Source organism: Tachyglossus aculeatus, chromosome 10, assembly GCF_015852505.1.
Source record: "Tachyglossus aculeatus isolate mTacAcu1 chromosome 10, mTacAcu1.pri, whole genome shotgun sequence".
Taxonomy (NCBI): domain Eukaryota; kingdom Metazoa; phylum Chordata; class Mammalia; order Monotremata; family Tachyglossidae; genus Tachyglossus; species Tachyglossus aculeatus.
Genome location: NC_052075.1, coordinates 58,195,671 through 58,337,384, shown reverse-complemented (window position 1 = coordinate 58,337,384; position 141,714 = coordinate 58,195,671). Strand labels below are relative to the sequence as shown.

The 141,714-nt window shown below is 53.1% G+C and overlaps 4 protein-coding genes across 5 annotated transcripts; 3 read left to right on the top strand and 1 right to left on the bottom strand.

Annotated features, from left to right (window-relative positions):
- The first annotated feature begins 22,272 nt into the window (after positions 1 to 22,272).
- On the top strand, positions 22,273 to 54,471 carry ITGA5 (integrin subunit alpha 5). Its single transcript, XM_038752056.1, is given in 32 exon segments — positions 22,273 to 22,282; positions 25,464 to 25,540; positions 25,542 to 25,798; positions 31,416 to 31,549; positions 33,522 to 33,637; positions 33,756 to 33,876; positions 34,046 to 34,107; positions 34,213 to 34,258; positions 34,429 to 34,554; positions 37,854 to 37,898; positions 38,003 to 38,046; positions 38,213 to 38,269; positions 38,451 to 38,503; positions 38,636 to 38,844; positions 42,672 to 42,863; positions 44,815 to 44,860; positions 44,971 to 45,072; positions 45,191 to 45,246; positions 45,355 to 45,509; positions 45,912 to 46,049; positions 46,609 to 46,676; positions 46,823 to 46,973; positions 47,380 to 47,472; positions 47,659 to 47,738; positions 48,060 to 48,140; positions 48,266 to 48,371; positions 48,464 to 48,616; positions 49,872 to 49,964; positions 50,099 to 50,212; positions 52,055 to 52,156; positions 53,356 to 53,478; positions 53,778 to 54,471. Coding segments are annotated over 32 exon segments (3,294 nt in total). The 3' UTR covers positions 53,862 to 54,471.
- A 5,347-nt stretch (positions 54,472 to 59,818) lies between these two features.
- Positions 59,819 to 87,404, top strand: ZNF385A (zinc finger protein 385A). Of its 2 annotated transcripts, none has more exons than XM_038752827.1 (8): positions 59,819 to 59,885; positions 66,958 to 67,103; positions 71,363 to 71,473; positions 76,393 to 76,558; positions 78,823 to 79,077; positions 85,300 to 85,469; positions 85,951 to 86,046; positions 86,396 to 87,404. In XM_038752827.1, the coding sequence occupies exons 1-8, from the start codon at positions 59,876 to 59,878 to the stop codon at positions 86,624 to 86,626; spliced, it is 1,185 nt and encodes a 394-aa protein (XP_038608755.1). In that variant the 5' UTR covers positions 59,819 to 59,875; the 3' UTR covers positions 86,627 to 87,404. The 2 variants fall into 2 exon arrangements, with proteins under 2 accessions (XP_038608755.1, XP_038608754.1); XM_038752826.1 differs by having other exon boundaries at positions 71,306 to 71,473.
- A 10,891-nt stretch (positions 87,405 to 98,295) lies between these two features.
- GPR84 (G protein-coupled receptor 84) lies at positions 98,296 to 104,370 on the top strand. Its single transcript, XM_038753006.1, has 2 exons — positions 98,296 to 98,356; positions 102,633 to 104,370. The coding sequence occupies exon 2, from the start codon at positions 102,657 to 102,659 to the stop codon at positions 103,773 to 103,775; it is 1,119 nt and encodes a 372-aa protein (XP_038608934.1). The 5' UTR covers positions 98,296 to 98,356; positions 102,633 to 102,656; the 3' UTR covers positions 103,776 to 104,370.
- A 17,411-nt stretch (positions 104,371 to 121,781) lies between these two features.
- On the bottom strand, positions 121,782 to 141,650 carry COPZ1 (COPI coat complex subunit zeta 1). The gene is made up of 9 exons (XM_038752411.1): positions 141,578 to 141,650; positions 126,204 to 126,272; positions 125,731 to 125,812; positions 125,220 to 125,311; positions 123,881 to 123,936; positions 123,543 to 123,620; positions 123,342 to 123,393; positions 122,430 to 122,468; positions 121,782 to 122,245 (listed from the first exon to the last, which is right to left on the bottom strand). Exons 1-9 carry the CDS (start codon positions 141,593 to 141,595, stop codon positions 122,198 to 122,200), a joined length of 534 nt encoding a protein of 177 aa, XP_038608339.1. The 5' UTR covers positions 141,596 to 141,650; the 3' UTR covers positions 121,782 to 122,197.
- Positions 141,651 to 141,714: the final 64 nt, after the last annotated feature.

The following is a 141,714-nucleotide window of genomic DNA, read 5'->3' as shown; positions in this document are numbered from 1 at the left end:
ACTGTGTGCAAAGCCCTGTACTAAGTGCTTGGGAAAGTACAATACGACAGTAAAGAGTGAAAATCCCTACCCACAATGAACTCACAGTCTAGGGGTGGGGGGGGACACGGATATCAGTACAAATAAACATACATCAATATAAATAAATAATAATAATAATGGCATTTATTAAGCGCTTACTATTCATTCATTCATTCAATTGTATTTATTGAGCTCTTACTGTGTGCAGAGCACTGTACTAAGTGCTTGGGTACTACAAGTTGGCAACATATAGAGACGGTCCCTACCCAACAGCAAGCTCACAGTCTAGAAGGGGGAGACAGACAACAAAACAAAGTGTATTAACAAAACAAAATAAATAGAATAGTAAATATGTACAAGTAAAATAAATAGAGTAATAAATCTGTACAAACATATGTACAGGTGCTGTGGGGAGGGGAAGGAGGTAGGGCCGGGGGGCGTGGAGAGGAAGGAGGGGGTTCAGTCTGGGAAGGCCTCCTGGAGGAGGTGAGCTCTCAAAGCACTATGTGCAAAGCACTGTTCTAAGCTCTGGGAAATTACAGATGTATATATATAAGTGCTATGGGGTTAGGAGGGGGGAAGAGCCAAGGGAGCAAGTCAGGGCACTGCTAAAGAGAATAGGAAATGAGGAAAAGTTGGGCTTAGTCAGGGAAGGCCACTTGGAGGAGATGGGCCTTCAATAAGGCTTTGAAGGGGGAGCAAGTGATGTTCTGTGGGATTTGAGGAGGGAGGGCATTCCAGGACAGAGGCAGAACGTGTGGGCCAGGGGTCGGCAACGAGACAGGTCAGGTGGAGGCACAGTAAGAAGATGGATGGATGGATGGATGGATGGTGATGATGGTATTTGGTAAGCACTTACTATGTGCCAAGCACTGTTTTAAGCACTGGGGTAGATTCAAGGCAATCAGTTTGTCCCAAGTGGGGCTCACAGTCTCATAGCCCCATTTGACAGATGTGGGAACTGAGATCCAGAGAAGTGAAGTGACTTGCCCAAGGTCACACAGTGGGCAAATGGCGGAGCGAGAATTAGAACCCACGACCTCTGACTACCAAGCCTGGGCTCTTTTCACTGAGCCACGCTGCTTCTCTGGATGGATGGATGGATGAATGAATGTATGAACCCTGAGAGAGCCACTGTGGGAGCCGAGGGGACACGCCTGAGCCCGGCCCACCCCGGCCACACGATGTCCCTCCCCCGCCCTTCCATGGCCCCGCCTAGTCCGCCCCTGGCCCCGCTCCCGGCCTTTTTTTTATGGCATTTGTTAAGCGCTTACTATGTGCAAAGCACTGTTCTAAGCGCTGGGGAGGATACCAGGTGATCAGGTTGTCCCACGTGGGGCTCACAGTCTTCATCCCCATTTGACAGATCAGGGAACTGAGGCCCAGAGAAGTTAAGTGACTTGCCCAAAGTCACCCAGCTGACAAGTGGCGGAGGGGACATTAGAACCCACGACCTCTGACTCCCAAGCCCGGGCTCTTTCCACCGAGCCACGCTGCTTTTCCCCTTAGACTGTGAGCCCGTTGTGGGCAGAGATTGTCTCTGTTTGTCACTGAATTGTACTTTCCAAGAGCTTGGTACAGTGCTCTGCACACAGTAAGCATTCAATAAATACGATTGAATGAATTGAACGAATGAATGAATGAACGTCCTGGCCCGATTCTCCCAGGGCCCCGCCCCCGCCCCCCCATCCTGGCCGCCGAGATTCCCAGCTCCAACGGAGTCCGGAAGTAGCCGTTTGGGAAGTGTGATTTATGACTCTGATTTCACCCGGCGCTGCAGAGGAAAGACACGTGGGCCCCCCGGACCCATCTCAGAGAAGCAGCGTGGCTCAGTGGAAGGAGCAGGGGCTTTGGAGTCAGAGGTCATGGGTTCAAATTCCGGCTCAGCCAATTGTCAGCTGTGTGACTTTGGGCAAATCACTTCACTTCTCAGTGCCTGTTACCTCATCTGTAAAATGAGGATTAAGACTGTGGTCCCCCCGTGGGACAACCCGATCACCTTGTAACCTCCCCTGAGCTTAGAACAGTGCTTTGCACGTAGTAAGTGCTTAATATATGCCATAATTATTATTATTATCTCATCCATCCCTCCCCCAGCTCCGGGCATTACCTAGGCTGCCCCAGCCCACCGCATTTCCTGAGATGTCCCCAGATGAGGCCTGGCCCCGCCTGAGTTCCAGAGCCTGGGGGTCTCCCACCAGCTTGGGCAGCCAAGATGTTCTTTCTTGCGTCTGACCTGTATCCCTCCTGCTTTAGTTGCAGCCCTAACCCTTCCCCCACCCCCTCGCACAGCACAGCGTGGCTCAGTGGAAAGAGCCCGGGCTTGGGAGTCAGAGGTCAATCCCTGCTCCGCTACTTGTCAGCTTTCTGAGTTTCGGCAAGTCACTTCACTTCTCTGGGCCTCAGTTCCCTCATCTGGAAAATGGGGGTTAAAACTGTGAGCCCCACGTGGGACAACCTGATTACCTTGTATCCCCCCCCCCCAGTACTTAGAACAGTGCTTGGCACATAGTAAGCGCCTAACAAATGCCATTATTTTAGACTGTGAGCCCGTCGTTGGGTAGGGACCGTCTGTCTACATGTTGCCGACTTGTACTTCCCAAAAGCTTAGTACATTTCTATTCTATTTATTTTATTTTGTTAATATGTTTTGTTCTCTGTCTCCCCCTTCTAGACTGTGAGCCCACTGTTGGGTAGGGACTGTATATGTTGCCAACTTGTACTTCCCAAGCACTTAATACAGTGCTCTGCACACAGTATGCGCTCAATAAATACGATTGATTGATTGATTGATTACAGTGCTCTGCCCACAGTAAGCGCTCAATAAATGCGATTGAATAAATATCCTGCCACTAACTCCTCTGGGAATCCAGGCCACCGGGAACCTCCCTTTTTTCTCTCCCCTGCGTCCCCAGCCCCTTTGCCGGCTGGGTTGGGCTGGCCCACGCCTGGAAAACTCGCTGGGATGGGCTCCTCTCCAGAAGCAGCCGCGAGGTTACTCCAGGGGCCAAGGGGTGGGTACGGGAATCCGACACAGGACGGCCCACTATTGGGTAGGGCCTGTCTCTATATGTTGCCAACTTGTACTTCCCAAGCGCTTAGTCCAGTGCTCTGCACTCAGTAAGCGCTCAATAAATACGATTGATGATGACGGCCAGCCCCACCCCCGCCGGAGGGTGGGCTGCAGGCCAGAAGGCCCTAGGGGATAACGGAGCCCTTTCTGCCCCGCCCCACCCCTGGATCCCTAATTCCCAATTCTCTCCGCCGCCTGGATTGAGTCATGGGAGAGCTGGAGCTCCTGGAGAGGCGGGATCCCGAGAGGATGGCTGGACATCAGGACCCCTGGGTCCGTTCCGCGGCGGCAGGGCAGTCTACCCGCGCTCCAGCCAGTCCCGGGTGGAGGGCGGGGGGCTGTGGGTGAGGGGCCGGGCGGGGCTTGGGGGTGGCTTGGAAGGAGAGAAGGAACTGATCCCGAAGTCTCAGCCTGGAGGGGAGGCAGGGGAGACCGACGCCCTGGGTGTGATTGAGGGAGGAGACAGGAATCCGAGTCCCCAGCTCTTCCTCTCCAGGCGCAACAGTAATGGAAGCGAGTGCCAGTGTCCCCACTCCCCAATTCCTGGGGTTTCAGCCCCGCACGGCTGCCCTTCCTTCCCCAGATTTCCTGGCTGTAGGGGCCTGGAAGGTGGAACCTTCTCCGTCAAACATACAAACACACAAACATAAATAAACACTCTCACACACACACACACACACAAACAGTTTCTCCCTCGAGGGCCCGAGTTTTCTTGGTTACCGCTGTTTGTTTACCCGCCCCTCGGGTCGGTAGCTCGGAGCTCAGCCCCACTCCTGGCTCCAGCTGGGCCGGGGTCCGCTTCGCTGGGACCCCTGCTCCCCCAGACACGGTGAGAAGCCGAAGGTCGTGGGGATGCCCCCTGCACGGTGGTCTCCTGCGTGGCCGGTTGTAAAACCCAGCCAGCTGGGGAGGGAGATGGGGTAATCCCCGGAGATGGTGGGGTCTCGAGAGGGGTGGGGAAGGGGGACCGGCTCTGGGTACGGAGACCCCCTCACAGGCAGAGGAAGGAAGGGAGAAAGTCGGGAGACCCCATTAGGATCCGATTTGTACTTCCCAAGCGCTTAGTACAGTGCTTTGCACACAGTAAGTGCTCAATAAGCGCTCCCAGAGTGAGGCCCCTTTTTCTCTCCATCGCTCCCCCCCCCCGCCCTACCTCCTTCCCCTCCCCACAACACTTGTATATATTTGCACATATTACACTTGTGTATATTTGTACATATTTATTACTCTATTTTACTTGTACAAATTTACTACTCTATTTTATTAATAATGTGCATACAACTATAATTCTATTCTGACGGTTTTGACACCTATCTACATGTTTTGTTTTGTTGTCTGTCTCCCCCTTCTATACTGTGAGCCCGTTGTGGGGTAGGGACCATCTCTATATGTTGCCGACTTGTACTTCCCAAGCGCTTAGTACAGGGTTCTGCACACAGTAAGCGCTCAATAAATACGATCGAACGATTACTGTATGAGCGCTCATACCCCTCCCAGTGAGGGGAGGCGTATAGAGACACTGTTTTTTTAGCCTGGCACAAACTGACACAGCCCCAGCCCCTCCTTTAGCTGGGGGGCCAGCATACCTGGGTTCTGCACCGCCGCCCCCGTTTTCCTTCTGGGGTCAGATGAGGGCACGCTTCGGAAGCAACTCGCCCGAGTCCGGCTCAGGCTGGCAGAGGGAGGGGAGCCCCGAGTGACCATTTTAGGGAAGCAGAGCCGTTGGGGAAGGTGGAGGAGGTGGGGAGGTGGATGAAGGGAGGGGAGAAGGGAGGGGATGGGGGTAAGGGCCTGGAGGACCCACAGGGAGGCTGAGTGGAGAAGGCCAAGCTGGGGCTGGGAGCTCCTTTTTGGGAAAAGACCTTGTCTCAGGGGAGGCAAAGGCAGTAGAGGAGAGCCAGAGCCAGTCCCGGGGAGAGCCCCTCCCCCCCAGCCCCTAGCCCCAGGGAGAGCCCCTCACCGCTCCCCAGGCCCAGGAAGAAAACTCCCCACCCTCCCCCAGCCCCAGGGAGAGCCCCTCCCCACTCCCCCCCAGCCCCCAGGAGACCCCTCTTCCCCCAGCCTCCAGCCCAGAGAAAGCCTCTCCCCCCAGGCCCAGGAAGAGCCCCCTTCCCCTAGCTACCCAGACCTAGGTAGAATCCCCTCCCCCAGCCCCCAGCCCCAGGTGAGACTTTCTCCCTCACCCCCCAGCCCAGGGAGCATCCCTCTTCCCTCCCCCCAGAGTGCCCGGTCCCCTAATCCCATGGCTTTCATGGTCTCCTTCCTCCACCCCAAAACTGCCCCCTCCAGTTTCCCCTCCTTCCTTCAAGTCCCACCACTGTATCCTGGACTCCCTCCCCAGCAGTCCTAGAGTCCCCCATCTTGATCCAATCCCTCCTCCATCCCCCTTCGACCTGCCTGTCAAGGATCCCAAAGCCTTTTAGAGATGACTCTCCCACCACCTCCCCCTTCCCTCTCCCCAGAGCTGGAATCTCTCCCATTTACAACTCACAGTAACAGAAAATACTACTGTGCTACCTCTGCTGTCCTCCATCATGCCTTCCCACCCTTTGTTCCCCTTTGCCCCACTGGACTCTCCTTTTCCCTTTCCTGAATCTAGACTGTCAGCTCATCGCAGGCAAGGAATGTGTTTTATTGTTAATAATAATAATGATAATAATGGCATTTATTAAGCACTTACTCTGTGCAAAGCACTGTTCTAAGTGCAGGGGAGGTTACAAGGTGATCAGATTGTCCCACAGGGGGCTCACAGTCTTAATCCCCATTTTACAGATGAGGTAACTGAGGCACAGAGAAGTTAAGTGACTTGCCCAAAGTCACACAGCTGACAATTGGCAGAGTGGGATTTGAACCCGTGACCTCTGACTCCAAAGCTCATGCTCTTTCCACTGAGCCACGCTGCTTTGCTGTTGTACTGTACTCCCCCCAGCGCTTAGTACAGTGCTCTGCACACAGTCAGCACTCAATAAATAGGATCGACTGACTGACTGAGTCCTCTTTCCTCCCATCTCCTGCCCCCAGCAATCCACCCCGCCCCAACCCTCTGGTTGGCCTAACAGAGTGGAAGCTGGAGGAAGAGGCTGAAGGGTGACTGTCCTAGGGCTGTCTCAGTCTGGAAAAGAGGGCAGACAGTCACTGACTCAAGGGTCAGGCTGGACCTGCAATGGGAGGGATGGAGGATAGTCAAGAGGAAGTGAGATTTGACCTCCTAAGGCCACTGGGACCAGACCCCTTGCTCCTCCCCAGACTTCATGAGAAGGAACTTGGCTTACTGGAGAAAGCTTGAGTCTGGGAATCAGAGGACCCTGGTTCTAATGTAGACTCTGCCACTTGTTTGCTGTGTGACCCACGGCAAGTCACTTAACTTTTCTCTGTTGTCTCAGTTTCCCTTCTGGGGTCAGGTGCCAAAAGTATACCACCCTGGTCCAAGCCAGATGCAGTTTCCTCATCTGTAAAATGGGGATGAGATACCTGTTCTCCCCTAACACACATACCCACTCCTTAGACTGTGAATCCCCAGTGGGACAAGGACTGTGTCCAACCTGATGATCTTGTATCCACCCCAGTGCTTAGCACATAGTAAGTGCTTAACAAATACCACCCCGGTCCCCACTGCCCATGTCACGGAGCCTGGGAATGGAGGAGAGAAGAGCCTGCTCTGGGGAGGGAGGTGCAAGGAGAGATGTGGGCCGGGATGGGGCAGCTCCAGTGACTGAGCAAGAGGTCAAGGGGTACAGAGGAAGCTCACAGGGAGTGCCCAGGGAGCAGACATTCCTGCACTTGTATGGTATTGGGAGAGACCAGTCCATCTGTGGGCCCTGAACTGGGGCTGGGGTCAGGGGAGCAGAGGGATCGGTGGGCCAAGAAGCACGAAGGGGAGGGAGCACACATAGAGCACCCAGGGAGAGCACAAGGAGCACAGAGGGAGCACACAAGGAGTGCCCAGGGAGCACCGAGGGAATGCACAGGGAACAGACATTCCTGCACTTGTATGGTATCGGGAGAGCTGAAGCCGTCTGTGAGTCCAGGAAAAGGGTGAGAGACTGTATGACTAATGGGCTGGGAAGCACATGGAGCGCATAGGAAGCACCCAAGGAGTGCACAGGGAACACACAGGGAATACACATTCCTGCACTTGTATGGAATTGACAGAGAGCAGAAGCTGCCTGTGGGCCCGGAAACTGGGCTGGGGGAACTCCAGAGGAGGGAAGGGGGGATTCTGTTTCTGCTCACAGGGTTGCTTTGAGTCCTTCAGCACCCCCATCCCTGTCCCCCAGTGCCCCTCGTCCCTACCCCTTTCCCCCAATACTTTGGCCCCTGCCCACCCCCACCCAGTGCCCCCAGGCTCTGCCCCTCTCCCCTTCGTGCCCATGATATCTGCTCCTCTCCCCCAGAGCCCCCAGACTCTCCTCATAAAATTCCTGCTTCCCCCCCTATTTAGCTGTGTTCTGCTCAGTGGGTGGGGAGGGGAGAGTAGAGGGAGGGGGCAGGGAGAGTTGGGGTGAGAAGAAAACATTACAAGCGGAGAGAGGCAGGGAAGGAGGAAGGAAACTGGGGAAGACGGAGCCGCCGGGATCAGGAAAGGGAGGGGACCCACGGCTTCCTGCCCCCACCGCTGGTCCACAGAACCTCCTTGCCAGACAGGGGCAGGGAGGCCAGCGAGGAGAAGGGAGTCTGCCAGGGACAGGGTGGCTGGGGAACACATAGGATCCCAGAGGGGCAGGGAGGCCAGGGAGGAGAAGGGAGACTGTTAGGGCCAGAGAGCCTGGGGAGAAAAATTAAAAATAAAGAAATAAATTACGGTACTTGTTAAGCACTTACAGCGTGCCAACCACTGTACTAAGTGCTGGGAGTGGATACAAGCAAATTGGGTTGGACACAGTCCCTGTCCCAAGTGGGGCTCACAGTCTCAATCCTCATTTTATAGATGAGGCAACTGAGGCCCAGAGAAGTGAAATGACTTGCCCAAGGTCACACAGCAGATACGTGGCAGAGGCGGAATTAGAACCCGTGACCTTCTGACTTCCAAGCCCATGCTCAGGCTGGCAGAGGCAGGGAAGCTGGGGAGGACAAGGGAGCTTTGAGGGGCAGGGAGGCAGGGGAGCAGAAGGGAGGCTGGCAGGGGCAGGGAGGCCAGAGGGAGAAGGGAGGCTGGCAGGGGTAGGGAGGCCGGGGAGGGTGGGGAGCCTGAAGAGAGCGGGGAACACAGGGGGTGCAGGGAGCCTGAGGAAGTAGGGAACCTGGGATGGGGCAGGGATGAGGGGACAGGGAAACTCGGGGGCGGGAGTGCCAGGAGTCCCAGGGCAGGCAGAGAGCCCAGGGGCCATAGAAAACCAACAGAGATCAAGGATCCTGGTGGGAGGCTCTGACTCCCTTATGGGAGCCTCCTCTCCTGAAGGAGGGAAGGCTTCCTGAGGTCATTGTATCTATCCCCCTGTCTTTTAGCCAGGATTTGGTCTCTTCTTCAAGTTCTGTCTTCATCAGAAGCAGCATGTCATAGTGGAGAGAGCGCAGGCTTGGGTTCTAATCCCAGCTCTGCCACTTGTCCGCTATGTGATCTTGGGCACACTTCATTTCTCTATACCTCAGTTACCTCATCTGTAAAATGGGTTGAGGCTGTGAGCCCCAAGTGGGAAAGGGATTGTGTCAACCCGATTTACCTGCATTCACCCCAGTGCTTAGTACAGTGCCTGGCACATAGTAAGGGCTTAACAAATGCCATAAAAACAATAATAATAATAATTTTTATGTGACCCTTGAGCCATCTTTCCAGTGGTCTAGATTCAATCCAGCAGGTTGCAATCTCCCCCCATTTCCTCTAATAAGAGAGCTTTCTGGGGATCTTCGGCAGGGCTTGGGGAGCAGGGGTTGGGGGTGGAGAGAGGGCTGGGGGAGCAATCCTTCTGCAGAGCCAAGGGCACAGTTATGTAGCAGAGGCTGGGGTGTTTGTGCCCGTTTGCCAAGCAACCCTGCACTGCTCTTCCTGGGGTTGGGGTGGGAGGCACGAAGTCAAATCCAACAGAAACAGAAGAAAGCCCCTTCCCCAACACCCCCCGCCTCCCAGAGAAGGGCTCATTTCACCTTCCCCCTTCCACCCTCTGCCTTCCTCCTCCTGCCCTCTCCTACCTAGGATTCTGCTCCCCTCAGTGCCAGGCTGAAGGGGACCTTGGGAATTGGGCTCAGACACACACACGCGCACACACACACTCACAAACACATCCAGACATAATAATAATAATAGCATTTATTAAGCACTTACTATGTGCAAAGCACTGTTCTAAGCGCTGGGGAGGTTACAAGGTAATCAGGTTGTCCCCCGGAGGGCTCACAGTCTTAATCCCCATTTTATAATAATAATAATAATAATGGTATTTATTAAGTGCTTGCTATGTGCAAAGCACTGTTCTAAGCACTGGGGAAGTTACAAGGTGATGAGGTTGTCCCACGGGGGGCTCACAGTTTTAATCCCCATTTTACAGATGAGGTAACTGAGGCCCAGAGAAGTTAAGTGACTTGCCCAGAGTCACACAGCTGACAATTGGCAGAGCCGGGGTTTGAACCCATGACCTCTGACTCCCAAGCCCGTGCTCTTTTCACTGAACCATGCTGCTTCTCATACACATACAATCACATACACATACAATCACACACACACACACACACACACACACACACTTTCACACACACATAAACCAACCACATTCATAAACACACAGACACACCCTCATCCACACTCACAAACCCACCCAAATAAACCCAAATACACACGTAGGCACGGTTACAAATACACGCACTCACAAACACACAGACCCAGGTTTAGACAGAAACACATTCTCCCCCAATGCACTCAGTCGCAGACACTCAAAAACACCTCTCTCACACACACATGCCCACATTCTCACAAAACACCCACGGAGATACACTCCTACACCCACATGGAGATTCACATACCCTCCCTCCTGAACCCACCCCCAGCCTCGGTTTCCCCTTCTGCCAACAGGACTGCGGGAGGCAGGGGGTGTCAGACCCAGGGGTCTGGGCAACACCCTCCAGCTGGTGAAAGGGCCCAAGCTTTTGTTAAATTTCACAAACACACACATACACACACATGCACCCCACAGCTAGAGCTGAGCACATGGAAAATGTCCAGAGATGACCTCAGCGGGTTTGAGCCTAGGGCTGGGGGTTGGGGGTCCAGGGGCTCTGGGCTCCCTCCCTCGTCAAATTTTCCACCTTGGGCCCCCTGGGGACAGCGGGGACTGGCCAGGGGCCAGTGAGAGGCCAGGACCATGACTCAGGGTCCCGTTGACGTGTGAGGGAACATGGACAAGCGCCGGGACAGGGGGGGTGGGGGGGACCAGAGAGGGAGGGGGTTGGAGCCATGGAGGGAGGAGAGGAGGGTGCAGGAGGAGGCTGCCAGGGAGGGAGGGGCATGGGCTGGCGTTGCTTGTCCACTCACTGCAACTTCCACTGCAGGGAAGATCCGGGCAGCACGAGGGATGGAGATTAGAGCTAGGGAAGATCTAGCTGACTAGAGGAGTGTGGGAGACGGTGGGGTGGGGGGGATGAGCCAGGAAAACAGCAGAGGACAAGGGGGATGGGGGCAGAGCCTCATCCTGTGAATTTCTTCTCACCCATAGAGACACCATATCCCACCATCCCTCGCCCCTTCATGCCCCTTGGGAAGTCTAACCCCCCAACCCTCCTGCTGCAGAGGAGCCTGGGTCCAGTGGTTGGGTTTCCATGAAAGTCCTAGATGTGGAGAAGTGGAGTGGAGGGGAGTGGGAGAGGTTGAAGTCTGAGGGAGGAGAGTCAGTACCCATACTCTAATAATAATAATAGTAATAATACTAATAATGATGATGGTATTTGTTAAGCACTTACTATGTACCAGGCACTGTAATAAGTGCTGGAGTGGATACCAGCAAATCAGGTTGGACATAGTCCCTCTCCCATGTGGCCTTCACAGTCTCAATCTCCATTTTACAGAGGTGAATTGCCTTGCCCAAAGTCACAGCAGAAAAGTGGCAGAGCTGGGATTAGAATTGCTTGTTTTGATTTGTTGTCTGTCTCCCCCTACTAGACTGTGAGCCCGTTGTTGGGTAGGGACCGTCTCTATATGTTGCCGACTTGTACTTCCCAAGTGCTTAGTACAGTGCTCTCCATACAGTAAGCGCTCAATAAATATGATTGAATGAATGAATAAATAGAGCCCATGACCTTCTGATTCCCAGGCCCATGCTCTATCCACTCACCCATGCTGCTTCTCTAACCCCCATCCCCATCCCCACCACCCATCCTTCCTGTCTCTCTCCACCCCTGACTCTCTCCCTACTTCAGATCTCCTCTCCCTCTCTCTATCTCTAAGTGTCTCTGATCCCTTTCCTTCTTTTTTTTTTAAGTGGTGTTTGTAAAGTGTTTCCTATGTGCCAGGCACTGCACTAAGTGTTGGCGTAGATATAAAATAATCCAGTGGGACACAGTCCCTGTCCCACATGGGGCTCACAGGCTAACTGGGAGGGAGAACAATCCCATTTTATAGATGAGGAAACTGAGACACTATGAGGGTGACAGCCAGCTATGGAGGGGTGTCTGGGGGCCAGGGCTACTAATAATAATGATGGTATTTGTTAAGTGCTTACTGTGTGCCAAGCACTGTTCTAAGCACTGAACAGTGGCTTAGAAGCTAAGAGCTAAGTAGCTAAGAGCTACTACTCTCCCACCATCCTAGGCTCCCCCAGAGCTCACAGTTAAGTAGGAGGGAGAACGTAGAGCATGGGCCTGGGAGTAAGAAGGTCATAGGTTCTAATCCTGGCTCCATCACTTGTTTGCTTGGGGGCCTTGGGTAAATCACTTCACTTCTTTGGGTCTCAGTTACCTCATCTGTAAAATGGAGATTAAGACTGTGAGCCCCATGCGGGGCAGACCCTCTGTCCAACCCGATTTGCTTGCATCTACCCAAGAGCTTAGTACAGTGACTGGCACAAAGTAAGTGCTTAACAAATACCACAATTATTAATTATTGTTATTACTATTTTACAAATGAGGAAATTGAGTCGCAATGAGGATGACAACCAGCTGGCCTGAAAACACTATTTCTTCTGTTCCTTCCCTTTGTAAGTCTCTCCATGGCTGCCTCTTCCTTAGAGTGGAAACTCTGTGAGGGCAGGAATCATGGATTTAAAGCACTCAGTCACCTTGCCTTGTCAGTCAGTCAGTCAGTGGGTCAATCGTATTTATTTAGCGCTTACTGTGTGCAGGGCACAGTATTAAGTGCTTGAGAGAGTACAATAAAACAATAAACAGACACATTCCCTGCCCATAACAAGCTCACAGTCTAGAAGGAGAGTCAGACATTAATATAAATAAATAAATTACAGATCTATGCATAAGTACTGTGGGACTGGGAAGGGGGAGATGAATAAAGATGAATAAAGAAGCAGAGAAGCAGCTTGGCTCAGTGGAAAGAACACGGGCTTTGGAGTCAGAGGTCATGGGTTCAAATCCCAGCTCCGCCAATTGTCAGCTCTGTGACTTTGGGCAAGTCACTTAACTTCTCTGAGCCTCAGTTACCTCGTCTGTAAAATGGGGGTGAAGACTGTGAGCCCCCCGTGGGACAACCTGATCACCTTGTAAACCTCCCCAGTGCTTAGAACAGTGCTTTGCAAATAGTAAGCGCTTAATAAATGCCATTATTATTATTTTTATTATTATTATTATTATTAAAGGGAGCCCATCAGGGTGATGCAGAAGGGAGTAGGAGAAGAGGACAGGAGGGCTTAGTCAGGGAAGGCCTCTTGGAGGAGATGCGCCTTCAATAAGGCTTTGTACATGGGGAGAGTAAACTGTCTGTCCTATCTTACCGCCCAGATTTCCTACCAAGGCCCAGCCCACACATTTCACTCCTCTAGTGCCAGCCGGCTCACTGTACCACAGTCTTGGTTGTCTCACAACTGATCTCTCGCCCATGTCCTCCCTCTGGCCTGGAATGCCCTCCCTCTTCCCACCTTCGAAGCCTTATTTGAAGGCACATCTCATTCATTCATTCATTCATTCATTCAATCGTATTTATTGAGTGCCTACTGTGTACACAGCACTGTACTAGGTGCATGGAAAGTGCAATTCAGCAATAGAGAGACCCCCTGCCCACACCAGACTTACAGCCTAGAAAGGGTACAGTCTCCTCCAAGAGGCCTTCCCCAACTAAGCCCTCATTTCCTCTTCTCCTACTCCCTTCTGGGTTGCCTTTGCACAAGGATTTGCACTCTTTATTCACCACACCCCGAGCCCCACTGGATTTATGTACATATCCATAATTGATTTATTTAAATTATTGACTGTCTCCCCCTCTAGAGTGTAAGCTTGTTGTGGGCAGGAAGCATCTACCAACTCTTTTATATTGTATTCTCCCAAGCGCTTAGTACAGTGCTCTGCATACAGTAAGCACTCAATAAGTATTAATGATTGATTGATTAATGTCTTGTGTCTCCATTGGATTTTCCTAAATGCTCAGTACAGGGTATCAGTGGAATTTACTGAGTGCTTACTGCGTGCAGAACACTGTAATAAATGTTTCAGATAGTATGAAGCAACGGAATTGGTAGACCTGTACTGTGCCTTCAATGAACTTATAGTCTAGAAAGGGAGACAGACATTAATATTAATAAATAAATCACAGATATGTATGTAAATGCTGTGGGGCTGAGGGTGGGGTGAATATAAGGTGTAAATCGGAGAAGGGAGTAGGAGAAGGGGAAATGAGAGCTAATTGAGGAAGGTCTCTTGGAGGAGATGAGCTTTTAATAGTGCCCACCAGTGTAGAAAGCTAGTGGGCACTCAGGACTTACTGCTACATCTATCGCTATCTACTAAGCGCTGATTTGAGTAAAATCAAAGGTCACACCCCTGCCCCCCACCCACTCTTTTTTTAATGGTATTTGTTAAGCCCTTACTATGTTCCAGGCACTGTACTAAGTGTTGGAGTAGATGAAAGATAATCAGGCTGGACACAGTCCATGGCTCTCACAGGGCTCAGTCTTAATCCCCATTTTCCATATGAGGTAACATATGAGGTAAGTGGCAGAGCCACTATTAGAACCCATACCCTAAGAAGCCGCTTGGTCTAGAGAAGCAGCGTGGCCCAGTGGAAAGAGCATGGGCTTTGGAGTCAGAGGTCATGGGTTCGTATCCCGACTCTGCCAATTGTCAGCTGTGTGACTTTGGGCCAGTCACTTCACTTCTCTGGGCCTCATTTCCCTCATCTGTAAAATGGGCATGAAGACTGTGAGCCCCAAGTGGGACAACCTGATCACCTTGTATTCCCCCCAGTGCTTAGAACAGTGCTTTGCACATAGTAAGCACTTAACAAATACCATCATCATTATTAGAACAAGCATGAGCCTAGGAGTCAGATCCCGGCTATTCCCGGCTCCTCCAGCAACATGGCTTAGTGGAAAGAGCACGGATTTGGGAATCAGAGGACGTGGGTTCTAATCCCAGCTCCGCCACCTGTCTGCTGTGTGACCTTGGGCAAATAACTTAACTTCCCTGTACCCCAGGTACCTCATCTGTAAAGTGGGGATTAAAACTGTGAAATCCACATGGGACAACCTGATTACCCTGTATCTACCCCAGCACTTAGAATAGTGCTTGGCACATAGCGCTTAACAAACACCATTAGTATTATTATTATTATTATTGTCTACTGTGTGACCTTGGGCAAATCACTTCACTTCTCTGTGCTTCAGTTACCTCATCTGTAAAATGTGGATTCAGACTGCAAGCTCCATGTGGGACACGGTCTGTGTCCCACCTGATTAAGTTGTATCTACCCCAGTGCTTAGTACAGTGCCTGGCACATAGGAAGTGTTTAACAATATCATTAAAAAAGGTCCTCTGACTCCCAAGCCCATGCCCATTCCACTAGGCCCCTCTGCTTCTCTAAGCCAAACTACTTCTCTTCCCTTCCTCAATGCCGTCGTCTCCCTCCCCCAACGACTCCCTCTTTCTCAGTCCCTCGGTCCCTTGGGGCTCTCACTTGTGAAGAGGTCCAAGTTGATGGGAGTGGTGGAGGCCTGGGTCCTGGGAGCCCAGAGTGGAGGAGGCAGGGAGGAGCCTGAGGCAGAGCCAGATCTGAGGCAGGGGCAGGGACTGGGGCACAATGGGGGCTGAGCAGGCCAGAGGCAGGGGGTGGCGCAGGGGCAGAGCCAGGGGCAGGGGCAGAGGCAGGGCAGAGGCGGGGCAGAGGTGGGGCAAGGAAAGAGACAAGGCAGGGGCAGGGAGAGAGTCAGGGCAGGGGCAGGGGCAGGGGCAAGGGCAGGACCCCTCTGCGCCGCGGTTCTTCAAAAAGACCGCGGCTGCTCACGCCTCCTCTTCTGCCCGGCCACCCGAGTCTTTGAAGTGAGGCTGGGGCCCGGAAAGTGCCTCATGGCGCGAGCGGAGGAGGGCTGGGTGGAAAGCTGGACCAGACTGGATCGGCCCCTCTCCCTCCTCCCAGGGAACTGGCTGGGTTGGGGCTGGGAATAGTCGAGGGGAGTGGGGGCATGCCTGGTCACAGGGCTGGGAACAGCCCCCATTCCCTCCAGGGATCCTCAGCACACTTTCTGTCCCCCAACTTCGAGGGTCGAGCAGAGGAGGTTGTCCTCCTGGCTCCCGGCCCGGCCCAGAACCCCCTCAATCCCTCCCCATACTTCGGCTGCTTTCTCAGGCCTGGGACTCCCCCCACCCCCAACCAAAAAAAAAAGAAGGCGGGAGAGAATGCATCTGTTCTCCTTGTCCACACTGTGAGGTTGTATTCCTGGGAACCACCAGCCCAGTCCGGCCAGAGGTGCTGACGGACAAGCAGGAATCCAACCGCTGGGCAGAGCGAGGCCTGGGAGAGAAATCAGAGCCCAACCGGACCAAAGCGTCCAGCCCTTGACCCCCTTCCTTCCCCCTGACCCCCCTCAGGGCCCTGTCCCTCTCCCTACTCCCAGCCACTGGCCCCTGTCTCTCTCTTTCCCTGGGGAAAGGTTTCTCCCCCCTCGCCCCGGAGTGCACGAGGACTGGGGTGTGTTTTAATGTCTGTCTCCCCCACTAGACTATAAGCTCATTGTGGACAGGGAATGTGTCTGCTTATTGTTCTATTATACCCTCCCACACACTTAGTACAGTGTTCTGTGCACAGTAAGCGCTCAATCAGCACGATTGAATGACTTGAATGAATGAAAGGCTGGGAGCCTGGATGTCGGACCGCCCCGACTCCACTCCCACGGCGCCCCAGGCCTCAGTTTCCCCTCTTAGGCCGGAGCCACCCAAGCCTGAGCAGGAGGCCGTGGGAGGTGTCATGAAGCGGCCTATCCTCAGCTCCCCAGAGCCCCGGGGTGGAGGTGGGACGGCACGCTTCCTTGTCCCTCCCTGATGGGCTCCAGATGTGCAGACATCTGGGAAGACTGTCCCAGGAAACCACTCCGCCCCGCCCCCCCAAATCCCTACCCGGGGCCCATCCTGACCCCCTCCCCTCCTCGTTGCCCAGAACCTGGCTCAGCTACTCCCAGCTCCAGCCCAGAGCCAGATGCACAGCAGACCCCCATAGCTGGGCCTTAGGGACACCAGGGCGGAGGGAGCATTGGGAGGGAGAGAGGTTGAGTCGGACTCTGGGCCAGAAGCCGGAGGTGATGGGAAAGGAAAGCACCACTGCCTGTGCCAACAATCAATCAACCAATTGTAGTTATTGAGCACTTTCTGTGTGCAGAGCACCATACTAAGTGCCTGGGAAAGTAAGTTTTAACAATACAACAGAGTTGGTAGATGTTCCCTGCCCACAGTGAGCTTAGTCTAGCAGCATGTGGGCCTGGGAGCTGGAAGACCTGGATTCTAATCACAGCTCAGCCACTTCCCTGTTTTGTGACCTTGGGCAAGTCATTTAACTTCTCTGTGCCTCAGTTATTTCATCTGTAAAATGGGGATTGAGACTGTAAGCTCCATGGGACTGTGTCCAACCCAATTTGCTTGAACCCACCCCACTGCTTAGTACATTCATTCATTCATTCAATCGTATTTATTGAGCGCTTACTGTGTGCAGAGCACTGTACTAAACGCTTGGGAAGTACAAGTTGGCAACATATAGAGACGGTCCCTACCCAACGGTGGGCTCACAGTCTAGAAGTGGGAGACAGACAACAAAACAAAACATATTAACAAGATAAAATAAATAGAATAAATATGTACAAATAAAATAAATAAATAAATAGAGTAATCAATCAATCAATCAATCGTATTTATTGAGCACTTAATGTGTGCAGAGCACTGTACTAAGCGCTTGGGAAGTAGAAGTTGGCAACATATAGAGACAGTCCCTACCCAACAGTAGGCTTACAGTCTAGAAGACAAACATGTATACATATATACAGGTGCTGTGGGGAGGGGAAGGAGGTAAGGAGGGGAGGATGGGGAGGGGGAGAGAAAGGAGGGGGCTCAGTCTGGGAAGGCCTCCTGGAGGAGGTGAGCTCTCAGTAGGGCTTTGAAGGGAAGCCCTACTTCCCTGCAGTGTCTGGCACAGAGTAAGTGCTTAAAAAATACCATAATAGTAATAATAATAACTTCTTAGTGCCTCATTTTCCTGATCTGTAAAATGGGGATGTATGAAATACCTGTTTTCCCTCCCTCTTAGACTGTGAGCCCCTTGTGGGCCGGGCTCTGTATCCCACCTGATTATCTTGAATCTACCCCGGGGCTCAGTGGGTGGCTAGGCATATAGTAAGCACTCAATAAAAACCACAGAGGGCCCTCCCCCCATGCCCCTATATGTCTCTATATGTTGCCAATTTGTACTTCCCAAGCGCTGAGTACAGTGCTCTGCACACAGGAAGCGCTCAATAAATACGATTGAATGAATGAATGAATGCCCCCAGACCTCACGGGGAGGGGCAGATCCGGTCTAGAAGCTCCCAAAACCCATTCCCAGGCATTGGGAATGTCAAAAGTGGCTTCGTCAAAGGAGCTGGTTTCACCCTTCCCTATGAAAACCCCTCTTCCTCAGTCACCCTTGGGACAACCGGGTCCGTGGGTAAGGGGTGCTCGGGAGGAGCCGGGCTGGGCAGGGCTGAGAGGAGCCTATTTTTAGGTTTTAGCCTGAGGCTGGGGGTGCTGCTGAGGTCAGCGGGAGGGGGGTGGGTGGGGAGGAGAGGGGAGAAATAACTCAGATGACAAATCTATCAGCTCCCCACTCCAGAGGCCAGAACCAGAGGTGGGGGAGGGGGAGAGGACACCTAGGCTGCCGGGGGACGCCCCCCATCCCTCTCCAGGCCCCCAGCCTCAGAGGGTGGGGGGCGGGGAGGTTGAACTCAGTCAATCAGTCGTATTTATTGAGTGGTTACTGTGTGCGGAGCACTTGTACTAAGCTCTCGGGAGTGTAATGATGATAGCATTTGTTAAGCGCTTACTCTGTGCCAAGCACTGTTCTAAGCTCTGAGTTAGATACAGGGTAATCAGGTTGTCCCACGGGGGGCTCACAGTCTTAATCCCCGTTTTACAGATGAGGTAGCTGAGGCACAGAGAAGTGAAGTGACTTGCCCAAGGTCACACAGCAGATGAGTGGCGGAGGAAGAAGCGTGGCTCAGTGGAAAGAGCCCGGGCTTTGGAGTGGGAGGTCATGGGTTCAAATCCTGGCTCCACCACTTGTCAGCTGTGTGACTTTGGGGAAGTCATTTCACTTCTCCGGGCCTCAGTGACCTCATCTGTAAAATGGGGATGAAGACTCTGAGCCCCTTGTGACCTCCCCAGTGCTTTGCACGTCGTAAGCGCTTTATAAATGCCATTATTATTATTATTTTCCTTTTAGACTGTGAGCCCGCTGTTGGGTAGGGACTATCTCTATATGTTGCCAACTTGTACTTCCCAAGCGCTTAGTACAGTGCTCTGCACACAGTAAGCGCTCAATAAATACGATTGATTGATTGATTGGCGGAGGCGGGATTAGAACCCACGACCTCTGACTCCCAAGCTCGGGCTCTTTCCACTAAACCACGCTGCTTCACATACATACCTTAGTACATACCTTCGAGTTATTTCCCCACCCCAGCTCCGCCCCCGGGTCCCCAACCTCAAACCCAGGCGTCCAGGGTCCCAGTCCCCTCCCCGCGCTGCCGGTACCCCTCCCCTCGAACTCGTCAATAGCTTCTTTATCATTCGCCTCCTTCAGCCTCCCGGCTTGATCTGAGGATGCCGGGGGCGGGGGAGCCCCCGCTCGCAGGGCCCGGACGTCCCGGGGGGATGGAAATGAGAGTGGGGGGTCGAGGGACTCCCCCTTTTAGACTGTGAGCCCACTGTTGGGTAGGGACTGTCTCTATATGTTGCCAATTTGTACTTCCCAAGCGCTTAGTACAGTGCTCTGCACACAGTAAGCGCTCAATAAATACGATTGATGATGATGATGATGATGAGGGACGATGCGAGAGGGGCTCGTGTCCCAACGGTGCAGGGAGTCTCTTCCTCGCCCCAGCTCCCTCGACGCCGGTTACACCGCTCACAGCTTGCCAGAACGACCGAGGGAGGCAGGAAAGTAATAATAATAAAAATAATGATGGTATTTGTTAAGCGCTTACTAGGTGCCAAGCACTGTTCTAAACCCTGGAGTAGATACAAGGTAATCGGGTTGTCCCACGTGGGGCTCACAGTCTTCATCCCCGTTTTTCAGATGAGGTAACTGAGGCCCAGAGAAGTGAAGTGGCTTGCCCAAGGTCACACAGCAGACGAGTGGCGGAGGCGGAATTAGAACCCACGACCTCTGACTCCCAAGCCCGTGCTCTTTCCAGTAAGTCACGCTCCTTCTCAAAAGAGAAAGAGGGAGAGGGAGACTGACATATGTGTGTGTGTGTGTCGGAGGGGGGAATCTGCCAAGGTCCCTCGGGGGAGAAACTGAGGCAGCAGGCTATATCCAGCGCTTAGAAAAGTGCTTTGCACATAGAAAGCGCTTAATAAATGCCATTATTATTATTATTATTATATGAAACGTAGCCGGCCCTTGCCCAGCCACCGCCCCATTGAAGGCCGCCCAGAAGCAGCAGGGGTAGAGGAGGAAATCTGGTATGTGTAGGGGGAGGGGGCAGAAGGGGGTTCGGGCCTCGGGACATATAAGGGCAGAGGGAGCAGAGGCCCGGTAAATTGCACAGTCGGTCCGAGGACAGCAGGAGGGGGGCAGGGGTCGATTTGGGGGGCAGGAGGGGCAAAGGTAGGACCCTATGTTCTCCCTCCTGCTCCTAGGAGCCCCAAACCCCCTGCTCAGTCGATCAATGAATCGTATTTATTGGATTTGCTCCCGTAATTTGCCCTATCTCAGCCCCACAACACTTATGTACATAATAATGATAATAATTGGGGTATCTATTAAGCGTTTATTGTGTGCCAGGCACTGTACTAAGCACTGGGGTGGATATGAGCAAATCGGGCTGGACACAGTCTCTGTCCCACATTGGGCTCACAGTCTCAATCCCTATTTTAGGGGTGAGGTAACTGTGGCACGGAGAAGTGAAGTGACTTGCCCAGGGTCACAGGGCAGAGGTGGAGTTAATATCCACGACTTTCTGACTCCCGGGCCCGTGCTCTATCCACTACGCTAATTTCTTTGTTTATGTACTTGTTAACATCCCACAGTACTTATGTCCATATCTGTAATTTATTTATTTGTATTAATGCCTGTCTCCCCCTCCAGAGTGTAAGCTCGTTTTGGGCAGGGAATGTGTCTGTATATTCTTCTAGTGTGCTCTCCCAAATGCTTAGTACAATGCTCTGCACACAGTAAGCGCTCAATAAATACAATTGAATGAATGATTGAATAATATCTATCTCCCCCTCTGGACTGTAAGCTCGTTGTGGGAAGGGGACCTGTCTACCAAACTCGGTTCTATTGCACTCTCCTAAGTGTTTAGTACAGTGCTCTGCACACACACACACACACACACACACACACACACACACACAGGGAGTGCTCAATAAATAAGGTTGATTGATTATTAAGTGCTTACTGTGTGCAGAGCACTGTACCGAGCATTGATTGATTGGTTACTGACTGCTTACTGAGTGCAGAGCACTGTACCAAGCGCTTAGAGAAGCAGCGTGGCTTAGTGGAAAAGAGCACGGGCTTGGGAGTCAGAGGTCGTGGGTTCTCATCCCGGTACTGCCACTTGTCTGCTGTGTGACCTTGGGCAAGCCACTTAACTTCTCTGTGTCTCAGTTCCCTCATCTGTGAAATGGGGGATCTATGAATGGCTCCACTTGAGACAACCTGATTACCTTGTTTCTACCCCAGCGCTTAAAATAGTGCTTGGCACATAGTAAGCACTTAACAAATACCATAATTATGATCCAGCGCTTAGAACAGTGCTTGCCACATAGTAAGTGCTTAACAAATACCATAATTATGATCCAGCGCTTAGAACAGTGCTTGCCACATAGTAAGCGCTTAACAAATACCATAATTATTATCCAGCGCTTAGAACAGTGCTTGCCACATAGTAAGCGCTTAACAAATACCATAATTATTATCCAGCGCTTAGAACAGTGCTTGCCACATAGTAAGCGCTTAGAACAGTGCTCAGCACATTTGAACTTAGCAAATACCATAACTATTATCCAGAGCTTAGAACAGTGCTTAGCACACAGTAAGCGTTTAGCAAATACCATAATTATTATCCAGAGCTTGGAACAGTGCGTAACACATAGTAAGCGCTTAACAAATACCTGATTATTATCCAGCGCCTAGAGCAGTCCTTGGTACGTAGTAAGCGCTTAACAAACACCAGTATCATTATTATTATTATCAGAACAATATAACAGAGATCCTCATTTGCCTCATTTGCACCTACCTTGCCCCCGAACTCCCTGAACCCCCACTCCCCCTGCCCTTAGCCCAACCCCAGGCTCCCCCGGACCCTGACCCTCCACCACCATGGCCTTCTCTTCAGTGCTTGAGCCTCTGTTTACCAGAGGGAGGCCTGGACACGCTTTTCTTGTGCCCCGCTGGCTCAGGGCAGAGAGCAGCTGTGTGAAACCCCTGGGAGGATTTGGACCGGAAATGTCCCTGCAGGGGTGGGGGACAGGGTGAGGGACTATCTCGCAGCGAGAGGGGCTAGTCCAGATAGGGTAAGGAGGGGAAGGGGTGCCAGGCCACCTCCTCCATCCCTGGAGGTCAGAATCCGGGGATGTTGGGGGGTACGGGAGGGGCAGTCGACCCCCTTCCCCAGCCCTGTCTCATCACCTATTTCTCTGTGTCTCTCTCGTTCTCTGCGTGCCTGTCTCTCTACATTTCTAGATATCTCTCCACCTCTCTAGGTGTCTCTTCGTGTCTCTCTGTCCGTATAATAATAATGATGATGGCATCTTAAGTGCTTACTATGTGCGAAGCACTGTTCTAAGCGCTGGGGGGAATACAAGGTGATCAGGTTGTCCCACGAGGGGCTCACAGTCTTCATCCCCATTTTACAGATGAGGCAACCGAGGCCCAGAGAAGTGAAGTGACTTGCCCAAAGTCACACAGCTGACAATTGGCGGAGTATCTCAGTGTCTCTCCACGTCCCTGTCCCTCGAGACTGTAAGCTCCTTGAAGGGAGGGATCGTGTCAAACGACTCTGTTATATTGTCCTTTCCCAAGTGTTTAGTACAATGATCTGCACACAGTAAGTGCCCAATAAACCCTGTGAATTGATCTGTCTCTCTACCCCTCTCTGCAATCTCTTTATCTCCAAGTCTCTCTGTTTCTCCCATCTCTGTCTGTGAGGATCTCTTCATCTTCTTTTCTCTCTGTCTCTCCACATCTTGTGTCTATCTCTTTCAATATGTCTTTCCACAACTGTGTTTCTCTCTTCATGTGTCTCTTTCGCTAGTGATTGGTCTGTTCGTGTCTATCTCTTTCTCTCTGTGTCTCTGTCTCTAAATCTCTACATCTCTATCTCTGTTTCACATCCCTTCCTGTGTGTCTCGATCTCTCCATCTCGGCTTTCCCGTCTCTTCACATCTCTATGTCTGTTTCTAAATCTCTGTGTATATACCCAGCACTCGGTACAGTGCCAAGTGCTTAGTACAGTGCCCAACGCTTAGCACAGTGCCTGGCACATAGTAAGCACTTAACAAATGCCATGATTAATAATAATAATAATAAAATGATGATGATGCCATTTGTTATTACTTATATCTTCCTCCTTATGTCTGTCTCTGTATCCCTGTCTCTCCTCACGTCTGATTCCAACTCTTCCTCTCCACCTCTCTGTGCCTTTCTCCCCGTGTTTCTCTGTCTCTCACAACTGTCTGTGTCTCTCTTTATCTTCATGTCTCTGTTTCTCCACACCTGTCTGTGTCTTTCTTTTCATGTCTCCGTGTCTCTTTCACTCATGTCTCCGCCTCTCTACATCTATCTCTGACACTCCACAGCTGTTTGCATCTTTCTATTTCTGTCTCTCCACATCTCTCTGTGTCTCAATCTCTCCATCTCTGTTTGTGTCTCGCCACATTTCTGTTTATTTTTTTCTTTATGCCTCTCTTCCTCTCTGTTTCTGTGCCTCTGTCTCTCCACCTCTCTCTGTGTCTCCATCACTCCATCTCTGCTTCTCTGTCTCTCCACATTTCTACTTTTTCTTTATGCCTCTCTTCCTCTCTGTCTCTTTGCTCTGTCTCTCCACAGAGCCTCCGTGTCTATCTCTGCCTTTCCACGCTGTATCAGTCTCCCTATCTCTGTGTCTCCACAGGGTTTAGTGGAAAGAGTACAGACTTTGGAGTCAGAGGTCGTGGGTTCTAATCCCGACTCCACCACTTAAGAGCTGTGTGACTTTGGGCAAGTCACTTAACTTCTCTGTGCCTCAGTTACCTCATCTGTAAAATGGGGATTAAGACTGTGAGCCCCACATGAGATAACCTGATGACCTTGTATCTACCCCAGTGTTTAGAACAGTGCTTGGCACATAGTAAGTGCTTAACAAATACCTTCATCATCATCTCGGTTACCTCATCTGTAAAATGGGGACTAAGACTGTGAGTCCCCCGTGGGACAATCTGATCACCTTGTATCCTCCCCAGCGTTTAGAACAGTGCTTTGCACAGAGTAAGTGCTTAACAAATGCCATCATCATCATTATTATCATTATTGTTATTATCATCTGCCTCTGGGTTTTTCCACATTTTCCCCTCTCTTTCTGCCGACGTTTTTCCACATCTCTGTGGCCGTGTTTATCTCTGCCTCTCCATAGCTGTCTGTGTCTCCCTACCTCCGCATCTCCACATCTGTCTTTGGGTTTCTCGACGTCTTTCTCCATCATTCTCTCAGTGCTGTCTTTGTGTGTCTCCGTTTCTCCACATTTCTCCGGGTGGAGGGGGAGGTCGTCACCCAGGGGTCCCCCACCCTCCCCGAGTTTGGAGTCCAGATTCTCTGGGCTCCAGATGGGCCGGTTCGGCTCTTTGGGGCAACCGGTCTCGGAGGAGCTCGTTGTGAGCAGAGATTGTCTCTCTTCATTGCCAATACTACTACTACTACTAATGGTATTTGTTAAGCGCTTACTATGTGCCAAGCACTGTTCTAAGCACTGGGGTAGATACACGGTCATCAGGTTGTCCCACGTGGGGCTCCCAGTCTTAATCCCTATTTTACAGATGAGGAAACTGAGGCACAGAGCGGTGCAGTGACTTGCCCAAAGCCACTCAACTGACACAATCCCGGGGCGGAGCCGGGATTAGAACACACGACTTCTGACTCCCAAGCCCGTGCCTAAGCCACGCTGCTGCATGGCACTTCCCTAAACGCTTAGTACGGTGCTCTGCCCGCAGTGAGCGCTCAACAAATGCGATCGGAGACTGTGAGCCCGTTGTAGGGTGGGGACCGACTCAATGTGTTGCCGATTTTTACATCCCAAGCGCTTAGCGCAGGGCTCTGCACTCAGTGAGCGCTCAATAAATACGATTGAATGAATGAATGAAACCGTTAGAGGGGCATCTAAATCCAGGCCGCCGGGGGTGGGGGGGGGCGCCAGTAGACGACCCCCACCGCCCCCAACCCCCTTCCCGCGCCCCGTCCCGGGCTCCGACCCCTCCCCAGGGCGGCCCCTCCCCCAGGAGGCCCCTCCCCCGTGTTCCCCCCTCCCCCTCCAGCGGGGATCCCTTACCTCATCGCCGTTCCTCTCCCCCCCTCCCCTTTTCCTGCTGTTTTACTTTGTACATCTGGACGGGGGGGAAGCGCGGGGGGAGGGGAGGGGGCTAGGGCTCTGTCCCGCCCGGTCCGGCCCAGTCCGACCCAGTGCCACCCAGTCCGCTCCCCTTCGGTGCGGGGGCGGGGCGGGACCCCCAGGAATCCCCCCACCCCCTTGCAGTCTCCCCCAGTCCCCTCTCGTCCGGGCGGGGGGGGCGGGAGAGGAGGGGAGGGGTCCGGCAGAAGTTGGCAAACTCCGCCCAGCGCTGACTCAGTCGCCTCCCGGAGGCTTCGGGGAGAGAGTCCGGCTTCTCCGGACCGTGCGGGACGGGACGAGCCTCGGTCTCCTGGGTCCCCCGTGCCCGGGTGCAAGCCATGCCCTTCCCCCCGCGACCCCCGAGACCCCCGCGGCTGCCCCCGCCGCCCCTGCTGCTGCTGCTGCTGCTGTCCCCGGCCGGGGGCTTCAATCTGGACGGCGAGGTCCCCGCCGTGCTGGCCGGGCCTCCGGGCTCCTTCTTCGGCTTCTCCGTGGAGTTTTACCGGCCCGGGGCCGCGGGGTGAGCGGGGCTGCGAGGCCGGAGGAGGGGAGGGGGCTGCAGGCTCGTGGGGGGCCGGGGGAGGAGGGGACCAGCCCGGGCTGGGCCGCCGAGGGGGGCTGGGGTTGGGGGATGCGGGGGGGGGGGAGGGGAGGCCCGGGTTGGGGGTCTCCGGGGGCTGGAGGCTGGGGGTCCTGCAGGGGCTGGGGCTTGGGGAGGGGGCAGGGGTCCCTGTTTGGGGGAGTTGGCGTCCGGGGGCCGGGGGGAGGGGGGATCTAGACTTCTAGACTGGGAGCCCACTGTTGGGTAGGGACCGTCTCTATGGGTTGCCAACTTTGACTTTCCAAGCGCTTAGTCCAGTGCTCCGCACACAGTAAGCGCTCAATAAATACGATTGATTGATTGATCGATCTGAGGGGGCCGGGGGTTCGTTTAAAAGAGAGTGGGGGGCGCCGGGACGCCGCGCCCCGCGCACGGAGGACAGAACTGGGAACGGCGCCGAGGACAGGGGGAGGGGCCGGGGGGCGACGAGGCAATGCTGGGGAGGCCCGGGGGTCGAATAGGGCCTGGGGGCGGCTCAGGCCCCTCTCTCCCCCTGCCCGCCTAAACGGAGGGGCGACTCGGGGGCCAGAGCCCCCGCCCACCCTCGACACCCGCCTCGGTGAGCTGGCCATAAAGTAGCCCCGGGGGGCTGGAGGGTCGGGGAGACCCTGCCTGGCGGGGGGTGGGGGCGTAGCGGGAGGAAGAGAGGAGACAATTTCCTGTAGTGGGAACTACTGGGCAGGGGGCGGGGTGGGGAGGGGGCTGGGGCTCTTGGATTCTAAGCCTAGAGCTGGAGACACGTAGAAACCGGGGTTCGGCGGGCCTAGAGCCCTGGGGTCCGGCTCTTCCTAGGGAACAGGCCCTTTTTTGGGGGGGGTCCCTCGGGGACCCCAAGTGCTCTGAGGCTGGACCTTGTGCGAGAAGGAGCAGGACACGAGCAGAGGAAGGCTGGAGTTCTGGGGTCCCGTCCCGAGTTGGGGGTGGGTAGGGGGAGGAGGATGGTCAGACAGTCCTTACCCACCCCCCGACCCAACTCCGGGTTCGCAAGGGACGAGATTAATGGGGCCGGAGCCCCCAGGTGGGGGGGCCTGGGGGGCGAGGGCTGAGAGGGGTGGGGTTTAGGGGCCAGCTGTTGGGCTCTGGACTGACTGAGGTTCCGCCTCCCCCCGTCCCCCGCCCCCCTCCCCATCTCTCGCCCCATTGCATCACTCCAATCGTGCTGCCTGCCAAGGCCGGCGGCTTCCCCAAACCAGGCCGCCCGCCGCGGGGGGAAGGGAGGGAAGGGAGGGAAGAAGGGAAGAGGCTCACTCCAGGGCAGTCCACCGGATCCCGCTCCCCTCCGCCAAGACCCAGGCATCCGGCCTCCCCGCCCCTCAGCCCTCAACCCCCGGCCAACCCCGGCCTCCCCTGGGTCGGCCCTTCGATGATGATGCTACTACTCCTTAAGCGCCGTGGGTCAGGCACTGTACTACGCGCTGGGGTAACACAGAAAGAAGGTAATCGGGTTGGACAGAGTCCCCGACCCACGGAGGGGTTTAAGGCCTTAATCCCCATTTTACAGGCGAGGGAACTGAGGCACGGAGAGGTGACCCGCCCGAAGTCCCAAAGCAGACAAGTGGCGGAGCTGAAATTAGAACCCAGATCCTTCCGACTCCCAAAGCCGGGGTCTACCCGCTAGGCCGCACCCCTTCCCCTTCCTGCCTCCGCGCTCGGGCCGCAGGACTCCTGGGTCCCGTTTGAAGGGAAGGGGCTGTCCGAGGGGAAGGGGGGAAGGGGGAAATCAAACCATGGGATTTGGGTAAGGACCTCCTCACCCCCACCCCCCCATCCCCGCCATCAGGGCCCGGACCCCTGGGTCCCGCCCCCGACATTGCTCGGGCCCTCTGGTCAAACAGTAACCGGATATCGATCGTCCAGTTAATGTCCAGCCACGCGGGGCAGGGGGCGGGCTCAGCCCCCTCAGGATGTGGTGGGAGCCAGGGAACAGGCGGGCCCGGGCTCACACGTATGTGACACACATGGTACATGGACACGCTGCTTAGAACTGTTCTCTATGTGTTGCCAACTTATACTTCCCAGAGCTCTGCACACAGTAAGCGCTCAATAAATACGATCGGATGAATAAATGAATGCTTGGCACATAGTAAGCGCTTAACAAAACCTGTCCACATGTTTTGTTTTGTTGTCTGTCTCCCCCTTCTAGACTGTGAGCCCGTTGTTGGGTAGGGACCGTCTCTATACGTTGCCAACTTGTACTTCCCAAGCGCTTAATACAGTGCTCTGCACACAGTAAGCGCTCAAAAAATACGATTGAATGAATGAATGAACAAATACCATTACTATTATTATTATGCTGCTTAGCCAGTGCCCCCGGATTCGGCCTGCTTAAGAATAATAATAATGTTGGTATTTGTTAAGTGCTTACTATGTGCCAAGCACTGTTCTAAGCGCCGGGGTAGATACAAGGTAATCAGGTTGTCCCACATGGGGCTCACAGTCTTCATCCCCATTTTACAGATGAGGGAACTGAGGCCCAAAGAAGTGAAGTGACTTACCCAAGGTCACCCAGCTGACAAGTGGCGGAGCGGGATTAGAACCCACGACCCCTGGCTCCCCAGCCCGGGCTCTTTCCACTGAGCCACGCTGCTTCTATGTCTGTGAGCAAGTTGGGAGGGAGGCTCGCGCCCATCCTCTAGACTCCTGTATCTGTTATATTGTTATGGTCTACTCCCCCAAGCACTTAGTACAGTGCTTGAGAAGCAGCGTGGCTTAATGGAAAGAGTCCGGGCTTTGGAGTCAGAGGTCATGGGTTCAAATCCCGACTCCGCCAATTGTCAGCTGGGTGACTTTGGGGAAGTCACTTCACTTCTCTGTGCCTTAGTTCCCTCATCTGTAAAATGGGGATTAAGACTGTGAGCCCCCTGTGGGACAACCTGATCACCTTGTTACCTCCCCAACGCTTAGAACAGTGCTTTGCACATAGTAAGCGCTTAACAAATGCCATCGTTATTACAGTGCTCTGCACACAGTAAGCGCTCAGTAAATATGATTGGCTGGCTGACTGTCCAGAGGGGAGGCCGTTGGCCTCTTGCCTGGCCCGGGGGGCACCCCGTGGGGAGAGGGCAGGGGGCCGAGTCCCTGGGCTCCCCCATAGGGTGTCCCACACAATATACACACCCGGCCCCCGGCCCCAAACAGGCGGCAGCGCCAACAGGGGAGCAGAGACCCGAGCTACAGGAAGCAGTGAACAGTAAAAACACTTCCTGCCCAGCCTCCACGCCCACCCTCCTCCCGAAGGAAGGGCGAGGAGGGGGCAGAGGGGGTCCGGAGGGAGACACTGAGGCAAGAGACACAGAAGCAGTGGGGAGGGAGAGACACGGGAGCAGAGACAATTGGAAGGATTGGGGGGAGAGTTGGGGGTGGAGATGGAGAGGGAGGGGGCTACGGGGAAGGGATGATGGGGGAGGGTTGGGGGCAACAGAGGTCTTTCAGCCCTAAATTGGGTGCTCCCCCCAACCCAGGTTGAGGGTCCGGTGATCTCACGCCCCCGCCTCAGGTCGCCCCTTTATTCATTCAATCGTATTTATTGAACGCTTACTGTGTGCAGAGCACTGGACTAAGCGCTTGGGAAGTACAAGTTGGCAACATATAGAGACAGTCCCTACCCAACAGTGGGCTCACAGTCTAGAAATTGACTCTAGTAATAGAGTCCATACCTGCCCACAACGGGCTTACAGTCTAGAGGGGGGAGACAGACATCAAAAGAAGTAAACAGGCATCAATATAAATAGAATTATAGATATATACATAAGTGATGATGACATTTGTTAAGCGCGTACTATGTGCAAGGCAATGTTCTAAGTGCTGGGGAGAATACAAGGTAATCAGATTGTCCCACGTGGGGCTCACAGTCTTCACTCCCATTTTACAGATGAGGTAACTGAGGCACAGAGAAGTTAAGGGACTTGCCCAAAGTCACACAGCTAACAATTGGCAGAGCGGAATTTGAACCCATGACCTCTGACTCTCAAGCCCGTGCTCTTTCCATTGAGCCATGCTGCTTCTCTGTGGGGCAGGAAGAGAGCAAAGGGAGCTAGTCGAGGTGACACGGAAGAGAGGGGAGCTGAGGAAAAGGGGGCTTAGTCTGGGAAGGCCTCTTGGAGGAGGTGCGTCCTCGGTAGGGCTTTGATGGGAGAAGAAGGATTATTTGATGGATTTGAAGAGGGAGGACGTTCCAGGCCAGAGGTCATGGGGACCCCCCGGTGGGTTGGGAGGAGTGTGAGCGAGCTGGGGTTGGGGTGGGGAGCTGGGGGCTGGACCCCTGGGTCCTGCGGGCTCAGTGGTCCTGAGTCCGGACCTCCTCCCACTCCCTGTTGATCCCCTGGTCGGGCGGCTGTGAGGGTCGGGGGTCGCGGAGAGGCGTTAGTGACAGCCGCACGTGGGGTCTGGCTCGGCTCCAGGTATCTCCGGCATTTATCCCGCAGATAAAAATACCCCGCTTCGAGCCGGGGCCTCGGGTGTCTGGGGGAGAGGGTGGGGACCCTAAGGGAGACCCCAGGGAAGACGCCACCCCACCGGTTCCTCCTTCCCCTGAGCCTCAATCAATGGTATTTACTGAACGCTCTATGCTCTATGAGTCAGAAGGTCATGGGTTCTAGTCCCGACTCCCCCGCTGGTTAGCTGTGTGACTTTGGGGAAGTCACTTCACTTCTCTGTGCCTCAGTTACCTCACCTGTAACAGAGGGATTAAGACTTTGAGCCCTATGTGGGACAGAGACTGTGTCCAACCCGACTAGATATCTTGTATCTACCAGCGCCTAGAACAGTGCCTGGCACATAGTAATCACCTAACAAATACCATAATTATTATTATTATTATTAAGACCCCAGGGGAGACCTCATCTGTAACACAGGGATTAAGACTTTGAGCCCTATGTGGGACAGAGACTGTGTCCAACCCGACTAGATATCTTGTATCTACCAGCGCTTAGAACAGTGCCTGGCACATAGTAATCACCTAACAAATACCATAATTATCATTATTATTATTAAGACCCCAGGGGAGACGCCACCACCTCCCTAGTTTCCCACTCCCCCTGACATCTCAATCAATGGTATTTATTGAGGTCTTACTATGTGCAGAGCACTGTACAAAGCACTCGGGAGAGTACAAGCGGACACTTTCCCTGCCCATAATGAGCTGACAGTCTAGAGGGATGAGTTCACAGGGGGAAAATAATGGTGTTTATTAAAGCGCTTGGTCTGTGCCCTTCTGCGTCACCCTGTCTCGCTCCCTTTGCTCTTCCCCCCTCTCCCCACCCCACAGCACGTATTTATATATTTATCTGTCATTTTATTTATTTACATTGATGCCTGTTTACTTGTACTGGTGTCTGTCTCCCCCGCTCTAGACTGTGAGTTCATTGTGGGCAGGGACTGTCTCTCATCATTGCTGTAGTGTACTTTCCCTAACAGTACAGATTTCTGCCCACAGTAAGCGCTCAATAAATATGATTGAGTGAATGAATGAATGAAGAATGAGTGAATGAATGCCCAGGCACTGTACTAAGCCTCCTTCCTCGCCCCCCTCCGACAGGGTGAGCATCTTGGTGGGGGCCCCCAAGGCCAACACCAGCCAACCGGGCGTCCTGCAGGGCGGGGCTGTCTACCTCTGCCCCTGGGGGCATCCGCCCCCCGCCGCCTGCCACCCCATTGAGTTTGACAGCAAAGGTAATAATAATAATGGTGTTTGTTAAGCGCTTACTATGTGCCCAGCACTGTTCTAAGCACTGAGCACGCGAGGGGCCGCCAGGGTGGAGGAGCCCGGGACTGGGGCGGGGCTGGGGATGTCTGGACCGCGTGTCCTGGGGCAAAGTGGGGAATCCCTCTTCTCCTCCTACTTCTCCTCCTCCTTCTCCTCCTCCTCCTCCTCCTCTCCGGGACTCCCGCGGACAACGCATTCCCAGGCCGGGGCGGTGGATGATTCAGACCCACGTGGAACCGATTCTTCTTGAATCACCAACCGCCTGGGCCACCGGGTGGGAGATGGAGGAAAGAGATCCGGGGGAAGAAGGAGTGGGGGAATGTGCACAGGAGACAGGAAGAGACCGAGACGGAGAGGGCCCGGGCACAAGGAGGGGGCTCGGGCAGACGCAGGATCTGAGTCAGACGGACAGGCAGACAGACAAGCCCCCAGACGGATCCGGCCTCCGCTTCCCCCAGGACCCCGGCATCCCGGCCCCCTGCTCTGGGGGGAAGGGATGGACGCTTGAGCCCACTGTTGGGTAGGGACTGTCTCTATATGTTGCCAATTTGTACTTCCCAAGCGCTTAGCACAGTGCTCTGCACACCGTAAGCGCTCAATAAATACGATTGATGATGATGATGGAAATCCTAGGGGGGTAGGAGAGGGGGCGGGGTGGTCTGAGTCTTGGAGATAATAATAACGATGGCATTTATTAAGCGCTTACTAAGTGCAAAGCACTGTTCTAAGCACTGGGGAGGTTACGAAGTGATCAGGTTGCCCCACGGGGGGGGGCTCACAGTCTTAATCCCCATTTTACAGATGAGGTAACTGAGGCCCAGAGAAGTTAAGTGACTTGCCCAAAGTCACACAGCCCCCTACCTCAGTCTGCCCAGTGATTCAACCGCCAGTAGGCCCAGGACCAAGAAGGCCGTGGGGATCTCCGGGCTGAAGGACAACTGACCCTGGGAGGGGGAAGCATCATGGTCCAGTGGAAAGAGCAGGGGACTGGGAGCCAGAGGGCATGGGTTCTAATCCCGGCTCTGCCACAGGTCTGCTCTGTGACCTTAGGCAACTCACTTAACTCCTCTGAGCCTCAGTTTCCTCATCTGTAAAATGGGGGTTAAGACTGTGAGCCCCATGTGGGACAGGGACTGTGTCCAGTCAGATTGCCTTGTATGCCCCAGCGCATAGAACAGTGCTTGGCACATCGTAAGCGCTTAACAAATACCACAGTTATCATTATCATGTCAATCAGCTGCCAATTGTCCACTGTGTGACTTTGGGCAAGTCACTTAATAATAATGATGGCATTAACTTCTCTGTGCCTCAGTTACCTCATCTGTAAAATGGGGATGAAAACTGTGAGCCCCCCGTGGGACAACCTGATCACCTTGTAACCTCCCCAGCTCTTAGAACAGTGCTTTGCACATAGTAAGTGCTTAATAAATGCCATCATTATCATTATTATTATTATTATCATGTGTCTGTCCACCCCTCTCCCAGCCTTCTCTCGCCCCTCCAGGGCCCCCACCCAGCTCCAGGAATCCCACCTCCTTCCCCACAATTCCCCTTTCTTTACCCCCCTCCTCACCCCAGATCTTTTTTTTTTAATGGTATTTGTTAAGCGCTTACAATGTGCCAAGCACTGTTCTAAGCGCTGGGGTAGATACAAGGTCATAAGGTTATCCCATGTGGGGCTCACAGGCTTAATCCCCATTTTCCAGATGAGAGAACTGAGGCGCAGAGAAGTTAAGTGACTTCCCCAAGGTCAAAAAGCGGCAGAGCGGGATTAGAACTCAGGTCCCCTAACTCCCAGGCCCGTGCTTGCTTTATCCCCTGGGCCCCTCTGCTTCTCTCCTTCGATCAATGAATTAGTGTGCGGTTCTTATGGGGGCCCCCTACCCCCCAGCCTCCTCCATCAATCCCCCTCCTCACCCCGTCTCCCCCTCCCGGCAGGGTCTCGGCCCCTGGATTCCCAGACCCCCAGTCCCGAGGGCGGAGAAGAGTCGGTTGAGTACAAGTCTCTGCAGTGGTTCGGGGCGACCGTGCGGGCTCATGGGGCCTCCATCCTGGTGAGCAGCTCGCCCCGGGGGGTCGGGGGGCGTGCCAGAAGGGGGAGAGGGGGCGCGGGCTCTGGGGGCACCCCCTGGTGCGGCCGGTGGGGGCTGAATGTGTGGCACCCCCCCGCAGGCCTGCGCGCCGCTGTACAGCTGGCGCACGGAGAAGGAGCCCCTGAGCGACCCCGTGGGCACATGCTACCTCTCCCTTGGCAACTTCACCCGCTTCATGGAGTATTCACCCTGCCGCTCCGGTACGGGGCCCGGGCTAGGGGCTGGGGCTGAGGGTCTCTCCTGAAATGACGCCCCCTGAGTCCACCCTCCCCTGGCCCCTCCATCCCCTCCCCCTCCACCTTCCTCTCCCTTCTCTTGCCCTCCCCCTGGGGCCCTGCCCTCGACATCCACTCCCCCTCCTCCCCACAGATTTCCACTCAGCTGAGGGGCAGGGCTACTGCCAGGGCGGTTTCAGTGCCGAATTCACCAAGGTGAGAGGGCAGTGTCCGGTGTGGGAGGGTGGCTAGGCCTGGATGGGCGGGGGGGAGGGCGGGAGAGGAAGAGTTCTATCTGACACGGTCCCACCGTCTCCACAGACTGGCCGGGTGCTGCTGGGGGGACCCGGGAGCTACTTCTGGCAAGGTAACACCCCCCTAACCCACTGCCACCTGGACTTGATCTCCTGCCCTCTTTTCCAGCCACCACCCCACTCAGCCTCTTGCCCTCCTCCACCCACGAGCATCCTACCCCCAACTTCCCCGGACCCTTACTGCCCCCCTCTCATCTTCTCCCCTCACACCTCCCCACCCCAGGCCAGATCCTGTCGGCGACATTGGAACAGATTGAGGAATCTTACTACCCAGACTACCTCATCACCGAGGTGCGTGGGCAGCTGCAGACCAGACAGGCCAGCTCCTCCTACGACGACAGCTACCTGGGTGAGTCCGCCCCGCCCCACAACCCTCTGGCCCCCTTCCTTGATCAATCAATCATCAATCAATCCTATTTACTGAGTGCTTACTCTTTGCAGAGCACTGTACTCTGCGCTCGGAAGAGTACATAACAACAGAGTTGGTAGACACATCTCCAGCCCACAAGGAGCTTATAATCTACAGGGGAAGACAGGCATTAAATTAAATTATGGGTCTGGGCTTAAGTGCTGTGGGACCTAGGATGGGGGTGAATATCAACCGCTTAAAGGGGACAGATCCAAGCGCAAGGGCAACGCAGAAGGGAGAGGGAGTAGGGGAAATAAGGTGCTCAACTGGGGAAGGCTTCTTGGAGAAGATGTGACCTTAAAAAGACTTTGAAGGTGGGGAGAGTGGTGATCGGTCAGATATGAATGGGGAGGGACTTCAGGGCAGAGGGAGGATGGGGGCGAGATGTCGGTGGTGAAATTGAGATCGAAGTACACTGAGCAGGTTGGGGTTAGAGGAGTGAAGTGTGTGGTTAGGTTGCATAGGAATCAGTGAGATAAAATTGGGCGGGGCATGTTGATTGAAGGTTTTAAAGGTGATGATGTTTGTGGAGGTGCATGGGCAACTACTGAAGGTTCTTGAGGTACGGGGAGACAGAGATTGAATGCCAACTGAGCCCTCATTTCTTCTATTCCCTCTCCCATCTGCGTTCCCCTTGTACTTGGATCTGATCAGCACCTGATATTCACCCCATCCTCAGCCCCACACAGCACTTAGGTACATAAGTGTGATGGGGTTGAGGGTGGGGTGTATTAAATGCCCAGAGGTCACAGACCCAAATGCATAGGTGACACCAGAGGGAGAGGAAGCTGGGGAAAAGAGGGGTCAGTTGGCATTCAATATCTGCCTCCTTACTCCTCAGGAACCTCCGGTGGTTGTCCGTGCACCTCCGCATCAAATAGAAACACCTTGCCTTAATAATGCTTTAAGAGGTGGGGAGAGTTGTGGTCTGGTGTCTATGGAGGCGGTCAGGCAAGGGGGAATACGGGGGAAAGGGCTTGATGGTGAAATAGATGAGATTGGGGCACAGTGAGCAAGGTGGTGCCAATGGAGTGAAATATGTGGGCTGGGCTGTAGTAGGAGTTCAGTGAAGTGAGGTAAGGAGGGGGTGAGCTGATCGAGTGTTTTGAAGTCAATGGTAAGTAGTTTCTGTTTGATGCGGAGATGAATGGGCAACTACTGGAGGTTCTTGAAGAGTGGGGAGACATGAAGACATGGAGCACAAGGTTTTTTTGAAAAATGATCCGGGCAGCAGAGTGAAGTATGAACTGGAGTGGGGAGAGACAGGAGGCAGGGAGGTCAGCGAGGAGGCTGATGCAGTAATCAAGGTGGGATAGGATAAATGCTTGGATCAGTGTGGCAGCAGCTTCCTTGTAATGTAGAGGAAAGGGTAGATTTTGGAGATGTTGTGAGGTAGAACCGACAGCATTTGGTGGTTAGTACAGTGCTCTGCACACAGTAAGCCCTCAATAAATACAATTGAATGAATGAATGGTGCCAGATTGAATTGAATTCAATTCCTATCCTCCCTCCTACTTAGACTATGAGCCCCATGTGGGACAGGGACTGTGTCTGACAAGATTATCTTGTATCTACCCCAATGCTTAGGACAGTGCTTGGCAAATAGTAAGTGCTTAACAAATTCCAAAATTTCCATTAGAAATTATTAGTAATGAATGAGAGATGAGTCGAGATGGGAGGATAGTGGTGTTGTCTACAGTGTTGCAGGAGACAAGGGAGGTCAGGGTTTTAGACATGTTAAGTTTGAGGTGTCAGCGGGACATCCAAGTAGAAATGTCCTGAAGGCAGGAGGAAATGCAGTTCAGCAGAGAAGGGGAGAGGTCAGAGCTGGAGAAGTAGATTTGGGAATCATCCACACACAGATGGTAGTTGAGTGAGTTTTCCGGGGGGAGGGTGTAGATGGTGGAGAGAAGGAAAATCAGAATTGAGCCTTGAAGGACTCCAAAAATTAGAGGGTGGGAGACAGAGGAGGAGGCTGCAAAAGAAATGGAAAAGTAACAGCCAGAGAAATAGGAGAACCAGGGCAGCGTCAGTGAAGCTAAGGTTGGATAATGTTTCCAGGAGAAGGGGTTGGTCCGTAGCGTCAAAGGCAGATGAGGGGTCGAGGAGGAATGGGAGGGAGTAGAGCCCATTGGATTTGGCAAGGAGGTCACTGGTGACTTTGAGAGGGCAATTTTCATGTAATGAAGGGGACGGAAGCCAGACTGGAGGAGGTCCAGGAGAGAATCGGAGGAGAGGAAGTAGAGGCACTGAGTGTAGACAACTCACTCACGGAGTTTGGAGAGGAATGGCAGGAGGGAGATGCTAAAAACTGGAGGGAGTCATGGGGTCAAGGGAGGGTTTTTTTAGGATAAGGTATATCTGAAATCGGGGAGAAGCTGCCATTGGAAAGTGAACTGTTGAAGATGGTGGTCAGGGAGGGAAGAAGGTGGGGTGCGAGTGTCTTGTTAAGGTACAAAGAGATGGGGTCAGAGACACAGGTGGAGGGAGTGGATTTTGAAAAGCGATGGGGGAATCTCCTCTTGAGATACTGCCGGTGGAAGAGGGGACAGGAGGCGGGAGGGACTGGAGAGGAGTAGGAGAGATTTAAGGGAGGTAATAATAATGGTATTTTTTAAGCGCTTACTCTGTGCCAGGCACTACTAAGCGCAGAGATCACACCTGATGGTTTCAATTTTAATCAATAAAGTACATGGCCTGGTCATTAGGGACAGGAGATGAGGGGACTGGGGGACAGGGAATTTGAGGAGAGCGTTAAAAGCCTGAAACAGCTCATGTGGAAGATGGGCATAGGAGTCAATAAGAATAGAGAAAGATTGTCACTAGGCAGAGGAAAGGGTAGAGTTAAAGCAGGAGAGGATCTGATCCCGGCTCCGCCACTTGTCTGCTGTGTGACCTTGGGCAAGTCACTTCTCATCTCTGGGCCTCAGTTACCTTACCTGTAAAATGGGGAGTAAGACTGTGAGCCCCACATGGGACAATCTGACTACCTTGTATCTGCCCCAGCGCTTTAGAACAGTGCTTGGCACACAGTAAGCGCTTAACAAATACCATCATTATTATTATTATTGTTATTATGATGATAATAAATGTGAGATGGCCAACTCCCAGAACCTAGCCTCCCCCAAGCTACCCCATCAGTGCCATATTGGCTCTGCTCAGCACCAAGGAAGTGGGCCAGGGTGGGGCAGGGGGTGGCATGAGAGGGCACTGGTGACAAGACCTCGGTCTCCCCACAGGGTATGCTGTGGCCGTGGGTGAGTTCAGTGGAGACAACACTGAAGGTGAGTGGGGTGGGGCCAGTCCTGGGTTGGGAGTGGGGTCCACAGTGGGGAGGGGGCACCACTCTCAGCCCCCAACCATTTTCCCCATCCATCTTCTCTTTCAGACTTTGTTGCCGGTGTCCCCAAGGGGAATCTCACCTATGGCTATGTAAGTGCCACCCTACCGTCCCCTCCCGTGTTTGCCCATCTCCCCTTCTCCCCTCTGACCCCCGGGGACTCCCATATGTCCCCTCCCCATTCCTGACTGTGAGCTGGGACACCAGGGTTGAGTCCCCACCCTGACCATTAGGCATCTTCCCCTTTGGTCCTTGCAGGTCACCATCCTCAATGGCTCTGATGTCCGGTCTCTGTACAACTTCTCAGGGGAGCAGGTGAGCCCCATTCGGGTAGGAGTGCAGGACTTAGATCAGGGGAGCATTGAGGCCGAGACAGGGAAGGGGAGCGGGAGCCCCAGTGGGGTGAGGAGCTGGAATTCTAGCAGTGGGGGAGGTTGGGGACAGAGAGCTGTCCCCCACCTGCTGCCCTGACCCCGGTTGCCCTCCCGGCATGCAGATGGCATCCTACTTTGGCTACGCTGTGGCTGCCACTGACATCAATGGAGACGGGTGAGTGAGCTGCAGGGAACGCTTGGATGGGACAGAGGCCTGGGGTCTCGCGGCCCGTGGGGACCATGTGGGGCGAGGTGGGTGGGGTTGGGCAAGGCCGGGCGGGCGAGATTGACCGGGGACCTCCCCCAGGCTGGATGACGTGCTGGCGGGGGCCCCGCTGCTGATGGAGCGGACGGCGGATGGGCAGCTGCAGGAGGTGGGCAGAGTCTACGTGTACCTACAGGGCCCGGAGGGCATGCGGCCCAGACCCAGCCAAACGCTCACCGGGCGCCAGGAGTTTGGGCGCTTTGGCAGCTCCCTCGCCCCTCTGGGGGACTTGGACCAGGACGGCTACAATGGTGAGAGCGGCCACAGGCCCAGGTCTGACAGAGAGGGGCGGCAGGGATGGGGAGGGGGTGAGGATGGAGAAATCTAGGCTGGTTGGGGGGAAACATTCAATAGGGAAGCAGCATGGCATAGCAGAGAGACCCCAGTCCTGGGATTCATAAGGTCATGCGTTCTAATCCCGGCTCCCCCACTAGTCTGCTGGGTATCCTTGGGTAAGTCACTTCACTTCTCTGTGCCTCAGTTACCTCATCTCTAAAATGGGGATTGAGACTGTGAGCCCCATTTGAGACAGGGACTGTGTCCAACCCTACTTGCTTGTGTCCACCCCAATGTCTGGTACATAGTAAGCACTTAACCAATAATAATAATAATGGCATTTATTAAGTGCTTACTTTGTGCAAAGCACTGTTCTAAGCGCTAGGGAGGTTACCAGGTGATCAGGTTGTCCCACGGGGGGCTCACAGTCTTTATCCCCATTTTACAGATGAGGTAACTGAGGCCCAGAGAAGTTAAGTGACTTGCTCAAAGTCACACAGCTGACAATTGGTGGAGCTGGGATTTGAACCCATGACCTCTGACTCCAAAGCCCATGCTCTTTCCACTGAGCCACGCTGATTCTCAGAACAATTATTATTGTTTTTGATATATTATATTGATATATAATATTGTTATAATATCAGTTGGTGGTATTTACTAAGTATCTACTCTGGGCAGGAAAATGCACTAAGAACTTGGTTGACTACAGTAGTTACTAGACACAATCCCTACCCTCAATTAATCAGTCATATTTATTGATTTTTTTTAATGATTTTTGTTAAGCGCTTACTATGTGCAAGGCACTGTACTAAGTTTTGGGGTAGATACAGGTTAATCAGGTTGGACACAGTCCCTGTCCCACTTAAGGCTCACAGTCTTAACCCCCAAGGTACAGATGAGGTAACTGAGGCACAGGGAAGTGAAGTGACTTGCCCAAGGTCACACAGCAGAGTCGGAATTAGATAAGTGGCAGAGTCGGAATTAGAACCCAGGTCCTTCTGACTCAAGGCCTGTGCTGTAGCCACTAGGCCATGCTGCTTATCTCAATTCTGCCTTCCAGAAAATCACAGCCTAAGGTGTGCAGAGCTTAGTACAGTGCTTGGCTCGTTGTAAGAGCTTAATAAATACTACAAATACTAGGGAAGCAGTGTGGCTCAGTGGAAAGTGCATGGACTTTGGAGTCAGAGGTCATGGGTTCAAATCCCAGCTCTGCCGCTTGTCAGCTGTGTGACTTTGGGCAAGTCACTTAACTTCTCTTGGCCTCGGTTACCTCATCTGTAAAATGGGTATTAAGACTGTGAGCCCCCCCGTGGGACAACCTGATCACCTTGTAAACTCCCCAATGCTTAGAACAGTGCTTTGCACATAGTAAGTGCTTAATAAATGCCATCCTTACAGAGCACTGATCTAAGAGCTTTATGGAGTATGATAGTCAATTATGTTTACTGAACGCTTACTGTGTGTAGAACAGTACTAAATGCTTGGGGGAGTACAATAGAGCAGTAAACAGACACACTCCCTGCCCACAACGAGCATGCAGTCCAGAGGACGAGCTCACAGTCTAGAGCTGGCAGACGCAATCCTCATTCATTCATTCATTCAATCGTATTTATTGAGCGCTTACTGTGTGCAGAGCACTGTACTAAATGCTTGGGAAGTACAAGTTGGCAACATATAGAGACAGTCCCTACCCAACAGCGGGCTCACAGAAGGGGGAAACAGACAACAAAACTCAACATATTAACAAAATAAAATAAATCGAATAAATATGTACAAATAAACTAAATAACTAGAGTAATAAATACGTACAAACATATATACATATATACAGGTGCTGTGGGGAGGGGAAGGAGGAAAGCCGGGAGGGATGGAGAGGGGGAGGAGGGGGAGAGGAAAGAGGGGGCGGAAATCCTTGCCGTCAAGATGCTCACAGTTGCAGACCTCTGTACTGAGCGCTTGGGAAAGTACAACAGAGTTGGTCAACATGATCCCTAATGTCAAGGAGCTTACAGACTAGGGGAAGACAGACATTGAAATGAACTGCCTACAGGAGGAAGCAATAGAGCGTGAAAATCAGTCAATCAATCAATCGTATTTATTGAGTGCTTACTGTGTGCAGAGCACTGTACTAAGCGCTCGGGAAATACAAGCTGGCAACATATAGAGACAGTCCCTACCCAACAGTGGGCTCACAGTCTAGAAGGGGGAGACAGACAACAAAACTCAACATATTAACAAAATAAAATAAATCGAATAAATATGTACAAATAAACTAAATAAATAGAGTAATAAATACGTACAAACATATATACATATATACAGGTGCTGTGGGGAGGGGAAGGAGGAAAGCCGGGAGGGATGGAGAGGGGGAGGAGGGGGAGAGGAAAGAGGGGGCGGAAATCCTTGCCGTCAAGATGCTCACAGTTGCAGACCTCTGTACTGAGCGCTTGGGAAAGTACAACAGAGTTGGTCAACATGATCCCTAATGTCAAGGAGCTTACAGACTAGGGGAAGACAGACATTGAAATGAACTGCCTACAGGAGGAAGCAATAGAGCGTGAAAATCAGTCAATCAATCAATCGTATTTATTGAGTGCTTACTGTGTGCAGAGCACTGTACTAAGCGCTCGGGAAATACAAGCTGGCAACATATAGAGACAGTCCCTACCCAACAGTGGGCTCACAGTCTAGAAGGGGGAGACAGACAACAAAACTCAACATATTAACAAAATAAAATAAATCGAATAAATATGTACAAATAAACTAAATAAATAGAGTAATAAATACGTACAAACATATATACATATATACAGGTGCTGTGGGGAGGGGAAGGAGGAAAGCCGGGAGGGATGGAGTGGGGGAGGAGGGGGAGAGGAAAGAGGGGGCAGAAATCCTTGCCGTCAAGATGCTCACAGTTGCAGACCTCTGTACTGAGCGCTTGGGAAAGTACAACAGAGTTGGTCAACATGATCCCTAATGTCAAGGAGCTTACAGACTAGGGGAAGACAGACATTGAAATGAACTGCCTACAGGAGGAAGCAATAGAGCGTGAAAATCAGTCAATCAATCAATCGTATTTATTGAGTGCTTACTGTGTGCAGAGCACTGTACTAAGCGCTCGGGAAATACAAGCTGGCAACATATAGAGACAGTCCCTACCCAACAGTGGGCTCACAGTCTAGAAGGGGGAGACAGACAACAAAACTCAACATATTAACAAAATAAAATAAATCGAATAAATATGTACAAATAAACTAAATAAATAGAGTAATAAATACGTACAAACATATATACATATATACAGGTGCTGTGGGGAGGGGAAGGAGGAAAGCCGGGAGGGATGGAGAGGGGGAGGAGGTGGAGAGGAAAGAGGGGGGCGGAAATCCTTGCCGTCAAGATGCTCACAGTTGCAGACCTCTGTACTGAGCGCTTGGGAAAGTACAACAGAGTTGGTCAACATGATCCCTAATGTCAAGGAGCTTACAGACTAGGGGAAGACAGACATTGAAAGCGCTTAGTACAGTGCTCTGCACACAGTAAGCGCTCAATAAATACTATTGATGTTGTTGATGATGATGATTGAAATGAACTGCCTACAGGAGGAAGCAATAGAGCGTGAATATACGTGCTCCGTGGGTGTGTTTGGGGGTATGGAAGGGCTAGAGCAGCAGGGGTGGGGTTCGAAGGTGGGAGGTGAGTTGGGAAAGGCTTGTGGAGGGGGTAGCGGGGCTGAGACTCCTTGGTGCTCCCTGCCAATGGAAACCCCTCCCGCAACCTCCGCGCTGGGACTCGTGTCTTGCAGACGTGGCAGTGGGCGCACCATTTGGAGGCGAGACGCAGCAGGGGGCCGTGTTTGTCTACCTGGGAGGGCCACGGGGGCTGAGTCTGGAGCCCTCCCAGGTGCTGCTGCCCCACTGGGCCCCCAGCCAGGCCCCGGCTTTCTTCGGCTTTGCCCTGCGAGGAGCCCGCGATTTGGACAGCAACGGCTATCCAGGTGGGTCACTCGTGGTGTAGGGTGGTCCCTTCCCTCTGTCCTGTCCACCCCTTGAGATTGCCTCCCCCTGTCCTGTTTTGCCCTCTCCGGGGAGGGGGGATGTCTCTTCCTTTTTTTGTGGCATTTATTAAGCACTTACTATGTGCCAGGCACTGTAGTAAATGCTGGAGTAGAGAACAAGCTAATTAGGGTGGACATAGTCCATGTCCCACGAAAGGCTCACAGTCTTAATTCCCATTTTGCAGGTGAGGTAAGTGAGCACAGAGAAGTTAAATGACCTGCCCAAGGTCACACAGCAGGCAAATGAGAAGTAGAGAAGCAGCGTGGCTCAGTGGAAAGAGCCCGGGCTTTGGAGTCAGAGGTCATGGGTTCAAATCCCTGCTCTGCCAGTTGTCTGCTGTGTGACTTTGGGCAAGTCACTTAACTTCTCTGTGCCTCAGTCACCTCATCTGTAAAATGGGGATTAAGACTGTGAGCCCCCCGTGGGACAACCTGATCACCTTGTAACCTCCTCAGCGCTTAGAACAGTGCTTTGCACATAGTAAGCGCTTAATAAATGTCATCATTATTATTATTATTAAATGGAGAAGCGGGATTAGAACTCAGGTCCTTCTAACTCCCAGGCCCATGTTCTATCCACTAGGGCTTGCTGCTTCTCCTTCCTTCTTTCCCCCATCCTGTCAATCAGTCAGACAAACAATCGGTGTCATTTATTGAGCGCTTACTGCGTACAAAGAACCGTGTACAATGCAACAGAGCTGACAGACATGTTCTCTGCCTCGGGGACCCCCTCCCTGCTATTGATCCCCATCGAGAAGAAGCATGGTGTAGTGGGTACAGCACGGGCCTGGGATTCGCAAGGTCACGGTTTCTAATCCCGGCTCTGCCACTTGTCTGCCGTGTGACCTTGTGCAAGTCACTTCCCTTCTCTGAGCCTCAGTTACCCCATTTGTAATGTGGGGATTGAGACTGTGAGCCCCATGTGGGACAGGAACCGTACCCAACTCAATTTGCTTGTATTCACCCCTGCGCTTAGAACAGTGCCTGCACATAGTAAACAGTTTGCAAATACCATAATTATTATTATTATTATCTGTCCTCTCCCAGGGGCCCCTTCTGCTGGTCCATCCCACAGTTCTGTTCTCCCCACCATTTTCCCTGCCCACATCCTCTTCCTTCAATCAAACAGTGGTATTTACTGAGCACTTGTGTGGAACAGCATTTTATTAAGTGCTTGGGAGAGTACAAAACTATAGAGTAGGAAGAAAAATCACTGTCCTCAAGGTGCTAGACATTTAGCACCGGGAAACAGACTCTAGAAGTAATGACAAGTAGGGGAAGCAGTGAAAAATAAAGTGCTCTCATGGAGGGAGTGGCGTTAGTATTGAGGTGGTCAGAGGGTACTGACCCAAGTGCACAAGACCGTGTCGAAGGGAGGGGGACCGGGGTAGGGAGATGAGAGGTTACTCAAGGAAAGCCTCTTGAGGATGTGATTTTAGTAGAGCTTTGAAGATGGGGCAAGCACAGGTCTGCCAGACATGAAGAGGGAGAGAGAGCCAGGCAGGGGGGCAGGGCAGGAGCAAGGGGTCAAAGATAAATAATAATAATAATAAGAGATGAGATCGAGGCCCAGGGAGTAGGTTGGTGCTGGGGGAGCAAAGCGTGTGAACTGTGGGGTAGTGGAAGAGGAGCGGGAAATGTAGCAGGGGAAAAGCTGATTGAGGGTGTTGGGACCCGATGGTGAAAATGAAAGCCTGACTTTCCTTCCCCTTCCCCTCTCCAGCCCTGAGAGGCAGGGATAATAATAATAATATTGGTATTTGTTAAGCGCTTAATATGAGCCAGGCGCTGTACTTAGCGCTGGGAGAGTCTGAGGGGGCTGAGTGGGGGGAGGCAAAGGGGAGAGAGAAGGTGCCAGGTGAGATTCTGACAGCGGGGTTTTTATCTCCAGATCTGATCGTCGGGGCCTTTGGGGTGGACAAAGCCGTGGTGTACAGGTAGGGGAGGACAGGCCGCCGGCCAGGAGTGGGGGCTGAGGACGTGGTGGGGTGACGGGGGGAGGAGGAGGGCAGGGTGGACACAGCCTGAGTGACACCCCCATCCCCAGGGGCCGTCCCATCGTCGCGGTCAGCGCGTCACTGACCATCTTCCCTACCATGTTCAACCCGGAGGAGAGAAGTTGCAGTCTGGAGGGGCAGCCTGTCGCCTGGTAGGGGGCTGGGGAAAGGGAGCTGGGTGCGGGGGAGGGGGCAGGGAGAGTCCGGGAAACGAGTGGGAGATGGATTCTGAGGGATCTGACTCCAATCTCCCTCACTGACTCCCCCCAGTATCAACCTCAGCTTCTGCCTCAATGCTTCTGGCAAACACGTTCCAGACTCCATTGGTAAAGTGGGGCCAGCCGGGTGGCAGGGAGAGGGTGGGGCTGGCGGGCCGGGGGCGGGGTCGGGGAGAAGGACCCATCCCCTTGCCAATCCCCCCCAATGTCTGGCAGGCTTTGCAGTGGAGCTGCAGCTGGACTGGCAGAAGCAGAAAGGGGCAACAAGGAGAGCATTGTTTCTGGCCTCGCGGCAGGCGGCTCTGACCCAGCCCCTGGTCCTGCACAATGGAGGCCGCGAGGAGTGTCGTGAGATGAAGGTCTTCCTGCGGGTAGGTCTCCTGCAGGGTGGAGGCTGGAGGCAGAGGTGGGGAGGTGGAGGCTGATGGCAGAGGCTGGGAAGGGGGGCTGGTGGCGGGGGTTGGTGATGGGGGTGGAGGCTAGGGGAGAAGGAGGCTAGTGATGAAGGCTGTCAGGAGGGTGGAGGCTGGTGGCCGAGGTGGTAGAGCCGAGGAAGATGGCAGAGGCTGGCAGTAGAGACTGGTGATGGAGGCTGGGGCAGAGGTGGTGGTTGGTGATAGAAGATCTGGGTGGAGGCTTGCGGGGGGGTGGAGTCTGGTGGCAGAAGTTGGGGGAAGACATTGAGAGGGGCCTGGGCTCTTTGGAGACAGAGAAAGGAGGCTGTACCAGGATGCCACGACCCCTGACCTCTGACCATGATCCCATCCCTTTAGAACGAGTCTGAGTTCCGGGACAAGTTGTCCCCAATCCACATCGCCCTCAACTTCTCCCTGGACCCCCAGGCCCTGGCTGACCAGCACGGCCTCCGGCCTGTCCTGCACTATCAGAGCCGCAGCCGCATCGAGGAGAAGGTAGGAGCGGGCCCGGGAGGGGGGCAGAGGCGGGGCCGGCGAGGGGCAGGGACCACTGAGAAGCAGCACGGCCTAATGGATAAAGCAAGTACCTGGGAGTCCGAAGGACCTGGGTTCTAGTCCCAGCTCAGTCACTCGTCTGCTGTGTGACCTTGGGCAAGTCACTTCATTTCTCTGGGCCTCAGTCCCCTCATCTGTAAAAATGGGGATTAAACCTGTGAGCCCCATGTGGGACAGGGACTTGTCCAACCTGATTAGCCTGCATCTACCCCTGTGCTTAGAACAGTGCTTGGCACATAGTAAGCCCTTAACAAAATACAACAATTATTATTATTATTATTATTTGCTGTGGGCAGGGAATGTCTGTTTATTGTTAACTGTATTCTCCCAAGCACTTAGTACAGTGCTTTGCACACAGTAAGCGCTCAATAAATATGATTGAATGAATGAATTGTTATTACTGAGGGTCAGGGAGATGCCTGGAATCGAACTCTCCTGAAACCCCGCTCTCTCCTCCCCCGTGTCCCCTCTCCCCGTGGTTTGCCCACCCCCTCCCCAGGCTCACATCCTGCTTGACTGCGGCGAGGACAACGTCTGTGTCCCGGACCTGCATCTGGAGGTGTTTGGGTGAGTTGGGCAGCAGCAGTGAGGTGTTGCTGAAGGAGCGATGGCCCCCCGACGTGAGGGGAGGCACGGCCCCAGTGGTCTCGGTCATCCCCATTCCCGAGCCCCATCCGGTCCCGGTCCTGACCCCCGGCCCGCTCTGGCCCCAGAGAGACGACCAACGTGTTCCTGGGTGACAAGAACGCTCTGAACCTGACCTTCCACGCGCAGAACCTGGGCGAGGGCGGGGCCTACGAGGCTGAGCTCCACGTCACGGCCCCACCCGAGGCCGAGTACTCCGGCCTTGTGCGCCGCCCCGGGGTGAGTGGGGGCTGGCGGATTCTCCGGGGGTCTGCCAGGGATGGGTGGTGGGCAGCGGGCAGGCAAAGGGGCTGGCACCACTACCCTTTTGACCCCCCCTGCCCCCGCAACTGTCTGTCCTCCCATTTATCCATCCATCTGGCCACCCACCTGTCCATCCATTTGACCGTCGTTCCATCGCCCTGAATCTCCACTTGTCCATCCGTTTGTCCCCCATCCATCCCCCCAAACATCCACTTGTCCATCCATCTGTCCACCTATCCATCCTCCCAAACCCCTACCTTTCCGTCCCCCCAAACCTCTTCCTGTCCATCCATCTGTCCATCGTTCTGAACCCCTACCTGTCCGGTTCCCCCCCAAAAAATTCCACCTGTCCATCCATCTGTCCATCTGTCCATCCCACCAGAACTTCTCCATCCTGAGCTGCGAATACTCCTCCGTGAACCAGAGCCGCCTGCTCATCTGCGATCTGGGCAACCCCATGAAGGCCGGGGCCAGTGTGAGTCCGGGGAAGGGGCCAAAGAGGGGAGGAGCCCAAGGTCAATGTGAGCTAATGGGTCGGATCAGGGAGGGGCCAAGCCCAATGTCCATCAAAGGTGGGGCTAGGGTAGTTGTGGGGGGAGAGGGAGGAGCTATGCATTGGGGGTGGGGCTATTCTGACCTGTGCTTCCCTCCTTCCCCCCAGCTGTGGGGAGGTCTCCGCTTCACTGTCCCCCATCTCCGTGACACAAAGAAAACCGTGCAGTTTGACTTCCAGATCCATAGGTACCGGGGAGTGGGAGGGTTAGCAGGGGAGAGTGGGGTCGGGGGGGGAGGGAGAGGGAGGAGAGCGAGGGGGTGGACCAGCCAATTGTGGAGGATTGGGTGGGGTGAGGAGAATGGAGCCTGTCTTCTCAACTCACCGCCCCATTTTCCTCTCCCCCATCTCTCCACCCACCTCCTGTCTCTCCTCTCCCCATCTTTTCTCTCCTCATCTCTCCTCCCCATCTCTCCTCTCCCCCATCTCTCCTTTCCTGACTCTCCTCTCCGCGAATCTCCTCCCCCAACTCTCCTCTTCCCCTCCCACCTGCTCCCCGCCCCCCCCAGTAAGAACCTGAATAACTCTCAGAGTGAAGTCGTCCCTTACCGGCTGCAGGTGGAGGCTCAGGCCCAGGTCTCCCTCAACGGGTCAGTTCCGGGGCCGGTGCGGGGGGAGGGAAGGGACTGGATCAGTCTCTGCTGGGGGTGCGGTTGTGACCACCGGCCAGGCTGGTCTCCTCCTGACCCCCCACCCTATCTGCCCATCCCATCAGGGTGTCCAAGCCAGAGGCGGTGCTGTTTCCAGTCAGCGGCTGGCAGGCCCGGGACAGGCCCCAGGAGGAGGAAGATGCAGGGCCTGGGGCCCACCACGTCTACGAGGTGAGGAGGGGACAGGGGAGGCAGTCCGGGGGGAGGTGAGGGGTGTTTCCTGGGCATCCGAGCCATACCCTCTCCCTCTTGCCCACCCCCAGCTCATCAACCTGGGTCCCAGCTCCATCAGCCGCAGTGTCCTGGAGCTCAGCTGCCCCCAGGCCCTGGAGGGTCAGCTCCTCATGTACATCACCCGCTTCTCCGGGCTCAGCAACTGCACCGCCAACTACCCGCTCAACCGGCAGAACTTGCGGGTAAGGGCCTGGGGGTGGGGCCTCAAATGGGGGGAGGCAGAGGAGCAGCTTGGCCTAGAGGATAGAGCACGGGATTTGGAGTCAGAAGGACCTGGGTTCTAATTCCGGCCCCGCCACTCGTCTGCTACGTGACTTTGGGCAAGTCACTTCGCTTCCTCTCATCTGTACAATTACAGTTATCTCATTTGTAAAACGGGGATTAAGACTGTGAACCCCATGTGGGACAGGGACTGTGTCCAACCCGATTAACTTGTGTCCAGCTCAGTGCTTACAACAGTGCTTGACACATAATAAGCATTTAACAAATACCCTCATTATTATTCATTATTAGCTGGGGGCGGGGCCTCAGATTGAGCCCATCTATGTCCTTTACAAGGTCAGTCTTCCCCTACTTCTGTTCTGGGCTGGTAACTCTGTGTCCTTATTTGCAAGTCTGGTTTACAACTCTCTTCTAGACTGTGAGCCCACTGTTGGGTAGAGACCATCTCTATATGTTGCCAACTTGTACTTCCCAAGCACTTAGTACAGTGCTCTGCATACAGTAAGCGCTCAATAAATACGATTGATTGATTGATTGATTTCCTCTAGGGAGAGAAGAATGGGCAGGAAGGATTAGGACAGACAAGTGGCAGAGTGGGATTAGAACCCATGACCTTCTGACTCCCAAACCCATGCTCTCCCCACTACGCCATGCTGACCCTCAAGCGCTCAATAGATACGATTGATTGATTGATTGATTGACTGACCCGACTTGACATCTTCCCCCTTTTAGACTGTGAGCCCACTGTTGGGTAGGGACTGTCTCTAATATGTTGCCAACTTGTACTTCCCAAGTGCTTAGTACAGTGCTCTGCGCACAGTAAGCGCTCAATAAATGGGAGGCCTTTTCAGACTGAGCCCCTTCCTTCCTCTCCCCCTCGTCCCCCTCTCCATCCCCGCCATCTTACCTCCTTCCCTTCCCCACAGCACCTGTATATATGTATTTATGTTTGTACATATTTGTTACTCTATTTATTTACTTATTTATTTTACTTGTACATATCTATTCTATTTATTTTATTTTGTTAGTATGTTTGGTTTTGTTCTCTGTCTCCCCCTTTTAGACTGTGAGCCCACTGTTGGGTAGGGACTGTCTCTATATGTTGCCAACTTGTACTTCCCAAGCGCTTAGTACAGTGCTCTGCACACAGTAAGCGCTCAATACGATTGATGATGATGATGATGATCCGTCCCTCCGTCCCTCTGTCTCTCTCAGCTGGATCCCACTCGATCCCCGGGCCCCCAGCACCAGCTTCAGAAGCGGGAGGCCCCCGGCCGGGGGTCCGCAGCCCCCAGCCCCTTCATCCTGGTGAGCTGGAATCTCGAAGGGGGCTGGGAGGCTGAACCACAGCGGGGGGGACTCGGGACCAGGACGCCTGGGACCCAGCCCCATCACCTTCCCGCCTTTTTTCCTCCCCACGCTGGCACCCGGCTCCTTTTTAGAGGTGCCCAGAGGCTGAATGTTTCCAGCTGCGGTGTGAATTGGGTCCCCTACACCGACAGGAGAGCCGCAGCCTCCAGCTTCATTTCCGTGTCTGGGCCTCGACCTTCCTGCAGGTGAGAAAGCATGGCCAGGCCCCCAGACCGGTCCCTACCCCCCTACCTCCCTGCCCGAGTGGTCGAGCCCATCCCGTGTCTCTCCCCCTCCCCGCCCCTCCGAATGGACGATTCCGATCCCCCTCCCTCCCCCTCTTTGGACTCCGCTGCGGGACCAGAGCGCCACCTGGTGGCGTAATCGGGGATGACCGCCCCTCCTTCCCCCCCCCCCCCACCTTTTTTTTCCTTTGATGGCATTTATTAAGCGCTTACTATGTGCAAAGCACTGTTCTAAGCGCTGGGGAGGATACAAGGTGATCAGGTTGTCCCACGTGGGGCTCACAGCCTTAATCCCCATTTTACAGATGAGGTAACCGAGGCCCAGAGAAGTGAAGTGACTTGCCCAGAGTCACACAGCTGAGAATTGGCGGAGCCGGGATTTGAACCCACGGCCTCTGACTCCCAAGCCCGTGCTCTTTCCATTGAGCCACGCTACTTTTGATGGCATTTGTTAAGCACTTACTATGTGCCAAGCACTGTTCTAAGCGCTGGGGTGGTACACGGTGATCAGGTTGTCCCACGGAGGGCTCACGGTCTTAATCCCCATTTTACAGATGAGGTCACTGAGGCCCAGAGAAGTGAAGTGACTTGCCCAAAGTCACACAGCTGACGATTGTCGGAGCTGGGATTGGAACCCATGAACTCCGACTCCAAAGCCCGTGCTCTTTCCACTGAGCCACACTGCTTCTTCTTTGATGGCATTTATTAAGCGCTTACTATGTGCCAAGCACTGTTCTAAGCGCTGGGGAGGTACATGGTGATCAGGTTGTCCCACGGAGGGCTCACGGTCTTAATCCCCATTTTACAGATGAGGTCACTGAGGCCCAGAGAAGTTAAGTGACTTGCCCAAAGTCACACAGCTGACGATTGTCGGAGCTGGGATTGGAACCCATGAACTCCGACTCCAAAGCCCGTGCTCTTTCCACTGAGCCACACTGCTTCTTCTTTGATGGCATTTAGTAAGCGCTTACTATGTGCAAAGCACTGTTCTAAGCGCTGGGGAGGTTACAAGGTCATCAGGTTGTCCCACGGGGGGGGCTCACAGTCTTAATCCCCATTTTACAGTTGAGGGAACTGAGGCCCAGAGAAGTTAAGTGACTTGCCCGAGGTCACACAGCTGACAATTGGCACAGCTTCCCCTCCTCTTCCATTGTCGTATTTATAATAATAATATAATAATAATAATAATGGCATTTATTAAGTGCCTACTATGTGCAAAGCACTGTTCTAAGCGCTGGGGAGGTTACAAGGTCATCAGGTTGTCCCACGGGGGGGCTCACAGTCTTAATCCCCATTTTACAGTTGAGGGAACTGAGGCCCAGAGAAGTTAAGTGACTTGCCCGAGGTCACACAGCTGACAATTAGCACAGCTTCCCCTCCTCTTCCATTCAGTCATATTTATAATAATAATATAATAATAATAATGGCATTTATTAAGCACTTACTATGCGCAAAGCACTGTTCTAAGCGCTGGGGAGGTTACAAGTTGATCAGGTTGTCCCACAGGGGGCTCACAGTTTTAAACCCCATTTTACAGATGAGGTAACTGAGGCCCAGAGAAGTTAAGTGACTTGCCCAACGTCACTTTATTGAGCGCTTACTGTGTGCAGAGCACTGTACGAAGCGCTTGGCAAAGTACAATACGGCAGTAAAGAGAGACAATCCCTGCCCACATGGAACTCACAGTCTAGACGGAGGGAGACAGACATCAGTACCATGGAGAGACTGGAGGGCCCCCCACGCAGGAATGATTCTTGGGGCTGAGGGGCATTGACCTGTGACCTCTGACCTCTGACCCCCCAGCGGGAACACCAACCCCACAGCCTGCAGTGTGAGGCCGTGTACGAGGCCCTCGCCATGCCTTACCGCATTCAACCCCAGCAGCTGCCCCGCCGGGAACTCCGGGTGAGTTTGAGCTGGAAAGTGCGACAGCGTGTGAATGTGTGAGAGCCATGGTGTGAGGGTGAGAGCATGTGAGCGACTGTATGAGCGAGTGTGTGTGCCCCACTTCAGTCTATACTTCACGCTGCTGCCCGGATCGTCTTTGTGCAGAAATGCTCTGGGCATGTTACTCCCCTCCTCAAAAATCTCCAGTGGCTACCAATCAACCTGCGCATCAAGCAAAAACTCCTCACTCTCGTCTTCAAGGCTGTCCATCACCTCGCCCCCTCCTACCTCACCTCCTTTCTCTCCTTCTACAGCCCAGCCCACACCCTCCGCTCCTTTGCTGCTAACCTCTTCATTGTACCTCGTTCTCGCCTGTCCCGCCGTCGGCTCCCGGCCCACGTCCTCCCCCTGGCCAGGACTGCCCTCCCTCCGCACATCCGCCAAGCTAGCTCTCTTCCTCCCTTCAAAGCCCTACTGAGAGCTCACCTCCTCCAGGAGGCCTTCCCAGACTGAACCCCCTCCTTCCTCTCCCCCTCCCCATCCCCCCGCCCTACCTCCTTCCCCTCCCCACAGCACCTGTATAAATGTTTGTACAGATTTATTACTCTATTTATTTTACTTGTACATATTTACTATTCTGTTTATTTTGTTAATGATGTGCATCTAGCTTTATCTCTATTTATTCTGATGACTTGACACCTGTCCGCATGTTTTGTTCTGTTGCCTGTCTCCCCCTTCTAGACTGTGAGCCCGTTGTTGGGTAGGGACCGTCTCTATAATTGCCAACTTGTACTTCCCAAGCGCTTAGTACAGGGCTGTGCACACAGTAAGCGCTCAATACATTCGACTGAATGAATGAATGGGAGTGACTGTGTGAGCTCATATGACTGTTTAAGAATAGGGAATGTATCTATTGTTTTATTGTACTCTCCAAAGGGCTTAGTACAGTGCTCTGCACACAGTAAGGGCTCAATAAATATGATTGAATGAAAGAATAAATGAATGAAGAGTATGAGAGCATGTGAATGTGCTTGTGGGCAATTGCTTAACTGGAGAGAGAGAGAGAGAGAGAGAGAGAGAGAGAGAGAGTGTGTGTGTGTGTGTGTGTGTGTATGGACAGGATGTGAGGGTGGAGGGGTGCACCTAATTCTAGGAGTGGGGCTGGGAGGGGAGGGGTCTGAGCAGTGCCGGTATCCTCTGACCCCCTCTCCCCTTAGGTGGCCACGGCCGTGCAGTGGACCAAGGCAGAGGGGAGCCACGGTGTCCCCCTCTGGATCATCATCCTGGCCATCCTCATCGGCCTGCTCCTCCTCGCCCTGCTCATCTATGTCCTTTACAAGGTCAGTCTCCCCCCCAGCTCCACTCTGGCCTGGTAACTCTGTGTCCTTACTTGCAAGGCTTGGTTTACAGTCCTTTCCTGCTGGGAAGAGGAGAGTGGGTGGGAAGGACTTGGGGAAGCTGGGGTGTCTGGGTCCAGGGCCCAGTGGGACTGGGGCGGGAGGAAACTGAAGGGGCACACACAAGGACCAAAAGGCTGGCATAAACAGTGCCTGTCCCAGTCCACCCCCAGAGTGGGGAGGTGTTAGGGAGATGCAGGTCTCCCCCGGCTCATCTTGCTCTGCCCTCTCCCCCTCCACAGCTTGGATTCTTCAAACGCTCCCTCCCCTATGGAACGGCCATGGAAAAAGCACAGCTGAAGCCCCCAGCCACCTCAGATGCTTGAGTGCCTGTCCACCCTGGCCCCCCGGCCCACCCTGGCCCGCCCTAGGCCCACCCCAGCCTCCCAAGCAAGGCTGGGGCTGGGGAGGGGCTGCCTGGGGGGCTTTCAGTCTCTGAAGGTGCTGAGCGCCGGGGAGGGGGGAACAGCCCCCCCCCACCCGGTTCAGGGACATACTTGAAGGGGGAGTCGGAGAGAGGGGCTGGGTGGGGGGAAATACCCCCCCAATGCACTGAGAACCCTGGTTTACACCCCCGCCCCCAGACTGAGAGACTTTTTCACCCAGAACGTGGACACTGGCTCTAGCCACCCCTCTGGGTGGGACCTCGAGGGGCGAGAGACCCCCTCCCGCCCACGGACAGATCCCTCCACGGGCGTGCCCATGGCCACCCCCTCCTTCTGGGGTCCCCCAACTCCGGAGGCAGGCTTCCCCCTCGCTGACTCGAAGACCCAGACCGGACTCGGAACCGGAGCCGGGAACCAAGGCCGAGGAGCCAAGGCCGGACTCTAGATCAGGGCGGATCCAGACTGAGGCCGGCGCTGCGGCCTGGGAGTCTTCCCCATCCCCTCCTGGGTCAGAGCCATCCAGGACCCCTCCCCCCCCGCCCCCGCTCCCCCCGGCCCGGCAGCACTGACGCTGACCCTGACCCCAAGTCCCCACCCCTCCCCGGGAGATGCCGGGAACTTATTTAAACTCTGTTGCAAGTGCAATAAATCTGCCCTCACTCCCCAACCCCAGCTGGGTTCTGTTCCCCCATTTCACACCCAACTAAGCCACCTCTGGGACCCTAGGGGCAGGGACGGGGCAGAGACCTCTCTCTGCCCTCAGAGGGGCACTGGTCTCTGGCCTGGAATGAAAGATTTGGCAAGGCCAGGGCCTCTTGAAGGGTCGCTGTTTGAGGGAGAGGGGAATGAGTGGTGAATATCAGAGATCTCTCCATGGAGAGCCCTGTGTGGAAGGGAGGACCACGGGCCCGGGCAGGGGCAGGGACAGGATGACCCCAGAGGCCGCAGGGGCAGAGCCTGGCTACGAGGGGGCAGCACCAGAGGAAGTGCAGGGTTGGGGAGTGGGGGTGGGCAGGGTGTAATAATAATAATAATAATAATAATGGCATTTGTGAAGTGCTTACTATGTGCCAAGCACTGTTCTAAGCGCTGGGGGGATACAAGGTGATCAGGTTGTCCCACGTGGGGCTCACAGTCTTAATCCCCATTTTACAGATGAGGGAACTGAGGCTCTGAGACATTAAGCGACTTGCCCAAGGTAACACAACAAACGTGGCAGAGCCGGGATTTGAACCCATGACCTCAGACTCCCAAGCCCGCGCTCTTTCCACTGAGCCAGGCTGCTTCTGAGTAGAGGGGGGTTGCTTGCCAATGAGTGGGGACTCCTTCTGGCCCGCTGGCCTGAGGCCCCCCCCCAGTGTCGGCCCAGCAAAGATGGCCAGTGGCCCCAGCTCCCTCTCTGTGTGTCCTCCTCTGGATGCTGGGCTCTCCCAGGTCTGGGCCTCTTCTGCATCTGGGGTCCCATGGGTGCCCATTTCAGCTCCAGAGGCAGGCCTGAGGCAGAGCTCGTGCCAACCCAGTGCTGCCACCCACGTAGGCCAATCCCGTGGGGCTCCTCCCCTCGGCCTCGCCGGCCGATCTGAGCCGGGGAAGTCCCGAGCCAGAATCCCAAGCTTTGGATCAGAAATTCTCCAGAAAACCCACTCGGCTGGCCGCTCTGCTGCTCTGCACCCCCCAAGAAGCCCGCGTTGAACTAGGAACTCGCCTGTCCCCTCGGCCGTCCCAGCCCGTGCCCCCACCCCTGCTGACTCCCCATGTGGGCACCAGGTAACACCCCTCCCACCCCCAGCTCCCCCCCTCTGACCCCCCACTGCCTGGGGCTCCCAGATGTCTGGGTCCCTGCAGGCAGCAGGAGGGAGAGCACAGGTGGAGGGTGCTGGAGTGTGGGAGGAGGGGGGATTTCCTCTGTAATTGTAGGTGGGAGGGCACGTGTATTCCCAGCTCCCGGCCACGTGGGCTCCCGGGCTCGGTTCTGGCCTTCTGGAACCTCTGTCTGGCTCGGTGAACCCAAGAGGCCAGAGAGGTCAGGGGCGTCTCCTGGGGACACACAGCACCCAGGACCTGGCTCCTATATGCCCCTCGCATACCTGCACCCCTCCCGTCATCAGGTGGGGAGAGTGGGGAGAGGGGCTTCCTCTATAATTGCACGTGTGTTTCCAGCTCCCAGCCCCTCATACACATGATCTCAGACCCCACTTCTTTCCCGCGTGGGCTCTTGGGGTTGGGCCCAGCCATCCAGAACCTCTGATTTGGTGCTCCCTGAGGGGCCAGAGAGGGAAGGGGCACACGGCACCCATGACCTGGCTCCTCCAAACTCCTCTCTTACCCACCTCCACTCCCAAGTTTTGGGCTTCCTGACTCAAGGCCAGCAGTGTGTCCCATGGTCTTGGGGGAGACCGAGGCACCAAATGGATGGGCAGGAGGGGGGACTTGGGGTGAAGAGGCTTGGGTCCTGGCTGGGGAGGGGGCAGCAGCAGGGAAGGGGGAGAGAGTTGGGGGAGAAGGGAGAGGGGAAGGAGGAGTAGGTGGGAAGGGAGGCAGGGTGGGGGGGAGGCAGCTGACCGGGGTGGGGGGAGGAGGAAAATCGATCCGGGCTCTAGGGTTTCCTAACATCAATTAGAGCAGGAAAGTTGGTTCATTAGCAGTGCAGGGCGCTGAGCCTCATCAATAATGGAACCACCACCCCCTCCCCCCTTCCCCATCCTTCCCTCCCAACCCTCCCGCTCCAGCTTCCCCAGCTCGGACCCCAGGGTCACCCCCACCCTGCAGCCCAGAGCAGCCCCCTCCCCCAGACCCCCAGCAGTCTCAGCCCGTCCCCACCCCACCCGCTACCTGGGTCAAGACCCTTCTCCCGTGCAGCCACCCAGATTGACGCAACCGGAGCCGGGCCCTCTGCCCCTGCAGGGTGCACCAATGGAGCAGGGGCCGATGGTGGCAATGGTGGCGGGGGTCTTCCTTTGGGAGAGGAAAACGGAGCAGCTGGAAACAATCCTCACCTGTACCCCCAGATTGATGGGGAAGTAAGGGGGGGAAGGAGGTGAGAACTGCAGGGAATTAGAGAGGTGCCGGCCTACAGAGCAGCCCCTCCCCTGGCAGGCCTCTGAGGCCGGGGGGGGGCTGGCACAGGGCATTCTGGGAGGTGAGCCTCACCCCCTTCACCAGCCCGGGACAGGCCCTGGCACATCCTGTAACGAGTACTTCTCCAAAAAGACAGGCCGCCTGCCCCGCCCTCCCCCTCCCCCACCACCTGTCCCCTCCCCTCGTCTGCTCCCCCCACCATGCTTGACCCCCAAACCTATCCCTTCCTCATTGCCAGCCTCACACACCTATCCCCTCCCCATGCCTGCTCCCTCTCCATCCGCCCCTACGTCAATCAATCGTATTTACCGTGTGAAGAGCACTGTACTAAGCGGTTGGGAGCAGGAGCTTTCCGTCTAATAATAATAATAATAATGGCATTTGTTAAGCGCTTACTATGTGCAGAGCACTGTTCTAAGCGCTGGGGGGGATACAAGGTGATCAAGTTGTCCCACGTGGGGCTCACAGTCTTAATCCCCATTTTACAGATGAGGGAACTGAGGCTCAGAGAAGTTAGGTGACTTGCCCAAGGTCACACAGCAGACAAGTGGTAGAGCCGGGATTTGAACCCATGACCCCGACTCCAAAGCACGTGCTCTTTCCAATGAGCCACGCTGCTTCTGTAACAGGGGAGACGGACGCTAAAATAAATTACAGGTACGGGGACACATTAGAGCAGCATAGGATACCTTGTATCCCTCCCAGCGCTTAGAACAGTGCTTGGCACATAGTAAGCGCTTAACAAATACCAACATTATTATTATTATTATTAGGAAACAGCATGGTGTAGTGGATAGAGCACATGCTTGGAAGTCAGAAGGTACTGGTTCTAATCCTGGCTCCGCCACTCATCTGCTGCGTGACCTTGAGGAAGTCACTTCACTTCTCTGTGCCTCAGTAGTTACCTCATCTGTAAAATGGGGATTAAGAGTGTTAACCCCAGGTAGGACAGGGACTATGTCCAACCCGTTTTGCTTGTATCCACCTCAGTGCTTAGTACAGTGCCTGGCACACAGAAAGCACTTTACAAATACCTCAGTTACAAGAGTATAAAGATATGGCAGGAGGGGGAGAAAGGGGAGTATGAGGGCCTAAGGAGTTGGGTGACAATGGCCTGAAGTGGCAGGTGGGGGCAGGAGAGGGTGGGGAGATGAGAGAGAAGCCATGGAAGGCCTCCTGGAGGAGATGGGATTTCAGAAGGGCCATAAAGAGGGGGAGAGTGGTGGTCTTCCGCACGTGAAGGGGAAGGTGTGAGTGAGAATTCAGCCATGGGAGAGTTGAGGGAGTAGGTTGGCTTGAAAGGAGCCAAGTGGGCAAGCTGGGGTGAAGTGGGAGAGGGGTGAGGATATGGAGCAGGGAGAGGTCCGTGGGTGGAGGTTTCTGCTGGATGCGGGGAGGAATGGATGGGTGCCTGTTGGGAAAGTTTGAGAAGCGGGGAGAAGCAGCGTGACCTGGTGGGAAGATCCTGGGGCCTGGGAGTTGGAGGATTTGGATCCTAATCCTGAGTCCGCCAATTGCTCGTTGTATGACTTTGGGCAAGTCACTTAACTTCCCTGTGCCTCAGTTTCCTCAGCTGTAAAATGGAGATTAAATACCTGTTCTCCCTCCTATTTAGACTGTGAGCCCCGGGCGGGACAGGGTCTGTGCCTGACCTAATTAATTTGTACCTACCTCAGCGCTTAGAACAGTGCATGATGCACAGTAAGTGCTTAACGAATACACTAAAAATAAAAAAGAAGGGGCAGGGAGGCATGGGCAAAACATGTTTTAGCATCTTGTGTCCCTCTGGTCCCCAGCACTCTCTCCCCCTCTGTTTCCCTCCCGCTCCACCCGAACATTGAACCCAACCTGTCCCCTTGTTCCCTTTCCAGCCTCCGAACCAGGCATTCTCTCCCCACCCCCGTCACTCCGTGGCTTCACCAAGGTCACCCTAACCCCCTCCCTCGGATTCGGATTCGGGACTGTTCCTGCCGTCCAGGCTCCTGGGATGCTCCCCCACCTCCCCCGCTCCTGCCCGGCTCAGCCGGGTAGATAATCCACAGTGTTTCTTCTCCCAGCTCAGCACTGACCCCCGACCCCAGCCAGGACCCCTGCCCCACTGCCCGTGGCGTTTTGGCCTCGGGAAGGAGGTCCAGGGGTCGAGGGGACAGAGACAAGGCGTTGTGGGGGTCGGCAGATGGGAGATGGGGGCAGAGACAGGGCGCTGTGCGGGGATGGGAGGGGGCATCATCATCATCATCATCAATCGTATTTATTGAGCGCTTACTGTGTGCAGAGCACTGGACTAAGCGCTTGGGAAGCACAAGTTGGTAACATATAGAGACAGTCCCTACCCAGCAGTGGGCTCACAGTCTAAAAGGGGGAGACAGAGAACAAAACCAAACGTACTAACACAATAAAATAAATAGAATAGATATGTAGAGGCAAGGTGCGCTGGGGGCGGGCAGAGACAGAGCGCTGTGCGGGGATGTGAGGGGGCAGAGACAGGGCGCTTTAGGGGAAGGAGGGGAGGGACAGAATCAGGCACAATGGGGGGACGGGGGAGGGGGATGAGACAGGGCGCTGTGTGGGGATGGGAAGGGGCAGAGACAAGGTGCCCTAGGAGGGATGCTGGGGCAGAGACAGGGCGCTGTGGGGGCCGGAAGGCGGGGGTGAGGGGCGAAACCAGAGATAGACAACCATCCTCCGCCTTCGTCCCTCCCCCGCTTCACCTCTCCTCCTCCTTCTTCCCCATTTTCCTTTCCTCCCTCCCTCACCTGCTGGCCGCCCCGCCCCGGACCCTCCCTCCCCCCCCCCCCCGCCCCCAACCTCCCAGCCCTGCCAGATCGGCCCCGGGGACAGAGCGGCGTGGAGCCCCGAACACCTGGGTCCCCAGAATGATTCTCGGTGAGTGGCCGCCGCCGCAGCCCCCCGCCTCCCCGGGCCCCCTCCCAGCCCGCCGCCACAGCGTCCCCCCCCCCCCCCCGCTCTCGGAGCCGTCCCCCCCCTTAAAATTTGGTTGCACATCTGCTCCCTCCAAATCTGGTTGCACATCTGCCCCCCCAAAAAATCTGGTTGCACTTCTGCCTCCTCTAATCTGGCTGCACATCTTGACTCCGGAACAGCAGCGAACCCCCGAAATTCCAGAGAGTTCAAAGGAAGGGACGGGACGAGGGGGGTCGAGATGGAGCGCGCCCGCTTCCCGGAGCGGGATAATGAGGTCGTTTTATAGAGCTAGGGCTCCTGCATATTACATGGGTTACAGAGGTTGAGGGTAGCAGGCCTGGCTGGGGTGGGGTGGGGGGGTCAGGTGCTCCTCTACCACAGAAGGAAGTGTGGGGAAGGTTTGGGGGCTGGGAATGGGGTGGGGGGGCGGGGGCCCTTGGCTGGAGGGGTTCAGGGAGGTGGTGAGCCGGGGGAGGATCAGGAAGGTGGGGGGTTGGAGTCAGAAAGGGAGGACAGAGTCTGGGGGGAGGGGGCTATCGGGAGCTAGATGAGGGATGGGAGACTAAGAAGCAGGGGGTGGGGTGGGCTCAGGGAGAATGGTTGGGGGCCCCGGGAAGCCTTGAAGGCCGGGCAGCTCCAAACCTGTCTGGGGTGGGGCCTAGGGGCCGACACGCCGGGGCCTGCCCCGGCCTCGCTCCCGCCTCACTCTGCGGGCCGGGGAGCTTAGGAGAGGAGCCCCTTCCCTGCCCCAGCCCCTTCCCCTTCATCTCCCCCTCCCATCCCCCGGTCGGGCTAATCTCCCCTCTCTCCGGTGCCCCCCCCCCCCGCCCCCTGCCCCTTCAGGCTGGTTCCTGGGCCCCTATTAGGGCGGAGAGACACCCCACCCCCACCCCGGCTCGACCACCTGTGCCACACACACACACACACACACACATCCATCCACCCTGCACACCTGGCTCAGCCTTGCCTCCGGGCCCCTGCTCCGCCTGGCCTTCCCCTCTCGCTCCTCGCCCTGCCTGTCTCCGGCCGTCTCTGTCTCCGTCTCTTTGTTTCTCTCCCCGCTGCGGGCTCCACTGCCCTGGAGCTGGGGACCAATTCGGCTCCATCATCATCATCATCATCATCAATCGTATTTATTGAGCGCTTACTATGTGCAGAGCACTGTACTAAGCGCTTGGGAAATACAAATTGGCAACACATAGAGACAGTCCCTACCCAACAGTGGGCTCACAGTATAAAAGGGATATGTACATTCCCCATCGTCCTGTGACACCCTCCCCTAGGTGGAATCTCCCCCCTTTCCTACTCTCCACCCTGAATTCCACAGCCTCGTGTGACCTCCCCTCTCGTCCAACCCGATTTGCTTGTATCTACCCCAGTGCCTAGTACAGTGCCCGGCCCATAGTAAGAGCTTAACAAATACCATAATTATTGTCAGAATTATCCCGCTACCTGGGAACCGAGGGGAGCAGACCTCTGGCCTGGCCCCGGACATAGAGGAAGGGGAGAGAGGGGCAGTATTCCGATCCGGGAGGCAGGATTCCTGGGTCCTCCCCTCCCCGGACCACCCCCCCCTCCTTGGAGAGTAGAGTTTCCGACTCGATAATTACCCCCTGCCCTGTACCGCCGCAGGAGGAGACAGGGCTGGGCCGTTGGCGCCCCACCACCCAGAGAGGGAGGGAGGCGGGGGAGACGCCCAGTGTCTGAGCCTCCCCCTGGATTCGGGGTTCGGGATTCGGATTCTGCACCGCGTTCCAGGTTCCTGTCGCTGGGTTCTGAGTTAGGAGCCGTGGATTCCATAGTTTAGGATCTCAGCTCATCTCCCCGACCTTTACCTCCCGACCTCACCATGACTGCCCCGGGGATTCCGGAATTTGACTCTAGGTTGGGTGTCCAGGGAACAGTCCTGGAGTCTAGACCAGGGCCGAAGGAAGTGAGGGAGAAGGGGGGCGTTGGTGGAAGGAAGGGTCTGAAGACCCCCGCATCTCCCAGATTCACACGCAGAAACCAATCCCTCCAGCCCCCCCCACCCCCCACCAGTCCTCATTCCCAAGGTTCCTAGGCCCGGACTCTGACACCGACCCCCCCGCCCCCGACATCATCTTTCATCTCCTGACTTGGATCAATCAATCTCATTTATTGAGCACTTACAGTGTGCAGAGCACTCTACTAAGTGCTTGAAAGAGGATGATACAACAGAGTTAGTAGACGCGTTCCTGCCCCAAATGAGCTCGCAGTCAAGAGGGGGAGACAGAAATTAATACACCATTAATATAGTGAAGCAGTGTGGCCTGCTGGATAAGAGCCTAGGCCTGGGTGTTAGAAGGACCCGGGTTCTAATCCCGACTCTGACACTGCTCTGTGATCTCGGGCAACTCATTTAACTTCTCTGTGCCACAGTTATCTCAGCGGAAAATGGGGATTGAGACTGTGAACCCCTTGTGGGACAGGGATTGCATCCTATCCGGTTTTCTTGTATCCGCCCCGGCGCTTAGAGCAGTGCCTGGCCCATAGTAAGCGCTTAGCAAATACCACAACTGTTATTATTATAAGTAAATTACGGATATGGACATAAGTGCTGAATAAAGGGTGCAAATCCAAGTGCAAGGGTGAGCAGAAGGGAACGGGAGAAGCCCCTCTAATGCCTGTTTAATAATAATAACGGCATTTATTAAGCACTTACTATGGGCAAAGCACTGTTCTAAGCGCTGGGGGGGTTACAAGGTAATCAAGTTGTCCCACGGGGGGCTCACAGTCTTAATCCCCATTTTACAGATGAGGTAACTGAAGCACAGAGAAGTTATGTGACTTGCCTAAAGTCACACAGCTGACAATTGGCGGAGCCTGGATTTGAACACACGACCGCTGACTCCAAAGCCCGGGCTCTTTCCACCGAGCCACGCTGCTTCTCTAAGCAGCGTGTTTACTTGTACTGATGTCTGTCTCCCCGATCCGAAGACTGTGAGCCCGTTGTGGGTAGGGGTTGTCTCTCTTTATTGCTGTATTGTAGATTTCAAGAGCTTACTACAGTGCTCTGCACACAGTGAGCGCTCAATAAATGATTGAATGAGTGAATGAATGAACAATTTGTCCCTCCCTGGGGAGGGGAAGACCAAGACAGGCCCAGGCCTCTAACTGTGCAGTCCCTAAGGTAGGCTGGGCTGGTCGGTGGGGGGCGGGGGAAGGGGCAGGGTGAAGACCCCCGTCCCCTCCTTCGTCTAGACCAGTTGAGGAGTCCGAAGCTGCCGGGAGAGGTCCGAGTCGCGGACCGCCCGTAGCGATACTAAATGTGTCCTATGGGCTTAGGACCGAGGGAAATTGGAGCCTTGCGCTGGAACTATTAATGTTCAAAGTGTGGGGGAGGGCGGGGGGGGGGAATTAGGGGACGGAGGGTCTCTGAGGGGGCTAGAGAGAGCCGGGCTCAGGGCTAGGAAGTCCTGACTCTAGGTGCGCCCGGGCTCTCCCAAGCAGGTAATTAGGATAATGAGCGTCCCCGCCCTCTCCACGCAGGCCCCTACTAGGCGTTGAGACGCTTGATTCTCCCATCTCTGTCATTCACTCATTCAATCGTCTTTATTGAGCGCTTACTGTGTGCAGAGCACTGTACTAAGCGCTTGGAAAGTACAATACAGAAATAAGGCGAGACAATCCCTGCCCACAACGGGCTCACGGTATGGACACCCCTTTTACCCCCGCATCCCGGGCCTCCCCCGGCCCCAAGAGTCCAGTCTCCCAGTCTGGCTTATAGTAACAATAGTATTTCAATCAATCAATCAATCAATCAATCGTATTTATTGAGCGCTTACTATGTGCAGAGCACTGTACTAAGCGCTTGGGAAGTACAAATTGGCAACACATAGAGACAGTCCCTACCCAACAGTGGGCTCACAGTCTAAAAGGGGGAGACAGAGAACAGAACCAAACATACCAACAAAATAAAATAAATAGGATAGAAATGTACAAGTAAAATAAATAAATAAATAAATAAATAGAGTAATAAATATGTACAACCATATATACATATATACAGGTGCTGTGGGGAAGGGAAGGAGGTAAGATGGGGGGATGGAGAGGGGGACGAGGGGAAGAGGAGGGAAGGGGCTCAGTCTGGGAAGGCCTCCTGGAGGAGGTGAGCTTACGAGAGCTTACTATGTGTCAAGCATTGTACTAAGCGTTGCCCTCCCTCTGGTTCTGGCAAACTGAGCGGGTCGGGGGGAACCTCCTCCTCCTCCGTAGGCCCCCCGGCTCCGGTTCAGCCGAGCAGAACCGAGAGACAGAGAAGGGGGAAGGGGCGGCAGGGGATCGGGGCGACCTGGGAGATGGGAGGGGGCAGAGGTGGGAGCACCGCTCTTGGCGGGGGGGCGGAGCGGGCAAGGAAAATGGGCTGGGGGACGAGGCCAGGATGCCAGAGTGGGGGCGGGGCGGGGGGCTCGGGTGTCTCTCACCATTCTCGGGGCAGCTCAGGGCTCGTTAAGGTTTGGCCCCCGGTGCCAACTCCGGGGAGGAAGCAGGCTAGAGTGTCCCCCTAGGCCCTCTGCCCCCCTCCCCCGCTGTCTCCCCGTCTGTTTGCCCCATCCTGGGTCCTCTCTCCACCCCTCCCCGGGAGCCCCCCACCCTCCACTCTGTGCGCGGATGATAGCGGGGGGCTTCCAGTCAAGCCCCCAGACCCAAGTCGGCCTACTCCCCCTCCTCCCTCGCCGGGAGCCCCGTCCTTCCAGCTGGAAGAGGGTTAGGGGGTACCGCCTCCCCCAGGCCTGACCCTCCCCCATCCTCTCCCTCCACCCCCTGTCCTCCTCCTCCTCCTCCTCTAATCCCTGCTCCCCCGCCCTCCCCTCTGCCCCACTTTCCCGGGGCTCTGATTGGTTGTTTCTCCCTGGCCGGCTTGAGAAGGTTGGGGGGTAAGGGGGGCAGGACCAGGGACAGGGCACTGCCAGGCTGGGCAGCCCTGCTGGGGGTGGGGTGGGGGCAGTTCCCCGGGGCACGTGGGCATCGAGCAGCTCCAGGTACTGGGTCCTAGGGGTGGGGGGCGGGAGGGGGTGTGGGGGCAGGAGGGAACCAGGGGGTCCCTCTTACCCAGCTGGGCCTGAGGTGGGGGACGAGGGGGCGCCTGGACAGCTCGGTCTCCTGTGTCCTTTGTTCGTGGAGTGGGGAGAGGCCTGGGCGCTGGGCGACAGGACTGGGATGTTTTGCTGACTCCCCCCTCGACCTCCAGATTGCTACAGGAGTCTGGGGGCGACGGACTGAGGCGGGGGGAGGGAGTCATATGGGGGCTGGGGTGGAGGGAAAGGATTTTCGATTCCTCTTTCGGGTCGGTCCTACAAGCTCCTGGGCCTTGACTAGGGAGCAAGGCTTCCTGCCGCAAAGGAGAAGCATAGAAGCCGAGCTGGGGGGAACTCCGGGAGCTGGGGCAGGGGGTGGGGGCAGTGGGAGGGGCAGGACCCCGGCCTTCCCAGCTCCAGCTTTGGCTCGGGGGGAAAAAGGAGGTCATGAGAAGCCCCCGGCGGCTCCCAACGACCTCCCGACCGACCCAACCCTTAGGCCTCAGTTCCCTCTCTAGCTAGCGCTAGATCCTGGGGGGTATGGACAGCAGAGCTGGGAGTTTAATAATAATAATAATAATAATGGTATTTGTTAAGCCCTTACTATGTGCCGAGCACTGTTCTACGCACTGGGGCAGATACAAGGTAATTAGGTTGTCCCACGCGGGGCTCACAGTCTTAATCGTTAATTAATTAATTATTAGAGAAGCAGCGTGGCTCAGTGGAAAGACCCCGGGCTTCGGAGTCAGAGGTCATGGGTTCAAATCCCCGCTCTGCCAATTGTCAACTGGCAAGTCACTTAACTTCTCCGTGCCTCAGTTACCTCATCTGTAAAAGGGGGATTAAGACTGTGAGCCCCACGTGGGGCAACCTGATCGCCCTGTAACCTGCCCAGCGCTTGGAACAGTGCTTTGCACGTAGTAAGCGCTTAATAAATGCCAGCATTATTAATCCCCATTTGACACATGAGGTCACTGAGTCCCAAAGAAGTTGATACTTGCCTCAGGTCACACCATCATCATCAATCGTATTTACTGAGCGCTTACTGTGTGCAGAGCACTGTACTAAGCGCTTGGGAAGTCCAAGTTGGCAACATATAGAGACAGTCCCTACCCAACAGTGGGCTCACAGTCTAAAAGACTGTGGTGGAGACAACAGACTGTGGAGACAGCAGACAAGTGGTGGAGTCGGGATTAGAACCCACGTCCTCTGACTCCCAAGCCCAGGCTCTACCTCGCTCTCGCCTGTCCCGCCATCGACCCCCGGCCCACGTCATCCCCCGGGCCCGGAATGGCCTCCCTCTGCCCATCCGCCAAGCTAGCTCTCTTCCTCCCTTCAAGGCCCTGCTGAGAGCTCACCTCCTCCAGGAGGCCTTCCCAGACTGAGCCCCTTCCTTCCTCTCCCCCTCGTCCCCCTCTCCATCCCCCCTATCTTACCTCCTTCCCTTCCCCACAGCACCTGTATATATGTATATATGTCTGGCCATATTTTTTACTCTATTTATTTATTTTATTTGTACATATCTATTCTCTTTATTTGATTTTGTTAGTATGTTTGGTTTTGTTCTCCGTCTCCCCCTTTTAGACTGTGAGCCCACTGTCGGGTAGGGACTGTCTCTAGATGTTGCCAATTTGTACTTCCCAAGCGCTTAGTCCAGTGCTCTGCACATAGTAAGCGCTCAATAAATACGATTGATGATGATGATGATGATGATGAGCCACGCTGCTTCTAAATAGGACTCCCGGGTTCAAGGCCCACCCCTGTCTGCGCGCCCAAAGACCCGCCCCGACCCCTGAGGGGGGGAAGCTCCGGGAAGCCCGATAAGGGGGGGGGGGTGCGGGGTCAGAGTGGGGGTTGGGTCCAGTTTGAACCCCACCCCCTGACCCCAGAGGGTGGTACGGGCCCGGCCCCCTTCCCCCCTCCCTACCTCTGAATGACCCCCACCCCGTGACCCCTTCAGGGCGAGCTCTGACCCTTTCCTCGTCCCCTGGCAGGCGGCCTGAGCCGGGCAGGACCCCTCCCCTTGTTCCATCCTCCGGTCATGGCTCCCCCAGCCCCTCCGCCGCTGGACCTAAAACGGCTGCTGCCCTTCGCTCTGGAGCCGGCCCCCCCGCTCGGCCTCTTCGGAGGCTTCGGCACGGTAAGACGGCCCCCGGCCCACCCACACCCGCCGTCCCTCTTTCCTCCCGGACCCCCTTTTCGGGCCCGAGCCGGGATGGGGAGGCGCTGGCCGGGGTTGGGGGTTGGGGGGGGGACCCTTCCCCTCCTCGACGCCGCCACCCTCGGGACCCGGGTAGCCCGACGCCTCCCGCCTTGTGCGGAGCGGCCGCCCCGGGGGGTCAAAGGGCGGAAGACACGCGGGGCGGGGAGGGGAGGGGAGGGGAGGGGAGGGCCGCCTCGTCCCCAGCCCCCGGAGCCCGAGCCCCCCAGCCCCACCCCCGGCTCCTCCCCCGGGGCGGGACTCCGTCCCGAGCGGCGCCTCCCCCGTCCCCGGGCCGGGCCGGCCGCACAGCCGAGACACCCGGGCAGCCAAAGCCGCCTCCCGCAGCTCCCCGGCCCGGCCCCCCCTCGGCCCACCCCCTCCCCACCCCCCCCGCGCCATGGAGCCGCGGACGCCGGGGTCCCGCAGGGTAAGCCACCCGCCCCCGCCTTTCTCCACCGCTGCCGCAGCGCTCCCCCTCCCCCCACCCCCGCAGATCCCCCCCCCAGATCCCCTCCAGCTCCCTCCAAGACTGCCCCCACGTCTCTTCACCCCACCCCCACCCCGGGTCGCCCCACTTTCCGGACTGCGGGGTTTGGGGGGAGCTGAAGGTCCCGGGCTCCATCCGCAGAGGAAAGGGACAGAACTGCCCCTGGTCACCCCCTCCCCTCTCTCCCTTGATTTCTGAGCACTCCCCCTCCACCCACGGGGAACCCTGGCAGTGCGGGGGGCTGGCCTGGGAGAGATGGAACTGCCCCCCCCCCAAAGCCGGACACCTGGGGGTCCATCTTGCACGGCCAGTCCTCCCCCCTCCCCCCCCAATGTCCCCCATCGCCCCTGCGGGCACCCCAGAGAGCACCCAAGGTGTGAGGGCCCTGGGTGAATGCAGGAGGGGGGCTGCAAGGGGAAGGCTCTCCCACTCCTGCAGGGTTCCTGGAGGGAGCAGGACGCCTGGGTCCTTCCTGAGCCTGGGATCGGAGGAGATGGGGGATAAGGAAACAGTTTGGGGGGTTTTTGGCGTGGGGGGAGATCTAGCTCCAAGGCCTCAGCTCCCGGGAGAGAAGGGCCTTGGGGTGGGGGTGATTGGGGGCCAAGCCCCCCCACCCCCCCACCCCCGCCCATCCCCCGGCTGCGGGCTGTTGGCGGGTCAGGTTTCCCGGCTGGTTATAGGGTTTCAGGTTGGGCAACATTCCACCCCCCCTACCACCACCCGCTTCCCCCCCAACCCGCATACTCTCTGCAGGGTCAGGAGGAGGGACTGGGGGGGTCAGGCCGCGGTGGGGTGGGGGATGCGGAAAGACACCCCTGCCTCACCCTGGGACAGAGACGGGCAAGGGGATACGGAGGGTCAGAGACAGGCGGACACACAGGACAGGCAGACACACAGGACAGGCAGATGAACATGAACACACGGGTCATAGAGACAGGCAGATGGACACATACGTACATCAGGGATGGACAGACAGATAGACACATGGGCCAGAGGGAGGCAGTCAGAAGGATACGCAAAGACAGGAGAAAGATGGAGAGACACCCGTATGTCAGAGAGAGACAGGCACGTGGACCGGAGAGGGACAGATGGACACACACATTGGTCAGAGACAGACAGATGGACACGTGGGCTGGGGACAGGCAGATGGACATGCGCACAGGTCAGAGAGAAAGACAACTGGACACAGAAGTTAGAGAGAGAGAGAGAGACCAGCGGAAAGATGGACACACAGGACAGGGTAGTGGATAGACCGTGGGCCTGGAAGTCAGAAGGTCATGGGTTCTAATCCCGGTTCTGCCACATGTCTGCTGTGTGACCTTGGTCATGTCACTTCTGTGAGCCTCAGTTACCTCATCTGTAAAATGAGGATTAAGACTGTAAGCCCCCTGTAGAACAGGGGCTGTGTACAACCCAATTACCTTGTATCTATCCCAGTGCTTAGTACAGTGCTTGGAACGTAGTAAATGCTTAACAAGTGCCACAATTGTTATTATTATTATTACAGGACAGACAGATGGGAACACATAGAGGTCAGAGAGACAGACGGAAACGTGGGCCAGAGAGAGACAGCCTCATGGATACACAAAGACCAGAGTGAGATGGACAGGCATGCAAATGTCAAAGTGAGGTGGATTCAAGGGCCAGAGAGCGGTGGATAGACACACAGGTCAGAGACACAGACAGATTGACACATGGGACAGTGAGAGACAGACAGTTGGACGCACAATTCAAAGAGACAGTTGGACACCCAGTCTGAGAGACAGACAGATGCACATACCTCTATGCACAGACAGGATAGATAGATGGAAACACACAGGTCAGAGAGACAGACAGACGTACACCCAGTCAGGAAGAGGAAGACAGACAGATGGACATCCAGTCAGAGAGAGGAAGACAGATTAATACACACAAAGGACAGACAGATGGAAACACACAGTTCAGAGACAGGCAGGTAGACACACAGAGAGACAGTTGGACACACGCGTCAGAGAGAAACAAACAGATGGACGCAGTCAGAGAGAGAGAGACAGATGGACACACAGGTCAGAGAGACAGGCAGGTGGACACACGGGCCAGAGACAGGCAGACAGAAAGATGGACACATAAAGGCAGATGGGCAGACACAGGTCGGAGAGAAACAGGCAGGTGGACACGTAGCAGAGAGAGAGACAGGCAGGTGGACACACAGGCCAGAAAGAGATCAATGGACAGGTCAAAGATAGAAGACATAGCCAGGGGACCCAGAGGCCCAGGTTTTCTTTCTCTCTGTCTCTCTGTCTGTCTCTCTCATGCCCAACCGGACATCTCCCATAACTGACCTGAAGCCTTGGAGATGGGAAAAGAAGAGAATAGGAGGGATTGGGGGCAGGGGAGGGAAAAGAGATTGGCACCTGTTAATAAAACCGTAAACCTGAACCAGCCAAAGCAAAAGGGGGATAATTGGTGGGAGAGGGGACACAGGGGTTGGGAAATCTCTTTCTCATCCCAAGCTCCTCCATCTCCTCCCTGCTGCCACCTCCCCAGGGAAACTGAAAGTGATTCCCACCTTGTCCCTCTTTAATGATGGTGTTTATCAAGTGCTTACATTATGTCAAACAATGTGTCAAGTGCTGGACGAGGTTCAGGATCATCAGGTGGGACACAGTCCCTGTCCTACACAGGTCTCATAGGGAGGGAGAGCAGGAATCTTCTGCCCATTTCACGGAGGAGGAAACTGAGGCCCAGGGAGGTGAAGTGACTTGCCCAAGGCCACACAGCAGGCCAGGGTGTGGCAAAAACCCCAGTCTCCTGACTGCCGGGCCTGTTATCTCTCTGCTGACCTCCCCCCCCCCCCCCGCCTCCTTCCCCTTTGCTCTCAACTCGCCCCCTCCCCAGCCCCTTGCCCAGGGAACCCCAGATCCCCACATTCCAGAGGCCCAGAGTCCCAGATCAGACACTGCAGTTCTCTCTCCACAGCCCCGTTGTTCCTGTGGGCCTCCCACCTCCCCCGTGACCCGCTTTTCCCCCAGCCCCAGCCGCATTCCACTCTGGCCACTCCCCCGGACCCCTGAGGGGGTTCTTTTCCGGCTCAGGCTCAGACCCCAGGCAACAACCCTCGTCCCATTCCCCTGGAGAAGCCAAAATCACAGCCCTCTCCTTCCCCTACCCCCCGCCCCTTGGCCAGTGCCCGGAGAGACATCTGCTGACCCGCCTGAGGGGTGGAGGGTGTTGGGAGTGAGATATCCCAATCCCACCCTTTCCCCCCCACCCCCCGCCTCCTGGCTCTGGGAGGGGAAGTTTGGAAGTCCTGGGCCCTCAGATTCCCACTATGTCCTCCACCGACCTGAATCCCGCACAGCCTCCTTGATCCTCCCCAGAAGCAGACGCATCTCCTCGAGTGGAGGAGGCTGAGGACGTGGAAGGGATGGGACCCGGGAGGCTGATGGGAGCTGGAATTTCAGGATTTGATCCCCGTCCCCCTCCCACCCACCTCCACCCCACCAACTCCAGCCCCACAGCTGCCCGTTTGGGCTGTGGGATTCCTTGGGGGAGAAACAGGGGTTGGGGAGGGTGGAAACACTGGGGTCCGTTGGGAAGGTGCAGGGATGGAGGGGGAGGAAAGAAAGGGATCTCCAGGCTCCTGACCCATTGCCCACTCACCACCTGGCAGGCCGGTGACCTCCAGGGTCAGTGTGGGGCTGGGGGTCACCAGCTCCCTGTCTCCCAGATGGACCCCGTGCAGAAGGCCGTGCTGGCCCACACCTTCGGAGGACCTCAGCTCCGGACCAAGCGGCCCATCATTTCCTGTAATGTCTGTCAGATCCGCTTCAACTCCCAGGTAATAATAAGCATAATAACAATTGTGGTATTTGTTAAGCGCTTACTAGGTGCCAGGCACAGCCCTAAGCACTGAGGTGGCTACAACCAAATCGGGTAGGACACAGTCCCTGTACCTCACGGGGCTCACAGTCTCAATCCCCATTTTACTGATGAGGGAACTGAAGCACAGAAAAGTGAAGTGACTTGCCCAGGGTCACACAGCAGACACATGGTGGAGTCGGGATTAGAACCCATGATCTTCTGACCCCCAAGCCCATGCTTTATCCACTGCACTATGCACTATGCTGTTTCTCTAGCGATGGGGTGGGTGGCAGGGCAGGAGGACAGGGAAACAGGATCTGTGGGGTGGAAGAGGGGGTGGTTTCTGGGTCATTTGATGGGAAATAGGCACAAAGTCATTAATATGTAATGATAGTAACTGCGGCATTTGTTAAGCGCTTACTATGTGCCAAGGAGTGGGGTAAATACAAGATAAACAGATGGGGCACAGTCCCAGCCCCTCATCTGGGTCAGCAGGCTGGAATGTGTCTGTTTGTTGTTCTATTGTATTCATTCATTCATTCAATCATATTTATTGAGCGCTTACTGTGTGCAGAGCACTGTACTAAGCACTTGGAAAGTACAAATCGGCAACATATAGAGACGGTCCCTACCCATCAATGGGCTCACGGTCTAGAAGGGGGAGACAGGCAACAAAACAAGTAGACAGGTGTCAATACCATCAGAATAGATATCGTACTCACTCAAGCACTTAGTACAGGGCTTTGCACAAAGTAAGGGCTCAATAAGTACCATTAAATGAATGAATCCTGGCCAGACTCTCTGAGGTCATCACAGCCTGCCCCTGCTTCCACACAGGAAGGCCGGTGCTTGGTTAGTGACCCTGGAAGGCTATGGCCCACCCCTATCTCTGTACTGTAGACCCTGTGGAGGCTGAGAACCCAGGTGTCCTGGACCCCACCTCCCCTCCCAGTAAGTTCCTTCCCTGACTGGAATCCAGTTCTCCCCCTCCCCACCTCATCCCCAGATGCACCTTTAAGCCTGATGCAGAAGAAGAAAGGGGGAGAGAGAAATGCTTTGAGATCTCCCTGTTAATAGAGGAGGGGCTGAGGGCAGGGTCTTTTGGACGGGGAGGGGGAGACACCCCCCTCAGGGGGTCAACATCAAGGTTCATCACAGGAGGCAGAGCCCGTCACCAGGGCCAGAGCAGACCCCACATCCCCTGTCCAGTCCCTATCGCTTCCTCCTCCTCCCCTTCTTCACCAATATCATCCCCCTCACCTTCAACCCTTCCTCCTCCTCCTCCCTTTCTTCCTTTTAATAATAATAACGATAATAATCGTGGCATTTTGTTAAGCGCTTACTATGGGCCAGGCACTGTACTAAGCCCTGGGGTAGACACAAGATCATTGGGTTGGACACAGACCCCTGTCCCAGGTGGGGCTCACGGTCTTAATCCCCACTTTACAGATGAGGTAACTGAGGCACAGAGAAGTGAGGTGATTTGCCCAAGGTCACACAACAGACTCGTGGCAGAGCCGGGATTAGAGGCTATGTCCTCTTACTCCCAGGACCGCTAGGCTATGCTGCTTCTCTTCCTCCCCCTCCCTACACTCCTCATTCATTCAGTCGTATTTATTGAGCGCTTACTGTGTGCAGAGCACTGTATTAAGCGCTTGGGAAGTACAAGTAGTCCTCATCACTAGTCTCCCCCACCTCCTCCTCATTATCCCGCTCCACGGCATGTACCGGTCACCTGCTGTGTAGGGACACGTTGTCCTGGGCCTGCGGCCCCCAGCACAACCGGGCTGGTCAGCTAGGCAGCGGGCTGGTCAGCGAGGCAGTGGGCTGGGCCTGCGGACACTAGGTCTGGATGTGACTCAGGCAGGAGGGCGGTGGCGGCTGTGGAGCGGCTTGGCCCTTCCTAAGAGGTGATCAGAGTTTTGGCCCGGGCTGGTGGGTGGGGTCCCCCAGGCAGGCGGGGGTCTGAGTCAGCCGCCTGGACTAGGCCGGAGCCCTGGCTCTCTGCCACTCGGCCCAGAAGCGCCAGATTCAAAAGCCCCAGCGTGGGCTTTTGGTGGATCTGCTTGGGGTCTCAACACTCCCCGCCCCTCCTTCACTCATTCATTCATTCATTCAATGGTATGTATTCATCAATCGTATTTATTGAGTGCTTACTGTGTGCAGAGCACTGTACTAAGCGCTTGGGAAGTACAAGTTGGCAACATATAGAGACAGTCCCTACCCAACAGTGGGCTCACAGTCGAAAAGGGGAAGACAGAGAACAAAACGAAACATACTAACAAAATAAAATAGATAGAATAGATATGTACAAGTTAAATAAATAAATAGAGTAATAAATATGTACAAGCATACATATATACAGGTGCTGTGGGGAAGGGAAGGAGGTAAAATGGGGGGATGGAGAGGGGGACGAGGGGGAGAGGAAGGAAGAGGCTCAGTCTGGGAAGGCCTCCTGGAGGAGGTGAGCTCTCAGTAGGGCCTTGAAGGGAGGAAGAGAGCTAGCTTGGCAGACGTGGGAAGGGAGGGCATTCCAGGCCCGGGGGATGATGTGGGCCGGGGGTCGATGGTGGGACAGGCAAGAACGAGGTACGGTGAGGAGATTAGCGGCAGAGGAGCAGAGGGGGCGGGGTGGGCTGGAGAAGGAGAGAAGGGAGGTGAGGTAGGAGGGGGCGAGGTGATGGACAGCCTTGAAGCCCAGGGTGAGGAGTTTCTGCCTGATGCGCAGATTGATTGGTAGCCACTGGTATGTATTGACCGCTTACTGTGTGCAGAGCACTGTACTAAGCACTTGGAAAGTTCAATACAGCAAATAAAGAGAGACAATCCCTGCCCACAACGGGCTTACGGTCCAGAGTGCTCACTGGGAACTTGCGAGAGTAAGCCCCACTTTTCCTCATCTCCCACTCCCTTCTGCATCACCCTGGCTTGCTCCTTATGCTCTCCCTCTGCCCCAGCCCCACAACACTTATACATAGATCTGTTATTTTATTGATTTATATTGATGTCTGTTTATTTGTATTGATGTCTGTCTCCCCCCTCTAGACTACGAGCTCACTGTGAACAGGGATTGTCACTCTTAATTGTTGTGCTTTCCCAAGCATTTAGTTTAGTGCTCTGCACACAGTAAGCGCTCAATAAATATGACAATAAACACAGTGAAACAACTGACACATTGCTTGCCCACAATGCAGCACCTTTGGGGCTCCCCCTCCTCCAAAGCCTCCCTCCTCTGGGACCCCGCCCACACAGGTGGTTCATTCATTCATTCATCTATTCATTCAATCGTATTTTCATTCATTCATTCATTCAATCGTATTTATTGAGTGCTTATTGTGTGCAGAGCACTGGACTAAGCACTTGGGAAGTACAAGTTGGCAACATATAGAGACGGTCCCTACCCAACAATGGGCTCACAGTCTAGAAGGGGGAGACAGACAACAAAACAAAACATGTAGACAGGTATTTATTAAGGACTTACTGTGTGCAGAACACTGTACTAAGCGCTTGGGAAAGTACAGTACAACAATAAACAGTGATAGCCCCTGCCCACAACGAGCTCACATTCATTCGTTCAATTGTATTTATTGAGCACTTACGGTGTGCAGAGCATTGTACTAAGTGCCTGGGAGAGGACAATACAACAATAAACAGACATAATCCCTGCCCACAACGAGCTTACAGTCTTGGCGGGGAGACCGACATTAAATAAATTACAGAATTGCACATGAGTGCTATCTATGGGGCTGGGAGGGGGTGTTGAACAAAGGGAGCAAGTCAGCATGACGCAGAAGGGAGTGGGAGAGGAGGAAAGGGGGACTTAGGGAAGACTTCCCGGAGGAGATGTGCCATCAATACGGCTTTGAAGGGGGAGAGAGTAATTGTCTGTCAGATTTGAGGAGGGAAGGTGTTCTAGGCCAGAGGCTCTGCAGACACAGGTGGTGTTATGAAGGGGTTGGGGGGCTGCCCTTGTATCATCATGATGGCATTTATTAAGCACTTACTATGTGCAAAGCTCTGTTCTAAGCGCTGGGGAGGTTACAAGGTGATCAGGTTGTCATCATCATCATCAATTGTATTTATTGAGCGCTTACTGTGTGCAGAGCACTGTACTAAGTGCTTGGGAAGTACAAATTGGCAACATATAGAGATAGTCCCTACCCAAGAGTGGGCTCACAGTCTAAAAGGGGGAGACAGAGAACAAAACCAAACATACTAACAAAATAAAATAGAATAGATATGTACAAGTAAAATATATAAATAAATAGAGTAATAAATATGTACAAACATATATACATATATCCAGGTGCTGTGGGGAAGGGAAGGAAGGAAGATGGGGGGGATGGAGAGGGGGACGAGGGGGAGAGGAAAGAAGGGGCTCAGTCTGGGAAGGCCTCCTGGAGGAGGTGAGCTCTCAGCAAGGCCTTGTTGTTGTCCCACGGGGGGCTCACAGTCTTAATCCCCATTTTACAGATGAGGTAACTGAGGCACAGAGAAGTTAAGTGACTTGCCCAAAGTCACCCAGCTGACAATTGGCAGAGCCGGGATTTAAACCCATGACCTCTGACTCCAAAACCTATGCTCTTTCCACTGAGCCACACTGCTTCTCACGCTGTTTCCTTGGATGAACCCCCACTGCTCTGAGGAGGTTGTGGACTGGGGGGACGGAGCCCACTTCACTGTCTTCCCGGTCTTCCTGACCAGGCACATCTCTTAGAACATTGTGCTTTGAGATCCCTGGAGCAGGGTTGCTGGTATCCTTCCACCCCTGGATCAGATTTTCTTGTGGACACAAAGTAGTCACCGGAGCAGATGTGGGGGTAAGGGGAGGTGTCCTGGGGGGGGGGGGGTTCTGGGGGGGGCGTCCTCCTCACTGCCTGATTCCTCCCCACACAGAGCCAGGCGGAGGCTCACTACAAAGGCAACAGACACGCGCGGAGAGTCAAGGGCATCGAAGCTGCCAAGGGTCGGGGCCGCGAGCCGGGCTCCCGGGAGGCCGGGGACGGGGTCCCAGTTGCCAGCAGCCCAGGGGGCGGAGATGGCGGCGGGGGCCCTGGGCCAGGTGAGTCTCCTCCTCAGCTCTCCGTGCTGGTGGGTGGCGATGTCTACGTGGGAGAGGGGTCTCGGGGCATGGGGTGGTCTCCGAGTGAATGGGAGGACTCTGGGGGTGGAGGGGGTCTCTGGGTGGATGGGGGACTCTTTTCTCTGTGAGGGCTTTGAGTGAATGGGGAAGTCTTTGCCAGTGGGAGATTTGGGTTAGGGGGTGTCTCTGTGTGACTGGGGGATTCTTTGCCAGTGGGTGCTTTTGGTGGGGGGGTGTCTCTGTGTGACTGGGAGATTCTTGGGGGGCATCTCTGTGTGGACGGGGGACTTTGGGTTGGGGGGGATCTCTGTGTGGGTGGGGAACTCTTTGGGTAGGGGGCTATGTGTGAACGGGGGGGGACTATTTACCAGTAGGGGACTCTGGGTGGATGGGGGGCTCTGAGTGGGTGATGGGGGTCTATAGGTGGATGGAGCTATCTCTGAGAGAAAGGTGTAATCGGGTTTCTGTCTTGCCGCCTGGAGAGACCCCCATGAACTCAGGGTTACCAAGCTGCTGACAGGGACCGGGCTGGTGGCTCAAGGCAGGGCAGGGGTCTGGACTAGGTCCTGACAGGATCATCATCATCAATCGTATTTATTGAGCGCTTACTATGTGCAGAGCACTGTACTAAGCGCTTGGGAAGTACAAATTGGCAACATATAGAGACAGTCCCTACCCAACAGTGGGCTCACAGTCTAAAAGGGGGAGACAGAGAACAAAACCAAACATACTAACAAAATAAAATAAATAGAATAGATATGTACAAATAAAATAAATAAATAAATAAATAGAGTAATAAATATGTACAAACATATATACATATATACAGGATGGGCCTGAAGAATCCGTAAACATCCGTCCTTGACCTGGGGCCAGGGGAGGGGTGTGAGGGGACCTCAGGGGCCCGGGACCCTTCTCTCAGTGGAGGTCACTGGAGGGGATGCGTCCTCCCTCCCGCCCAGAGGCCCCAGGGGTCCGGCTGCACCAAAAGCAAGGACCAGCAAGATTCGCTCCTCTCCACCCCCGTCCTCCCTGTGACCTGGACATCGGATCGGCCGTAGATCTTTGATGGCCATAAATTATGGAGCAGCGGCCCTGCCTCTGGCGTCTCTGCCAACCCTCACTGTCTGCCTGCCTCTTGGCCTAGCTGGCTGCCTCCCTAGGCTGTGTGTGTGTGTGTGTGTGTGTGTGTGTGTGCGCGCGTGCGTGCATCCGTCCGTCCATCCATGTTTGATTAGCTGTCTTTCTCTTTTTCTCTAGGTATCTCTATTAATTTCAGTCTCTGTGTGTGTGGTCTGAACGTGTGTCTCTGTCTGTGGGGGCCTCTGTGAGTCTATCTCTGTGGTTGTCTCTGTGAGTGTCTCTACCTCTGTGGGTGCCTGTATCTCTGTCTATCTCTCTGGGTATCTCTGGGTCTAGCTCCATGGTTGTCTTTGGGTCTGTGTCTTTCTGTGTCTATTTCTGTGGATGTCTCTGTGTCTGTGCCTGTCTCTGTGGGTGTCTGTGAGTGTCTCTGTGCCTAGCTCCATGGGTGTCTCTGGGTCTGTGTCTCTCTGGGTCTATTTCTGTGGGTGTCTCTGTGGTGAAATCTCTGGGTGTCTGGGTCTCTGTGGTTATCTCTGTGTGTGTCCGTGTCTGTCTCTGTGGGTGCGTCTGTGAGTGTCTCTATCTCTTTGGGTGACTCTGTGTCTAGCTCCGTGGATGTCTCTGGTTCTGTGTCTCTCTGTGGGTGTCTCTGGATCTGTCTCTGTGTCTACCTCTGTGTGTTTCCAGTCTCTGTGGGTATCTCTGGGTTTGTGGGTGTCTCTGTGTCTGTGTCCATCTCTGCGGGTGTCCCTGAATGTCTCTGTGTTTGTCTCTGGGCAGGAGGCCGAGGGGGCGGAAGGGTCTCTCCCAGCCATTTCCCAACCTGGGCTCTGGGCCAAGATCTGAGCTAAGCAGGGAGGACCAGTTTGCTTCTGGGAAGGGAGACTACTGGGGACCAGGGGTGGAGGCCCCTTCCCCAGCTCTCTGGTGGACCTGGAGTGTCCCAGGGCCTCCCCGCAACAGGGTTTGGTTGGGGGGAGGCGCATCCGAGGGGCAGGAAGGACATAGGAATTTCTGGGATCTCTTCGTTGGGGGGGAGGCGCATCCGGGGGGCAGGAAGGACATAGGAATTTCTGGGATCTCTTCAGGGCAGCGTGGGAGTGCAAGCCTCCTCCTCCGCAGCCGAATCTTCCTGATGCTCTCCTTCCCATCCGCAGGAGCAGAGAACGGCCTGGTCCCGGCCCCGGCCCCCAGCTCCCCGCTCTCACGGCCCGGTCCTCCTTCACCCCCGGGCTTCCCAGAGCCGGGTCGGGCCGGGGCGCAGGCCGGGGCTGGGGCGCAGGCCGGGGCTGGGGCGCAGTCCGAGGGCGGAGCCAGCCGGGAGGAGGAGGAGAAAGCCAAGCGCCTGCTGTACTGTGCGCTATGCAAAGTCGCCGTTAACTCTCTGTCGCAGTTGGAGGCACATAATAAAGGTAGTAGACCCCTGCCCGAACCCTCCACCCCCAAATTTCCCCCCTTAACTCTCCTCAGCTCCCCAGACCTCTGCCCCACCTACTAGGCTGCAGCCTTCCCCTTTCCCATGACACTCCCCCACCCCAGCCCCTAATAATAATAATAATAACAATGGGGTATTTATTAAGTCCCTCTAGCTGTAAGCTCATTGTGGGCAGAGAATGTGTCTGGTTGCTATATTGTACTCTCCCAAGCACTTAGTACAGTGCTCTGCACACAGTAAGCACTCATTAGACACGATTGATTGACTGATTGACTGCTTTCTATGTGTCTTGTACCTCTGGGGTACATACTAGATAATCAGGTCAGACATAGTCCCTGTCCCACATGGGGCTCAAGTCTAAGTAGGAGGGATAAAAACAGAGAAGCAGCGTGTCCCAGTGGAAAGAGCACCGGCTTTGGAGTCAGAGGTTATGGGTTCAAATCCCTGCTCCGCCAATTGCCAGCTGTGCGACTTTGGGCAAGTCACTTAACTTCTCTGCGCCTCAGTTACCTCATCTGTAAAATGGGGATGAAGACTGTGAGCCCCACCGTGGGACATCCTGATCACCTTGTAACCTCCCCAGCAGTGCTTTGCACATAGTAAGCGGTTAATAAATGCCATCGTTATTATTATTATTATTATTTAATTCCCATTTTACAGATTAATCGATAAATGGTGGTATTTATTAAGCACTTATTAAGAGTTGATAGACGTGTTCTCTGTCCACAACAAGCTCATAGTCTAGAGAGGGAGACAGACAATAATATAAATTACTGATATGTACATAAATGCTGTGGGGCTGAGGTTTGGGTGGATATCAAGCGTTTAAATGGTACAGGTCCAAGTGTACAAACTACACAGAAGGGAGAGGGAATCGGGAAAGAGGGAGATGTGGAAAAAAGAATGAGTAAGGGGAAAAGTGCTGATTTCAATCAGTGGTATTTATTAAGCGCTTATTGTGCACTAAGCATTTGGAAGAGTATAACAGAGTTGGTAGAAACGTTCCCTGCCAACAATGAGGTTACAGTCTAGAGGATTAAGTGCCCCGAATCTGATGGTGAGGAGTTTCTGCTTGATGTGGTGATAGATGGGCAACTACTGGAGGCCCTTGAGGAGTGACAAGACGTGCAGAACAATTTTTTAGACAAATGACCTTGGCCACAGAGTAAAGTATGGACTGGAAAAGGGAGAGGACAAAGTCAGGGAGGTTAGCAAGGAGGCTGATGCAGTAGTCGAGACACGGTGTGACAAGTGTCTAGCTCAGCATGGTAGCAGTTTGGTTGGAGAGAATTCTAGAGATGTGGAAAGAGAATTGATTGAATATGTGGGGTGAAGGAGATAGATGATGAGTCAAGGATAATGCCAAGTTTGTGAGCTTGGGGGCCAGGAATGGTGGTGATTTCCACAGTGATGGGAAAGACCAGGGGGAGGAGACAATTTGAGAGGGAAGATGAGAAGCAGCATGGCCCTAGTGGCAAGAGTGCAGGCTTGGGAATCAGGGGATGTGGGTTCTAATCCCAGCTCTGCCACTTGTCTGCTGTGTGATCTTGGGCAAGTCACTTAACTTCTCTGTGCCTCAGCTACATCATCTGTAAAATGGGGATTAAGACTGTGAGCCTCGTGTGGGGCAGGAAATGTGCCCAGCCTGATTACCTTCATTCATTCATTCAGTCGTATTTTTTGAGCACTTACTGTGTGCAGAGCACTGTACTAAGCGCTTGGGAAGTACAAGTTGGCAACATATAGAGACGGTCCCTACCCAACAACTGGCTCACAGTCTAGAAGGGGGAGACAGACAGCAAAACAAAACATATTAACAAAATAAAATGAATAGAATAGTAAATATGTACAAGTAAAATAAATAGAGTAATAAATATGTATAAACATATATACAGGTGCTGTGGGGAGGGGAAGGAGGTAAGGCAGGGGGGATGGGGATGGGGAGGAGGGAGAGAGGAAGGAGGGGGCTCAGTCTGGGAAGGCCTCCTGGAGGAGGTGAGCTCTCAGTAGGGCTTTGAAGGGAGGAAGAGAGCTAGCTTGGCGGATGTGCAAAGGGAGGGCATTCCAGGCTAGGGAGAGGACGTGGGCCAGGGATCGATGGTGGGACAGGCAAGAATGAGGCACAGTGAGGAGGTTAACGGTAGAGGAGCGGAGGGTGAGGGCTGGGCTGTAGAAGGAAAGAAGGGAGGTGAGGTAGGAGGGGGTGAGGTGATGGACAGCCTTGAAGCCGAGAGTGAGGAGTTTTTGCCTGATGCGTAGGTTGATTCGTAGCCACTGAAGATTTTTGAGGAAGGGAGTAACATGCCCAGAGTGCTTCTGCAGAAAGATGATCTGGGCAGCAACATGAAGTATAGATTGAAGTGGGGAGAGACAGGAGGATGGGAGATCAGAGAGGAGGCTGATGCAGTAATCCAGTCGGAATAGGATGAGAGATTGAACCAGGAGTTTGGATGGAGAGGAAAGGGTGGATCTTGGCAATGTTGCGGAAGTGAGACCGGCAGGTTTTGGTGACGGATTGGATGTACAGGGAGAACGAGAGAGCGGAGTGGAGGATGACACCAAGTTTGCGGGATTGTGAGACGGGAAGGATAGTAGTGCCGTCAACAGTGATGAGAAAGTCAGGGAGAGGGCAGGGTTTGGGAGGGAAGATAAGGAGTTAAGTCTTGGACATATTGAGTTTTAGATAGCGGGCAGACATCCAGATGGAGATGTCTTGAAGGCAGGAGGAGACACGAGCCTGAAGGGAGGGAAAGAGAGCAGGGGCAGAGATGTAGATTTGGGTGTCATCAGCGTAGAGATGATAGTTGAAGCCGTGGGAGCGAATGAGTTCACCGAGGGAGTGAGTGTAGATAGAGAACAGAAGGGGACCAAGAATTGACCCTTGAGGAACCCCTACAGTAAGGGGATGGGAGGGGGAGGAGGAGCTCGCAAAAGAGACTGAGAATGAACGGCCGGAGAGATAAGAGGAGAACCAGGAGAGGACAGAGTCTGTGAAGCCAAGGTTGGATAGCGTGTTGAGGAGAAGGGGGTGGTCCACAGTGTCGTAGGCAGCTGAGAGGTCGAGGAGGATTAGGATAGAGTAGGAGCCGTTGGATTTGGCAAGCAGGAGGTCATTGGGGACCTTTGAGAGGGCAGTTTCCGTGGAATGTAGGGGATGGAAGCCAGATTGGAGGGGGTCGAGGAGAGAGTTGGCGTTGAGGAGTTGTAATCTACCCCAGTGCTTAGAACAGTGCTTGGCACATAGTAAGCACTTAACAAATGCCATTACTATTATTATTATTATTATTAGTTCAGTTCTGGACATGTAGAGTTTGAGTTGTCCTGAATCAATCGATAAATAAATCATATTTATTGAGCGCTTACTTTGTGTTGTTGTATTGTACGCTCCCAAGTGCTTAGTACAATGCTTTGCACACAGTAAGCACTTAATAAATATAATTGAATAAGTGAATGCAGAACACTGTACTAAGTGCTCGGGAGAGTACAACACCACAGTAGAACAGACACTTTCCCTGCCCCCCTTGAAGGCAGAAGGAAAGAGGAGATTGTGGAGAAGTCTGTCCTGGAGATGTAGGTTTGGGAGCTATTGGTGAAGAGATGGTATTTGAAACTGAGAGTTTCAAGGCTGTAGATGGTGAATAGGAGGGGACCCAGAACTGAGCCTTGAGGGATTCCCACAGTTAGAAGGTGGGAGACAGAGGAGGAGCCCGTGAAAGAGACTGAAAATGAGTGGCCAGGGAGATAGGAAACAAGGAGAGGACAGTATCAGAGAAGCCAAAGTTTGATAGTGTTTCCAGGAGATGGGTGGATGCCAAGACAGCTAAGAGGTCAGGGAGGATTAGTGTGAGGTAGAGTCCATTGGATTTGGAAAAGAGGAAGTTGTTGGTGACTTTAGAGAGAGTGGTTTCAGTGGAGCAGCTGGAAGCCAGATTGCAAGAGTTGGAGTGGAGGAAGCAGCAGAAGTAGATAACTCATTTGGAGAGGAATGGGAGGAGAGAGATGAGGCCATAGCTGGAAACGACAGTGGGGTCAAGGGAGGGGTTTTTTAGAATAGAAAATACGTGGATCTGTTTGTTTGAAAGCTGAGGAGAAGGAGCCGTTGGAGAATGAACAATTAAAGATTCAACCATTCATTCAATCATTCCTATTTATTGAGCGCTTACTGGATGCAAATCAATCAATCAATCGTATTTATTGAGCGCTTACTGTGTGCAGAGCACTGTACTAAGCGCTTGGGAAGTACAAACTGGCAACATATAGAGACAGTCCCTACCCAACAGTGGGCTCACAATCTAGAAGGGGGAATGCAAAGCACTGTACTAAGCCCTTGGGAGAGTACAATATAACAACAAGCACATTCCTACCCACAACGAGCTCACCGTCTAGAGGGGGAGACAGACATTAATGTAAAGATGGCAGGGAGGAAGGGAAAGAAGGCCTAACACAAGTGTTTTAATACGGCGTGAAGGGATGAGGTCGGAGGCGCAAGTGGAGGGAGTAGATTTTGAAAGGAGACAGGCCCTCTCTTGGAAGATGGCTGGGTAAGCTCCCCCTCTAGACGGTAAGCTCACTGTGGGCAGGGAATGTGTCTGTTTATTGTTGTATTGTACTTTTCTAAGCGCTTAGTATAGTGCCCAGCCCACAGTAAGCGTTCAATAAATACGACTGAATGAATCATAATAATAGTTGTAATATTTGCTAAGTGCTTACTGTGTGCCTTACACTGTACTAAGCGCTGAGATATTCATTCATTTATTCCATCAGTTGTGTTTATTAAGCGCTTGGGAAATAATAATAATGATGGCATTTATTACTCGCTGTGCAAAGCACTGTTCTAAGCGCTGGGGAGGTTACAAAGTGATCAGGTTGTCCCACGGGGGGCTCACAGTCTTAATCCCCATTTTACAGATGAGGTAACTGAGGCACAGAGAAGGGAAGTGACTTGCCCAAAGTCACATAGCTGACAGTTGGTAGAGCTGGGATTTAAACCCATGACCTCTGACTCCAAAGCCCGTGCTCTTTCCACTGAGCTGCGCTGCTTCTCTAATACAACAATAAACAGTATATTCCCTGCCCACAACGAGTTCACAGTCTAGAAGGGTAGATAAGCGCTGAATGAATGACAGAAAACTGAGGCACCAAGAAGTTAAGTGACTTGCTCAAGGTCACATGGCAGGCAAGAAATGAAGCTGGGATCAGAAAACAGATCAATCAGTCAATTAATGAATGGTATTTATTGAGTACTTACCGTGTGTGAGCTCCGTACTAATCCGTAACCTTCCTAACCGTTCTTCCATTATCGTTGTTACGGTCTCTATAATGATGGCATTTCTTAAGCGCTTACTATGTGCAAAACACTGTTCTAAGCGCTGGGGGGGATACAAGGTGATCAGGTTGTCCCACGTGGGGCTCACAGTCTTAATCCCCATTTTACAGATGAGGTAACTGAGGTTCAGAGAAGTTAAGTCACTCGCCCAAGGTCACACAGCAGACATGTGGAGGAGCTGGGATTAGAACCCATGACCTCTAACTCCCAAGCCCATGCTCTTTCCACTGAGCCACACTGCTTCTCTATCCATCTAGCTGCTGGTCTGCCTCTTCCACGTTTTCCCTGGACTTTTCCTAGCATTAGTGTCTTCTCCAGAGAATCAGTCCTCCTGATTATGTGCCCAAAATATGCTAATCTAAATTGAGTCACTTGGCCTTCCAAAGACCACTTTGTCTTAATTTGCTCAACTCTACGGATGCACATACCCAGGCCCATACTCTTGCCAATAATAATAATTATTATTATTATTATAGTATTTGTTAAATGCTTACTACATGCCAAGCGCTGTTCTAAGCACTGGTGTAGATACAAGGTAATCAGGTTGTCCCACGTGGGGCTCACAGTCTTAATCCCCATTTTACGGATGAGTTAACTGAGGTACAGAGAAGTTAAGTGACTTGCCCAAGGTCACACAGCAGACAAGTGGAGGAATTGGGATTAAAACCCACATCCTCTGACTCCCAAGTCTGTGCTCTTTCCACTAAGCCACAGTGCTTCTCTAATAAGTCATGCTGGTTTTCAGCCCCGGATCCCAGACCCCCAAACCTCCCCTGGTTGGAAGGTATGAGGGGCGGTGGGCTAGGACGAGGGACAATGACCTCTGGCCTTCTCCCCCCCCCCCCCCCCCCCCCCCCCGGCCCCCCTTCTCAGGCACAAAGCACAAGACGATCTTGGAGGCCCGGAGCGGACTTGGGCCCATCAAGGCCTACCCCCGGCTGGGGCCCCCCGCCCCTGGGGATCCCGACCCGCCATCCCAGGATCGCACCTTCCACTGTGAGATTTGCAACGTCAAGGTCAACTCCGAGACTCAACTCAAACAGGTGGGATGCGGCCCCGACCCGGGCTCCCCCTCTGGGGGAAGGGGAACTTGTGGAAACTGAGAAAAATTGGGGGTGCCTATCCCGAACCCCCAAGCCCCCCAGTGCAGACTCATCCCCTGTTGACCACGTTGACCTTCACTCCAGCCCATCCTTTCCCTGACTCTGCCTCTTCCTTCAGGCCCCACCCTGACCAAGCCCCTTCTCTACTCAGGCCTCACTACCACCCCCAAACTGACCAGGCTACTTTGTCTTGCCCTGCCTCTGATCCCACGCTCTTCACTGGTCCTTCCCCAGACCCTACCCCACCCAAATCACGCCCCCTTCCTTTGCCCCTTCCCAACAACCCCCCTCCCTATCCTTTTACCACCCCCCTTACCCAGTCTGCCCTGCCCCTGACCGTGCCCTCTTACCCAACCCGCCCTCTTGACCACGTCCATTCCACACCTCGCCCCTGACCACGTCACTCCCTCCTCCTCCTCAGCACATCTCGAGTCGACGACACCGGGACGGAGTGGCCGGGAAGCCCAACCCCCTGCTCAGCCGCCACAAGAAGCCACGGGGACCCGGGGAGCTGGCGGTAGGTGCTTGCAGAAGCTGGGGAGGTTGGGGAGGTTGAGGCCTGCAGCTATGGGAGGGGCTGAGGGTGAAGGTTGGGAGGCTGGAGAGGCTGGGGAGATCGAGGGCTGGCGCTGTGGGAGGCTGGGAGGCTAGAGAGGTCGAGGCCTACACCTGTGGGAGGCTGGGAGGCTAGAGAGGTCGAGGCCTACACCTGTGGGAGGCTGGGAGGCCAGGGAGGTTGAGGCCTGCACCTTTGGGAGGCTGGAAGTCCGGGGAGGTTGAGGCCTGCACCTGTGGGAGAGGGCGGTGGTTCGGAGTCCTGGAGCTCAGGCGCCAGGGTCCCTGACCGCCCACCTCTCCCTGCCCAGGGGGCCTTCGCCTTTGCCAAGGAGCTGCCCAAGTCTCTGGCTGCGGGCCTGCTGCCCAGCCCCCTGGCCGTGGCGGCGGTGATGGCGGCGGCCGCCAGCTCCCCACTGTCCCTGCGAGGCCCGGCCGCGCCCCCCCTCCTCCAGGGACCTCCGCTCGCCCACCCTCTCCTGCACCCCGCCCCCGGCCCCATCCGGACAGCCCACGGCCCGATCCTCTTCTCCCCCTACTGACCCACCTCCATGGAACCCAGGCGGCGGGCTCTTCCTTTTAGAACCCAGGCGGCCGGGACCCCCAGCCTGCCCCCTGCTTCTACCTGAGGAGTGGGCTACTCTCTTCCTACCTCCCTCCCCCCCTATAAAAGGGACAGGGAGCTCGGGAGGACCCCCTCCCCCAAGTTTATTCCAGCACCTCAGGGAACCCCATCCCTTCACCCCCATCCTCTCCCCTTGGGGACCCCCTCCTCTCTCCAAAGCCTTGCCCGCCCACCTCACCTTCAGCCCGGTCCAGACTGGGCCACAAGCCATTCCGGGGGGGGGGGGGAGGGATGGGGGCTGGCTCCTCCCGGCAATAATTGGACCTTGGGGCGCCCCCTCCCCCCCCTTCCGCACCCCCTTCTCTCTCCCCCAGACCTGAGTGCTTCCGCGGGGAGGGATGGGGGGGCGGCACCCCAGAGCACTTTTGGTGGCTGCACACCCGTGAGGTCACCGTGTCTGCCTCCCCCCCTCCCCACAACCCGGGTTCACCTTACACACCAGCCCTGGGGGGCGGCCCTCCCCCCACCCTCAGCCCCCTCCAACTCCGCAAAACTGTGAGCAAAGAGCAATAGCCCCCCACCCCATCTCGCCCTCTCCCCCCCAGCGCTCTCAACTGCACAACTCCAGCTGGGGGTGGGGAGACCCCCCACCCCACCCGCCCTTCTCCCTTTATTGCGTTGTCTCCGTCCTTCCCCTCGTGGCCCTCTTTTCCTGTTTCTGCTTGACGATGTAGCATCTCTGACCATCAATAAAATTCCGCCCCCCACCTCTGGATCTCCGCTGCCTGCTGTGAGTCTGCTTCTGGGGAGGGGGGAGACCAGGGGAGAGGCCTCACTGGCCACTTAAGTGGCCGAAAATCGAGGCGTCGAGGTCCCCTTTGGCTAACACAGAGCTAGGAAAGAAAGGGCCATCGGCTGAGGGCCTGGGCGAGGAGCTTCCCCCTTGCGACCACGAGAGGGCGCCCGAGGCGAACATCCAGTAGGTCCATACGGAGGAGTCGCGCTCTTATAATAATAATAATAATAATAACAGCATTTATCAAGCGCTTACTACGTGCAAAGCACTGTTCTAAGCGCTGGGGAGGTTACAAGGTGATCAGGTTGTCCCACGGGGGGCTCACAGTCTTAATCCCCATTTTACAGATGAGGTAACTGGGGCACAGAGAAGTTGTGACTTAATGATACTACTACTAATAACAATGATGATGGCATTTATTAAGCGCTTACTACGTGCAAAGCACTGTTCTAAGTGCCGGGGAGGTTACAAGGTGATCAGGTTGTCCCACGGGGGGCTCACAGTGTTAATCCCCATTTTACAGATGAGGTAACTGGGGCACAGAGAAGTTAAGTGACTTAATGATACTACTAATAATAATGATGATGATGGCATTTATTAAGCGCTTACTATGTGCAAAGCACTGTTCTAAGCGCCGGGGAGGTTACAAGGTGATCAGGTTGTCCCACGGGGGGCTCACAGTCTTAATCCCCATTTTACAGATGAGGTAACTGGGGCACAGAGAAGTTAAGTGACTTGATGATACTACTACTAATAATAATGCTGATGGCATTTATTAAGCGCTTACTATGTGCAAAGCACTGTTCTAAGCGCTGGGGAGGTTACAAGGTGATCAGGTTGTCCCACGGGGAGCTCACAGTCTTAATCTGAGAAGCAGCGTGGCTCAGTGGAAAGAGCCCGGGCTTTGGAGTCAGAGGTCATGGGTTCAAATCCCGGCTCCACCAATTGTCAGCTGTGTGACCTTGGCAAGTCACTTAACTTCTCTGGGCCTCAGTGACCTCATCTATAAAATGGGGATGAAGACTGTGAGCCCCCCGGGGGACAACCTGATCACCTTGTAACTTCCCCAGCGCTTAGAACAGTGCTTTGCACATAGTAAGTGCTTAATAAATGCCATTATTATTATTATTATTATTATTAATCCCCATTTTACAGATGAGGTAACAGGCACAGAGAAGTGAAGTGACGTGCCCAAAGTCACACAGCTGACAATTGGTGGAGCCGGGATTTGAACCCATGACCTCTGACTCCAAAGCCCGTGCTCTTTTCCACTGAGCCACACTGCTTATTATTATAAAAATAATAAAATAGTGGTATTAAGTGCTTCCTATGTGCCAGGCACTGTTCTAAGTTCTGAGGTAGATACAAGATAATCGGGCTGGACACAGTCCCTGTCCCACATAGTGCTCACAGTCTTATTCCCCATTCTACAGATGAGGTAACTGAGGACCAGTGAAGTGACTTGCCCAAGGTCACACAGCAGGTAAGTGGTGGACCTGGGATTAGAACCCACGTCCTTTGACTCCCAAACCTGTGCATTTGCCACTGGGCTGTGTTACGGCATTTGTTAAGCGCCTAAAATGGACCGGGCACTGTACTAAGCGGGTTGGACACAATACCTGTCTCTTGTGGGGCTCCCAGTCTCAATCCCCATTTTACAGATGTGGGTACTGAGGCCCAGAGAAGTTAAGTGACTTGCCCAAGGCCACCCAGCAGACAAGTGGTGAAGCCAGGATTAGAACCCATAACCTTCTGATTCCCAAAAACTATGCCAAGCTGCTTCTCCCTAATTCATTCATTCATTCATTCATTCAATTGTATTTATTGAGCTCTTGCTGTGTGCAGAGCACTGTACTAAGCGCTTGGGAAATACAAGTTGGCAACATATAGAGACGGTCCCTACCCAACAGTGGGCTTACAGTCTAGAAATTGTGTGCAAAGTACTGTACTAGGTGCTTGGGAGAGTACAGTGCAATAGAGTTGGTAGAAACGTTCCCTGCCCACAATGAAGTCACAGACGAGAGGGAGTTTACAGTCCAGAGGGGTGGCCATTTGGATGGAGAGGAAGGAGTGGATTCTGGAGATGTCGTGAAGGAGGAACCGACGGGATTTGGTGACTGAATATGGGGGTGGAAAGAGAGGGGGGAGGCGAGGATAATGGGGTGGTGGCAGGCTTAATAATAATAATAATAATAATGGCATTTATTAAGCGCTTACTATGTGCAAAGCACTGTTGTAAGCTCTGGGGGGATACAAGGTGATGAGGTTGTCCACTCCCAGTCTTCATCCCCATTTGACAGATGAGGGAACTGAGGCCCAGAGAAGTGAAGTGACTTGCCCGAAGTCACACAGCTGACAAGTTGCGGAGCCGGGAAATGCCAAGTTGGACAGAGGAGGCGCGGGGACAGGGGAAGGACCAGATTGGGGGGAGGGACGGAGGGGAGGGGAAGGTCTTACAGGCTTGAGAGACGGGGAGGATGGTGACTGCGCCAACAGTGATGGGAAAATGGGGTGGAGGTGAGGAAATTGGGAGGAGATGAGTTGATAACGAGGTGCAGTCATGACAGGACAGTCATGTAGCTCATCTGAAGGCAGGAGGACATGTGAGATTGCAGAGAAGGAGAGATGCTGGGGCTGGAGAGGTAGGCTAGTCAGCCGTTTAGAGGTGGTAGTTGAAGCTGCGGGAGCCGATTAGCTCCCCAAAGGAAGCGCAGGGAAAAATGGGCATCCGTCGGAGGGGTTTGAGGAGAGAAGTCACTGATCTGGACAGCAGACTGGGGAGAGGAATAGCTGGAGGCAGGGAGATAAGAGAAGCAGCGTGACTCAGTGGAAAGAGCACGGGCTTTGGAGTCAAAGTTCATGGGTTCAAATCCCGGCTCCGCCAGTTGTCAGCTGTGTGACTTTGGGCAAGTCACTTAACTTCTCTGTTCCTCAGTTCCCTCATCTGTAAAATGGGGATTAAGACTGTGAGTCCCCGTGGGACAACCTGATCACCTTATAACCTCCCCAGCGCTTAGAACATTATTATAAGCAAGGAGGGTGATGCAGAAATCTGGCCGGCCAGTGACAGAGTTTGGACCAGTGTGGTGACCATCTGGGCAGAGAGGGAGGGGCAGATCCGGGAGACGTGGAGGAATCAGACCGAGGCAGAGAGAGCCGAAGAGGACACCGAGTTGGTGGGTTTCTAGGCTGGGGAAGGAGGGGTGGGATCGACTGGGAGGAGGAGCGGGGTTGTGGGAGGGAAGGTTGGGAGTCCAGCTTTTCCCCGGGTGGATTTGAGATGCTGGCTGGACATGCAAGAGGAGAGGTCTTGGAGGAGGGAGGAGATGGCGGAGAGCATAGTGAGGTTGGGGTTGATGAGGTGAATCTAGGAGCCTCCCATATGGGTTTGTATATATTCTATAATATATATTCTATAATTCTATTTATATTAATGCCTGTTTACTTGTATTGATGTCTGTCTCCCCCTGCTCTAGACTGTGAGCCTTTTGTGGGCAGGGACTGTCTCTCTTCATTGCTGTATTGTACTTTCCAAGCATCAAGTTTAGTGGTCTGCACACAGTAAGCACTCAATAAATACGATTGAATGAATGGAGGGGGAGAGGGAAGGTAGAGTGAGAACAGGAAAGTGAGAGTGGAGAGCCAGTGGAGGAGAAGGAGGAGGAGGTGCAGAGGAGGAAGAGGAGCCTCCAGAGCAGCAGGTAAGAAGCAGCAGGAGGCCAAGAGCCGAACTGGCGAGGATCCCAGGAAGGACAGTGTCTGGGGTTTGGGGGGTGGGAGAGGGAACTCCGGGGCCAAAGGACCTGAGAGGCTGGGGCAAGCTAAAACAGAGAAAAGTCCACTAGCAGGGGCCACGAGGAGGCTGGGGGAGACTTCTGAGAGGAAAGAGGAAGAGATCCAGGTTGCAGGGTCAAGGGGAGGAAGTGGAGGCTGGGCAGGGAGGTGGCAGGGGCAATCTAGAGGTTGGGGGTTAACTGCCCCAGGTTTTACAGACCTATGGGAAGGCTGAGGGGAGAGAGTCAGGGTGGGGGATGAGGATGGAGGCAGCATGGGAGGTCTCTTGTCCTCGCCCGTGGTCCCTGTTGGGGCATTTGCAGGACCTCCCCCTCTCCATCCCCCCATCTTACCTCCTTCCCTTCCCCACAGCACCTGTATATATGTATATATGTTTGTACATATTTATTACTCTATTTATTTATTTATTTATTTTACTTGTACATATCTATTCTATTTATTTTATTTTGCTAGTATGTTTGGTTTTGTTCTCTGTTTCCCCCTTTTAGACTGTGGGCCCACTGTTGGGTAGGGACTGTATATGTTGCCAACTTGTACTTCCCAAGTGCTTAGTACAGTGCTCTGCACACAGTAAGCGCTCAATAAATACGATTGATTGATTGATTGACCCATGGCCAGCTGCAGAGTCGGTGTTACTAATCACCACCCACATTAGCCAGCCATGTTTCACTCAGTCAATCAGTTATGCGTATTGATTGTGGTATTTGTTAAGCACTTACCATGTGCCAGGCACTGTACTGAGCGCTGGAGTGGATACGAGCAAATCGGATTGGACACAGTCTCTGTCCCACATGGGGCTCCCAGTCTCAATCCCCCTTTTACAGATGAGGGAACTGAAACACAAAGAACTGAAGTGACTTGCCCAGTGTTACACAACAGACAAGTGGCAGAGCCAGGAATAGAACTTACAACCTTCTGACTCCCAAGCCTGTGTTCTATCCACTACAGCATGCTGCTTGCACTTATTGTGTGCAGAGCATTCATTCATTCATTCAATCGTATTTATTGAGCACTTACTGTGAGAGCACTGTACTAAGAACTTAGGAAGTATAAGTTGGCAACATATAGAGACGGTCCCTACCCAACAATGGGCTCACAGTCAAGAAGGGGGAGACAGACAACAAAGCAAAACATGTAGACAGGTGTCAAAATCGTCAGAACAAATAGAATTAAAGCTATATGTACATCATTAACAAAGTAAATAGAATAGTAAATATGTACAAGTAAAATAAATAGAGTAATAAATCTGCACAAATATATATATATACAAGTGCTGTGGGGAGGGGAAGGAGGTAGAGCGGGGGGGGATGGGGAGGAGGAGGGGGAAAGGGGGGTTCAGTCTGGGAAGGCCTCTTGGAGGAGGTGAGCTCTCAGTAGGGCTTTGAAGGGAGGAAGAGAGCTAGCAGATGTGCGGTTGGAGGGCATTCCAGGCCAGGGGGAGGAAGTGGGCCGGGGGTCGACGGCGGGACAGGCGAGAATGAGGTACAGTGAGGAGGTTAGCGGCAGAGGAGTGGAGGGTGCGGGCTGGGCTGGAGAAGGAGAGAAGGGAGGTGAAGTAGGAGGGGACGAGGTGATGGACAGCCTTGAAGCTGAGAGTGAGGAGGTTTTGCTTGATGCTTAGGTTGATGGGCAGCCACTGGAGATTTTTGAGGAAGGGAGTAACATGCCCAGAGGTTTTCTGCACAAAGATGATCCGGGCAGCAGAGTGAAGTATAGACTCAAGTGGGGAGAGACAGGAGGATGGGAGATCAGAGAGGAGAGCACTATACTAAGAGCTTGGGATACTACAATATAACACTAAATGGACACATTCCCTCCCCACAGTGAGCTCACAGTCTAGAAATGGAGACAGACATTATGAATAATAATAATCGTGGCACTTGTTAAGCATTTACTATGTGCCAGACACTCTACTAAGCACTGGGGTAGATACAAGATCATCAGGTTGGACACAGTCCACGTCCCACCCGGGGCTCACAGTCTTAATCCCCATTTTACAGAAGAGGTAACTGAGTCCCAGAGAAGTGAAGTGACTTACCCAAGGCCACACAGCAGAGACGTGGCAGAGCCGGAATTAGAAACCAAGAACTTCTGATTCATTCAGGCAGTCAGTCAGTCAGTCAGTCATTCGTATTTATTGAGCACTTACTTTGTGCAGAGCACAAGTTGGCGACATATAGAGACGGTCCCTACCCAACAACTGGCTCACAGTCTAGAAGATTGATTCTGATTCCTAGGCCCGGCCCCTATCCACAGTGCCATAATGCTTTTCAAAAAGGGAGCAAGTCAGGGCAACACAGAAGGGGGTGGGAGGAGAGAAAAGGAGAGCTTAGGGAAGGCCTCTTGGAGGAGATGGGCCTTCAATAAGGCTTTGAAGGAGGGGAGAGTAATGGTCTGTGGGATATGAATTGGGAGGGCGTTCCAGGCCATAGGCAGGATGTGGGCAAGAGGTCTGCAGTGAGATAGGGGATGGAGGTCCAGTGAAAAGGTTGGCATGAGAGGAGTGAAGTCTGCGGACTGGTTTGTAGTAGGAGAGTACAGTTTCAAGATTCTGGCTGGGTCTGGAGACTTTGAGGGACGCCCTGGGCGATCCTCCGGTCAAAAACCTCCATCCCAGTGGCACAACCCCTCAGGTGAAGCCGGGCCCGGCACCAGGACCCAGGAATCCCAGCTCCTAGAGCCTCACGCTCTCTCCACGAACACAGCACGCCATGCACAGTGGGCACTCGACCGTCTGACTGATCGTCTGGTGGCACTGTGGTGGCTGACGGGGGATGGGTGGCCAGACTGGGGAGGTGGGAACAATCCAGGTGGGCCTCCCAAAGGATGTGTCTGGGCTCAAGAAAAAATAATTATCATTATTATGGTATTTGTTAAGTGCTTACTATGTGCCAAGCACTGTTCTAAGTGCTAGGGTAGATACAAGGTAATCAGGTTGGACACAGTCCCTGTCCCACAAGAGGCTCACAGTCTCAATGCCCTTTTTACAGATGAGGTCACTGAGGCACAGGGAAGTGAAGTGATTAGCCCAAGGTCACACAGCAGACAAGTGGCGGAGCTGGGGTTATTCATTCATTCATTCATTCATTCAATCGCATTTATTGAGCACTTACTGTGTGCAGAGCACTGTACTAAGTGCTTGGGAAGTACAAGTTGGCAACACATAGAGACGGTCTCTAACCAACAGCAGGCTCACATTCTAGAATGGGGAGACAGACAACAAAACAAAACATATTTACAAAATAAAATAAATAGAATAAATATGTACAAGTAAAATAAATAAAGAGTAATAATTACATACAAACATATATACGTATATCCAGGTGCTGTGGGGAGGGAAAGGAGGTAAGGCGGGGGGGGATGGGGAGGGGGAGGAGGGGGAGAGGAAGGAGGGGGCTCAGTCTGGGAAGGCCTACTGGAGGAGGTGAGCTCTTGGTAGGACTTTGAAGGGATGAAGAGAGCTAGCTTGGCGGACGTGCGAAGGGAGGGCATTCCAGGCCAGGGGGATGACGTGGGCCGGGGGCTGATGGCGGGACAGGCGAGAACGAGGCACAGTGAGGAGATTAGCGGCAGAGGAGCGGAGGGTGAGGGCTCGGCTGTAGAAGGAGAGAAGGGAGGTGAGGTAGGAGGGGGCGAGGTGATGGAGAGCCTTGAAGCCGAGGGTGAGGAGTTTTTGCCTGATGCGTAGGTTGATTGGTAGCCACTGGAGATTTTTGAGGAGGGGAGTAACATGCCCAGAGCATTTCTGCACAAGGACGATCCGGGCAGCAGCGTGAAGTATGGATTGAAGTAGGGAGAGACAGGAGGATGGGAGATCGGAGAGGAGGCTGATGCAGTAATCCAGTCGGGATAGGATGAGAGATTGAACGAGCAGTGTAGCGGTTTGGATGGAGAGGAAAGGGCGGATCTTGGCGATGTTGCAGAAGTGAGACTGGCTGGTTTTCGTGATGGATTGGATGTGAGGGGTGAACGAGAGAGCGGAGTCGAGGATGACACCAAGGTTGCGGGTTTGTGAGATGGGAAGGATGGTAGTGCCGTCAGCAGTGATGGGAAAGTCAGAGAGAGGGCAGGGTTTGGGAGGGAAGATAAGGAGTTAAGTCTTGGACATATTGAGTTTTAGATGGCGGGCAGACATCCAGATGGAGATGTCCTGAAGGCAGGAGGAGATACGAGCCTGGAGGGAGGGAGAGAGAGCAGGGGCAGAGATGTAGATTTGGGTGTCATCAGCGTAGAGATGATAGTTGAAGCTGTGGGAGTGAATGAGTTCACCAAGGGAGTGAGTGTAGATAGAGAACAGAAGGGGACCAAGAACTGACCCTTGAGGAACCCCTACAGTAAGGGGATGGGAGGGGGAGGAGGAGCCTGCAAAAGAGACTGAGAATGAACGGCCAGAGAGATAAGAGGAGAACCAGGAGAAGACAGAGTTTGTGAAGGCAAGGTTGGATAGCGTGTTGAGGAGAAGTGGGTGGTCCACAGTGTCGAAGGCAGCTGAGAGGTCGAGGAGGATTAGGACAGAGTATGAGCTGTTGGACTTGGCAAGCAGGAGGTCATTGGTGACCTTTGAGAGGGCAGTTTCGGTGGAATGTAGGGGACGGAAGCCAGATTGGAGGGGGTCGAGGAGAGAGTTGGCGTTGAGGAATTCGAGGCAGCGCGTGTAGACGACTCGTTCAAGGAGTTTGGAAAGGAATGGTAGGAGGGAGATAGGGCGATAACTAGAAGGTGAGGTGGGGTCAAGAGAGGGTTTTTTTTAGGATGGGAGAGACGTGGGCATGTTTGAAGGCAGAGGGGAAGGAACCAGTGGAGAGTGAGTGGTTGAAGATGGAAGTTAAGAAGGGGAGAAGGGACGGAGTGAGAGATTTCATAAGATGAGAGGGAATGGGGTCAGAAGCACAGGTGGCCGGAGTTAGAAGGCTCAGGCATACCCGAACACATATAAACAGACAGTCCGGGGACACATTAACATATCTCGACCCACGTCCCTCTCTTCCCAGCTCTATGGGGGTGGGGGTAATATAATAATAATAATAATAATAATATTATCAAGCGCTTAGTACAGTGTTCTGTACACAGTAAGCGCTCAATAAATACGATTGAATGAATAAAAATAATTGTGGTATTTGCTAAGTGCTTAATGATGGGATTTGTTAAGCGCTTACTATGTGCCAGACACTGTACTAAGCACTGGGTTGGATATAAGCAAATCAAGTTGGACACAGTCCCCAGGTGGGGCTCACGGTTCTAATCCCCATTTTCCAGGTGAGGTAACTGAAGCACAGAGAAGTGAAGCGACTTGCCCAAGGTCACACAGCATACAAGTGGCAGAGTTCTGATTAGAACCCAGGTTCTTATGACTCCACTAGACCACACTGCTCCTCAGCTTGGGGGTGGCAGGTCCGGGCTGCTGCCCTCTCTACTGATGCCTGCCCCCCTCCCTGCCCCCTCCCCAGGGCCCGGGGATGGGGCAGACATCCTGGGGTCTGATAGATTCCCCAGTGTGATGTCAGAATCTGAATCAAGGATGGGGAAACCCCCACCCCCTACCCCGCCAGCGTCCTGGCCACCCTGTGCAGGGAAGGAAGAGAAAGGAGGAAGGGGAGACTTCCTGTGGCCCCAACCTCAGCCTCTGTCAGTCTCTGTCAGCAGATCTCCTTCCCCGAGTCTAACTGGAGCCCAAAAAGCGGGCAGGGGTCAAGGATGGGGGGCACGGCAGGGCTGGGGCAGAGGAGTTCCTCATGGGGTGGGTGCTGGACTGAGAAGTGGGGCATGAGAGGGGGCTGGGGTCCCAGAAGAGTAATAATTCTGGTGTTTGTCAAGCGCTTACCATGTGCCGGGCACTGTACTAAGCGCTGTGGTGGATACAAGCAAAACGAGTTGGACGCGGTCCCTGTCCCAGGTGGGGCTCACAGTTTCAATCTCCGTTTTACAGGTGAGGTAACTGAGGCCCAGAGAAATGAAGTGATTTGCCCAAGGTCACACAGCAGACAAATGGCAGAGCCAGGATTAGAGGCCCTGACCTTCTGACACCCAGGCCAGGCTCGATCCATTACGCCATGCTGCTTGTTTAAACAGGAGACTGTGGGGACAGGGGAGATGGATGGCAGAGGCTGGGGCCTGGGGCCCCCCAGTACAATTCGTGAAGTGTTCCCTATTTCTTCTCGCCCACATCCTGCCTCTGGCCTGGAACGCTCTTCCTCCTCATATCCAACCCACTCTCCCCCTCTTCAAAACCTTATCGAAGACCTATCTCTTCCAAGAGGCCTTCCCTGACAAAGCCCTCCTTTCCTCTTCTCCCTCTCCCTTCTCTGTCACCCTGACTTGCTCCCTTCATTCATCTCCCCCCACCACACCCCCACAGCACTTATGTCCATTTCTGTCACTTATTTATTTATATTAATATCTGCCTCCCCTTCTAGATCGTAAGCTCATTGTGGGCAAGGAAGGTGTCTGTTATACTGCACTGCATACAGTGCTCTGTTCGCAGTGAGCCGTCGAGAAGCAGCGTGGCTCAGTGGAAAGAGCCCGGGCTTTGGAGTCAGAGGTCAGGGGTTCAAATCCCGGCTCTGCCAATTGTCAGCTGTGTGACTTTGGGCAAGTCACTTAACTTCTCCATGCCTCAGCTACCTCATCTGGAAAATGGGGATTAAGACTGTGAGCCCCCCATGGGACAACCTGATCACCTTGTAACCTCCCCAGCGCTTTGCACATAATAAGCGCTTAATAAATGCCACCCTCATCATTATTATTAATAAATACAATTGATTGACTGACTACACAAGTCCCTCTGTCTCTCTGGTCACAGTGTCCTCCTCTCCCAGGGAGGGGTCCCGGTTACCCTCCACCCAAAATCGTGATCGGTCATTCACACACCCAACTGTCCCCTTCCTCTCCCCCCACCCGGCCAGCGTCGCTGGACTGGAGAGAGCAAGGCCCCGGGGGATGGGCAGGGGAGGGAGATGTCGAAAGACTGTCCAGGGCAGCCGGAGGTGGTGGAAGGGATAGGGAAGGAAATGGGAGGCCTTGGGTAATTCAGGGTTTCTCTGATACTCTCCCAGTTATAAAAGCAGGTGCGGACGTTGGGAACTGGAACCAGAGGGCAGTTGGACATCCAGGAGCTGGGTGAGTTGGGGATTTGGGGCGAGGGGAACTGGGGGATTGGGGGGGGGCCTGGCTCCTGTCTGCTGGGGCTGGAAGGGGAGCAGGATGGCTAGAGGGTCTGGAGCCTCCAGATGGACCTACGGAGGGATGGGGGCTGGGGGAGAGGGCCGGCTCCCAATCTTTCTCAATGTCCTGGTTCCGGTCCAAAGAGAGGGTATGGGAAATGGAGACGTCCCTAGGGGATAGATTATCATCATCATCATCATCATCAATCGTATTTATTAAGCTCTTACTATGTGCAGAGCACTGTACTAAGCGCTTGGGAAGTACAAATTGGCAACATATAGAGACAGTCCCTACCCAACAGTGGGCTCACAGTCTAAAAGGGGGAGACAGAGAACAAAACCAAACATACTAACAAAATAAATAGAATAGATATGTACAAATAAAATAAATAAATCAATAGAGTAATAAATATGTACAAACATATATACATATATACAGATATCAATCAATCAATCAATCAATCATATTTATTGAGCGCTTACTGTGTGCAGAGCACTGTACTAAGCGCTTGGGAAGTACAAGCTGGCAACATAGAGAGACAGAGACACGCTGGAGAAGCAGCGTGGCTCACTGGAAAGAGCCCGGGCTTTGGAGTCAGAGTTCACGCGTTCAAATCCCGGCTCCGCCAATTGTCAGCTGTGTGACTTTGGGCCGGTCACTTCACTTCTCTCAATTAATCAATTAACCAAGAGCATTGTTTAAGCACTTTCCTTGGGCACAGCACTGTACTCAGAACTCCGGAGGGTACAGTAGAGTTGGTGGACATCATCATCCATGGTTTTTATTGAGCGCTTACTGGGTGCAGAGCACTGTACTAAGCGCTTGGGAAAGTACAGTATAACGGGGCTCCAGACACGTTCCCTGCCAACAATGAGCTTATGGTCTAGAGGACAAGATCCTTACCTGTAATTTAATAATAATCATTACTATTATGGTTTTTATTAAGTGCTAACTACGTGACAAGCACTGTTCTAAGCACTGGGGTAGATACAAGGTAATCAGGTTGTCCCATGTGGGGCTCACAGTCTTAAGACTTGAGAGAGTACAGTATAACAGAGTTGATAGACATGTTCCCTGCCCTTAAGGAGATTACAGTCCAGATGGGGAGACAGGCATTAATATAAATAAATATGTTTTGGATATTCATTCATTCATTCAATCATATTTATGGAGTGCTTACTATGTGCAGGGCACCATGCTAAGCACTTGGGAAAGTACAACGCGACAATTCATTCATTGATAATGATAATTCATTGATAATGATAATAATAATAATGATAATAATAATTATTATTTTATCTTGTTAGTATGTTTGGTTTTGTTCTCTGTCTCCCCCCTTTTAGACTGTGAGCCCACTGTTGGGTAGGGACTGTCTCTATATGTTGCCAATTTGTACTTCCCAAGCGCTTAGTACAGTGCTCTGCACACAGTAAGCGCTCAATAAATACGACTGATGATGATGATGATGATGATAATGATGGTATTTGTTAAGCACTTACTGGGTGCCAACCATTGTTCTAAGCTCTGGGGGAGAGACAAGGTAATCAGGTTGTCCCTTATGGGGCTTCCAGTCTTAATCCCCATTTTACAGATGAGGTAATTGGGGCACAGAGAAGTTAAGTGACTTGCCCAAACTCACACAGCTGCTAAGTGGCGGAGCTGGGATTAGAACCCACTACCACTGACTCCCAAGCCCACACTCTTCCCACTAAGCCACACTGTTTCTCATTCAATCACATTTATTGAGCACTTACTGTGTGCAGAGCACTGTACTAAGCATTTGGAAAGTACAATTCAGCAACGAAGAGAGACAATCCCTGCCCACAACGGTCTCACAGTCTAGAATGGGGGAGAGAGGCATCAATAGCATCCATTGACACTCCCTGCCCATAACGAGCTTACAGTCTAGAGGGGGAAGACAGACATCATCATCATCATCATCAATCGCATTTATTGAGCGCTTACTGTGTGCAGAGCACTGTACTAAGCGCTTGGGAAGTACAAGATGGCAACATATAGAGACAGTCCCTACCCAACAGTGGGCTCACAGTCTAAAAGAGATGGGAAAGGAGGAGGAAAGGAGATGGGAAAGGAGGAGGAAAGGAGATGGGAAAGGAGGAGGGAAGGAGATGGGAAAGGAGGAGGGAAGGAGATGGGAAAGGAGATGGGGAAGGAGGAGGAAAGGAGAAGGGAAGGAGAAGGGAAAGGAGGAAGGAAGGAGAAAGGAAAGGAGGAGGGAAGGAGATAGGGAAGGAGGAAAGGAGATGGGGAAGGAGGGAAGGAGATGGGAAAGGAGGGAGGAAGGAAGGATACAAATAAATAAAATTACATCAATACAAATAAATAAAATTACAGATATATATGTAAGTGCTGGGGGGCTGAGCGGGGGTGAATAAAGAATGCAGACCCAAGTGCAAGAGTGATGCAGAAGGAAGTGGGAGAAGAGGAAATGAAGGTTTAGTCAGGGAAGGCTTCTTGGAGGAGATGTGCTTTTTAATAAGACTTTGCAGGTGGGGAGAGTCATGGCCTGTCAGATATGAATGGGGAGGGAGTTCCAGGCCTGAGGCCGGACGTAGGCGAGGGGTTGGCAGTGAGATAGGTGAGATGGAGGTACAGTGAGCAGGTTGGCATTGGAGGAGCAAAGTATGCTGGCTGGGCTGTGGTAAGAAATCCGAGAGGTAAACTTGTTATGGCAGAGAACAAGTGACTATATCTATAATTCTATTAATTTTTATTGATGCCTGTTTGCTTGTTTTGATGTCCGTCTTCCCCCCTTCTAGACTGTAATAATAATAATTATTATAATGGTTTTTATGAAGCGCTTACTATGTGCAAAGCACTGTTCTAAGCACTGGGGAGGTTACAAGGTGATCAGGTTGTCCCACGGGGGGCTCACAGTCTTCATCCCCATTTTACAGACGGGGTAACTGAGGCACAGAGAAGTGAAGTGACTTGCTCAAAGTCACACAGCTGACAATCCGGCGCTTAGAACAGTGCTTTGCACATAGTAAGCACTTAATAAATGCCATTATTATTATTAATTGGTGGAATCGGAATTTTAACCCATGACCTCTGACTCCAAAGCCAGGGATCTTTCCACTGAGCCACGCTGCTTCTCACTGTGAACCTGGCGTGGGCAAGGATTGTCTCTCTTTATTGCTGAATTATACTTTCCAAGCGCTTAGTACAGTGTTCTGCACACAGTAAGCGCTCAATAAATATCATTGAATAAATGAACAAATGAATGTTACTAATTCTATTGTATAATACTCTCTGAAGCACTTAGTACAGTGCTCTGCACATAGTGAACCCTTAATAGATACCATTGATTGTAAGGTAGGAGGGAGCGAGGTGATTGAGAGCTTTAAAGACTATGATACAGTAATGGTAAGGGAATAAAACCCAATGATCAATTGATTTTTTCAACAGTATTGGTTAGTCACTTAATCAGCCAGTCAATCATATTTACTGAGCGCTTACTGTGTGCAGAGCACTATAATAAGGCCTTGGGAGAGCACAGTATAATGATAAACAGACCCATTCCCTGCCCACAACGAGTTTACAGTCTAGAGGGGGAGTGCTTACTGTAGCATGGCCTAGTGGCAAGAGAATGGGCTTGGGAGTCAGTGGACATGGATTCGAACCCTGATCCGCCACTTGTCGGCTATGTGACTTTGGGCAAGTCACTTCACTTCTCAATACCTCAATTGCCTCATCTGTAAAATAATAACAATGATGACGGCATTTATTAAGTGCTTACTACGTGCAAAGCACTGTTCTAAGCCCTGGGGGGGTTACAAGGTGATCAGGTTGTCCCACTTGGGACTCACAGTCTCAATCCCCATTTTACAGATGAGGCCCAGAGAAGTGAAGCGACTTGCCCAAAGTCACAGCTGACAACTGGCGGAGCTAGGATTTGAACCCACGACCTCTGACTCCAAAGCCCGGGCTCTTTCCACTGAGCCGCGCTGGGGATTAAGACCGTGAGTCCCACGTGGGACGGGGACTGTGCCCAACCGGATTTGCTCGTATCCACCCCAGCTTGTAGAACAGTGCCCGGCACATAGTAAGCGCTTAACCAATGCCATCGTTATTATGTGTCAAAAACGCCGTTCTGAGTGCTAGGGTAGGTCAACTGATGGACTCAAGGAGCTGAAGGTCTATGAGGTTGGCCACATCGGGGCCCCTCCTACCCCGACCCCGGCCCCTGATCCCCCAATTCTCTCCACAGCCCCTCGCCGGTCTCCCACCTACCATGTTCAACGACTCCAGCTTCTCCTGCGCCCACCCCTCCGTGCTGGGCTACCGCTACGTGGCGGTGAGCTGGGGGGTGGTGGTGGCGGCGACGGGCACGGTGGGCAACGCGCTGACCCTGCTGGCCTTCTGGGCCGAGCCCAAGCTGCGCACCCGCTTCAACGCGCTCATCGCCAACCTGACCCTGGCCGACCTGCTCTACTGCACCGTGCTGCAGCCCTTCTCCGTGGACACCTACCTCCACCTGCGCTGGCGGACGGGGGGCACCTTCTGCCGGACCTTCGGGCTCCTGCTCTTCGCCTCCAACTCCGTCTCCATCCTCACCCTGTGCCTGATCGCGCTGGGCCGCTTCCTCCTGGTGGCCCGGCCGGCGCTCTTCGGCCGCGTCTTCTCGCGCCGCGGGGTGGCCCTGGCCGTGGCGACCACGTGGGTGGCCGGGCTGGGCAGCTTCGCCCCGCTCTGGCCCGTGTTCGTACTGGTCCCCGCCGTCTGCACGTGCAGCTTCGACCGCAAGCGCGGCCGGCCTTACACCACCATCCTCATGGGCTTCTACTTCGTGCTAGGCCTCAGCTGCATCGGCGTCTTCTACTGCCTCATCTACCGGCGAGTCCGTGGGGCCTCCCGGGCCCTCCAGCGCTACCGACTGTCCCGGAGCGGGACCTCGACCCAGCTGGACAACGCTCCCCCCGGACACTACCGGGAGCTGGACAGCGGCCTGGCCTCGGGGGAACCCTCGTCGGAGCAGTCCACCGGACAGATGCAGGACGGGGAACGGGCCTCGGGGGACGGGGAGCCGGGGAAGATCGTGGGACCCAAGCCCGGGCGGGGGGCACCGCCCCGTGCCGCGACCGCCGAGGGCTCTTCGGAGACCGGGAAGGTGACCCGCATGTGCTTCGTCGTGTTTCTCTTCTTTGCGCTCAGCTACATCCCCTTCCTGCTGCTCAACATCGTCGACATGCGAGGCCGGGCGCCGCGGGTCTTGCATATGATCTCCGCCAACCTGACCTGGCTCAACAGTTGCATCAACCCGGTGCTGTACGCGGCCATGAACCGCCAGTTCCGCCAGGCCTACGGCGCCGTGCTGCTCCGGGGTCGCCGTAGCTTCATCAGGCTGCGCTGAGGCCCGCGGGAACCCCGGCGTCGCGGCCCACGGAGGCCACCCGTTGCCGCTCCTCCCGGCTCCCGGGACTCACGCTGGCCCGCAGGGGGGCCGGGGCAACCCAAGCCACCTCGCTGGGCCTCGGTTTCCTCCCCTGTCAAATGGAGAGAAGGTCCCCACTCTCCCTCCCTCTCAAACTGTGCACCGCAGATGAGGAGCTGGGATCGACACCAGGGTTTGGCACTTAATACATTCCCCAATCGCTAACTGGGGGCTGGGGGGGGGCAGCGTTTATGATTGGTAATAAATCACTGACTTTTAGCTACTTCTCCCCGACAGATCCTTCGCGGGTACGGAGCGGAGCAGGGCACAAGGTGGATCCGAGGGACAGAGTGGGAAAAAAAAATAGCCATGGTGGATAGAGATTTTCGCTCTACCGCAAAACGGATCTAGGTGACCTCAAGTGCCCCCCAGGACCACCTCCCTTCCCGTCATCCCTCCAATGTCCCCCGGCCGGTCTGGGCCCTTCAGGGCCGGACACTTGGGTTCCATCCATGGCCTCCCTGCCCCCTTTCCCTCTTCCTCTGTCACCATCCCGGGCTTGTGAAATAGGAAGAGGAGGGCTGTAGAGAGGCTGGGTGGGGGTGGGGATGCGGCCTTGGAAATCATTTTCCCCCCTAAAATACCCCCTAGTCTGGGGGTGGCGGGAAGGGGGAGGTCATGGGTACTAATTCCGACTCTGCCACTTATCCGCTGTGTGGCCTTGGTCAAGTCACTTCACTTCTCCATGCCTCAGGTACCTCCCGGCTCTACCACCTATCTGCTGTGTGTTCTTGGGCAAGTCATTTCACTTCTCCGTGCCTCAGGTACCTCCCGGCTCTGCCACTTTTCTGCAGTGTGATCTTGGGCGAGTCATTCAGTAATCCATTCAATTGTATTTATTGAGCGCTTACTGCATGCAGAGCACTGTACTAAGCGCTTGGGAAGTACAAGCTGGCAACGTATAGGGACGGTCCCTACCCAGCAACGGGCTCACAGTCTAGAAAGGGATCATTTCATTTAGAGAAGCAGTGTGGCTCAGTGGAAAGAGCCCGGGCTTTGGCGTCAGAGGTCATGGGTTCAGATCCTGGCTCCGCCACATGTCAGCTGTGTGAGTTGGGGCAAGTCGCTTCGCTTCCCTGTGCCTCAGCGACCTCATCTGGAAAATGGGGATTAGGACGGTGAACCCCCCGTGGGACAACCTGATCGGCTTGCGACCTCCCCAGTGCTTAGAACAGCTCTTTGCACATAGTAAGCGCTTAATAAATGCCATTCTTCTTATTATTATTTCAGTTCTCTGGGCCTCAGTGACCTCCTCTGCAAAATGGGGGTTGAGAGTGGGAGCCCCGCGTGGGATAAGGACTGTGTCCAACCTAGACTGTGAGCCCACTGTTGGGTAGGGACTGTCTCTAGATGTTGCCAATTTGTACTTCCCAAGCGCTTAGTCCAGCGCTCTGCACACAGTAAGCGCTCAATAAATGCGATTGATGATGATGAGGATGATTTGCTTGTCTCCTCCCCAGCGCTTAGTACGGTGCCTGGCACACAGTAAGCGTTCAACATGGGAGCCCCGCGTGGGATAAGGACTGTGCCTAACCTAGACTGCGAGCCCACTGTTGGGTAGGGACTGTCTCTAGATGTTGCCAATTTGTACTTCCCAAGCGCTTAGTCCAGCGCTCTGCACATAGTAAGCGCTCAATAAATACGATTGATGATGATGATGATGATTTGCTTGTCTCCTCCCCAGCGCTTAGTACGGTGCCTGGCACATAGTAAGCGCTCAACAAATACCATTATTCTTCTTATTATTCGCCCCCTCCCCTATGAGAGCAGGGAGCAGGGACGAGGTCGTGCGCCCCGGTGGCCACCGGATGGCGCCACTTCCCTATGGTTCTCCCCAGTTTGGACCAGTCTCCCCAAGTCCCCCCCCCCCCCCCAAATCCCATCCCTAACCCTGGGCTGAGCCCAAGGGACCCCGGAATCCGGGCCCCCCCACAGGTTGGGATGACCGACGGGGACAATGGTTGGGGACCCTAGGACGAGTACACCCAGAATTGAACAGAGTCCATAGGGGGAGGCGGGAAAATCAGGGAGACAAGGAAAGGATGCAGGCTAAGACACAGGGATAAAAAAAAAATAATAATAATGGCATTTATTAAGCGCTTACTATGTGCAAAGCACTGTACTAAGCGCTGGGGAGATTAATCAATCAATTTATTGAGCGCTTACTATGTGCAGAGCACTGTACCAAGCGCTTGGGAAGTACAAATTGGCAACATCTAGAGACAGTCCCTACCCAACGTTGGGCTCACAGTCTAAAAGGGGGGGGGACAGAGAAAAAAAAACCAAACGTACTAACAAAATAAAATAAATAGAATGGATATGTACAAATAAAATAAATAAATAGAGTAATAAATATGTACAAACATATATACAGGTGCTGGGGGGAAGGGAAGGAGGTAAGATGGGGGGGAGAGGAAGGAAGGGGATTACAAGGAGATCAGGTTGTCCCACGGGGGGTTTACAGTCTTAGTCCCCGTTTTACAGATGAGGGAACAGAGGTCCAGAGAAGTTAAGTGACTTGCCCAAAGTCACACAGCTGACAATTGGCGGAGCCGGGATTCGAACCCATGACCCCTGACTCCAAAGCCCGGGCTCTTTCCACTGAGCCACGCTGCTTCTCTAAGGGTAGAGGGAAGACAGAGAGAGGGGGAGCAAGGCGCAGAGACGGAGGAAAATCCGAGAGATGGAAGGATATGGAAAGAATAGAGACAGGGGTACAGAACCAGAGACAGAGATGGAGCGGGACTCGGGGGGAGATACAATGAGGCAGGAAAATCAGAGATGGGTGGGGAACTAGAGAGAGGGCAAGAGATAAGGTGGAGGGTGGTACAGAGAGGGAAAAAGTCTCCCCTCTCCAGTTCTTACTTCACTCGGTTGCCCAGATCATCTTTCTAAAATATCAATCGACACATAAAACAGCGTGGCTTAGTGGAAATAATAATAATAATAATAATAATGGCATTTATTAAGCGCTTACTATGTGCAAGGCACTGTTCTAAGCGCTGGGGAGGTTACAAGGTGATCAAGTGGTCCCAAGGGGGCTCACAGTCTTAATCCCCATTTTACAGATGACGTAACTGAGGCCCAGAGAAGTGAAGCGACTTGCCCAAAGCCACACAGCTGACAAGTGGCGGAGTGCCGGGGTTGGGAGTCAGAGGACGTGGGTTCTAATCCCGGCTCTGCCACTTGTCTGCTGTGTGACCTTGGGCAAGCCACTTAACTTCTCTGTGCCTCAGTTACCTCCTTTGTAAAACGGGGATTAAAACTGAGCCCCACGTGGGACAACCTGATTACCCTGTATTCTTGTACCTGATTACCTCATTCTGATTACCCTGTACCCTTTATTGAAAGCGCTCAATAAATATGATTGATTACCCTGTATCTACCCCAGCGCTTAGAACAGTGCTTGGCACATAATAAGCGTTTAACAAATACCATCATTATTATTATTATCTCCTCAAAATTCTCCAATTGTTGCTCATTCCTCTCCTCACCAAACAGAAACCCTTGCATGTCCAGTCTCGAAGCACTTCATAAGCTTTCTCCCCCCGACACTTATCCTCACTCTTCTACCACCACAACCCAGCTCACGCTCTTCACTTTTTTTCTGTTTTCATGGTATTTGCTAAGCGCTTACTATGCACCAGGTGCTGTACTGAATGCTAAAATAGATGTAAAATAACCAGATTGGACACCGTCTCTGCCACATGGGGATCACAATCCTAATCGACATTTTACAAATGAGGTAACTGGGGGACAAAGAGCTTAAATGACTTCAGCAGATTGGTGGTGGAGCTGGGATTAGAACCCAGGTCCTCTGACTCCCAAGCTCATGTTCTTTCCATTAGGCCATGAGACTTGGTTTCCAACCCCAGCTTTGCTCCTGAGCTGCTGTGTGACCTTGGGCAAGTCACCTGGCCTCTCTGGGCCTCGATTTCCTCATCCATAAAATAGGAATCAGCTCCCTCTTAGAGTAAGACCCCATGTGGGACAGGGGCTAGATAATAATAATAATAATAATAATGATAATGGCATTTGTTAAGTACTTACTATGCGCAAAGCAATGTTCTAAGCACTGATTATCCTGTATCTGCCCCAGAGCTTGATGCAGTGCTTGGCAGGGAGTAATCAATCAATCAATCAATCAATTAACTGTATTTATTGAGTGACTACTGTATTAAGCACTGTTCTAAGTGTAGCATTAAGTGCCCGGGGGATTACAATATAACAGAGTTGGTAGGCACATTCTCTGTAATCATCATCATCATCATCATCAATCGTATTTATTGAGCGCTTACTATGTGCAGAGCACTGTACTAAGCGCTTGGGAAGTACAAATTGGCAACATATAGAGACAGTCCCTACCCAACAGTGGGCTCACAGTCTAAAAGGGGGAGACAGAGAACAAAACCAAACATACTAACAAAATAAAATAAATAGAATAGATATGTACAAGTAAAATAACTAACTAAATAAAGAGTAATAAATAAATATTTAATAAATTAATTAATAATTAATTAATGGAGCTCTGTCCACAAAGAGCTTACAATCTAGAGGGGGAGAGAGACATTAATATAAATAAATAAATTACGGAAATGTACAGAAGTGCTGTGGGGCTGGAGGAGGGGTGAATAAAGGGTGCAAATCCAATTGCACTTAATTCACACTAGTATTAACTCAGAGATAGAATAAGACACGGAGAGACACAGAACTAGGTACAGAGACAGATGAGATACAGAGATGGATAGAAGTAGAGACAGAGAGACACGGAACTAGAATCAGAGATGAAAAGAGACACATAGAGAAAAAGAGGAACACGCGAAAACAGAGACAAACCAGGGGATGGAGTTTTAGAAACAGAGAGAAGTGAAGGCAGAGACCCAGAATTAGAGGCAAAGATGAAGGGAGATGCCAAGAGACGTAGAACTAGAGACAGACTGAGAGGGATGGAGGGTAGACTGAGAGATAAAGATGGAGAGACAGAAGAAACAGAGATGGAAAGAAACACAGAGGAACAGGAGTGTATGTTCATTCAATCGTATTTACGGTGTGCATAGCACTGTACTAAATGTTTGGGAGAGTACAATATAATAATAAACAACACATCCCCTGCCCACAGCAAGCTTACGTGTGTGAGACCATGTCTGTTGGTGTGACTTAAGTGAGTGTGAGGGGGTGATGTATGGATTGGTTTGCGTGTTTGTGAGGCAGAATGTCTGTTTGTGTAACGTGTGTGTGTGTATTTGGGTGGATTGTTTGAACTGATCATTGTGGGCAGGGAATGTGTCTGTTTATTGTTGTATTGTATTCTCCCAAGCCCTTAGTATAGTGTTCTGCACACAGTAAATACGATTGAATGAACTGATGCGTGTGTGAGACCACGTGTTGATGTAACTCGACTGAGGGTAGTGTGTGGATTGTATGGACTGGTTTGTGTGTGTGAGACAGTGTCTATTAGGGTGACTTGTTTTGCTTTGTTTCGTTGTCTGTCTCCCCCCTTCTAGACTGTGAGCCTGTTGTTAGGTAGGGATTGTCTCTATTTGTTACCGAATTGTACTCTGCAAGTGCTTAGTAGAGTGCTCTGCATACAGAGAGCCCTCAATAAATATGATTGAATTAATGAATGAATGAATAAACTTGTGTGTGTGTATTGTATGGAGTGGTTTGTGTGTGCAAGATACAGAGTGTTGGTGTGACTTTGTGTGTGAGGGGAGAGTATTTACGGTCGTGTGGCTGCTTACTTCCATGTGCCTGGAATTGTTCTTGTGTTAATGTGCTTGGTGAGCACAAGGTATCTGAGGATGTGCACGTGTGTCTGGGAGAGACTGTGTGTGTGATGCGTGACCCGTGAGTGAATGTGAGGGTAGATGGGCTGGTGTGTAGGGGGAGGAGAGGGAGGAGGGAAGGGAGGGAAGAGGAAGAAGGGGAAGGAATGAGAAGGGAAGGGGAAAAGGAGAAGGGAAGGAGGAGAGAAAACACAATTTCCTTGTGGAAAGTTCACGGGCTGAAGGCTCTGAAGACGCAGGTTTCTGTGTGATGGTGAGCAAGAGCTTCAATCTCTCTGGGTTTCTGTTTCCTCATCGATAAAATGGGATAATTATACATCCTTTCCAGGGATATTGGGAGAATAAAAATGAGATAAGTAATTGGGAATAATAGCGCAATATAAAATCAAGGTATTATATGCATTTGGATCGGTTCCCTTCAAGCACTGGATATCCACCCTACCTTTATCCTCACAGCATTTATGTCCATATCCTTGTACACTGCAATTTCCAAATTAATTTATATCAATGCCCATCTCCCCCTCTAGACTGTAAACTCCTTGTAATAGCAGTATTAAGTCCTTCCAGGTGTGCACAGCACTGTACTAAACGCTGGGAAAGGGTACCCAGGTGAGAATTAGACACGGACCCTGTCCCTCAAGGGCCTCACCATCTAATAATCTGTTCCTTGTGGCAGGAAATGTGTCTCTCTACTCTGTTGTATTGTCCTTACCAAAGCGCTCAGCACAGAGCCCTGCACGCAGTAAGTGAGAAACAGAATCGCCTAGCACAGGCCCGGAAGTCAGAGGACCCGGATTCTAATTCCCATTCCCCCCCTTGTCTGCTGGGTGACCTTGGGTAAGTTGCTTCACTCCTCTGCGCCTCAGTTCCCTCATCTGTAAAATGGGAATTAAGACTGTGAGTCCCATGTGGGACTGGGACTGTGTCCAATCTAATTCGTTTGTATACACCCCAGCGCTTGGGCCGGTGGAAGCACTTAACAAATACCATTTCAAAGAAGCGCTCAATAAATACGATTGGCTCATTGATTGATTACCCGTGTGGATCTATGGGTGACTGGGCCACTGTCTCTATTTGATTGCCTCTCAATGGTTGGGTGTGATGTGTGTTTGTGCTTGTGTGCGAGGGGAGTTGTGCAAGCATCTCACAACGTATGTGAAAGTGTCAGTGTAAACGCAGAGGGGTGGTTAGTACAAGCGCTTAGTACAGTGCTCTGCACACAGTAAGCGCTCAATAAATACGATTGATTGCTTGATTGGAGGGTAAGAGAGAGGGTTAGAGAAGCAGCGTGGCTCAGTGGAAAAAGCCGGGGCTTGGAGTCAGAGTTCGTGGGTTCTAATTCCGGCTCCCCCCTTTGTCCGCTGTGTGACCTTGGGTAAGTCGCTTCACTTCCCTGGGCCTCAGTTCCCTCATCTGTCAAAAGGGGAGTAATGTAATAACGTAATAATGGCATTTGTTAAGCGCTTACTATGTGCAAAGCACTGTCCTAAGCGCTGGGGGGGGGATACAAGGTGATCAGGTTGTCCCACGTGGGGCTCACAATCTTAATCCCCATTTTACAGACGAGGGAACTGAGGCTCAGAGAAGTGAAGTGACCTGCCCAAGGTCACACAGCAGACATGGGGCAGAGCCGGGATTCGAACCCGTGACAAGTAAGACTGGGAGCCCCACGTGGGGCAACCTGATTGCCTTCTAGCTACCCTAGCGTTTAGCACAGCGCTTGGCACATAGTAAGCGCTTACCAGATACCATCATTATCAGAGAGAGAAAAGAGAGTGTGTGTGAATGTGTCTTCTCTCTTTTTTCTTTTTTTCTCTCCCCTTTTTTTCTTTTTTTCTCTCCCCTTTTTTTCTTTTTTTCTCTCCCTCTCTTTTCTTTTTTCTTTTTTTCCCCTCTGTCTCTCTCGCCCTCTTTCCCCTCCCTCTCTCCCTCTCCGCGTCTCCGTCTCCCGCGGGCAGATTTACGGCAGAGCCGGAGCCCTCCATTGGCTGACCGCTGACAGGGCCTGATTTAACGCCGCCTCCCATTGGCTGTTCCCGACAGGTCGATTTACGAGCTTCCTTGTGATTGGCCGGGGCCTCCGAGGCCTTGATTAACGGTCCTTTGGACGGTGGGAGGGGGAGAAAAAGAGAAGGGAGCAGGCCCAGCCCCTTCCCTTCCCTTCTCCTTCATCCCCCTCCTCCTCTTCCTCCTCCCCTCTTTCTTTCAGCCTCCATCTCTCGGATCCCTGCGCTGGAAGAGGTGAGGGGGCTCCAGCTGAGCCCTGCTCCTCCCCCCCCACACCCATCTCCAGCCCCCTCAAATAATAATGATGGCATTTGTTAAGCGCTTACTATGTGCCAAGCACTGTTTTTTTAATCATCATCATCATCAATCGTATTTATTGAGCGCTTACTATGTGCAGAGCACTGTACTAAGCGCTTGGGAAGTACAAATTGGCAACATCTAGCGACAGTCCCTACCCAACAGCGGGCTCACAGTCTAAAAGGGGGAGACAGAGAACAAAACCAAACATACTAACAAAAGAAAATAGAATAGATATGTACAAGTTAAATAAATAAATAGATGGCATTAATGATGGCATTTGTTTAGCCCTTACTATGTGCAAAGCACTGTTCTAAGCGCGGGGGGGGGATACAAGGTGATCAGGTTGTCCCATGTGGGGCTCACAGCCTTAATCCCCGTTTTACAGATGAGGTAACCGAGGCTCCGAGGAGTTAGGTGGCTTGCCCAAGGTCACACAGAAGACGTGGCAGAGCCGGGATTCGAACCCATGACCTCTGACTCCAAAGCCCATGCTCTTTCCACTGAGCCGCGCTGCTTCTCTAAGCGTTGGGGGAGGAGGGGGGGAGACAAGGTAATCAGGTGGTCTGACATAATAATAATGATGGCAATTATTAAGCGCTTGTTATGTGCACAGCACTGTTCTAAACGCTGGGGAGGTTGCAAGGTGAGCAAGTGGTCCCACGGGGGGCTCACAGTCTTAATCCCCATTTTACAGATGAGGGAACTGAGGCCCAGAGAAGTGAAATGACTTGCCCAAAGTAACACAGCAGACAAGTGGCGGAGGCGGAATTAGAACCCATGACCTCTGACTCCTAAACCCGTACTCTTTCCACTATTCATTCAATCGTATTTCTTGAGCGCTTACTGTGTGCACAGCACTGTACTAAGCGCTTGGGAAGTACAAGGTGGCAACTTCTAGAGACGGTCCCTACCCAACAGCGGGCTCACAGTTTAGAAGCACTAGGCCATAGGGCTTCAGATGCAGAATCTCCGTGTCCCGGGGAGACCCCACCGCCCCCTCCCCAGAAATTGGGGAGGGGGAGGACCCTGCGACCCCCGACCCAGAACCCCTGGCCTGCCCCCACCCCCGGGAGGCTATGGTGGGGGGGAGGAGAAGAGGAGGCAGACATCTAGAATGAGAATCTCCGCTCTGGAAGGAAGCAGAGGCGGCCCTGCAGCTGGAGGGAGGAAGGTTAGACTGGAGGAAGGGATTCCACAACCACCCTTTCCCTCTCCCCAAAGTGGCCTCCCTCCAGGCCTCGGAGTGGGGGGGACAGGATAACCAGCCTGGACCTCCCCGACACCCTCTTCGGTGGTTGGGAAGAGAGAGGGAAAGGCCTGAAATAATAATAATGATGGTATTTGTTAATAATAATAATAATGGTAGTATTTGTTAAGCGCTTACTAGGTGCCAAGCCCTGTTCTAAACGCTGGTGCAGCTACCAATCAGGTTGTCCCACCTGGGGCTCACAGTCTTAATCCCCATTTTCCAGGTGAGGTAACTGAGGCACAGAGATGTTAAGCGACTTGCCTAAAGTCACACAGCTGCCAAGTGGTGGAGCCGGGATTAGAACCCGTGTCTTCTGCCTTCCAAGCCCGGGCTCGTCCCCCCGGCCCGGATAATTGAAAAAAAAAACCCCAGACCAACCCCTACTCCTCCGGGAGGGGGAAGAAGGAGGATGGTAGTTGGTTCCGGGGGCAGATCATCCCCCATCCCAAAGGGAGGATCCTGGGATTAGGTCCCCTGGGTCATCATCATCAATCGTATTTATTGAGCTCAATAAATAATAAATAAACAAAGCGCTCAATAAATACGATTGATTGATTGATTGAGCGCTTACTATGTGCAGAGCACTGTACTAAGCGCTTGGGAAGTACAAATTGGCAACATCTAGAGACAGTCCCTACCCAACAGTGGGCTCACAGTCTAAAAGGGGGAGACAGAGAACAAAACCAAACATACTAACAAAAGAAAATAAATAGAATAGATATGTACAAATAAAATAAGAGTAAAAAAAATATGTACAAACATATATACATATATACAGGTGCTGTTGGCAACATCTAGAGACAGTCCCTACCCAACAGTGGGCTCCCAGTCTAAAAGGGGGAGACAGAGAACAAAACCAAACATACTAACAAAAGAAAATAAATAGAATAGATATGTACAAATAAAATAGAGTAAAAAAAAATGTACAAACATATGTACATATATACAGGTGCTGTTGGCAACATCTAGAGACAGTCCCTATCCAACAGTGGGCTCCCAGTCTAAAAGGGGGAGACAGAGAACAAAACCAAACATACTAACAAAATAAAATAAATAGAATAGATATGTACAAATAAAATAAATGAGTAAAAAAATATGTACAAACGTATATACATATATACAGGTGCTGTTGGCAACATCTAGAGACAGTCCCTACCCAACAGTGGGCTCCCAGTCTAAAAGGGGGAGACAGAGAACAAAACCAAACATACTAACAAAAGAAAATAAATAGAATAGATATGTACAAATAAAATAAATAGAGTAAAAAAATATGTACAAACGTATATACATATATACAGGTGCTGTTGGCAACATCTAGAGACAGTCCCTACCCGACAGTGGGCTCCCAGTCTAAAAGGGGGAGACAGAGAACAAAACCAAACATACTAACAAAAGAAAATAAATAGAATAGATATGTACAAATAAAATAAATAGAGTAAAAAAATATGTACAAACGTATATACATATATACAGGTGCTGTTGGCAACATCTAGAGACAGTCCCTACCCAACAGTGGGCTCCCAGTCTAAAAGGGGGAGACAGAGAACAAAACCAAACATACTAACAAAAGAAAATAAATAGAATAGATATGTACAAATAAAATAGAGTAAAAAAAATGTACAAACATATATACAGGTGCTGTGGGGAAGGGAAGGAGGTAAGATGGGGGTCCTCGGGCCTTCCCTGTGGAGGACCCCCAGAAAATCGAGGGGGGCTAGAGGGCCTCGGGCTGGCCCTTTAAGAGTGGATTTCGGGGTCAGGGAGCCGGGGGGAAGGAGTGATGTAAGAAGGCGGGGGAGCCGGAGATTGATGCTAATGGCCGGAGGTGCCTAAGTAGCCGTCTCTTTAAAAGTCATTTTCCGCTCTGTCTTCCCCTCCCCCAGCCGCCTCACCCGTTAAATCCAGCTTCTGGTGCGGGATTGGGGGAGGAGGGGGCTAGCCTTCGCCCCTCCCCCCACCCCGGCTCCTTTGTTCTCTCCCCGTCGTCGACTGGAGCCCCTGCAGCAGGCCGGATGGAAGTTAGACAGCTGGAAGGCCAGCCTCAGTTCCTTTCCTCCTCCCCCAGCACCCGGGCCTGGAAGGGAAACCGGACTAAGAGGGGCCGGGGAGTGGGGAGGGGAGGGTGGTCGCCCCTTCTCTCTCCCCCTTCTAGACTGTGAGCCCACTGTTGGGTAGGGACTGTCTCTATATGTTGCCAACTTGGACTTCCCAAGCGCTTAGTACAGTGCTCTGCACACAGTAAGCGCTCAATAAATATGATTGATTTCCTGCCCCTTGGGGACCTGGAACCATTATGATTTTTAGACTGTGAGCCCACTGTTGGGTAGGGACCGTCTCTATATGTTGCCGACTTGTATTTCCCAAGCGCTTAGTACAGTGGTCTGCACACAGTAAGCGCTCAATAAATACGATTGATTGATTTCCGGCCCCTTGGGGACCTGGAACCATTATGATTTTTAGACCGTGAGCCCACTGTTGGGTAGGGGCCGTCTCTATATGTTGCCGACTTGGACTTCCCAAGCGCTTAGTACAGTGCTCTGCACACAGTAAGTGCTCAATAAATATGATTGATTTCCTGCCCCTTGGGGACCTGGAACCATTATGATTTTTAGACTGTGAGCCCACTGTTGGGTAGGGACTGTCTCTATATGTTGCAACTTGTACTTCCCAAGCGCTTAGTACAGTGCTCTGCACACAGTAAGCGCTCAATAAATATGATTGATTTCCTGCCCCTTGGAGACCTGGAACCATTATGATTTTTAGACTGTGAGCCCACTGTTGGGTAGGGACCGTCTCTATATGTTGCCGACTTGTATTTCCCAAGCGCTTAGTACAGTGGTCTGCACACAGTAAGCGCTCCATAAATACGATTGATTGATTTCCGGCCCCTTGGGGACCTGGAACCATTATGATTTTTAGACTGTGAGCCCACTGTTGGGTAGGGACCGTCTCTATATGTTGCCAACTTGTATTTCCCAAGCGCTTAGTACAGTGCTCTGCACACTGTAAGCGCTCAGTTAATACGATTGATGATGATGATGATTATCCACTCGCCCCCAGGTGAGTCGCACCCACTGGTGAAGGGCGGGAATAATAACTAATTACGGCATCTGTTAATAATAATAATGTTGGTATTTGTAAAGCGCTTACTATGTGCCGAGCACTGTTCTGAGCACTGGGGTGGATACAGGGTAATCAGGTTGTCCCACGTGGGGCTCACAGTCTCAATCATCATCATCATCATCATCAATCGTATTTATTGAGCGCTTACTATGTGCAGAGCACTGTACTAAGCGCTTGGGAAGTCCAAATTGGCAACATATAGAGACAGTCCCTACCCAACAGTGGGCTCACAGTCTCAATCCGAGGACTCTGAGCCACCGAGGAGTTAAGTGACTATCCAAAGTCAGCTGACAAGGGGCGACGTCAGGATTAGAACCCACGACTCCTAAACCCGTGCTCTTTCCACTGAGCCACGCTGCTTCTTGTCGCTGCTTGTAGTTAAGCGCTTACTATGTACCAGGCACTGTTCTAAATGCCGGGGTGGACATAAATTGTCCCACATGGGGCTCACGGTCTTCATCATCATCATCATCAATCGTATTTATTGAGCGCTTACTATGTGCAGAGCACTGTACTAAGCGCTTGGGAAGTACAAATTGGCAACATATAGAGACAGTCCCTACCCAACAGTGGGCTCACAGTCTAAAAGGGGGAGGCAGAGAACAAAACCAAACATACTAACAAAATAAAATAAATAGGATAGATATGTACAAGTAAAATAAATAAATAAATTCTCCATTAAACTGGAAGCTCCTTGAGGGCAGAGATCAGGTTAACTACCTCTTGTACTATTATTATTATTATTATTATTAATAATGGTATTTATTAAGCACTTACTGTGCGCCAGGCACCGTACCAAGCGCTGGGGTGGATATGAGCGAACAGGGTGGGACACAGTCCTTTGTCCCATGTGGGGCTTAAAAGTCTCAATCCCCATTTTCCAGATGAGGAAACTGCATCCCTATTGGAAAGAGCCCAGGCCTGAGAGTCAGAAGGACCTGGGTTCTAATCCCAGCTCCGCCACTTGCCCGCTGGGTGACACTGGGCAAGTCACTTTGATTCTCTGGACCTCAGTTTCCTCAGCTGGAAAATGAAGATTCATGACCTGTTCTGTATCCCGCTTAGACTCTGAACCCCGTGTGGGACAGGGACCGTGTCTGATTGAATCCACCCCAGCACTTAGTACAGTGCTGGACACAGAGTGCTTAACTAGTACCTCAGTTATTATAATTATCACTGTTATTGTAAGCCCTTATAATTATAAATTGTACATTAGAGATTATTTATATTTTTATTTTTTTATTTTGTTAGTATGTTCGGTTTTGTTCTCTGTCTCCCCCTTTTAGACTGTGAGCCCACTGTTGGGTAGGGACTGTCTCTAGATGTTGCCAACTTGGACTTCCCAAGCGCTTAGTACAGTGCTCTGCACACAGTAAGCGCTCAATAAATACGATTGATGATGATGATGATCCCTGTTTTCCAGATGAGGGAACTGAAGCACAGAGCAGTGAAGGGGCTTGCCCCAGGTCACACAGCGGACAAGCGGCAGGGTCGGATTAGAACCCACGGCCTGCGACTCCCGAGCCTGTGCCCTTTCCACTAAACCACGCTGCTTCTCAAGCTTCTGGGAAACAGCTGCTCCCGGCCCTCGTTGGCGGAGGAGGCACCGAGCCAACCCCAGGAATTACGGTAACTCTCCTCCCGGCGGATCCGGGGACGAAGGGCGAGGGTCATCCCTGTCAATCCCCGGCCTCCGGATGGGACCCCTGATTTCCCCCCCACTTTGCCCCCACACAAGGCCCTCAGAATTTCCCGGGAAATCGCTGTCTTAATCATCATCATCATCATCAATCGTATTTATTGAGCGCTTACTATGTGCAGAGCACTGTACTAAGCGCTTGGGAAGTACAAATTGGCAACATATACAGTCCCTACCCAACAGTGGGCTCACAGTCTAAAAGGGGGAGACAGAGAACAAAACCAAACATACTAACAAAATCAAATAATAATAATGGCATTTATTAAGCGCTTACTATGTGCAAAGCACTGTTAGCGCTGGGGAGGTTACAAGATGATCAGGTTGGCCCACGGGGGGCTCACAGTCTTCATCCCCATTTTACAGATGAGGTAACGGAGGCACAGTTAAGCGACTTGCCCAAAGTCACACAGCTGACAATTGGCGGAGTTGGGATTTGAACCCGTGACCTCTGACTCCAAAGCCCGGGCTCTTTCCACTGAGCCACACTGCTTCCCTATAAATCTTCACCCCTTCCTCCTCTTAACCTTCCCCACAGTCCCCCAGTGGGGAAGTCCTTTCTACTAAGAAGCAGCGTGGTTCAGTGGAAAGAGCACGGGCTTTGGAGCCAGTGGTCATGGGTTCAAATCCTGCCCCCCCCCAGTTGTTAGCTGTGTGACTTCGGGCAAGTCACTTCTCTGTGCCTCAGGTACCTCATCTGTAAAATGGGGATTCTGTGAGGCCCCCGTGGAGCAACCTGATCCCCCTGTAGCCTCCCCAGCGCTTAGAACAGTGCTTTGCACAGAGTAACCGTTTAATAAATGCCATCATCATTATTATTATTATTGTCTAACCTTTATCCCTCTTACTTCTTCTGGTTCCGGCCTCTGTGGAAGTCAGCCGTCCCTCCCCTCAGCCTAATCTTCGCCAGGGTTTTGTACAGTGGCTGGCATAGAAAAGTGATTGACAAAGCGTTAGTGCTGAAGAAATGCCATTTTATTTTGTGACTATGTTTGGTTTCGTTCTCTGTCTCCCCCCTTCTAGACTGTGAACCCACTGTTGGGTAGGGACTGTCTCGATATGTTGCCAACTTGGACTTCCCAAGCGCTTAGTACAGTGCTCTGCACACAGTAAGCGCTCAATAAATACGATTGATTGATTGATTGATTTAGTAAGCGTTTAACGAATGCCCCTCCCTCCCCCCCCAAACAGAACAATCCCAATTCCTCTCCCGCAGGGTGCCAGGGGTCTCAGGACCCTAAGCCCCCAGCCCCACTCCCCCACCCTCAGCCATAAATCCTGAGTCTCTCCCGCTCTCGGGGGGCCCCTGGCCGGACCAGGGGTCGGGGGTCACTGTGGTGGAGACACTGAGGGAGGATTCACTGGAGAGGACAGGGAGGGGAATGAGATCCCCTTTCGGGGCGAGATTGCCTGCAATCAGTCAATCAGCCGTATTTATTGAGCGTGTACTGTGTGCAGACCGCTGTACTAAGCGCTTTGGGAGAGTACACTATAATGGAGTTGGTAGATTTGGGCCGCCGGATTCGGTCTCTCCATCTCGGCTCACTCTTCTCGGGCCCCTCTGCCTCTCCTTTGTCTGCCAGTCTCTTTCTGTTCCCCAGCCCCGATGGTGGGAGGGGGTTTTCCAACCGGTCCTGGAGGGGGGCTGGGGCGGGAGAGGGCCTGGAGCAGCCTTGCCAGGGAATTGGGTAACGGAGGGAGGGAGGGAGAAGCGGGGTAGGGGGAAGTTGGGGTTCTCTGGGGTCAGCAGACAAGGCAAGGGGGGGGCCGCGGACGGACAGGACGCAAGAGAAGTGGGGGCCCCGGAGGAGAGATTGGCTGGTGGTGGGCAAGACTGAGCGGAAGGAGGGAGCCTCCTCTTCCCTCCCACCCCACCCCTTCCCTGGAGGATGAGCTAAGCCCTTGCCCTCTGCCCGCTTGTCACTGATGTAACTGCGCAACGCGGGGTCTAAAATACTAGCCTGCCCTCCCCACCCTCCGTCCCCTCCCGGGGGACCGGCCAGGGAGAGAAGGGAGGGAGAAACAGGAGATCCTGGGGTGAGGGGGGCACCGGAGGGGGCGGCTGGAGCGGGGCAGGGGTCGGGTTCCCTCTCCAGCCCTTTATCGACCCCGAGGGGGCTAACTCTACCCCGGAGGAGGAGAAACGGCCACATCTGGAGGGCAGCTGTGGGGCCAGGCTTCCCTCCTTCCCAAATCTAGCAGGCCCCAGCCTTCCACATATCTACAGGAAGCCCTCCCCAACTAGCTCCCGGCACCCCGAGTTTTAAACCCACCAGCCACCTCGGGCACTTAATGCGGCATTTGTGTCTGTCTACGTGTTGGTTCAGTCACACATTCAGTTATCTGAATTCTGTTGGTGAATAATTTTATGTCCAGCTCCCCGGATGGAGTGGAAGCTTCCTGTGAACAGGGAAACGCACGTGTCACTTCTTTGGGTTGTACTGTCTTCTCAGTGCCTAGTACAGTGACCTACATCCAGCAGGCACTCCATAAATAGCCTTTTTTTTTTTTGGTAGTATTTAAGTGCTTACTAAATGCCAGGCACTGTGTTAAGCGCTAGGGTTGGGCACAGTCCCTGACCTACATGGGACTCACATTCTTGGTTGCTGCTATTTCCAGGCAGGGACCCAGAGCGGGGGCTGCCTGGGGTCTTCCAATGGGTGGGAAGTAGGAGCGATACAGAGATCACAGACACGAACGCCAAAGGACATAAGTCCGCAGGAATCAAGCCGGTCGGAATTCTGGCCCGTGGGTCCCGGATTGCAGCTTTTATTAGAGATAAGAGGTGGACGGAAGCAAGGAGAGCTAGCAGGGGGGTGCAGACCATAGGAACAGTGTCCCCTGACCCTCACTCGGTTTCCCCTCCTCTCCAATGGCCAGAAGTAGGCTGGAGCCTGGGGAAGGATCACCCCACAACTATCCTGCCAGCAGGGATGGGGAAGAGGCAGGTAGCCCGTGTCTAGGGTTGTGGGGAGGGGAAGGTGGTGGATAGCCAGGATGCAGGATATGTGGGGAAGGGGAGGAGGCGGCTAGTTGGCTTGTAGGGGTGTGGGAAAGGGGAAGAGGCGGATAGCTTCAATCGGGAGGAGGCAACTGGACGGACTGTGGGGCTGTGGGGAGGGGGAGGAGGTGGCTAGCCCGTGGTGGTGGGGGAAGCGATTAGCTGGTGTGCAGAGGGGTTTAAGGGGAGGGGGAGGAGGTGGCTAGCTGGCATGTGGGAATGGGGAAGAAGTGGCTAGTCTGGGGGGAGGAGGTGGCTACCCGGTGTGTGGGGTTGTGGAGAGGGGGAGGCGGCGACTACCTGGCTTGTGGGGTTGTGGGGCGGGGGAGGAGAGTCCAATGGGGCGTGTTTGGCGGTGGGGAGGGGGGACTGTCATAGCGGGGATGTGCGCTGGGCAGCTAAATAGATAAATCTCGTTAGCTCCGAACATATGCGGGCCCAAACCCAGCAGCCGCTCTGGCTCGCTCGATTGTACCCGATAACGGTGGGGTGAGGGCGCGGGGGGCTTCTTTAAGCCACGCTTGCGGTCTTCTGGAGCAGAGCTGGGGGCCCAGTCTGGGGGCTTCATACCCGCACGCGCAGGTGTGCGTCTCCTGGATACTAATGGCCCGGGCGAGGGAGGAGGCAGCCCCCATCCCCGTTCGCTGAGAGCGGTACATTAAGGTGGGGGGTGGGGAGGAGGTGAGAGAGAAATGATACCAGGTTGGGGAGGGGGGGCAGCTGGGAAAAGGAGGGGAGGGGCCACCTCACCACACAAAGGCAGTTAGAGTGGAAAGGGAGTTTTATTCTCCTCTTGCTGGACTGCACCGCCGCCCCCTCCCCCAGCCCGGCATTGGAGGCAGGGTGGAGGGGAGCCTGCCGCCTCACAATTCCCCAACCCTGCCAACCCAGACCCCACTGGCTCCCTCAGCCTGAGCCCCCAGGGGAGGCGAGGGTTAAGGCAGGGCTGCAGAGTGCAGGATGTAGCTCCTTCCCCCGGCTGGGGCCAGGCAAGGGCCCTCCTCTCTCCTCTGGGGGAGGCGCGGAGAATGGGGGGCGAGGGCGGCACACAGTGAACCTAAGGGCAACTGACCGGGTGGGGGGAGCGGATGAGGGGCCCCCCCTCCCGATCCCCGGGCTCGGCTGGGGTCCCCCAGGCCGGCGGACGAGGGAGGGAGGTGCGGGCATCTGGCTGGAACTTCACCGCAGCAGGGACCACTTGATCTGCTCCTTCGCTGACTGCAGCACCTGGGGAGACAGGTCAGGGGTCAGAGAGGGTGGGGGAGGGCTCAGGGTGGGCTTCACCTGGGGGTCCCCGTGGCAACCCCGGAGTTGTGCAGCAAAACTGACCACCTTGGACAGGGTAGAGCCGGGAACAACTGGGTCTAGGGCGCAGAGGGGCCTGGACAGAGCTGCCCGTTGGGGTACTGACCTGAGACACAGTCTGCTCTGTCAGGGGGACGTCTTCACCCTGCAACAGAGGGACGGTCCGTGGGGGCGGGGCCGGAGACAGAGGGCAAGGAATGCCATCCCTCCCCCCTCGGCTAAAGGGCCTGGCCAGTTTCTGACCCAGGGAGGTTATGGGCTGGCCAGTGGCCCCCTAAATCCACCCTCCCTTCTGAATTACCCTAAAGCCCCCAGCCCGGTTTGCCCGTCCATCCGCCCGCCAGCCCTGAGGTCGGAGCAGACTCCAAATCCCAGCTCCCCGAGTTGGGGGGAGAGGGGTACGGGGGTGGCCCTCGGGGGGAAGAGGGAGGTTTCTGCAGGATTGGCTGGGCGGTGGCAGCAACAGCGGCATGTTAATTCCGGGATATAAAGTGCTGCGACTGCAGCTGGGGAGGGGAAGGAGGCGGAGGGAGAGAGGGGGGTGTTCTGTGCACCGGGAGACATATGTTCAAGAAGATTAAACCAGGCTAACAGCCCCGTGGTGGGGAAGGCTGTAGTCCACGGGAGAAGGTGTTTGCCTGCTAAACAGCTTGGCCCTGTGCCCGCCTGGCAAAGGTCAGAGGTGGGACATGCTAAAATACGCCAGACGCCGGGGGCGGGGGGGGGGGTAGAACTCCTCCCCCACAGAAGGTCTGCACCTCCCCTGGCCCCCTTAACTTCCCACATTGCCTCCTCTGGCGGGGGGTACCCAGCTCAAATAATAATGATGGTATTTGTTAAGCGCTTACTATGGGCCAAGCACTGTTCTCAAAGGTCCTCATCTCAGCTGCTTCAGCCAGTATGGCGCAGCAAAGGGGACTGAGGTTAGAGCTGAGCAAAGGGTGCCAAGAGGTTGACGTGTGGTGGGCGGGGAGGCAGGACCCTTGCCCCTCAGCGGGGCGGACAAGGCACCCCTTACCCGTAGAGCCACTCTGTGCACCACCTGCTGCGGATCACTCTCCAGGACGACTCTGCAGAGACCAAGTGGAAACGTTGCGGTGTGGAGTTGGGGGGAGGGCCGGGGGCTAGGGCGGCCCGCCCCCTCCCCAACACGTCGACACCTCCCTGGAAGATGGAAGTTGGGGCAGCAGAGTGAGATGGCGGCTGGCCTGGGACTCACCCCCCATCCACGATTTCATCCACAGCCAGGAAGAGCCCTTCCATGTTCTCCAGCAGCGCCCGCTTCTCCACGTTCTTCCTGGGGGAGCCGGGGGGGGCCGGGTTAGTCGGAAGTGCCTGGCCCTCAAGCGTCCCCTTTGAATCCCCCCCATCCCAGATCCTCCCCAGATGCTGCCGCGACTCCTGCCTGCCGACCCCTCAGTCATCTCCTGCTTAGAGATGCTGAAAGAGGCCCCCAGGAGCCCGAGGCTTGCGGGAGGCGAAGGCATTTGGGGTGACGGTCCGTCACCTCTGGAAGGTAGAAAACCCCAGCCCCGGCCCCCGCTCGGCCCTGCTCACCTCAGCATCTGGCTCAGCGAGTCGAAGAGGCAGTTTAGGACGGCCATGAGCATCAGCTGGGGATGGGATGGGGCGGTATGAGCAGGAGGGGCCGCGGTCACCCCATGCCCGCCCGTCCACCCCCGCGGGATCCAGGCCACCCCAGCCGCCTCGCTGCTCTCCCTCCCTCCATCCCTCCCGGCCACATCCCCGAGGAGCAGGGCAGGCCTGTGACAAATCAAGGGACGGAGTCGGGGGGGAGGCTGGCTGTGGCTGGGGGTGGGGTCAGGCCAGGCCTGGTACCCGGCCTGCCCGGGTGGGTCAAGATTTTGACACCTGTCTACGTGTTTTGTTTTGCTGTCTGTCTCCCCCTTCCACACTGTGAGCCCATTGTTGGGTAGGGCCCGTCTCTGTTGCCGATTTGTACTTCCCAAGCGCTTAGTACAGTGCTCTGCACACAGTAAGCGCTCAATAAATACGACTGAACGAAGCCCTAAACCTGAGGTGCCCCTGGGGCTGGGCTGAGACCTGCTTGTCCCAGGCTGAGCTGGTGTGCACCTAGCCCAGCAGAGGATGTGTGGGGAGACAGGAGTGGTTCATAACAATAATTAACGATGCTATTTGTTAAACGCTTAGTATGTGCTAGGCACTGTACTAAGCGCTGGGGTGGATACAAGCAAATCGAGTTGGACACAGTTCTTGTCCCATGTGGGGCTCACGGCCTCAGGTCCCCATTTGACAGATGAAGTAACTGAGGCACAGAGGAAGTGAAGTGACTTGCCCAAGGTCACGCGGCAGAGCTGGGATTAGAACCCATGACCTCCCTGGCGTGTGCTTTTCCACCAGGCCAGACTGTTTCTCCATCTGACCAGCCCAGGGCCTCGGGTTGGGGGGACACACTGGTGGGCAACCCCTAGCCAGCTCTCTCCGATGGACCGGGTGGGGGGAATGCTGGGGGTGGAAGCCGACCCCCTGTTCTGGAGGTGGGGTCCGGCAAGCAGCCATCACATGACTGAGTGTCCTGGGGTCTCATGGGACCCTGAGTATGGGTTGGGGTGAGGGGCTGGGCCGGGGAGAAACTGGGGGCGGAAGCCAACCCCCGAATGTGGCGGTCGGGATGTTTGGTTTTGTTCTCTGTCTCCCCCTTTTAGACTGTGAGCCCACTGTTGGGTAGGGACTGTCTCTATATGTTGCCAATTTGTACTTCCCAAGCGCTTAGTCCAGTGCTCTGCACATAGTAAGCGCTCAATAAACACGACTGATGATGATGATGCTCCTCCTCCGAGTGTCCTGGGGTCTCGTGGGAGCCCGAGTGCGTGAGGGGGTGGAGGGGCAGGTGTTTTCGAGGAAGGGGCCTCACCTCATTCTCGAAGGAGCTGCCAATGACGTAAAAGTACAGGTCGATGCTGCTCTTGTATACCACCGTCAGGCCTTCCAGCAGCGCAATCTCGCCTGGGGGTGGGGGCCGGTGAGCCCAGGGAGGGGGCCCGCCGGCCCCCCTCTCCCTTTCCTCACCCCCCCCACTCCCTTCGCGGGGCTGGGCAGGGCCTCCTCGGGGGGTGAGGAGTGGCGGCCACTCGCCCGCCCGCCCGCGCGGTCACCTTTCCGGGTGCTGTCATTCACCTGCCTTAATGGATGCGGCACGCTAAATGGAGCCGCAGTTAAACCCGTCAGGCGAGGCCCATAAATCCCGGGTCCAGACAGCCTGCCCGCGGCCCGCCCCCACCGCCGCCTTATTCCCCCTCTCACGCTCTCCCCTCCTCATTACGCTTCTGAAGAGTTTGGGGGGGGGGTCCCAGTTGCCCCCCTCCCCGCCCCTCGCAGGGACCCCGAAGGGTGGAGAGGGGAGAGAAAGGGGAGGCGGGACGTACTGTCTGTCCGGTGGGTCTTGTTGAAAATGTTTTTCTCGAAGGCTTTCTGCTCCTTGACGCTGGGGTACGTGTCGTCGTAGTACTGAGGTTGGGGGGGGGGGAGAAGGGGAAGTCAGCGGATGTCGGGGGAAGCTGGGGTGGTGCGGGAATGGGTCCCTTTCCACCGCTTTCCCTCGCTGGGTTCTGGCGGCTCCCCCAGCTGAGGGGGCGTGGGCACGGGATGGCTGTTTCCGAAGGGCCTGGTTACAACCAATTATGGGGGATTGGTGGGGGACGTAGAGGGGGCATCTGGTGCATTCCACACTAATCTGTACCTGCTGATTGATTTATGCTGTGCCTGGTCCCTTGAAGCTGGAGGAATTTTGCAGAGAGGGAGAGGGCGAGGGAAGGGGCGGGCAGGAGTCCCCCAGGGGAGGGGGGGTGGGTGAGAGGTGGGGACCCCTGGGGAAGGGGGGTTTGAGGGGGTATCTCACCTTGGCGAAGAGGCGTTCCCCATCGTTATCCAGAATCAGGATGGCCTTGACCGTATACAGGGAGGGTTCCTGGAGAGACACAGACCCTCCTCATTAGAAGCACCTCAATCTGGGACCTTGGGAGGCTCGATATTCACCCCCACAGCATTTATGCACATATTGTTACATTACAGATTATAAATCATGTCCCCATTCCGATTAACGTCTGTCTCCCCCTCTAGACTGTAAGCCTGTTAGGGGCAGGGAATGGGTCCGCTAATTCTGTCGGATCGTACTCGCCTAATCGCTCAGCTCAGTGCTCTACACATAGTAGTAGTAGTAATAATAATAATCAATCAATCAATCAATCGTATTTATTGAGCGCTTACTGTGTGCACAGCACTGTACTAAGCACTTGGGAAGTACAAGTTGGCAACATATAGAGATAGTCCCTACCCAACAGTGGTCTCACAGTCTAATAATAATAGATTGTTAAGTGCTTACTACATGCCAAGCACTGTTCTAAGCGCCTGAGGGAGATACAAGGTAATCAGGTTGTCCCACGTGGGGCTCACAGTCTTAATCCCCATTTTAAAGATGAGGTCACTGAGGCACAGAGAAGTTAAGTGACTCACCCAAAGTCACATAGCTGATAAGTGGTGGAGCCGGAATTACATCCCGTGACCTCTAACTCCCAAGCCTGGGCTCTTTCCACTAAACCAAGCTGCTTAAGCGCTCAATAAATAACATTGACTGATTACCATCGACGGCCCCTGCCTCTCCCCTCTGCGACATTCTGCAGCCCATCTCCTTCCAGATCCAGCTGGGAGGGGGGGAAACTGGGAATTTGACTGAACCCAGGCTGGGTGGTGACGGGAAAGGTGGAAGGGCCCGGACCCAGGGGGTCTCAGGCCTGATGGGGGTGGGCGGCTACTCGATCCTGGAGCTGGGGAGGGGGTGGCCAGGAGGGAGCCCCTGAAGCACGAATGTGGAGACCCCGAAATGGAGGGGGCCTAGACTTGGCTGCCAAACCCCCTTCCCTGCCCCAACTTCTTCCCATCCCTCCCCCCCCCATCATCATCATCATCTCCCCAGGCCTGAGTCAGGGGCAGGGGGTGGGTGAACCCCCTTTTCTGCATGTGGGGATGCTGGCCCCAGGATCCCCCCTTCCCAACTGCTCCCCATCCCTCCCCAAAGGCCTGAGGCAGTGGCAGGGGACAGCCGAACCCTCTCCAGTGTGTGTGGGAACACTGGCCACGGCAGGCCACCCCCCCAATCAATCAATCGTATTTATTGAGCGCTTACTGTGTGCAGAGCACCGGGCTAAGCGCTTGGGAACTACAAATTGGCAACATATAGAGACAGTCCCTACCCAACAGTGGGCTCACAGGCTAAAAAGGGGAGACAGAGAACGAAACCAAACATTGCTCCCCAGGCCTGAAGCAGGGGGTGGGCAAATTCTCTCGTACTTCTGTGGGGATGCTGGCTGCCAGGCTCTCCCCCCTCCCCAACCGCTCCTCATGCCACCCCACAGGCCTGAGGCAGTGGCAGAGGGTGGGCAACCCCTCTCCGGCAAGTGTTGGCCGCCCAGTGACTCCTTTGTGGCCCCTTTGTGCTGAGCTGTCGCAGGGGAGACACAAAGAGATCCTTTCTCCCTCAGGCTGCAGCGGGGAGGGGGTCGTCCAGCCTCTCACACCTTTGCTGTTTAAGCGCAAGTCCTTACTGTGTGCATCAATTAATCAATCAATGGTATTTATCGAGCGCTTACTATGTGCAGAGCACCGGAGATTCCCGGAGGAATTCTTCCCTTTCACTCGGTCGATCAATCATTGGTATTTATCCAGTGCTTACTGTGTGCATCAGTTAATCAATCAATGGTATTTATCGAGCGCTTACTATGTGCAGAGCAGTCAGTCGATTATAATAATAACAACTGTGGTATTTGTTAAGCACTTACTATGTGCCAGGCGCTGTAACTAAGCAAATCGGTTTGGATACAGTCCCTGTCCCACATGGGGCTCACAGTCTTAACCCCGTTTTACAGCTGGGGTAACTGAGGCGTGAAGTGACTTCAATCAATCAATCAATTGTATTTATTGAGCGCTTACTGTGTGCAGAGCACCGTACTAAGCGCTTGGGAAGTCCAAGCTGGCAACAGATAGAGACAGTCCCTACCCAACAGTGGGCTCACAGTCTAGGCTCGCCCAAGGTCACACAGCAGACAAGTGGCGGAGTCGGTGGATCCAAGCGAATCGGGTTGGACACGGTCCGTGTCCCACATGAGGCTCACAGTCTCCATCCCCGTTGTTTTACAGTTGAGGTAACTGAGGCACGGAGAAGTGAAGTGACTTGCCCAAGACCACACAGCAGGCAACTGGCGGAGCAGGCATTAGAACCCAGGACTTCTGACTCCCAGTCCCGTGCCCTATCCGGTAGGCCACACTGCTTCTACAGATTATGTTGCCAACTTGTGCTTCCCAGGCGCTTAGTACAGTGCTCTGCACACAGTAAGCGCTCAATAAATACGATTGATTGATTGATTAATCAGGTTGGACGCGGTCCCTGCCCAAAATGAGATTCACGGCCTAAACAGGCGGACACCTGGGTTCTAATCGTGGCTCTGCCATTTGCCCTCCGTGCAAACTTCTCTGGGCCTCTGTGTCCTCATCTGTAAAATGGGGATGAAGTTCCCTGCTCGGCTTCTCACTCACACTGTGAGCTCCACGTGGTACTGGGACAGTTGTCCAATCTACTTCCATCATCATCATCATCGATCGTATTTATTGAGCGCTATGTGCACAGCACTGTACTAAGCGCTTGGGAAGTACAAATTGGCAACATATAGAGACGGTCCCTACCCAACAGTGGGCTCACAGTCTAATAAGATGTCATGTCTTACAGTGCTTAGGCACGAGGTGCTTAGCCAATATCGCCACTGTTTTTATTATTTGCAAAAGACAGGTGAGGGAGTGAGGAGCAGGCCTGTAACAGGGCCTAATGGTTACAGCACAGGCCTTGGAGTCAGAATAATAATAATGATGAGGGTATTTGTTAAACATTTACTATGGGCCAAGTCCTCAATCAATCAATCAATCGTATTTATTGAGCGCTTACTATGTGCAGAGCACTGTAGTAAGCGCTTGGGAAGTACAAACTGGCAACACATAGAGACAGTCCCTACCCAACCGTGGGCTCACAGTCTAAAAGGGGGAGACAGAGAACAAAACCAAACATACCAACAAAATAAAATAAATAGGATAGAAATGTACAAGTAAAATAAATAAATAGAGTAATAAATATGTACAGCCATATATACATATATACAGGTGCTGTGGGGAAGGGAAGGAGGTAAGATGGGGGGATGGAGAGGGAGGGAGGACAAGTCCTCCTGACTTTGTGTCCAAAAGATCATCATCAATCGTATTTATTGAGCGCTTACTATGTGCAGAGCACTGTACTAAGTGCTTGGGAAGTACAAACTGGCAACACATAGAGACAGTCCCTACCCAACCGTGGGCTCACAGTCTAAAAGGGGGAGACAGAGAACAAAACCAAACATACCAACAAAATAAAATAAATAGGATAGAAATGTACAAGTAAAATAAATAAATAGAGTAATAAATATGTACAGCCATATATACATATATACAGGTGCTGTGGGGAAGGGAAGGAGGTAAGATGGGGGGATGGAGAGGGAGGGAGGACAAGTCCTCCTGACTTTGTGTCCAAAAGATCATCATCAATCGTATTTATTGAGCGCTTCCTATGTGCAGAGCACTGTACTAAGCGCTAAGATGCTCATCTAAGTCGGGTCACTCGGCCTTCCAAAGACCGCTTTGGTTTAATTGGCTCTAAAATCCATGTGTTTGTCTTTCGGGCCATCCATGGTATTCGCCCAAAGCCTTCTCCATCGCCACACTTCGAAAGAATCGATGTTCTTTCTATCCCGCTTTTTCACTGTCCAGCTTTCGGATCCATGTGTTGTCCCTGGAAACACCAGAGGTGACAATTTGTATTTTTGTACCCTAATTATTATTATGATAAGCGCTCGGTAGTACAGTTGTACAGTGCTCTGCACATAGTAAGCGCTCAATAAATACGATTGATGATGATGATGATGATGATAGTACTCTGCGCGGAGTATAAGCAGGGAATGTGGCTGTTTATTGTTGTATTGTACTCTCCCAAGCGCGCGCTTAGCACAGTGCTCTGCACACAGTAAGCGCTCTGTGGCTTAGTGGAAAGAGCACGGGTTTGGGAGTCAGAGGACGTGGGTCTAACCCCGGCTCCGCCACTTGTTTGTTGCTGTGTGACCTTGGACAAGTCACTTAAGAGAAGCACTTTTTAGACTGTGAGCCCGCTGTGGGGTAGGGACTGTCTCTATACGTTGCCAACTTGGACTTCCCAAGCGCTTAGTCCAGTGCTCTGCGCACAGTAAGCGCTCAATAAATACGACTGATGATGATGAGAAGCAGCATGGGTCAGTGGAAAGAGCACAGGCTTGGGAGTCAGAGATCATGGGCTCTAATCCCGGCTCTGCCACTTGTCAGCTGTGTGACTTTGGGCAAGTTACTTAGCTTCTCTGTGCCTCAGTTCCCTCATCTGTGGATTAAGACTGTGAGCCCCACGTGGGACAACTTGATCACCTGATATCCTCCCCAGGGCTTAGAACAGTGCTTTGCACACAGTAAGCACTTAACAAATGCCATCATTATTATTATAATACTGTATATATGTTTGTACATATTTATTACTCTATTTATTTTACTTGTACATATCTATCCTATTTATTTTATTTTGTTAGTATGTTTGGTTTTGTTCTCTGTCTCCCCCTTTTAGACTGTGAGCCCACTGGTGGGTAGGGACCGTCTCTAGATGTTGCCAATTTGTACTTCCCAAGCGCTTAGTCCAGTGCTCTGCACATAGCGCTCAATAAATACGATTGATGATGATGATGATGATGATTATCCTCTATGCCTCAGTTACCTCCTCAGTAAAATGGGGATTAGGACTGTGAGCCCCATGTGGGACAACCTGATTACCTTGTATCTACCCCAGTGCTTAGAACACTGCTTGGCACATAGTAAGCGCTTAACAAATGCCATAATTATTATTAAATCCGATTGAATGAACGAATGAATCAACTTGTACTTCCCAAGCGCTTAGTACAGTGCTCTCTGCACACAGTAAGCGCTCAATAAATACGATTGAATGAATGAATAAAGAACTCAATAAATACGATTGACTGATGGACGGTCAAGGGATTCCAATCCGGAGGCACGGGGACCGTCCCCCTTCTAGACTGTGAGCCCATTGTTGGGTAGGGACTGTCTCTATCTGTTGCCAAATTGTACTTTTCAAGAGCTTAGTAGGAGCATGGCTTGGTGGAAAAAGCACAGGCTTGGGAGTCAGAGGTTGTGGGTTCTAATTCCGACTCCCCCACTTAGCTGTGTGACTTTGGTTAAGCCACTTAACTTCTCTGGGCCTCAGTGACCTCATCTATAAATGAGGATTAAGGCTGTGAACCGCACGTGGGGCAACCAAATTACCTTGTCTCTACCCTAGTGCTTAGAACAGTGCTTGGCACATAGTAAGTGCTTAACAAATACCATCATCATCATTAGTCCAGTGCTCTGCACACAGTAAACGCTCAATAAATACGACTGATGAAGCAGCGTGGCTCAGTGGAAAGAGCACGGGCTTTGGAGTCGGAGGTCATGGGTTCAAATCCCAACTCCACCAATTGTGAGACTTTGGGCAAGTCACTTCATTTCTCTGTGCCTCATTTCCCTCATCTGTAAAATGGGGATTAAGACTGTGAGCCCCCCGTGGGACAACCTGATCACCTTGTAACCTCCCCAGCGTTTAGAACAGTGCTTTGCACATAGTAAACGCTTAATAAATGCCATGATTATTATTATTATTAAGACTGTGAGCCCCACATGGGGACAACCCAATCACCTTGTATCCCCCCCGAGCGCTTAGAATGTGCTTCGCACATAGTAAGCGCTTAACAAGTACCACCGTTATTATTATGATGATGAATGTGAGCCCGTTGTTGGGTAGGGACCGTCTCTATATGTTGCCAACTTGTACTTCCCAAGAGCTTATTACAGTGCTCTGCACACAGTTAAGCACTCCATAAATACCCCCATCCCCCAAGCCTTACCTCCTTCCCTTCCCCACAGCACCTGTATATATGTTTGTACGTATTTATTACTCTATTTTACTTGTACATATTCTATTTATTCTATGTTGTTAATATGTTTTGTTTTGTTCTCTGTCTCCCCCTTCTAGACTGTGAGCCCACTGTTGGGTAGGGACTGTCTCTACATGTTGCCAACTTGGACTTCCCAAGCGCTTAGTACAGTGCTCTGCACAAAGTAAGCGCTCAATAATATGTTTTGTTCTCTGTCTCCCCCTTCTAGACTGTGAGCCCACTGTTGGGTAGGGACTGTCTCTATGTGTTGCCAACTTGTACTTCCCAAGCACTTAGTACAGTGCTCTGCACACAGTAAGTGCTCAATAAATACTATTGAATGAATGAATGAATGAAATGCAACTGAATGAATGAATCATCCCTTCTAGACTGTGAGCCCGCTGTAGGGTGGGGACCGTCTCTATGTGTTGCTGACATGTCCTTCCCAAGCGCTTTAGTACAGTGCTCTGCACACAGTAAGCGCTCAATAAATACGACTGATTGATTGTACATATTTATTCTATTTATTTTATTTTGTTAATATGTTTTGATTTGCTTTCTGTCTCCCCCTTCTAGACTGTGAGCCCCGCTGTTGGGTAGGGACCGTCTCTAGATGTTGCCAACTTGTACTTCCCAAGCGCTTAGTCCAGTGCTCTGCACACAGTAAGCACTCAATAAATACGATTGAATGAATGAATGAAATACGACTGAATGAATGAATCATCCGTTCTAGACTGTGAGCCCGCTGTTGGGTAGGGACCGTCTCTATGTGTTGCCGACTTGTCCTTCCCAAGCACTTCAGTACAGTGCTCTGCACACTGTAAGCGCTCAATAAATACGATTGAATGAATGAATACGATTGAATGAATGAATGAATAAATATGATTGAATGAATGAATGAATACGATTGAATGAATGAATTCAAGCCCTACTGAGAGCTCACCTCCTCCAGGAGACCTTCCCAGACTGAGCCCCTTCCTTCCTCTCCCCCTCGTCCCCCTCTCCATCCCCCCATCTTACCTCCTTCCCTTCCCCACAGCACCTGTATATATGTATATATGGTTGTACATATTTATTACTCTATTTATTTATTTATTTTACTTGTACATTTCTATCCTATTTATTTTATTCTGTTGGTATGTTTGGTTCTGTTCTCTGTCTCCCCCCTTTTAGACTGTGAGCCCACTGTTGGGTAGGGACTGTCTCTATATGTTGCCAATTTGTACTTCCCAAGCGCTTAGTACAGTGCTCTGCGCATAGTAAGCGCTCAATAAATACGATTGATTGATTGATTGAGCCCGCTGCTGGGTAGGGACCGTCTCTAGAGGTTGCCAACTTGTACTTCCCAAGCGCTTAGTACAGTGCTCTGCACACAGTGAGCGCTCAATAAATACGATTGAATGAATGAGTGAATGAATGAATGAAATGCAACCGAATGAATGAATCGTCCCTTCTAGACTGTGAGCCCGCTGCAGGGTGGGGACCGTCTCCATGTGTTGCCGACTTGTCCTTCCCAAGTGCTTTAGTCCAGTGCTCTGCACACTGTAAGCGCTCAATAAATACGATTGGGTGAATGAATGAATAAATAAATACGACTGAATGAATGAATTAATAAATACGATTGAATGAATGAATGAATGAATGAATGAATGAATGGATGGATGGAGGGAGGGCCAGAACCCTCCCCCCCGCACTTCCTCACTTGGCCGAGAGGCGGCAGTCGTGAGGCGGCTCCCCCCCGCCAGCCCCCTCCCGGGGGGGGCGTCTGCGCATGCGCTCTCGCGAGGGGGCAGGGTATAAAAGCGCGGGCGCCTCAGCTTCCCGCCATTAAGGGCGGCCCGGGCCCTGTGAGGCGGGCGGGCGTCGCCGCTTCAGGCCTTCCCATCGTTTTATTTGACGTGTCAATAAATTAAACTCCAATCAATTAAATGCGGTGTGCACTCCCGCAGATGGCCGTGCCCGACACCGGCGCAATCACAATAAAAAGTTTGATGGGCGCCGGGGCCCCCAGGCTTGGCAGGCGGCTTAGGCCGCGGCCGGGAAATTGATGCGGTTGACCATCAATCAATCAATCAATCGTATTTATTGAGCGCTTACTGTGTGAAGAGCACTGGACTAGGCGCTTGGGAAGTCCAAGTTGGCAACATCTAGAGACAGTCCCTACCCAACAGTGGGCTCACGGTCTAGAAGAGGGGGACAGAGAACAAAACCAAACATACTAACAAAATAAAATCAATCGTATTTATTGAGCGCTTACTGTGTGCAGAGCACTGGACTAAGCGCTTGGGAAGTCCAAGTTGGCAACATATAGAGACAGTCCCTACCCAACAGTGGGCTCACGGTCTAAAAGGGGGGAGACGGAGAACAAAACCAAACATACTAACAAAATGAAATAAATAGAATAGGTATGTACAGGTAAAATAAATAGAGTGATAAATATGTACAAACATATAGACATATATACAGGTGCTGTGGGGAAGGGAAGGAGGTAAGATGGGGATGGAGAGGGGGACGTGGGGGAGAAATTGAATTGACAGTGGGCTCACCGTCTAAAAGGGGGAGACGGAACAAAACCAAGCATACTAACAAAATAAAATGAATAGATATGTACAAGTAAAATAAATAGAGTAATAAATATGTACAAACATATTTACATATATACAGGTGCTGTGGGGAAGGGAAGGAGGTAAGATGGGGGGATGGTGAGGGGGACGAGGGGGGGAAATTGATGCGGGCGACCATCTTCCTGACGAGATGGCCACGGGGGCCGAAGGCGCAGCTGGCCCCGAGCCTGCCGGCCACCAATCAATCAATCAATCAATCGTATTTATTGAGCTTTTACTGTGTGCAGAGCACTGGACTAGGCGCTTGGGAAGTACAAGTTGGCAACATATAGAGACAGTCCCTACCCAACAGTGGACTCACAGTCTAAACGGGGGAGACAGAGAACAAAACCAAACCACTAACAAAATAAAATAAATAGAATAGATATGTACAAGTAAAATAGAGTAATAAATATGTACAAACATATATACAGGTGCTGTGGGGAAGGGAAAGAGGTACAATGAGGGGGATGGAGAGGGGGACGAAGGGGAGAAATTGAATTGAGAGGGGGGAAATTGATGCGGGCAACCATCTTCCTGAAGAGATGACCACGGGGGCCGAAGGCGCAGCGGGCCCCGGGCCTGCCGGCCACCAGATGAGAGCGTGCTGGGAAATCAATCAATCAATCGTATTTATTGAGCGCTTAATATGTGCAGAGCACTGTACTAAGCGCTTGGGAAGTCCAAGTTGGCAACATATAGAGACAGTCCCTACCCAACAGTGGGCTCACAGTCTAAAACGGGGGGACAGACAACAAAACCAAACATACTAACAAAATGAAATAAATAGAATAGATATGTACAAGTAAAATAAATAGAGTAATAAATATGTACAAACATATAGACATATAGACAGGTGCTGTGGGGAAGGGAAGGAGGTAAGATGGGGGGATGGAGAGGGGGACGAGGGGGAGAAATTGAATTGGGGGGGGAAGCTCAGTCTAAAAGGGGGAGACGGAGAACAACACCAAACATACTAACAAAATAAAATAAATAGAATAGATATGTACAAGTGAAATAGAGTAATAAATATGTACAAACATATATACAGGTGCTGTGGGGAAGGGAAGGAGGTAAGATGGGGGGGATGGAGACGGGGACGAAGGGGAGAAATTGAATTGAATTGTGAGGGGGAAATTGATGCGGGCGACCATCTTCCTGACGAGATGGCCACGGGGGCCGAAGGCGCAGCTGGCCCCGGGCCTGCGGGCCACCAGATGAGAGAGCACAGGGGACTTAATGTAATTGCATTGCCCGCCACCTCCGAGCCCAGTGCCAAAGGAATTAAGCAAAAACCCCATTAAGTTGATTGAGGTGCCCCGGGGCAGGGGGCGGCTCTGACCCTCCAGAAGCATCCAGCCCCTGCCCCCTCCTCCCCCCCACCCCCGGTTCCCCGGCCCCTGGCTAATGGCTAAGGGGTGAAGGGTGCCATCAATCAATCAATCAATCAATCGCATTTATTGAGCGCTCACTGTGTGCAGAGCACTGTACTAAGCGCTTGGGAAGTCCAAGTTGGCAACATATAGGGACAGAGACACGCTGGAGAAGCAGCGTGGCTCACTGGAAAGAGCACAGGCTTTGGAGTCAGTGGTCAGGGGTTCAAATCCCAGCTCTGCCAATTGTCAGCTGTGTGACTCTGGGCAAGTCACTTCACTTCTCTGGGCCTCAGTTACCTCATCTGTAAAATGGGGATTGACTGTGAGCCCCCTGTGGAACTACATGATCGCCTTGTAACCTCCCCAGCGCATAGAACGGCGCTTTGCACATAATAAGCGCTTAATAAATGCCATTATTAGTATTATTATTACCCAAGGCCACACAGCAGACAAGTGGCGGAGCCGGAATTAGAACCCTATGACCTTCCAACTCCCGGGCCCATGCTCTGTCCACTACGCCAGGCTGCTTCCCAATCAACACACACTCAACACACACACACACGTTTCACAGCAGATGAGTGGAGGAGTGGGATTAGAACCCAAGTCCTTCTGACTCCCAAGCCCAGTTCTATCTGAGACTGCCGACCGAGGGTGGAAGATGGTGGGGGGATCTCGGAGGAAAGATGCCAGGCGCCTGGTACCTGTATATATGTTTGTATATATTTGTTACTCTATTTATTTATTTTGCTTGTACCTATCTATTCTATTTATTTTATTTTGTTAGTATGTTTGGTTTTGTTCTCTGTCTCCCCCTTTTAGACTGTGAGCCCACTGTTGGGTAGGGACTGTCTCTATATGTTGCCAACTTGGACTTCCCAAGCGCTTAGTACAGTGCTCTGCACACAGTAAGTGCTCAATAAATATGATCGATTGATTGATTGATTCGGGTTGAAGGCTGGAGGGTAGGATGTGGGGGCTTGGGCGGGGGTGCTCAAGGAAAGAAGGCCAAGGTGGGGTGCTGGAGGGCTTGGGTGGCTGATTCCCAGAGAAAGATTCTCCTCTGGAGGAGAAACCCTCACTAGTTATCCTGTCCCCTCTCAGGCCCGGGCGCCAGATTCGGGGGAAATAGAGAGGACAGATACTTCCACTCTCTAGCGAGAGGTTTCCGCCAGAATCAATCAATCACGTATTTATTGAGCACTTACTGTGCGCAGAGCACTGTACTATGAGCTTGAGAGAGTATAACAGAGTTGGGAAAACATTCCCTGCCTACAACGAGAAGCATCGTGGCATAGGGGATTGCGCCCGGGCATCGGAAGGACTTGGGTTCTAATTCTTGGGTTCTAATTCAGAGAAGCAGCGTGGCTCAGTGGAAAGGGCACGGGCTTTGGATTCAGAGGTTATGGGTTCAAAGCCCGGCTCCACCAATTGTCAGCTGTGTGACTTTGGGAAAGTCACTTCACTTCTCAGGGCCTCAGTTACCTCATCTGTAAAATGGGGATGAAGAATGTGAGCCCCCCATGGGACAACCTGATCAGTTTGTAACCTCCCCAGCGCTTAGAACAGTGCTTTGCACATAGTAAGTGCTTAATAAATGCCATCATTATTATTATTATTAATTCTGGCTCCCTCACATCTGCTGTGTGACGTCAGTCAAGTCACTTCAATTCTCTGTGCCTCAGCTGCCTCACCTGTATAATGGGAAGTAAGACTGTGGAAAGGACAGTGTCCAACCTGATTAGCTTGTATCTACCTCAGCGCTTGGTACAATGCCTGGCACATAAACAATCACACTTCTTCAAAGCCCCACTGAAGGCTCACCTCCTCCAGGAGGCCTTCCCAGACTAAGCTCCCCCTTTATTCAGCTTCCCCACGCCCCCACTTCGCCCTGACTTGCTCCCTTTGATCTACCCCCTCCCAGCCCCACAGCACTTGTGTATACATGTACATATCTGTAATTCTATTTATTTATTCATTCATTCATTCAATTCATTCAATCGTATTTATTGAATGCTGTGTGCAGAGCACTGTACTAAACGCTTGGAAAGTACAGTTTGTCAACAGATAGACAATCCCTACCCAACAATAAGCTCTCAGTCTAGAAGGGGGAGACAAGACAACAAAACTAGGAGACAGGCATCAATAGCATCAAAATAGATAAATATAATTTACATACACACCCTTAATAAAATAAATAGAATAACAAATTTGCACAAATATACACAATTGCTGTGGGGCAGGGACGGGAGTAGAGCAGAGGGAGGGATTAGGGGTGATGGGGAGGGGAGGAGAAGCAGAGGAAAAGGGAAGCTCAGTGTGGGAAGGCCATTTATATTAATGCCTGTTTTACGTGTTCTGATGTGTGTACATATATCTCTAATTCTATTTATTTATATAGATGCTATTGATGCCTGTTTGCTTGTTTTGATGTCTGTCTCCCCCATTCCAGACTGTGAGCCCACTGTGGGCAGGGATTGTCTTTGTCGCTGAATTGTACTTTCCAAGCGCTTAGTACAGTGCTCTGCGCACAGTAAGCACTCAATAAACACTATTGAATGAATGAAGCGCTTAAATATCATTTTTAAAGACGCTAACAGCCTAGAGGGGACTAGAGACTCCCCCGACCTGGGTCGGGACAGCCTCTTCTGGATGGAGGTAGGGGGGCCTGGTCAGACCAGTTGAGGGAAGAGAAAAAAGAGGAGAGCACTGATTAAGGGAACCCAATTGGGGTAGGGGTCTGCCCCTTTTATACCCCTTCTGCTCTTCTACCTCCCCCGAAGCGGGCCGGGCGGGCCCCGGGCAAGCTGGGAAGGGGCCCTGGGTTGCCAAACCCAGAAGTGACGTGTCCACGAGTGGCTCAAAACCACACACGGGTCTGGAAACCAAGCTGGCTCTACCCACGACCTCTGGCCCCTGGCTGCAAGTAGGCCCGGGCGATCAGTTCCCTCATCTGTAAAATGGGGATTAAGACTGTGAGCCCCCCGTGGGACAACCTGACCACCTTGTAACCTCCCCAGCGCTTAGAACAGTGCTCTGCACATAGTAAACGCTTAATAAGTGCCATCATTATTATTATTTATTAAGGTGATCAGGTTGTCCCACGGGGGGCTCAGTCTTCATTCCCATTTTACAGATGAGGTCACTGAGGCCCAGAAAAGTGAAGTGACTCACCCAAAGTCACCCAGCTGACAATTGGCGGGGCTGGGATTTGAACCCATGACCTCTGACTCCAAAGCCCGTGCTCTTTCCACTGAGCCACGCTCCTTCTCTGTTGTTGGGTAGGGACTGTATCTGTTGCCGAATTGTACTTTCGAAGCGCTTAGTCCGCTTAGCCCCCTCCTTCCTCTCCATCCCCCCGTCTTACCTCCTTCCCTTCCCCACAGCACCTGTATATATGTTTGTACATATTTATTACTCTATTTATTTACTTATTTATTTTACTTGTACATATCTATTCTATTTATTTTGTTAATATGTTTGGTTTTGTTCTCCGTCTTCCCCTTCTAGACTGTGAGCCCACTGTCGGGTAGGGACTGTCTCTATATGTTGCCAACTTATACTTCCCAAGCGCTTAGTATAGTGCTCTGCACACAGTAAGCGCTCAATAAATACGATTGATTGATTAGTCCGGTGCCCTGCACACAGTCGGCGTTCAATAAATGCGCGTTGTTGGGCAGGGGCCGTCTCTGTCGGCCGACTTGTACTTCCCAAGCGCTCAGTCCAGCACACAGTCAGCGCTCAATAAATACGATTGAATGAACAAGTTTTGCACCGCGGCCCTCTCTGTGGCCAAGCCCGGGACTGGGTCACTCACTCAATCAATCAATCGTATTTATTGAGCGCTTACTGTGTGCAGAGCACTGTACTAAGCGCTTGGGAAGTACAAGTTGGCAACACATAGAGGCAGTCCCTACCCAGCAGTGGGCTCACAGTCTAAAAGGGGGAGACAGAGAACAAAACCAAACATACTAACAAAATAAAATAAATAGAATAGATATGTACAAGTAAAATAAATAAGTAAATAGAGTAATAAATATGTACAAACATATATACATATATACAGGTGCTGTGGGGAAGTACAAGTTGGCAACATATAGGGACAGTCCCTACCCAACAGTGGGCTCACAGTCTAAAAGGGGGAGACAGAGAACAAAACCAAACATACTAACAAAATAAAATAAATAGAATGGATATGTACAAGTAAAATGAATAGAGTAATAAATATGTACAAACATATATACAGGTGCTGTGGGGAAGGGAAGGAGGTAAGATGGGGGGGATGGAGAGGAAGGAAGGGGCTCAGTCTGGGAAGGCCTCCTGGAGGAGGTGAACTCTCAGTAGGGCCTTGAAGGGAGGCGTTGTTGGGTAGGGGCCGTCGCTATCTGTTGGCCGACTTGGACTTCATCATCATCAATCGTATTTATTGGGCGCTTACTGTGTGCAGAGCACTGTACTAAGCGCTTGGGAAACACAAGTTGGCAACATACAATAATAATAATGGCATTTTTTAAGCCCTTACCATGTATTTATTGAGCGCTTACTGTGTGTAAAGCACTGTACTAAGCGCTTGGGAGAATACAGTATAATAATAATAATAATAATAATAATGGCATTTGTTAAGCGCTTACTATGTGCAAAGCACTGTTCTAAGCGCTGGGGGGATACAAGGTGATCAGGCTGTCCCACAGGGGGCTCACAGTCTTCATCCCCATTTTACAGATGAGGGAACTGAGGCCCAGAGAAGCGAAGCGACTTGCCCAAAGTCACACAGCTGACAAGCGGCAGAGCCGGGATACAGTCCCTACCCAACAGTGGGCTCACGGTCTAAAAGGGGGAGACAGAGAACAAAACCAAACATACTAACAGAATAAAATAAATAGAATAGATACGTACAAGTAAAATAAATAGAGTAATAAATATGTACAAACATATATACAGGTGCTGTGGGGAAGGGAAGGAGGTAAGATGGGGGGGGGGGGGGGGGAGGAAGGAAGGGGCTTCCCAAGCGCTCAGTCCAGCACACAGTCAGCGCTCAATAAATACGATTGAATGAACAAGTTTGGCACCGTGGCCCTCTCTGTGGCCAAGCCCGGGAGCGGGTCACTCGGCCTCGGGGGCTACGCGAGCCCGAGGCTTCAGGCCCCGCACTAGGCCGCAAAGACGGGCCCGAGGTCTCCGCTTACGCCCCCCGGCCCCGTCCCAGCTTCGGCTTCCTACCAGCATCAGCGACTCCATCTTGCCCCGCAGCTGGTGCCGACGTGGAGCCGCGCCGCCGCTGACGCCGCTGATTGGTCGAAGGCCCCCACAAGACCCGCCCCCGCCGGACCGATCAGCGCTCCTATTGGCGGAGGCTA

Excerpts from the sequence above, each read along its gene's own strand:
- ZNF385A (XM_038752826.1), top strand. Across the intron at positions 67,104-71,305 it reads TCTTCGGAGGCTTCGGCACG|GCCGGTGACCTCCAGGGTCA; the intron begins GTAAGACGGCCC and ends ACCACCTGGCAG. Across the intron at positions 79,078-85,299 it reads GTTGGAGGCACATAATAAAG|GCACAAAGCACAAGACGATC; the intron begins GTAGTAGACCCC and ends CCCCCTTCTCAG.
- GPR84 (XM_038753006.1), top strand. The coding sequence starts at position 102,657 with ATGTTCAACGACTCCAGCTTCTCCTGCGCCCACCCCTCCGTGCTGGGC.
- COPZ1 (XM_038752411.1), bottom strand. Across the intron at positions 123,394-123,542 it reads GATGAAATCGTGGATGGGGG|AGTCGTCCTGGAGAGTGATC; the intron begins GTGAGTCCCAGG and ends TGGTCTCTGCAG. Across the intron at positions 122,246-122,429 it reads CAGAGCAGACTGTGTCTCAG|GTGCTGCAGTCAGCGAAGGA; the intron begins GTCAGTACCCCA and ends CTGTCTCCCCAG.